This window comes from Mirounga angustirostris, unplaced genomic scaffold, assembly GCF_029215605.1.
Source record: "Mirounga angustirostris isolate CCGP_5_RB_7025 unplaced genomic scaffold, mMirAng1.0.hap1 SCAF_10, whole genome shotgun sequence".
Taxonomy (NCBI): domain Eukaryota; kingdom Metazoa; phylum Chordata; class Mammalia; order Carnivora; family Phocidae; genus Mirounga; species Mirounga angustirostris.
The window spans coordinates 112,954,501-113,082,885 of NW_026991718.1; the positions used below are offsets into that span (position 1 = coordinate 112,954,501).

Here is a 128,385-nt window from a genome sequence, read left to right on the forward strand (position 1 = left end):
TTGCTGCGGGTCCCTCGGGTGGCTGCAGTCACGTGGTGGCTGTGTGTGTGGCTTCTTCGTGTCTGGCAGCGGATGCTGGCTGTTGCTGGGGACCTCAGCTGAGGCTGTCAGCTGCAATGCCTACAGATGCCCCCTCCGTGTGGCCTCATAGAGTGGTGGCTGGTGCCAAGAACATAGCTTTGGAAGTCACATGGTTTCACTACATTGCATTCCCTGCAGTAGAAGTCAGGCAACAAGATAGCTCATATTCAAGAGGAAGAGAATTAGACTCCACCTCTTGAGGGAGGGTGTAAAGAGTTAGCAGGCATGTTATAAGGCCAGCACACCAGAAGGGCCAGCGATCTTCCTGGTGGGGCACACGGGCTGCAAGGAATGGCACTAACTCAAGCGGGGCTTGCTGTAAAGACAGGCAGCTTGATAAGAGAGGTAGAATGTCATCACCATCCAGGAGCAGAAACTCTTAGTGGTGAAGGACATGCCTGGATCTAGAAGAGTTCACTCTGTTGTCCCAGCTTTCCAGTGTCACAACGTGGTACTGACAGGTGGGCTCAGCTCTGCTGCTGTGACAAACCCTGGCAGCTCAGTGCCTCGACACAACCAAGGTCCACTTCTTGCTCACGCCACGTGTGCAGGTTGGTCGGGGAATATGCTCCTGCTCAGGGACCCAGTCACCACCCAGAATGTCACCAGATGCCACAGCAGGGAAGATACATCTGGAGAGTCACTCGCTGGCTCTTTGACACGTCAGCCAAGAAGGGATGTATGTCCCTTCTGCCCCCAGCCCTTTAGCTAGGCTTAGTCATGTGGTCTGTCCCAGCAAAAGGCTGGGACGGGTGGGGAGTGGATGGGGAGCACCCTCACCTCAGATACATGTCCCTTCTCTCTGCGCAAATCAGCTGTTCGCCCTGTCACAGCGGGTCCTCATCAGTCTCTCATCAGAAGCTCCTCGGGCACACGTTAGAAATGCTGGCACCTGGGTGCCACCCAGGCCTGCTGAATCCGAGCTGCTGGGTGAGGGCCTGGGGACCGAGTCTGCATGACCCTACCCGCCACCCTCCAGCCCCCACCCCCCACCCAGGGGAAGTCTGGGAACCAGGGCTGTAGCCTGTTCTGCATAGTCTGTCCTACCCTGTGGCTTCCGCTTCTGGTGACTATGCCTCCTGGGTTTTACTTTCTGGTCTTCTCTCTGCATCTTCTCAGTCTCCACTCTTATGGCGAAAGATTTTGCCCTCCTGCTATCTCTCTACGTCAAAGTCTGTACAGAGGGGACCTGATGGATCCACTCAAATTTTGACACCTGGACACACCGTAGGTTGTTAGCATAAGGTAGGTTTATTCTCCCCTCATCCCCCTCCTCCTCCGCCTCCTCCTCCCTCCTCTCCTTCTCATTATCATCAAATACACAGGTAATATAATGTAGAGATTAAGAGTGAGGGCTCTGACTCCAGGCTGCCTGGGTTTGAATCCCAGGTCTGCTCCTTACTAGCTCTGTGACTTGAGGCAAATCACTTTTCTTGCCTCAGTTTGCTCCACCATCAAGTGGGGTCGTAACAGAAGTTACCTCATAGGGCTATTGAGCAAATGAAATGAGTCAATATGATCTTGGCCACATAAATTTGTTACTATAATTCATAAGAGCTACCAGTTGGAGCACCTGGGTGGCTCAGTCGGTTAAGCGCCTGACTCTTCATTTCAGCGCAGGTCAAGATTTCAGGGTCGTGAGATTGAGCCCCACACCTCGGGCTCTGCGCTGGGTGTGAAGCCTGCTTGAGATTCTTTCTCTCCCTCTGCCCCCCCCCCGCCCTCGTGTGCAAACGCTATCTCATAAATAGATAACCTTAAAAAGAAAAATAACAGCTACCATTTTTATTTTTTTTTAATTTAATTTTTTTTTTTAAGATTTTATTTATTTATTCATGAGAGACAGAGAGAGAGACAGAGGCAGAGGGAGAAGCAGGATCCCCGTGGAGCAGGGAGCCTGATGCGGGACTCGATCCCAGGACCCTGGGATCATGACCTGAGCCGAAGGCAGACGCTCAACCGACTGAGCCACCCAGGCGTCCCAACAGCTACCATTTTTAAAGTCAGCACAGTGTAGTGGTTGTAAGAACAGCCTGGAGCCTCACTGCCTCTGTTCAAATCCCAGTCACTAATTATGCGCCCTTGGGCCAGTCGTTAGACTCTCTGTGCCTCCGTTTCACTGTCTGTAGAATGGGAACAATAATATTTCCTACCTCCTGAGGTTGTGGTGAGGAACAAATGAGTTAATAGCATCAAACATTTACAATGGTGCCTGTCCTCTAATAAGGGCTATGAATGAGCCACGTAAGCTATTCATTTTCATTGTTCATCACTCACCCTGACTACCAGCACCATATGAAACACTGTAAAGATTTTATTGCACGAACCCACTCGACGGCTCTGCAAGAGTGATGTTACATCTCCATTTTATGGATGAAGGAACTGAGGGTTAGTGGAGCTAAGTTGACCGAAACAACACAATGAGTCAAGGTCAGCAGTGGCATTGATGTTTAGGCAGACGTATCTCCTGCCGGAGCAGAGCTCTTACCCCGGGATGATGCGCTCTTCTGATCAGCAACAGTTGCGGGAGGGCTGCCCTGGGAGAGAGGAGGCAGAAACGTCGGGCTCATGTGCCGCATCTTCCTCCCGCAGGGGCTGGGTGAGAGGGTCTGTGTGGAGGAGGGGAACTCAGACGCATCCCTAGGACAACCCCCCCCCCAGCGCAGTCACCGTGGTTAGTAAGCTGACCCAGAATCTGGTGTCCCCAGTCAGGTACCTGTTCTCTGTCCCCAGCGTCTCTTGAGCCCCAGCTCTTAGGTGGAGTTCTGCCCTTCCTCCGCCTGTCCTGCCTCTGCCCCGTGGGCCCCAGTGAGTGTCTGGGCCAAAATCAAGGTGTCGGCCAGGCCTGCACTCCCTCCAGGGGGCCCTAGGGGAGAGTGCGTTCCTGGCCTCTCCTAGCTCCTGGTGGCCACCAGCAAGCACTCCTTGACTTGAGGCTGCATCACTCCCATCTCTGCTCTGTCTTCACATTGTCCTCTAATCTGTGTGAGAACTCTCCCTCTGCCTTCCTCTGACGGAGGATATATGTGAGTGCCTCTAGGGCCCAACCAGATAATCCAGGATAATCTTATCTCAAGATCCTTAACTCAGTCACATCTGTGAAGACAGGCTCCCCTTTCTTGTTTCCATGTAAAGTAACATTCACAAGTGCCGGGGATTAGGGTGTGGGGGTCACTTTTCAGCTACCACCGTAGGTAATCAACAGAAGGGAATTTCCCCTCATTCCTTCTGGAAATCATACTCGGGCCAATGTGCAAGACTGAGAAGAATTCTGTATAGCTGGGGAGTGCCTTGGGCCCTGTCAGAATATCTACTCTGCACAGGCACCACATATCACCTGGCTAGGGACCACATATTAATATTCCAGTTTGACAGAGGAGAAAACTGAGGCTGTGTGAGATAATAGAAAATGTATATTGATCTCTGCCCTTGGTTCCTGGTAGAGAGCTTCTCAGTCCCTTGTAATCTCTTCAGTGATAAGAGCACTAGGAGCATCTCTTGTTCTAATATTTATCTTTGACCCTGTCGCTGACACAGAGCACCTAAAACCCCTTGTAAATTCCTAAGTGATAAGAGCACTAAAGGCATCTTTTGTTCTAATGAGATAACTCTGGTCGGCTCCTGGATGGAGATTGGTCACCAGAAAGACTAAGCCATGAATAAAGCTTGGAATTTTCAGTGCCCTTCTCCCATCCTCCAGAGGGGGGAGAGGGGCTGGAAATGGAGCTCAAAATCGATGGTGCTTACGTGAGGAAGCCTCCATGAAATCCCAGTATTAGGGGGTTGGGTTGGGGGACTTCCAAACTGGTGAACACAACCATGTACCAGAGGGTGACACACCCCAACTCCACAGGCACAGAAGCTCCTGTGCTCAGGACCCTCCCAGACCTCATCCTATGTATCTCGTCCTCTGGCTGTTCATCTGCATCCTTTAATAAACTGGTAAAGGTAAGTAAATGTTTCCTGACTTCTGTGAGCCATGCTACCAAATTAATTGAACCAGGGAGGGGGTAATGGAAACCTTCAATTTGTAGCCAAACCAGACGGAAGTTCTAAGGGCATCTGAAATGGGGAAGAGAAGTCTATGGGACTGAGCCCTTCACGTGGGATCTCCAAGTAGATAGTGTCAAAACTGAGTTAAATTGTAGGACACCCAGCTGGTATCATGGAGGATTGCTTGGAGTGGGGGGAAAAACCACACCTTTGGTGACCAGAAGTGCCAGAAGTGTTCTATGTATAAATAAGGGAGAAACACACAAGTGTGGAGAACTGGGTTTTTCCCCACTCGGGAGGAAAAGACCACGTTTTTCTATCCAGGACCAAAGAGCAATAGCCAAGGAAGCAAATGCAGGACAGTTGAGAGCAAATTAAAGGGGAGGTTCAAAGTTTGATTTTTTTTTTTATTTATTTATTTGAGAGAGAGAGAATGAGAGAGAGCAAGCACATGAGAGGGGGGAGGGTCAGAGGGAGAAGCAGACTCCCCGCCGAGCAGGGAGCCCGATGCGGGACTCGATGCGGGACTCGATGCGGGACTCGATCCCGGGACTCGATCCCGGGACTCGATCCCGGGACTCGATGCGGGACTCGATCCCGGGACTCGATGCGGGACTCGATCCCGGGACTCGATCCCGGGACTCCAGGATCATGACCTGAGCCGAAGGCAGTCGCTCAACCAACCGAGCCACCCAGGCGCCCCAAAGTTTGATTTTTGACAAACGTTTTTTGCATTCCTTCCCAAGGACTGTCAGACCTGGTGTCCATGCAGAGTAATTCCTCCGGAAGCGCCTGCTCTGGGTTGTAGGACTGGGTCCTTCACCATCTGCTTTCTTGTGCAACAGCTTACTGGGAGGGCCATAGAGGATGAGGCTTTCTGGTCCTCGAGCTCTGGGTTTGAATTTCAGCTCTGCCACTGACTGAGTGACCTAGGGCAAGTCACATTGCCTCTGATCCTTAACTCTGAAATGAAAATGACACCTCTCCGAGCTGTGGAGAGGGTCTTGAGAAAGTGCTTTGTAAACTGGGAATAATTGGAGGCAATGGAAAGAAGCATTATCTGCAGTCGAATAGGCCTGGATTCAGTTTTAAAAATATGAATTGTGCACTTGCTATACGCCAGGCAATATTCTGGATTTGGGAATGTAGCAATGAATCAACAGACAAAATGTATGTTTTAATGTACTTAACATTCTAGCATCCAGTTTCTGAGTCATTCATTCATCTACAAATATTTTTCTGATATTACTATGTGCCAGGCACTCTCCTAAGCAGTGAGCATAGAGGGAATCCAATATGGCTAAGAACAGGAAGCAAGGGGAATGGGGTTGAACAGGGACAGGACCAGGTTTTATGGGGCCTGAAGCTTTTAAAATCTAGGGTACTCTTTTCTTAAAGAAACAGAATACAAGTCATAAATACAGAACTAGTTTAGAAAGGGAATTTTTAAAAGAATGACAGAAGAAATAACAAATTACAGTTTATAAAACTGACAACCATCACAAACATCATACATTCTAGAGACATTGAATATTATTTTTAATAATCAGCTCCACAATATAGTTCTATAATAAATTTTCTCTACATTTTTTGCTGTGTATTCTTTGATTATCCAGTCATAAAACAATGATTTTTTTTGCCTTTCTATAAAGATAAGGAAGATAATTCAGTCTTTACGAGATTAACATTTTTGTGGCTAGTTTAAACAATTTTCTTTAAGTTGTAAAGCTTAATGCCATGTAAAATTTTCAGAATATTGTCAAATTTGGGAAAACTTCTAAATTTCTTTTATGTATGAGCTGTGAGTCTTCTTATGTACAGTAGGGACTAATTAATGTTAAGTTGACAGCACCTGAACCAGTTGGTCAGAATCAACCCCCAAAAGATGAAATCTTTATCCATGTCAGTATTTCATGTCAAATAAGGGAGAAATTTTAATCTTTTCCCAATGAATTTTCTAATTCACTCCTTTAAATTAACTAGACTATTAAACAATCCAAGTCTATTTATTACTTTGATTTGAAATGTACCTATTATTCTTAATAAATCACTGCTTTTGTTATGATCTGGAGGCCATTTTATCAGTAAGCACCAGACATTGCTAGGACAGAAATGCTAAGAAAGACATGACACGATACGATGAGGTCATGAAACACACGACCTCCCAGACAGATGTACTAGCTGTTTGTAATCCTGCCAAGTGTTTGCCACATGGCCTATAAACCCAGGACTCCAATATTTCTAGTTTGTGCAAGTCCTATTAGAAAGGAAGAAAAAACATGCAGTGCATTTTTAATTGCATATGCTGCACTGCCCAATATATTTCTGACGGGCAAGAACATCTGCTTTAACTAGGCTTTGCTGAGAACCAAATCCTCTGCTTATAGTTTAATATGTCTGATGATTGCAAGCATTGTTTGTAGCCTGGCTTCTGGCTCTGTATGTTTCAAATCTTATTTCCCACCCACTATGTACTTACTCTTGATGCTGGGCCCTAAATATGACATATGGCTTTTAAACCTTCATGTCAAAGAGCAGGATGAGTCAGCAGTGGCCAGTGGGAATATTCCTGGGAGAATTCCCACACTCACATGGACAGCAGCGACGTTACTATAGAGGAAAACAACTGTGAACCATATAAATGGATCCCTCTTGCCTTAGTCTTTTGGGGCTGCTATAACAAACTACCACAGACTGGATGGCTTAATCAACAAACATTTGTTTCTCACACTTCTAGAGGCTGGGAAGTCCAAGATTCAGGGGCTAACACATTCCACGTCTGGTGAGACCCTGCTACCTGGTTCATAGACACCTCTTCTCGATGTGTCCCCACTTGGTGGAAGGGGCGAGGGAGCTCAGCAGGGTCTCTTTTATAAGGACACTAATCTCATTCGTAAGGACTCCACCCTCATGGCCTAATCACCTCCCAAAGCCCTACCTCCTAATATCATCACATTGGGGGTTAAGATTTCAACATATGAATTTGGGGGGGACACAAACATTCAGTCCAAAACATCTCTGAACCAAAATTAGATGTATGCCTAACTCAACTCTGCCTTAGCTGTGTGAAAATTAATAACAGGGAACCTCACTAAAATGGAGTGGGGAGGTTTTGGCAGGAGCTCTCACACCCAACTATTCATAGTCAATTGCAGAGCCAGCAGGAAAGGCCAGAGTTGACCTTTCATGAACTTGACCTTGGACATGGATACTAATCTACTCTGGAAGAGATGGTTTTTTCCCCCTTATCTCCCCAGCAACAGCTCAGCCAATAAAAAGCCACCATACTTCAAACTCCCACTTTACTCCAATGGACTTTTAGTTCATAACAGCCTTCCCAACTTACCCCCTTTCTCCTTAAAAAAGCGTGCCCCTCACCTGTTCCCTGGCACGCCTACAGTTCTGCTGCAGCTTATTCATTCTGGATTGCAATTTTCTTTTATTCCCTAATAAACCCATCTTTGGCGGGTAAAATTACTGGCAGTTTTTATTTTTAAGGTTAATAGCTACATCCTTCAGGCACTCCACTGCCACCACCATACTGTGATGGATAAGAAGCTGGGGTGGAAGGAGACATCAACCTTAAAAGGATTACAGTTAAATATCTTACTTGTGCAATGTTTACAAAAACATACACCCAGATGAACACATTGCTATGTTTCATCCAGGGCCTTGGGGGGACCCATGAAAGCACAAGGGCCATGAACCTGAAGATTCACTATTGTCACGATAAACCCACCCGCATGAAATGAAGTGAGAATAATAAGGGGGAGACTATGCAGGACCCTGCAGTTGTTAGGAGGGAGTTTGGATTTTATTCTAAGAGCAACAGGAAAACGTAAAGGCTTTAAGGGAGGAAGACAGGGTGTAATGTGATTTGATTTATATTTTTCAAAGACTGATCTGGCTTCGGTGTGGAAGTGGGCTTAAGGGAGGCAAGTGACATGAGGGACACTGCTGAGGAGGCTGGGGGGCCTTCTCCAGGAGGGAGGTGGCTTAGACTAGGGTGGGCTGGGGAGGTGGTGAGAAGTGGTAGTGTGAAGGTGAGTGGTGGGCTTGCTGATGGACTGACATTAAGCAGAGGTGAGGTGGGCATCAAGGCTGTCTCCCAGATACTCTCTTGAGTGGTTGCAGTGACACCACCCCGAGGTGGGAAAATGGGAGCTAGTCCTGAGTTTGAATCCTGTCTCTACCATTCCCAGCTCTGTGACCCAGGACAGGTCATTTGTTCTCTTTGGGTCATCTTCTTATTGCAAAATGGAGGTTGTCTAAAGAGAGAGTATTAAAAAGAAAACCACAGGCCCTAAATGATGTCACTTGGGCCGAGTCCCCAGATTAGGGCTTAATACATAAGCTAAGTGCAGTTTCAACCTCCCCCAGAAATGTAGTCTTAACTGGTCAGTCAGGAATTTTCTGATGGGCACCAATGAGTCAGCCACAGGGGCCCTCTCCATCCCCCCCCAAAAGATGAGTTAATCTGCACAGTAAGACCCCTTGCTCTTGCCCCTAAGTGAAAGCAAGCTTGCCTGAAACAATCCTTTTCTTTTACTAACTCTCATGCCACATTGCTCTTCCATAAAAACCTACTTTGTACTTTTCCCTCTACTTCCTAGATGGGGTACTGCCTGATTCACGAATCGTTTAATAAAGACAATTAGATCTTTAAAATGTACCTGGTTGAATATGTGTTATTTAACACGAGTAAATGAGACAACCTATCAGGAGGAGCCTGGGACCTTATCAATAACCTACATATTGGATGTCATTGTTCTTCCAGGGTTTATTAGTACTTACTATGAATCTCAAGGGGGGAAACCAGCCTTGGATCCTCATTCTGTGGAATGATTTTTCTTAGGTTCTAGCAATTGTCTTTGGCTATTGAAAGCTGTGATGTTCCCAGGCAGGAAAATAACTGCTGTTCCCGAAGGGTGGTTCAATGTGATTTTTTTTAATAATGACAGTAATAATAGCTAATGTTTCTTGAGCATTTATTATTGCTAGGTTCTTTACATGCTTTGTCTCATTTCTCTCTTACAATACCTACGGCACAGGTACTTTTATTAGCATCATTTCCATTTCACAGATGAGAAAACCTGGGGTTCAAGTGATTAAATAATTTCTCCAGGGACCCCTTAGGTAGTTAGCGGAAGAGAGAATCGCAGGGGGGTCAGATTACCTTTCACAATTGTTCTGCAGGGCCCGGCCCCGCCCCTGTCATACTCTCTTTAGGCCCGGTCCTCCCCACCCCCGCACCACTCACTGCTTAAGTCCTTGGTTAGAGCTCTGACAGCGCAAGCACCACGCAGGAGACTGCAAGCCAGGACGCCCCGCCTCCGCCCTACTGCCCCGCCCCTCCTCTGCCGCCCCGCCCATCGCCCCACCCCATCCCCAGTCAGCTGCCCCGCCCCGTCCCTTGCAGCCCCGCCCATCGCTCCGCCGCGCACCCCTGACGCCTGGCAGCCCCGGGAGCGAGGCGCCTCTGACTCGACGGGTGGACCCCGGCGACCAGTCCTCCAGCCCCTGCTCCGGCACGCGTCTCCTCACACCCGGCGCCGAAAGTAGGGCGCAGCCTGAGGGGCTGGGCGGGACCCGGGGGCTGGAGGCGGGCTGAGAGATGGGGGCGGAGGCCCCCCACATCCCCACACGCGCCCCGCCAGCTCCTCAGCGGCGCGAGCCCGGCGGACCGCGCCTGAGGGGGGAACGCAGCCTCCCTCAGCCCTCCGCGGCTGGAGGCGCGACCCGGCGCACTTTGCCCTCTCGGGGAGGAACGGGCGCCTGCGGTCACGTCTCTGGCCTCAGTTTCCCTCTCTGAACAGGCGGCCTTGAAGTCTGAGGAGTAGTTTGTGGAGGAAGCCCCTGGCGTCCTTGCCCTTGCGTTCGCCGTCTTTCCGTCACAGCCGCGGACCCCCCCACCCCGCCTCCAGCGCCTGGTCCTTCCTCGCCGGTCACCCCGCTTTGCCCTCCTGAAGGAGCCCTCTGGCGCTCCCCACGCCCCTGCCCCGGAGCGGCCCGCCCGCTCGGCTGTGCGCCCCTCACTCCCCGCTGCCCGCGGCCGCCCTCCTCCTCCTCCCTCCCTCCCTCCCCCAACCCCCCCACCCTTGCCCGGGGCCCTCTCCCAGCAGGGGACCCTCCTTGGCTCCCGGTTCCCGATTCTCGTCAGCTCCGCTTTGCGCGAAGCCAGTCCAATCTAGAAGTACCCGGAGGGACTTGGGGGGGGGGGCGCTTTGGAGGGGTGGGGGAGGGTCGGGAAAATCAGTGTCTCAGGAAAATTAAATCAGAGTTGTTGTTTTTCCTTAAAATACATCAATAACCATATACCTGGGAGCAGTTTTGTAAGATAAATTGCAATTTATTCCAAGATACCAAACACAAAACAGAAAAGAAGAAAGTGGAACCAGGGCAGGCACAGGCCATAAACATTAAAATCTCCTGCTCTCTTACTGGGGAATGGGGTTTGGTAGATTGCCTAAGTTTTAATTTGGGGCACAGTGATTTGATTTTGGGGGTGGAAATGGGTATTGATCAAAGTTCACCTAAATTTTGAATTCTGTGGCTGATTTTGTTTTTGTGTTCATTGTGGCTTTTCTCTTTTGATCAGAACTTTAAGTAGAAAAGAAGCAAAAAAGCTTTTATAGTGGCAGCTTAAAGTATTACTTATATGTGAGCAATAACTTGATTTTTCTCTAGAAGTCAAAGTATTATAATGTCCCTTTGCTTAAAGTGGAGCCTTAGGCTAGTCTCAAGGATAGTACAGTAGGTAGAAATGTGCATAAATTGTTTTTGTTCTGAGTTAAGGTTTTCGTTCACCATTCTTGTTTGGAAACATTTAAATTTGATTCTTGTTTCCTTTCTTGCTTTGTGATTCTATTCCTGTAGTTTCTTGTTTTCTTCATTTTTCCACTTTATAATCCTTTGGAGTTCCATTATTTTAACTTCAAAGGCTAATACATTGTTGAATAAACCAGAGCATCTTGCAGAAAACAAAGAAATTCAACACCTGGTTATAAGCCAATGATCCAACATTTCTCAAATTCCTAAGTTTTAGAAAAGAGGTGACATGTGTTCACTTTTAGTTTTGTCCACCTTTTCCTGTTGTTTTTTTCCCTATTTCCATCTATTTTTCCCAAGCTTTCCCCTCTTTTTATTTGACTATATTAATAAGAGAACTCAAATCCTTTGCAAGATAAAATAAGTAGAATGTAAGAAGCCATCAATGATCAGAATACATTTAAACCAGGTGTGGGTCACAATCTTAGTTTATAATTTTGTATTTTAAATAACGGTTTCTTCTTTAAAATAATTTGAATAATGCCTTGAATTGGAAGATAATCAGAGTGTTATTTTATAGAACTAATAAAAAGTGTTTTTGCTATAAAATAGCACTGAAATGTTTTTGTAATCAAATTTTAAATATCTTTTAATGTTCCTTCTAGTTTGTTAAATACAGCTAAGGAATACAGACAACATGTTCTACACACATGTGCTTATGAGTAAGCGAGGGCCATTGGCCAAAATCTGGCTTGCAGCTCACTGGGAGAAGAAACTTACAAAGGCTCATGTATTTGAGTGTAATCTAGAGATAACCATTGAAAAAATTCTTTCACCTAAGGTATGTTGTTGATTAAAAATACAGATTAAAATTATAAATTAAATTAAATTAAATTAAAATTATAAAACTTCCAAGGAAGTTTTACTTCTGAAATGGTCTTCTCTCTTTTAATTCCTACAACATTTATTACCTGAGCTTAAACATATGTCAGTTTCTGTTGGTAATTACTATTTCATGTGTTTATCATGAACGGATTGGACCCTGAAAGAGAAAGGTCATGTTTTACATATGTTTTGTAATCCTTTCTTATTCCCTTAACAAAATACCATGTAAGTCATAGGAACCAAATAAGTACTTCTTGGAAAAATAGTGAGCGGGGGCACCTGGGTGGCTCAGCCGTTAAGCGTCTGCCTTCAGCTCAGGTCATGATCCCAGGGTCCTGGGATCGAGCCCCACAACAGGCTCCCTACTCTGCAGGAGGCCTGCTTCTCACTCTCCCACTCCCCCTGCTTGTGTTCCCTCTCTTGCTGTCTCTCTCTCTCTGTCAAATAAAATCTTAAAAAAAAAAAAAAAGAAAAAGTGAGCGAATGAATATGGAGAGTAAAAAAAAAGGAGGATTGAGTATAAATAAAAATATATATGAAAATACTTCATAAAGTACTATGTTCATTATAAAACACTATAATAAGATATTAGAATTTGCATTAAAATATTGTTTTTGTATTTTTTTAGGTTAAGTATTTTTCTGCTTAAAAGAAGGATGAATGATAATTGAAAACCTTCTATGTGTCAGGCACTGGGCTAGGCTTAATCTTCACAACAACCCTATGAAATGGGTTTCTTTTAGCCTCAGTGAAGTGTGGTAGTTAAGAGCATTAACTTTTGGGTTAGTCGAATTTAAGTTTAATTCCTACTCCATTAATAGTTGTGTTATGTCGAGCATGCTACCTAACATTTCTGAGTCTCAGGGTTTGGTTTTTTTTTCTGTAAAAAGAGGATGTTGTCAAAATTAAATAATAAATGAAGAGCTCTTAAGACAATGCCTGGCACAAAATAAGTGTATAGTAAGTTATAGCCATTATTAATAAACTGAAGTTCAAGATGGTTGAATGACAGCCTCAGTAACTGAGCCAAGACTTGAACCCGAGTCTGCCTGACTGCAGAGTTTATATTCTTCTCATGAAACCAGTAATAACATATTTCACTTAAATGGTACATGAGATTATCTTCATTGAATAAGTACAAAAGTTGATCATTTTACAAGATGAGGTAAAAGTTAAGTAATTTACTTTAAGTAAGAATAAGCAAAATGTTTGCTTTATAAAGAGAAATTCTATGATTTTATAATTTTCAAATAGGGTTTATGAGTCTAATTCTTAACATTCTAATACTTTAAAAATTATTGAAAGGTGAAAATTGCACTTCGAACTTCAGGACACCTTCTTTTGGGAGTTGTACGAATCTATAATAGGAAGGCAAAATATCTTTTGGCAGATTGCAGTGAAGCATTGCTTAAAATGAAGATGACATTTCGCCCAGGTATACTTGCAATGTTGATTTGTCTCACTTATCTTGGTCCCCTTTTGCATTTTTATTTGGGGTGGTCTCTTTTAATTGGTGGTGCTCTGTAATTCCAGGGTGTATAGTGAATATAAACTTCCTTTTCACTGATTCTAAGTTTCCATGGTTAAGGACAAATTATATTCTTTCCCTTGCTCTTTTCCTGTGTTTGCAGGAAAAGTTTATACTTTCAAAAACTTGTAATGTTCCTACATATTTACATTAAAAATATACATAAAGCTACCACACTTATGTAAGAAATTCTGATAACAGTTTTAATGGATTGCTTAGCTTGCTGTATCTGTTTTTGCCTTTATGAGATGTTAGAAATAGTGAAATTGACAAAACCCAGATATCATAATTGTCATTGTTTTCAGAATTCTCAGGACTCTAAGCAGCATGCTCTTATGAAATATTACAGAAAATCTCTAGGCATTCCAAAGTGCTAGAGGTTTACATGCGTCATAAATATAGCCTTTAAATTTAATTTAAAGACATTCATCATTTCTACCTTTTATTATGGTTATTTAGGTACAGACCTTGCCTCTCACACTAGTTTGCAAGCTCCTTGAAGGCAACATCTTTGTCATATTTATTTTCTGAATCTGTTATAGTACTTGTCTCAGTGCCTTGAACATACTATTCCCTCAGTTAATATTGTTGAATTGAGGTTGACAGGGTTTTTTGTCTTTATTTAAAATAAAATATTTGTAGAATCTCTACATAAGTTTATACTCAATCAAATATGGTTAATTTGTTCATTATTTCATTTATATAATCCACAGATATTTATTGATCCCATATTTTGTGCCAAACACTGTTTTAGGCTCTGGGATACAAGGATAAACAAGGCAAATGAGGTCCCTTTCAGTTTGGTGAGGAAATCAGATAATGAAAAAGTTTTTTTAAATTATTACAATAATTATAGATTGCGATTGCACTATGCAGGAATATAAACAGAGTATTACAACAAAAAATAACAGAAAACTTTACTTGAGTTAGGCTGTGATTGGGAAAAGCCTTTCAGAGAGGATAGAATTTAAGGTCAAACTTGAAGAATGAGAAGTACCCAACCGTGTAAAAAGTCCCTGAGGGAATAGCATTCCGGGCAGAGGGAACTGTGAGAGCAAAGGTCTGGAGGAACAAAAAGGCCAGTATGGTTGGAGTCTAGTGAATGAGGGAAAGATGATGCTGATAGGTTTGTAGGGCTGCAGAGGCCCTGATTAGAAATTTGGGTTTTATTTAAATGCACTGGGAAAGTCACTAAATCATTTTAAGCACAGGAGGGAGCTGATCTGGTTGCTTTTAAAATATTTTTAATATCACTCTGGCTGTTTGTTGAGAAGGGACTGAAGAAGGGCAGGAGTTGGGAGTTTCTTACTTATATAGTATTATTGCTCACTGAATGTGGTTTTTGATTCTTTTCAGGACTGGTTGACCTTCCAAAAGAGAATTTTGAAGCTGCTTACAGTGCTATCACATTGCCAGAAGAATTTCATGATTTTGACACCCAGAATGTGAAGTAAATTTTTTTATTTATTTTCCTTCAATTTGATTTTCTTGATATTTTGTTGTTTTCACCTTCGTATTTCATGAACACAAGTGGAATCTAGTTAACAACTAAAATACACATACAGTTGACAAAGACTTGAATTCAGTGTGAAATTTTGAAATACAATGCCAAAAATGTATAATTTTATTTGCTGAATGTAGTTTGCAATATTGACAGTATGTTCATCCATTCATTCAGTAAATATTTAATGGGTGCCTTCCACATGCCAGGCACTGCTCTAAGCACTAAGGAGGTAGCAGTAAACAACAGCTCCTGTCTGCATGAATCTTACATTTTAGACAAATAATAAACAATAAATAAATATACAGTATGACAGGAAATGATCAGCGGTATGAAAAGAAATAGAAAATAACGTAAATAAATGACAGGATGGTCAGGAAAGGCCTTTTTTTTTTAAGGTCAGAACTGAAACCTGAAGGAGGTATAGAAACAAATCATTCAGTAATGTGGGGAAGAATGTTCCAGGTAGAGCAAGTGGGAAGGCCATAAGGCAGAACATGTTGGACATTTTCAGGGGACAGCAGGGAGGCAAGTGAGATGGGGGAGTGCTATAAATGAGCATCTGAGTGGTAGGAGATTAGGTCAGAGAGGTAGCTGGGGGTGCAAATGATGTAGGGTGTTGAAGGCCACATTAAGGACTTTTGTTTTACTCTGATAGGAAGCATAGGAGAGTGACTGGATCTGACTTGATATCAACATGCTTCCTCAGGCTACCTACTATAAGGGGGAAAGGGAGGAAGCAGAGAGCCTATGAGAAGACTATTTCAGGACGCCTGGGTGGCTCAGTCGGTTAAGCGTCTGCCTTCAGCTCAGGTCATGATCTCAGGGTCCTGGGATCAAGTCCCGCGTCGGGCTCTCTGCTCAGCGGGGAGTCTGCTTCTCACTCTCCCTCTGTGTACTCTCTTTCTCTCAAATAAATAAATAAAATCTTTAAAAAAAAAAAAAAAGATTATTTCAGTAAGAAGTCCAGATGACCCTCCCCACCCCAACACCTAGCCCAGGGCCCCTACCCCCAGGGGCTGCAAGGGAAATTCCACCCCAACTCTTACCAGAAGCTGGGTAGATCCCAGCACTGAGAGTGTCTCCCCGCCCACACCAGGCCATATCCCCACCCCCCACTGATCTGAAAGTGAAGGCCCAGGGGACATGGGAGGAGGGTATTGGTGGTTGAAAAGAGTTAGTGCCTTGGGTGGGGGATGCCAGGACTCATGACTGGGATGGGCAGGAAGGGGACATGACAATCCTGCCCTGTCTGTGGGAGCCTGAGAGCCCAACTGGGGGCACGTGCCCGTCCCACAGATGTGGGGTCAGGATGCCTGGCCGCTGTGTCCTAGAAGGGACCCTCCTGTGGTCTTTGTCTTGTTCTTCCTTAATAAACGGTACTATCCCCGCCAAAAAAAAAAGGAAGTCCAAGGGAGAAATGATAGTGTCTGTGATCACTTTACTTCTCAGTCTTCATGTTATCAAGGTGGTAACACTCAAATTATTAATATATTTTGAAGACAGAGCCAACAGGATTTCCTGAAGAATTGGATATGGCTTTAAGGGAAAGAAAGAGGACTATATGATTTGAGCATGAGAATGGAGTTAACCACCTAATGAGATGAGGATAACTAGGGAATGGTAGGTTTAAGAGGGGCAGGGTAAAGGTTAAATTAGGCTTTATAAATTTTACAAATTTTGAGATGATTGTTGTACATCCAAGGGGAGTAGGCAGGTAGTCGAATATCTTTGTCTGAAATTCAGGAAAACGGTCTGGATTGGGATATATAAATTTGATAGTTGTGAGTATATAGTTGGAACTTCACCCATGAGTCATAAGAGACCTCCAGGGAATGTGTGTTCAATTTTTTAAAAAGAGAGAGATCTGAGAACAGAGTGTTGGGTCATTCCTAGTAGCTAATAGTCTGATGAGGTAGAACTAATAAAGGAGATGGAAAAAGAGCAGCCAATGAGGTAGGAAAAAAATCAGGAGAAAGTAGGCCAAGAGAAGACTGTTCCATGAGGGAGTGAACATCTGTTTCAAATGCGGTTGGTTAGGGTAAGTAAGATAATGACTGAGAATTGACCACTGGATTTGGCAACCTGGAGATCATTTGTATATATGCATGTACAATAAACTAGTGTTTGTAAATAATACTATTGAGGAAATAAAAGTATTTTTATAATAAAACTTGTTTTTTGTTTTAGGAGTTTGGGGGTTTTTTTCAGTATACTGCAAAATCCTTGGGTTCTGTTCCCATGTTTTTCTCAATCTTCTGTTTCTCCATAGTGCTATTAACGTTTCAGAACACTTTACTCAGAACCAAAGCAGACCAGAGGAAATCACACTTAGAGAAGATTATGGTAATGATCTACTTTTCCAAGCTGGAAGCTTTGGTGAGAATATTTGAGAAATTAAAATTACAAGCTATAATCAATTGTACTTGCATTTTTGTACTGAGACAATATCAATAGAAATAGCTATCTCTACGCCAGTAGAAATATCTTTAGAATGAATCTCTTGTTGTGTAAATGCAACTCTCAGTAAGTTTGCCCTTACCTTTTTCTGAAGAGGTGTCGATGCCAAGACTCAGTCTTAGGCTATAAACTTCCCTTCTTAGTGTACAAGCATTTATTGAATACTTACTCTACGTAGGTACTATCACAGGCATAGGCAGTACAAAGTTTGCAGAAGCATTTCCTGAAGGAGCTTCAGGCTGTGAGAGAGACGTGAAAATAAACATTTGCTGTGGTAACATATATATAAGGTTTTACATGCGTGCTACATAGAGTGTGCCTTCAGAATATGGTGATTCCTCCAGTATATGATGATACCAATTGTAAAAAAAATAGATTTTAACATGGCTTAGGACTGAGGAGGAAATACCACATGCTAAGTACATACTCATTGATTGTGAAACAGAAACTGTTGAGTGTATTTTAGAATTAAAGCCATATAGTATTTGTTCTTTTTATGGCATTTACCTCTGTCTTGTACCATGATACTATATACATCCTGTGTTGGTCTGAGAACTCCAAGGTGATAAGATCTTGTGTCATATTCATCTTTGACTCCTATAGGTGGGAAGGTGAGGAGCAGAGGGGGAGGAGGGGGGAGGTGGAAAGAAACTCAAGCAGACTCTGCACTCAACGTGGAGCCCCATGTGGGGCTTGATCCCACAACCCCGAGATCGTGACCAAAACCAAGAGTCGGATGCTTAACCGACTGAGCCACCCAGGTGCCCCACTAGGATCACTTTTATCTACACTTTCTGTAAGCTTCATACTAGTGCTGATTTACAACAACAACAAAAAATTGGAAATGCCTTTTAGGTCTTCTTTCTATTTCCCTAGCCACCTATATAGTTTACCAGTAGTGGGGTGCCTGCATGGCTCAGTTGATGAAGTGTCCGACTCTTGACCTCAGCTCAGGTTGATCTCAGGGTCATGAGTTCAAGTCCCACATTGGGCTCCACGCTGGGCATGGAGTCTACTTAAAAAAAAAAGTGTGTGTGTATGTGTGTGTGTGTATGTATATATGTATATATATGTGTGTATATATATATATGTGTATATATATATATATATATATATATATATATATATAGTTCAAAGGTACTAAAGGTCTGGAGTACTAGAATACCCTCCTACACATTTCCCAGTCTCTTCCCACGTTTTATATATCTCTGCAAGAACAATTGTCCTTAAATTCCTTTTTTTTTTTCATATCACATTCCTCTACTTAAGTATTTTGGATTCCTATGACTTACTTTAGACACCCCTCCCTATCCTCAAGGCCCTATACCAGTTTATCATCTTCTTTGTTTTATCAACTTTGTTTTATTCTCACTACAGAGTTTTGCTCTAAATGTCTTACCAGCCAACCAATACAATTTAGCTGTTCTCAGTCTGTGTCTCCTACGATTCAAAAAAGGGGAAGAACATGTTCTTAGTATACCAACAGACCTGAGTTTGAATCAGCTTTCTCTATGGCCTTGCTATGTGATATTGGGCAAATGACCTAGCTTCCCTGAGCCTTACTACCCTTTTTGTAAAATTGAGATACTACAAGCATCATCAGAGTGTTATTTCCCTTATTTCCCTTTCAGTCCTTTTCACCAATAAGTGATTTTTCTCTCCTTCAAAAACTAGCTCAAACATCATGTTTTCTGAGAAATGTTTAATATTTATACTATTCCGAACTACAATATAAGATTGAAAGCAATGATTACTTTTTAAATTTTTTTGAGTAATCTTGGTATCGTGATGCTAGTGCTCATAATAGTGTCTGCTCATAAATGTTATTATCTTATTGGCCAAGTCTGGTTTTTCTTTTGGGAGCTTTCAAGCTGCTTCTGGAAGATGTGAACATATTTTTGGTTTGGGAAGGGGGGTTTGGTTTGTTTGTTTGTTTTTAAGTCAGTCTTCTATTGAGCAAATCTTTAATCCAGTGCAATGAAGGCTGCCTTTTTCAACTCTTCCTTTCTAGGAGATGTAGGCCTATAGAAGAATCTTAATATAAGTGATACTTCATTATTTTCTTTACTGACTAACACTAATTAACATGGGTTGTTAAAGAGAGGGAAGAGAAGACCAACTTCTGTCTGACCGCTGGTTTCAGACTCCTGGACCTAGAGACTGAAACCCAAGAAAGGCAAAGAATATACATGTGCTGATGGCCAATCTGGAAGCAAGTCAGTTTGAAGCAGGGCATTCATTTTATCTGCTGCTGTGGAGTCTTCGGAGTTTGCTCTCATAAGTTGCCATTTTGCAAAATATTTTACCAGTGAAATTCTAACAGATACTGTCCTATCTCTGCTAGGTTCAGATCCTGGCTTTGTCATTTATTAGGGTATGCCTGTGTGCAAATTATAAAACCTTTCTATGGACATGTTTCCTTGTCTGTACAATAAGGATTATAATAGTATCTTCTGTTACATAATATAATGCACATAATAAGTACTCGGTTAATGTTAGCCTCGGTTAATGTTAGCTGACCGGGTTTTGTCTTTTTGACTGCCGTATCTCCAACACCTAGTAGATTGCCTAATACCCAGTCATTCAATAAATGTTTATTGAATGAGTGTTATAAGCCCATTCTTTAATATTTTAACTACCTTTCCATTCCTAAGAAGACAGATATGCTTCTTATTTTCCAAACCTCCATTATGGATAAACAACACAAGCAATTGTACTTGAAATAATATGAAATAATGCTTATCAAGCAGGACATGATCTATCTAATGTAGAGAAATCATTCCACTGCCAATAATTATCCTCTGGGAAATTATTCAGCTGAACTACAACTAAAAACTCTATCCTAATGTATTTTCCTATTGCTTTAGAAATCCAGTCTCCACTGATTAACTGAATGACATTAGTTGAACAATTCAAATAAGTTTTTTAGCTCTCATTTTTCTAATCTGTAAAATGGGAGGGGCTACACAAAAAGATATCTGAATTTCCATCTAACCCTAAAACTCTATGTTTCTATGGCTAACTCAGTATTAATGATATATATTTATTTAGGGGAGGAATCAGAAATTCTCAGAAGACATAGCCTCTTTGATGACAACATATTGCTGAATTCCAGTGGTCCTTTAGTTGAACATAGTTCTGGAAGCCTTGCCGGAGAAAAATCTCTGTTCTATGACAGTGGAGATGGATTTGGAGATGAAGGGGCTGCAGGAGAGATGATTGGTATGCTGTCTGGTTATATGGAAATTGGATATTTCAATCATACTAGAATGTATTAATAGGTTTATTAGATCAAACTAAAATTTCAGGTATGCCCCTGTGTCATATAAATCAATATATTTTTTACACAAGTTTTCAAAATCTATTGTGTATTTAAACATTTAGGCTAGGTCTAAGTGAATAGCCATCTATTTAAACACATTTTTCATATAGGTTATAAAATACTACTTGTTTTTATTTTTACAAATTCCTAATTTTTAAAGGGGAAGGAGTGGAGTTAATATATTCCTCACAAAATATATTAGATCATATATTAGAAAACATTGTTTTCCTTAACAGAAATTGTGAAATAGCTATTCTAAAGGATCTGTCCAACATTTTATATTATAATTTTATATTTATATTATGATGTTATTATAAAATAATCATAGAAATAGGGTAGACAAAAACTAGGAAATCTAAATACACATTTTAAAGATATTGATGGCTAAGTAACATGTTTTTTTAATTCTCTAGTTTACTTTAAAAGGCTGGCTATGGCAAACTTTTTGAAATTTCAAAATTATGAAAAAACAGTGGTTCTACCTTAAATCTCTACCAAAGAATTTTGAAAGCTTTTACTTCTTGATTTGAAATCTAAACATGGCTGTGTAATAAGGTTACTATCTTGGTATTAGTTTAGTAAATATCTCCTGAAATTAAACACCTATTTAATAAAGGAAAGGAAATGATATATATAAATTTTTATATTATCCTGCTTGAAATATGATAGTCTATGTAACAAATCAAATCTACTTAAGTAGGGTTGTACTTTATAATCCTGTATACAATAATGTCAATAAATGTTTAGTGAACAAATGACAGAGTCAACTCTGTATGACAAAAGTATTTATTGTGTTTTTTAAGACAATCTACTGCAAGATGATCAAAATATCCTGTTAGAAGATGTGCATTTGAGCAGAGAAATTTCTCTGCCTCCTGAGCCTCCTGATACTATAGTGGGTATGATGAAATTATCCTTTGTGTAGAAAGTGAACAGATACTAATATTCAAATTAAGCCTTGTAACTGCACAGTTTAGGTAGCAATATAGTATAGTGAATGATAGTAAAGAATGTTGTCCCTCAAACTCTCTTGAGTCTGACCCTAGACAATATGGAATAGGAAACTAGGCTCCAAGAAATGTACAACAATGTTATTTAACCAGGATTGGGTTTTTTTGGTATGAGAGCACGTTTAAACACTGCGAGAATACTATGCTTTTGAATCATTAAAATAATATGTGCTACATGTTCAAAACATCATTAATGTTTGTCATTAATATGGTTATTAATTATTAATATTGTTAATTATTAATATTAATACCATATTGGCATTAATATAATTGGACAATCTATATACAATTTGAGAAAAATTACAGATGTGGGGATATTTTCTACTTGAAATTCATGTGAAGGTACCTCAGATTATTTAAAGTCTTTCTGATTTTTCCTGAGAATTAAAACCATGAATAAACCCATTTTGATTCTTCACTCTTTTGATGTTACATTTCCCTCCTAACACATAGTAGAAATTTAAAATGTAAAAAGAGAGGCGATATAAATTTACTTATGGATCTTTATGGGTCAACTAATAATTAAATGATTTAACAGAATACAAGTTTTTTAGCAGACATATAATCAAATTTATGTTGGTCATTTATTGTGGTTGCTACCACTGTTTCTACTAAGTCTAACCTTAGATGTTACATGTGCAGAAGAAGGTGATGATACTTGATTCACCTAGACACTGGGCCCCAGACCATATAATCTCTGTGTCTCTTCAACTCCATTAAGTACGTGATTCTAAAAATCAGATTTGGCTCCAGTTAGCAATATAAATCTTCAATTATCATTATCTTTTGCTTTCGTTCTCATACAAGCATCTAACTTATAACATAACCATTATTTTTTTAATAATTCCTTTTATGGTGATGTTATTAGTGGAACCAGATAATCCAGAGTATATATGTCTACCTGAAAATGGAAAAATGGATGAAACATTATCAAATGAAGAACAAGGACTTACCCTTGACCCAATTGATGCTGCAGGTCAGACTCATTCATGTTTTTGTTTTTATTTTTTATTTTTAAAATTTTTTTAAAGATTTATTTATTTGAGGGGGGAGGGGCAAAGGGAGAGGGAGAGAGAGAATCCACAAGCAGACTCCCCACTGAGTGTGGAGCCTGATACAGGACTCGATCTCACAATGCTGAGATCATGACCTGAGCCGAAATCAAGAGAGTTGGCTGCTTAATCGACTAAGCCACCCAGGCCCCCCTTTGTTTTTATTTCTGATACACTATCTTATTTACTGTGAGATAATCTGTGAAATATTATCGGAGGTAGTCAACCCAGTAATAACATTTGCAATATGATAGGGAAAGAGTGTGGAGGAAATTTGAGGTGATCCTTTCATTATTGTCAGTCATGGTCAAGCCATATACCCAGTTTGGGAAACTGGAAAATCTAAAACTGAGTTCAATGCCAGTAGTTACAGAACCATTACTCTCTGTTGGGCCGAGAAATGAAGAAGATATAGTACCTGCTTTTAAGAGGCTTACAATCTGATTGGGAAGATGGATAAACATGCAAATGAATATAAAATAAGGCAGAATAAAAGGATCAGAAGAGAGGCCTATGCCCTCTAACATTTAACCTCATGCATATTTTTAGGAATAAAAGATAAATATGAATCTAATATATAACCTGACCTTGTAAGGACATCATAGTTTTAAGTGGTATAATTGATATGAATTTCAGTTATAAACTCAGGCATGCAAGGAATAAAGCACTCAAGTTTTTTTCTTTACTGTATGCAACTCTGAGCTTCTATCTCACTGGGTTGGCAAAAATTTCAATCTGTACAGTTCCCCTGTGTGCCCTAAGCCATGTAGTGTCAAAATTTGGGGGAGGGGTGTGGCAGGTGGAAAGGAAACTTAGGTCATCAGCCACAACAATTTGTGGTACCCACTGTCCCAGTCTATATAGCCTCTGGGGTCATCACACAGCAGCCCTTCTGGGATCTTGTCACGTTCCCAGGATTTTACTAAGGCACATTAGCAGGCAGGTTACTTTTCCATCTGGCTCCATCTGATCTCAGATCTTCACCCATTCTGGGAAATCTAATCTTCCCTTTTTGCATCTTTACTAAGGAAAAGCGTAATTTCTGCTTTCTTTCTACCTGGTAAAATTATCTAAAGGAGTGAAATCCCATGGGCCTAGCTACCTACTTGGAATTTGTGTATGAATTTCAGTGGAGGAGGGAAAAATATACTGGCCAAATACAAATTAATGTTTCAAAATATCCTATTATATGGATATTTTAGGGAATTTCAAAATTGAGCAACTTCCCTCATTATGTCCTCTGCTCCAGATTTCCTCAGTTGTCTTCCTGCTAGGTCAACAGAGTCCCTCCTAAGCACTTGGAAGGAACACTTTACAAAATGCATCAACTGTTGGCTACTCAGATACTTTAGCTGTGCAAAAACCTTGTGAAGCATAATTATTCAGTAGAGAGAAAGGGATTTTCTTCCCATGGCAACTCTGTAGGTTACACTGTGGTAGATATTTCTTAGATATGTAGTGCCTAGAATATCATTTTACAAAGCTGTACAACCAATCACATTTGTGCCTATTTCTTATATTTAGACATTGCTGAGAAGAGAAAAGGCAAAAAGAGGAAATTGCTCATAGATCCAATCAAGGAGATCAGTAGCAAAATTATGCATAAACAACTTACTTCCTTTACGGACACACTTATGGTTTTGGAACTTGCACCTCCTACCCAAAGATTGATGATGTGGAAGAAGAAGGGAGGAGTGGACACACTTCTGTCAACTGCTGCCCAGGATTTGACTCATGCTGAACTGAAAATGGTAATAGTTTTCATCTTTTTATGTAGGTGCAGTGTTTGGTTATAAATAAATAAATGCATATTTACATTCATGTATACAACAGAATGTAAACTTGTAAAAAATACCCCTTACTTTTGAATTAATTTGCTTGATGTGTGTGCATGAGTTATAGTTTTCATTTTTTAGCACATGTGGTTGTATTTTATTGAATTGTTTTACTTGTACAAAAACAAGAAATAAAAATGTATGTTTTTACAGTTGTTTACAAAATGCTTTCTGTCCTCTGGCTTTAAACTTGGAAGAAAATTGGTACAGAAGGAATCAGTAAGGGAAGAAGTGGAAAGCAAAAACATAACAGGTGAGACATCCTAACTGTTGGTGTTGAAGGGAATGTTATAGAAACAAAAATGTCATTTTACATTTCAAATGAAAATGGGATCCAGTTCCATATTCCCATGTATAAATGCTATCTCTAGAAGAGTATTTCAACTTAAAAGAAATTGTTACATCAGCATTGCCTGCAGATTAATTTTTGTCCAACAAGCTACATTAAAAAGATGAGGTATATATACTATGTGGATTCTTCCTAATCTCACTCTTCCTATCTCCCCCATCCCTACAGGCAGTACTCTAAACCTTCAACAGATAAAACTATTTTTATCTAGGAGGGTAATGTTTCACTTTAAGACAGCTAACATGAAAAGTCACCTAGTGATAAGAATAGCATTTAAACCATACAATTAACCTGAGACATAGATACTTCCATCCACCTAGAGGATACATGGAGTATTAATAATTACTGATTATTATTGTGACTATTATAAAGGAATAATAAAACCAGCTCTGGTAGTAAATCAATCTCTGCTTCCTGATCACCTGTCCTGAAGGCATAAAATCTACTGAACCATACACCAAGATGGGCTTGAACTATCCATGTTGTCTTGTGAGTGCATGTGTTGGAGTGAGTGTGGGGGAGATAGTTCATGGAGGATGGGGAGTGGAGGTGGTAAGAAGCAGACAAGGGGAAAGAGAAGATAAATATACATGATCTTGGGAAACTATAAGAAAATTTGTACACCCTTTGCTTAAATTCTTGGATTCCAAGTTTTCTGTCAGAAGCTTTCTTTTTTAACAACCATATTCCAATTTAAGTTTGAAAGGTATTTTGGTGAAATCTTTACTTCCATAATAATTCAGAGACCTCCGTGATGGAAGAACTAAATTCCCAGCAAGACTTAAATCAATTCAAAACTTGGAAAGATGTGATCGATGGATCTAAGTATAGCTCTCATGAGGATATCAATGAAAATATTAATTCTGAGGTAAGTTAATCAAAGAAAATCATAAAAATATTATTTTTCTGACACAGAGTGAAGAAAACTTGAGACTCTGATATGTCTTCTTACATTTATAGTTTATATTCCATCTTATTCTGTAATTTGTTTAGTAAGTGGCAGTACTATGTAAAGTGTGATTTTCATCCACAGAACAGTATTTTCTGAAGCTTGGATAGTAAATTACAAGATAAGTAGTTTCATACTGTAACATTTTGCATGGTACATCAAATAGATGAGTGTACTTGAATCCAATTATATCCTGAGAATCCTACTGGGCCCCACATTCAATATCATGGAATTTTTTAGGACTCTAGACAGTGCACCTATGTTTTGTTTCTGATCATAAATTCACTCTTCTCACCTCTAAGACTATGTTTTAGACCTATAATTACCTTAACCTTGAATCCAAAAGACTATCTAAAATCCATGACCAAACAAAATTTTTAAAAAATTTTATTTGAAGATGTAATTTTTATTCAAAAAAACATAGTTATTTAAAAGCATCATTGGAAACGATGTGCTTTAAAATATATTCCCCATTGTCACTTTAGTGGTTGTACAAATATAAATATTATAGCCAAACCAGATAAAAATAAACTAGTGCTTTTCTGGTTTGTTCCATCATCACTGTATTTTGATAACCACTCAGGGAATTCAAAGTCAATCCAGGGCGCCTGGGTGGCTCAGTTGGTTAAGCGACTGCCTTCGGCTCAGGTCATGATCCTGGAGTCCTGGGATCGAGTCCCACATCGGGCTCCCTGCTCAGCAGGGAGTCTGCTTCTCCCTCTGACCCTCCCCACTCTCATGTTCTCTCTCTCTCAGTCTCTCTCTCAAATAAATAAAATCTTAAAAAAAAAAAAAGTCAATCCATATTGGAACTGAATGCCCTTGCAAGGAAAGACAATTTTATAATGCATTAAAACAATGTATTTTACTAAATATTTGATAGTATACTAGATATTGAGATATTGGGTTGCCAGTATACTATCTTCCTTATTTGGGCTCAGGCATTTCTTAGAGTGCACCTACTGAAAATTGTGATCAGGCAGGTTTGTTTAGTTCATAATTTTTTAACATAGTAACAAAACAGATTTTCCCAAGTGCTTGAAGTATAGAGATTGATACAGGAGTTCTCTTGACCCTCTTAACTCCTTTACTCTATACTTACGCTTTAATTTTCAATTCCATTCTTATTCTGCTTCCAAAAATAGTGAACAGATGTGAAATATAATCAGGAATGGGAACACATCGACAGAACAGAAAAATATTGATTCTGATTAATCATTTTCAAATTTTCATAAAACATTTTTTATGTAAAGTAACTGCAAAATTGAGAGTACCTAAAATGTAGAATATTCATAGAAATTAAGAGAGAAAAAAAATAAGTCTCCACAAACATGTAGATTAAAAAATAAAATGCGGGGCGCCTGGGTGGCTCAGTCGGTTAAGCGTCTGCCTTCGGCTCAGGTCATGATACCGGGGTCCTGGGATCGAGCCCCGCATCGGGCTCCCTGCTCAGCGGGAAGCCCGCTTCTCCCTCTCCCACTCCCCCTGCTGGTGTTCCCTCTCTTACTGTCTCTCTCTCTCTCGTTCTATTAAATAAATAAGTAAAATCTTTTAAAAAAAATAATAAAATAAAATGCAAATCCTTATATTCACTAAAAATTTTAAAAGCTGAAATGAAAAATCAAGTACCCTTTGTTGTAGGAGGCTCCTAACTTGAAGACTGGTTAAAGATGAAAAAGGGGCCGACTGTTTCTATAGCAATGAAAAAAGGAGATGATAAGGAATGGAGAATCTCTGGCTTTCTCTTATTCCTTCTTCCTTTATGCCTTTGCTCCCCTTCCAGAGGACACAGTTTTTCTCCCCTTTTGCCAGTGACAACTCTAGCAGTGGTGGCAAGAATCTTGCCATGGCCCAAGGTAGGGATATTAATATCCCTTCCCCCATTTTCAGCCCTCTGTTTATAGTTCTCCTTCCTCTGCCACCTGGTACTGGTGTGAGGATAGAGGTAGGGGCTGGGGCTAGACAAAATGCTTCAAAGGAAAGTGGTCTTAGCCACACAGCTATGAAGGTGTTTGATATGAGGTCTGCAGTGGTGAAGGAGGTAGGAGTGGAAAGGATGGGCAGCAAAGAGGGCAGGGATGTGCCGGTTCTTCATTTGTGGAGGCGTATGGAAAACAGGGCAGCCTATCTAGGATATTTCAGAAATAATATTTTGTGAATGCAGGTAGTATTTTAAATTAGTTTTAGAAATGAGCATTCATTAACAAAATAAAATTGTTCCTGTGATTACTACTACTGTGAAGACTTACCTATCTTTCCCTCATTTGCTTTTTAGCAGGATATTGTTGAAATGGTATCTTCAGCTACTGAGGAATCCTCTTTAATGAATGCGATCTTAGCACAAGAAATTGAGAATTGTACAGTGGAGTTGGTAAATATATGCATAGTCTTGAGAATGTTCCTAAAAACTTTGTTCCTGGGGCGCCTGGGTGGCTCAGTCAGTTAACCATGTGCCTTCGGCTAAGGTCATGATCCCAGGGTCCTGGATCGAGCCCTGCTTCTCCTTCTCCCTCTGCCTGCTGCTTCCCTTGCTTGTGCACTCTCTCTCTCTAATGAATAAATAAAATCTTCAAAAAAACAAAAACAAAAACAAAAAACTTTGTTCCTAAATAGTTACCACCTTATTTGCCTAAAAATTGGTTTTAGAGCTGTCATGTTACTGTCTAGAATTATTATTTAAATTAGTCATCTCAACAAAGAGGTATGTCAGTAGTTTGATAAAACATACTCAGAATTGCTTTGACCTTTTTCCTTTCTTTAACTTATTTTGAAACTTCAAATAATTTGAAAGAAAATTGTGAGATTTTTATGTTATCAAAGGTAGTCATAGGTTAAAAATATTGAGAATCACTGTTTTAACTTACAACAGCTTTAAAGAAGCAGAGCTATAATAGAGGTACATCTTAGGGCATTTGAAATTTTACTTTATTTATAAATGGAAAATGAAAAAACAAGAAACAAGCATGGCATTTTTTTTTTCCAAAACATTATATGGGTCAAGGCCTATATCTGTCCAAGATTTCTAGAAATCAAAAAAAGAAAGTGGTCTGCTCAAAGGGACACAATTCAGTAGCAAAGCCAGAAGTAATATCTGACTCACCTGGCTCCATAAGTATCATGTTCTTATTTCTCCAGTCTTTGTACCACAGTGCTGAAAGCATTTTTAAGATTGTAATGAATTTTAGCAAAAGTTTCTTATTGAATAATATCAAAATAGCTATTAGTGCCAGATGCTAGTTTGTTCTTACATAAATTATCTTTATAATGAGTTCCAAGACCACTAGATGGCTTTTTCATATGTGGAAAACAGACTGAATTCTCTAGATAATCTAGGACAGGATAGATACCTGAACTTTTTACCTGAAACATCCAAACAGCTCGGCCAGAAGTGGGTTGATTCATTTTCACCTTTCTCTTTGCTTCTGTAGACACAGGTTATTTTCATACATGGTCAAGCAAACCACAACACAGCACAAGTTCAGCTGTTTTAATAATCCACTGGGCTTTCCACACAATGGATTCAGCGGTAAGGTGTCCAGATAGATCAAGTAGACAGGCTTCAGCAAAGCGCACAGACTATTTTTTCTGAGCATTTTCCTGGTTAGTTTAGTTGTGCAGTTATAGGTGAAGCTGCAGTCTCATGGATCTTAACAAAGTTGGTCCACTGCTTTTTATATTTGAAAAACAGCATTTGTGTATTTAACTATATAATAAACACCAGTAATTGGGTGAACTCAGTTATCCCAAGGCAGACCAGAAAGAAATAAAAGTAAATTGTACCTGGAGGGATTTGGAAAACTCTTCAGGATAAAGTGACCATATTTTCAGGTCATTCCCACTGGAATGTAAGAAAGAAAGCTGTATCGGCAGGACCAGGAAGGCAGTATAACTGGTAGGAATGAGGACTCTGCAGTCCCCTTAGTTTCAAGTGATTCAAAATATCATCTAGAATATTCTGGAACTTTCTGAAATCATTTTGGAGTCTGTGAAATTGAAAACAGATAGGAAGTGTCTGGGCTCCAAAGGTACCCATGAAGTGACGCTTGACAAACAGTGTACCTGTGGTAAGGATGATTGCTTGGTCAGAGCTAGCCTAGGAAAAATTATAAAGTAGGTCAGTTCTGTGCCACCTTCCTCCCCCCTACCCCCCCACCCCCTGCACTTTGTAGACTTGCTCTTTTGTCAGATTCATCAGCACCTTTCCTATCCCCAGTTCTGTTCTTAGCTCATAAAGTGTTAGTTGATAAGAACTTAGAGTGAGTTCCTGTGAAGGGATTTCAACTTGACAATTTTTAAATATTGAGGTGTTTCTGAAGGTGGCTAAATTTTAAAGACTGAAAAGAATGAATCTATTCAGATAATATGACAGGAAGTGGGTTGATCTTTTTTGGGCAAGTTACCCTTGAAATCAAAAAGGTTCTAATCCAATTGTACAAAGATTGCTAAACATCACTTATTAATTAGACCATCTTTATCACCAGGTAAGTTCACATAAAGGCCTTTACAAGGCAGTTTTTCTATAGCTTTATGTTTATTCCTGTCAACTCAGTTCAAATTGACCAGAGCTGGGATAGTCCTAACCAAAAGTCACTGCTGATTTTACTTTTGAAAGTAAGGACATAATCCTCTTGGATGCATTACCAAAACAGACTGCAGAATCTCCTACTCTGGAGCCTCTCATTGCCTAGGTAGCATAGATATAATCCTGCAAAGATTGATACATATTTGTATGTTTCCTATTCTCTCTATCATCAGACTATAAACTCTATTTAGCAGGACCCAGTGTTATAGTTGGGTTTCTTGTAGCAGCTAACACTATGCTTGGCAAATAGTAAACATATGGTGAAATTTGTTTAAATGAAATATTTTATCAATCATTCAAACAGGAGTCATCAGGGAATGAACAAAATATCGAGACAGAGAGATGGAATCGAAGAATTCTTCAGATGTTAAATAGTTTGCGGGTAAGATGGTAGGGTTTGTCAATCCTATTTTTGTTTTTAAAAATAAAATGCTGATGTCAATCTTCTAGATATTAATAAAAATGAATTCGTCTTCATTATTTTTTTGTTGAGACCAAATTCCACTAGAATGAAATGATTTTGAGCAGTATACCCAGGGCTAACTGAGGGAGTTTGCTTTTGGTGCCTGCATATTCTAATCAACTTCTTACCTATACTCATGCTCCTAAGACATCTAGTGTATGTCCCATTCTTGTGTTTAGCAGGCTATCAACTAATTCTCTATATGAAACTAAGTTTATAACAGTTTAAAACAGATCATTTTAAAATTTAACTTATATTTTGGGGCACCTGGGTGGCTCAGTAAGTTAAGTATCTGACTCTTGATTTTGGCTCAGGTCATGATCTCAGGTCATGAGATAGAGCCCCAAGTTGTGCTGGGCATGGAGCCTGCTTGAAATTCTCTCTCTCCCTCTGCCCCTCCCACCTCCTTCCCTGCTCTCACTCTCTCTCTCAAAAAAAATTAACATTTTAATCAAAATAATACATGTATATAATTTTTAAAGTTCAATAGTTCTATGCTATAAGGCTAAGAAGGAAACAGAGAAGTTTTTTGTCCTACCTTCCTTATTTACTAAGTCCTGCTCACCAGAGGCAACTATATTAAGCTATTTCATTCAGTATTGATATCTATATTTCTAATTACATATTCTTACTGTTCTTTCTTGATATTTCAGCTTTAAATTTTATCTGTTGACTTCTTTCAACGTAAAATGAAAATTTAGCATAGTTATAGCTTTCTCACCGCAGTCTGTTTTTAGCACAGTATTCAGTGTTTACAGTGTTATAATTGTAATAGTTATGATGTAGGTTTGATTTTGACAAAGAGCCAAAATATCAGTGGTTTAAAAAGATAAAGTATAATCTGGTATAGCCTCTATGCTCACAAAGTTGTCAGAGACCCAGGTTACCTTTATCTCATTTTCTTTATTTTCTCAGAATCAAAAATGGCTAAGTACCCACCATGTCTGCATTCTGTTCAGCAGCAAAATTTCCTTTAAGGGTACAACAAGAAATTGTGTGTATCACTTTTCACATTTCATTGCCCAGCACTTAGTCACCTTGCCACATCTATCTGGGAAATGTAGTCCTTATCTGGCAACCTTGGGCCCAGCTAATTATTCTATTGCTATGAAAGAAGACAAGAATGGATATTAAGAGACAATCAGCAGTCACTGCTACAAAGACTATGTAAAAATTAGTGTAATTACATTTCTTTTCTTGTCAACTTTATAGTGGGTTTTTTTGGAGTTAATCATTGCCTCATTTTTCCCATTTGCTTAGTGTCTGTATACTCATCCTTAATTCTTTTCTCAAACTCTGACAATATAATGAAACCCCTTTTAATATGCTCAAATGTGTCAATTGATTCATCAGTTCCAGTATGTTTTCTTGCAGATATTCCTTCCAGAGCTTATCATCCTCTTGTTCTAATTGGACTAGCTGCTCTCTAGGTCTTTTCCCCAGTTTTTATCTTGGGACATTCCTTAATCATAATATGGGAATTCCTTTGTTTCTTTCCTATATTAGTTTCTTTATTTCTCAATGCTTTGATCTTCTTTACCTTGAATTTTTTGGTGGTTAACATCCTTTCATAATTTCCTGAGATAAAGAGTGCATAGGAGATAGACACCCTATGTACAAGTCTGAAAATTTCTTTTTTTTACCTTTAACTTGATTTGGTGTCTCTGAATATAGTTTGAAAATAATATCTTTCAGATGTTGAAGACTTTGAACATATCTAGGCTTCTTGCGTTGTTACTGAGAAGTTAGATGCTGCTTGGTTGGCAGTCCTTTGTAGGTGACCTTTATTTTCTCTCTGGAAATGTTTAGGTCTTTTCTTTACTCCTAGTGGTCTGAAATTTCATGATGATGTGTTTTGATATGGGTCTTTTTTCATTTATTGTGCTGAGCAGGTAATGGGTTCTTTATTCTGAAAGTTCATGTCCTTGAATTCTAGGAAATTTTATTGTATTTCTTAGATTTCCTTCGTGTTATTAATCTGTTCTATCTTTCTGGATTGCCTACAGGTCAGATGTTGGGTCCCCTGAGTTACACCTTTAATTTTTATTTTTATTTTTATTTATTTATTTTTTATTTATTTTTACACCTTTAATTTTTAAAAAATCTTTTATCCCTTATATTAATTCCCCTTGTCTTTTTATTTTTTTCTACCCTCTAGAAAATGTCTTCAACTTTATCTTCCAGTTTTTATTGAATTTTATTTCTACTTTCACCTTTTTTGTTTTCCAGGAGTTTTTTTCTTAGTTATTAATTATTCTTTTGTTTTGTAGCATCCTAATCTTTTCATTTATTTAGTTAGTTTTTTAACAGCTTTATTGAGGTATTATTAACATACAATAAACCATACCTATTTAAAGTATATAGTAGATAATTTGACATTATGTATATATCTGTGAAACCATCACCACAATCAAGATAGTGAACGTATATATCTACAACCCCAAAAAGTTTCCTGTGCCTCTTGATAATCCTTTGTCCCATCTCTCCCACTGGCCCCCCTCCCCCCTCCTCAAGCAACCACTAATCTGCTTTCTTTCAATAATCATCCTCATTATGTTTTATGGATACAGAGTCTTCTCTTTCATAGGTTATAGTTTTCTTCTGGTCCCTACATTGTCTGTGTTTGCTTAGTGATTCTCTTGAATGTTAGTGATGCTCTTGAATGTTAGAAATTAAACTCAAATGTCTGGTAGATCTTTGGTTATCTGTTCTTCTTTAAAAGTGAGACAGCAAAGGGGGTGCCTCAGTGGCGAAGCTGGTTGAGCATCAGACTCTTGGTTTCGGCCCAGGTTGTAATCTCAGGGTTGTGAGATCAATCCCAACCTCAGTTTTGTGCTCAGCGAGAAGTCGGCTTGAGATTCTCTCTCCCTCTCTCTCTGCCCTTCCCGCTCATGCTCTCTTTCTGTCTCTAAAATAAATAAATAAATCTTAAAAAAAAAAAAAAAAAAGAGTGAGCCAGCAAAAATCAGATTGGAAGATATATAAGCAAGGGTGGGGCTTGTAGACTTATGGTCTCAATAGTGAGATAACTGGGCGGTGCCTCCCCCCCTCCCCCCGCAACACACACACACTTGCACACACACAGGCACCATTATCTGTAGTTCTCAGTTTTCCGAGCTAAATCTTCAAATCTACTGCCCAGGAGATATAAGCATGATGCTGCTGGTTCAGGAACCAAGAGGGGGAAGGCAAGACCTTGACTGTCTCATTGTTTAGCTTGTAGAATTTCACTTAACCCCTAGCTTGTGGTATGACACTTCTCCACCATCCACAGTGCTTGGTATCCCAACTCTAGAGCCTCAGCGGTTGGAATCTTTAGAAAGGCCACTTCCTGCCTCCTTGCAGGGTATTGGAGTCATGGTCTCCTGGTTCAGTGAAGTGGTAGAGTGGACCTGAGGGTCTGACTACTCCCAAGTAGACTTCTGAGGAATTTTTATCTCCATCTTATACTGTTACCTGCAATTCCTGAGCTTTTCCAAGGTTCTATAGCTCACACTGGCTTGTTTTCTGCTGGCTTTTCCTCCCTCCCTAAGTTAAAACTTAGGTTTTAACTTTCTCTACTCTGCTAAGTCAGTCAGTCTTTCAGTTTGTCTTTATCTCCTTCCGTTGTCACCTTTTATTCTTTTACCTTCGTTTTAGAGAGGTTTCTGGAGGGAACAGAATAAATAAGCATGTGTGTTCAGCTTGCATATTGGGGTATTTTTCAAAAGGATTATTGAAATTGAAAAGGGTGTCCCTCTTCTCTCCCAGGGGAAAAAGTCAGGCAATCCACATCTTGTCTCCTCAAGAGCGAATAAGCAAAGTTTTGGCATGCCATCTCTGAAAGGCGGCTGATACCTGTCCACTCCTGTTGTTGAGATAAAGTATTTTAAAGTATTTAATTTATTAGTTTGCTAAATGTTGTGGATTAGCAAAAAAAAAAAAAAACTGTATATGGTATTTCTAAAAATACTTCACAGCTATCAAAGGAATTAGAAGCTCAAGGGATACTGATCAGTATTCATCACAGTATTTCTAACTAAAAAAACTATACTGTACTTCTATTCTAGAACTCTGATTCCAAGTACTAGTCTTCATAAAATGAGTTATCTTTATCCATAACTAAATACTTTATTGTATCTCAGTTTTTTCTAGTACGTTCATAGGCGCCCTATGGTGAATCCAACATCTTTTTAATCTGTGCCAAGAAACTGCGAGATGTTTATATAGTCATATTCCTCTGCCACTAAGATATAAATATAATTTTACATTTATAACTATAGTTGTTTATAGTCACCCCCACCTCCCACTACCTTTAAGGAAAAGAAGCCTGATAAGGCTGATAATTTTCATTGTATTTGAAGCCTCCCAAAGTCCTGTGGATTGTTTTCTGCCTGCAAGTCTAAACTGACTTCACTTTCCACAAGAGCCCATTTATGTTAACATCAAAATTTTTTTTTTTAAGATTCTATTTATTTATTTAACACAGAGAGAGACAGCGAGAGAGGGAACACAAGCAGGGGGAGTGGGAGAGGGAGAAGCAGGCTTCCCGCGGAGCAGGGAGCCCGATGCGGGGCTCGATCCCAGGACCCTGGGACCATGACCTGAGCCGAAGGCAGGCGCTTAACGACTGAGCCACCCAGGCGCCCCAACATCAAATTTTTAAAAGGCCTAACATTTGTATAACACATCAGAAATTTATATAACACTTTAAGAGTTCTTTTGTGTGCATTTTCTCAATGAACCAAGCTTATACTCAATGACCTATAATGTTTTTTAAGTTTATTAATGAGTCATTTGCATTTCTCCATTTTAGGATTTCATGCTCATTTACCAAAAATATCAATATTTTATTCATTATGCATCAAAAGCCTGCTGTACTTTTAATGATGTTGTTTCTCTTTCCTTTCTTCTTTTCTAATTATTTTCCCAGGAATCCAACAAGATGGGAATGAAGTACTTTAGTCTGATGAAGCTCTGCAGAAATAGTGACCAAAAACAAGCTGCTGCCAAATTTTATAGCTTTCTTGTCCTAAAAAAACATCAGGCTATTGAGCTGAGCCAGAGTGCTCCCTATGCAGATATTATAGCTACAGTGGGACCAATGTTCCATAAAATGTGAAGGAAATCCAGAACATACAGATTTATGTAATCATTGGAATTTCTGTGTAGATTGTTCAATTTTTTTTTTTTTTTTTGAGATTTTATTTATTTGACAGAGAGAGACACAGCGAGAGAGGGGAACACAAGCAGGGGGAGTGGGAGAGGGAGAAGCAGGCTCCCGGCCGAGCAGGGAGCCCGATGCGGGGCTAGATCCCAGGACCTTGGAATCATGACCTGAGCTGAAGGCAGACGCTTAACGACTGAGCCACCCAGGCGCCCCATAGATTGTTCAATTTAATGCAGAAGCTGTCTGGAAGCAGCTAAAGGTCTGATCCATTTCATATATAGTCTGACTCCTATTTCCTCTTTGTAAATTCAGAATAATCATAGCCAGAATTGGAAACCTATATGCTTACAGAGATACTTAATTGTAGCTAAGTAACATTTTTAACTTAGCTAACTTGAATGTATAGTATTTACCATTTCCCTGACTTGAATGTTGCATTTAGAATACATTTTTAAAATACTATGTACCTTCAAGAAACATTTAAGGATATTTTTTAAAAGCCATTTTACATTGGATTATTTACTTAAATTTCATGGAGTAATTAATAATTAATTCTTCCTTACTTCCCCACAGGCAATAATTAATTTGATTCTAATGCAGATACTCCTTGATTTGACCTAACACTATGGTTTTTAATCTACTATCTTAAAGGTTCTAAAATACATCTTTGTTTTAAATTATCTGAGTGGCTTTTAGCCTATTTATAGGTCATTTAACATTTTTATTTATTATTTAATGATTATTATAACTACTATTCATATGTCAACAAAATTAAATCTGCTTATGTTAAAAAATTAGCAGACGCTTACTCAGCATGTTGTCTGCAGCTACAATTCAAATAAAGGTTATTAAAATAAATGTTCTTTTACTTGGTGTTTACTGAGCATTTTTTTTTTTTTTTAAAGATTTTATTTATTTATTTGTCAGAGAGAGAGACAGAACACAAGCAGGGGGAGAGGCAGGCAGAGGGAGAAGCAGGCTCCCTTCTGAGCAAGGAGCCCGATGTGGGACTCGATCCCAGGACCCTGGGATCATGACCTGAGCCGAAGGCAGCCGCTTAACCAACTGAGCCACCCAGGCGTCCCTACTGAGCATTTTTGACATTAAAACTATTGTTTTTCTTTTTTCTTAGTTGAAGTTTGAGTTAGGAAATTTTCATATAATGCTCTGTGAGCTCCATCGTATACTATAAAGTGAAGCCTATAGTAGTCTCTTCAATCCCCTTGGATCTGGAATTATGCTGGAAATGAAATTCTAAATGGCCTCTTTGAATGTATTAATTATATAAGATTGAAATGTCAAAATTGTCTTTTTAAAAATGTCTTTTATTTTTTGAAAGATACATGATTTAGAGTCCCCAAAAAAGTATTTTTTTTTAATTAACATACAGAAAAATTGACTTTTTCATTTTGGCACACAGTTCTGTGAATTTTAACACACATCTAGATTCCTTTGAACCACTACATTCAGGATACCAACAATAACGTCACCCAAAAAACTCCTCTGTGTTATCACTTTGTAATCACTCCCTTCCCCATCCTAACTCCTAGCAACCACTCTTTTACATGACTATAGTTTTGTTTTTTTAAGAATGTCATATACACGGAATCAAATAATACGGCTTCTTTCACTCACTATGCCTTTGAGATTTGTCCAAGTGGTTGTACTTATCAGTGGTTTGATACTATTAATTGCTGAATAGTATTCTGTAGTCTGGATACACCACACTTTATTTATCCATTTACCCCCTGGAGGACATTGAAGTTGTTTCCAGTTTTGGACAGTTATAAATGGAACTGCTGCATATACTCGTGTACAGCTTTTGTGTGAATAGAAGTTTATTTCTCTAGGGTAAATATCTAGGAGTGGGATTGCTGGTTCATATGGTAAGAGCATGTTTAACTCGATAAGAAATTATCAGGTCATTTCCCAGAGTGGATGTACCTTTTGCACTCACACTAGCAGTGTGAGAGTTACAACTGACCTTTTGTTACTTTTTATTTTGAGATAATTGTAGGACTCCATGCCCTTGCAAAAAAACAACACAGAAAGATCCTGTATACCCTTCACCCAGTTCCCCCCATGGTAACGTTTTGCATAATTATAGTACAATAGCACGGGAAATTGACATTGATACAGTCTATTCCTCTTATTTATATTTCACCAGTTCTACATGCACTCATTTGTGTGTATTCAGTTCTATGCAATTTTATTACATATGTAGCTTCATGTGACCACCACCACAGTCAAGAAGCAGAAGAGCTCCATAACAAGGATCACTTGTCATACCCTTTTGAATCCACAGCCACCTCCCTCTGTACCCTCCTCCCTAGTTCTTGACAACCACTAATCTGTTCTCCATCTCTATAATTTTGTCATTCATGCAATTGACTTCCGTGGATGAATTTTGTATTCTGTGACCTTGCTAAACTTAAAAATTAGTTCCAGGAGTTTGTTTTTTTGTAGAGTCCTTGGGATTTTCTACATAGACAATCATGTTGTCTACAAGAAAGGACAGTTTCATTTCTTCCTTGTCAGTCTGTTCCCAGTGTGAGAAGGAAAGCATTCACCTTCACCGTTCTGTATGATATTAGCTGTAACTGGTTTGGGGGGGAGGAATAATTTTTGTCAGGTTGAGGATATTCCTTTTATTCTTAGTTTGCTGAGAGTTGGTTTTGTGTGTGTGTGTGAATGGATGAATTTTGTTAAACACTCTGAATTGATTGTTTCATGAGGTTTTTCTTTACCCTGTTAATATGGTGGATTTCACCAATTGATTTTTGAATTTTTTAATCAGTTTTGCCTTTCCAGGATAAACTCTACGCGGCTATGATGCATTTCCAGGATAAACTCTACTTGATCTCCAGATTCAATTTGCTAATTTACTTTAACAGCTTTATTGAGACATAATTTACATACCATAGAATTCACCCCTTTTAAAGTGTTCACTTCATGTTTTTAGTATATTCAGTGTTAGGCAACTATTCCCATTATCTAATTTTAGAATATTTTCATCACTCAAAAAGAAACCCCATACTTATTACAGTCACTCCCCACTCCTTTTTCCCCACAGCTCCAGGCAACCACTAAGGCACCTTTTGACTCTCATACAGTATATGTCTTGTGTCTGACTTTTTTCACTTAGCATAACATTTTCAAGGTTTATCCACGTTGTAGAATGTATCTGTACTTCATTCTGTTTAATGGCCAAATTAATATTCCATTATATGGATATACATTTTGTTTATCCATTCATCAGTTGGTAGAAACGTAGTTGCTCGACACGTAGTTGCTCCAACTTTTTGACTATTAGGAATAATGCTGCTGTGAACATTAGTATTTAAGTTTTTGTGTATGCATGTTTTCATCTTTCTTGGATATATACCTAGGAGTGGAATTGCTGGGTCATATGATAACTCCATGTTTAACTTTTTGAGGAACTGTCAAGCCGTCTTCCAAAGTAGCTGTGCCATTTTACATTTCTATCAGCAATGTATGAGAGTTCCAATTTCTTTTTTTATTTTTAGGATTTTATTTATTTATTCGACAGATAGAGAGCACAAGTAGGCAGAGTGGCAGGCAGAGGGTGAGGGAGAAGCAGGCTCTCCGCAGAGCAGGGAGCCAGACGTAGGGCTCAATCCCAGGACCCCAGGATCATGACCTGAGCCGAAGGCAGCCGCTTAACCAACTGAGCCACCCAGACACCCTGAGAGTTCCAATTTCTTTACATCTTCGTCAGTGCTTGTTATTGTTCCTTTTTAAAATTATAGCTATCTTAGCGAATGTGAAATATCTCATAGTTTTGATTTGCATTTTCCTAATAACTCATGATATTGAACATGTTTTCATATGGATTTGGTGTTTTGTTTTTGTTTAGGATTTTTGCATGTGTGTTCATGAGGGATATTAGTTCATGAGGGTATTTGTCTTTTCCTATATTATTTTCTCCTGGTTTTGGTATCAAGGTAGTACTGGCTTCATAAAATAACTTGGAATGTGTTTCCTCCTCTTATTTTTCTGGAAGAGACTACGTAGAATTAGTGTTATTTCTTACTTAAATGTTTGGTAGAATTTACACATGAAATAATCTGGATCTGAGGATTTATATTTAGGAAGGTTTTAAACTATGAATTCCATTTTTAAAATAGTTGTAGGGCTATTCAGGTATCTTTTTCATTTTGAGTGACTTTTGGTAGTTTCCAGTTTTCGAGGAATTGTTCCATTTCATCTAAATGGGTGATTATGTGTGTAGAGTCGTTTGGAATATTCCCTTATTATCATTTTAAGGTCTGCAAGGTCAACAGTAATAACCCCTCTTTCATTCCAGATACTGTTAATCTGTGTCTTCTCTCTTTCTCTTTTCAGTCATACTAGAGATTTATTAATTTTATTGGTCTTTTCAAAGAACCAGCTTTTGGTTTCATGGATTTTCTCCTTTTTCTTTTTTCAATTTCATTAATTTTTGCTTTGATATTTGTTATTTCTTTCCTTTGGCTTGCTTGGAGTTTATTTTGCTAAAATGGAAGCTTAATTGATTTGAGGCCTTCTTTTTTTTTTTTTTTTTTAAAGATTTTATTTATTTATTCGACAGAGAGAGAGAGAGCACAAGCAGGGGGAGAGGCAGAGGGAGAAGCAGACTCCCCATTGAGTAGGGAGCCCAATGTGGGTCTCGATCCCGGGACCCTGATCATGACCTGAGCCGAAGGCAGATGCTTATCTGCCACCCAGGTGCCCCAAAACCTTTCTTCTTTTCTAATTTAAACTCTTAATGTTATGTATTTCCCTTCAAGTACTGCTTTAGCTGCATTGCACAAATTTTGATATGTTGCATTTTTACTTTTGTTCAGTTCAAAATATTTTCTAATTTCTTTTTATTAAAGATTTTATTTATTTATTAGAGACAAAAAGAGCCTGAGTGGGGGGAGAGGCAGAGAGAGAGGGAGAAGCAGACTCCCCGCCGAGCAGGGAGCCTGATGTGGGGCTTGATCCCAGGGCCCCAGGATCATGACCTGAGCCAAAGGCAGGTGCTTAACCAACTGAGCCAGCCCAGGTACCCCTATTTTCTAATTTCTTTTGAGACTTCCTTTTTGACCTGTAGATGATTTAGAAGGATATTATTTAATTTCCAAGGGAGGTTTTCCTGTTATCTTTCTGTAATTCATTTCTAGTCTAAATCATGATGATCAGGGAACATACTTTAAATGAGTTTGATTCTTTTAAATTTGTTAAGGTTTGTTTTATGACCCAGTATAGGGTTTGTCTTGGCGGATGTTCCATGGCTCTTGAAAAGCATATATTCTGCAGTTGTTAGGTGAAGTGTTCTATCAATGTCAGTTGGACCTAGTTGATTGACAAGTGCTCTTCACTTCTCCTTATCCTTACTTATTTTCTGTCTACTCATTCTACTGATTATTGAGAAAAAGAGTATTCCTCTGTAGCTGTAATTGTGACTGTGTATTTCTCCTTTCAGTTCTGATGGCTTTTGCCTAATGTATATAGAAGCTCTTTTATTAGGTGCATACACATTTACAATTAAGTCTTCCTGGTAAGTGACCCTTTTATTTTTGTATAATGATTCTCTTTATCCCTGGTAATTTTCTTTGCTCTGAAATCTACTTTTTCTCATCTTAAGCCATTCCAGCTTTCTCTTGATTTGTGATTGCATGGTATGTATTTTTCTATGTCTTACTTTTAAACTACCTATGTCATTATATTTAAAGTGAGCTTTTTATAGACAACATCTTTTTAAGTCATTTTTTATCCATTCTGATTATCTCTTTAATTGATGTATCTAAACCATTTATTTTTAATATAAATATTCATATGTTTGCACATCAATCTACCATTTTATTATTTGTTTACTATTTGTTCCCCCTATTTATTGTTTCTCTGTTCCCCCTTTCTTGCCTTATTTCGGAATATTTAAACATATTTTTAAAATTCCATTTTATTTTTTATTTTTTATTTTTTTTTAAAGATTTTATTTATTCATTCATGAGAGACAGAGAGAGAGACAGAGGCAGAGGCAGAGGGAGAAGCAGGCTCCCCGCAGAGCAGGGAGCCCGATGCGGGACTCGATCCCAGGACCCTGGGATCATGACCTGAGCCGAAGGCAGATGCTTAACCGACTGAGCCACCCAGGTGTCCCTAAAATTCCATTTTAATTTACCTGGTTTTTTTACTATATTTTTAAGGATCTCTAAGAATTACAGTATATATACTTAACTTTTCACACCCTACTTAGAATCAGTATTTTACCACTTAGAGTGTAGAAACCTTACATCATAGAAGTTTCCTTTACACTCCCTCCTTTATATTGTAATTGTCTTACCTACCTATATTGAAACACCATCAGACTGTGTTATGATTTCTGCTTTCAACTGTCAGACTTACTTCAAAAAATTCAAGAAGAGAAAAATAGTCGGGGCGCCTGGGTGGCTCAGTTGGTTAAGCGACTGCCTTCGGCTCAGGTCATGATCCTGGAGTCCCTGGATCGAGTCCCGCATCGGGCTCCCTGCTCGGCGGGGAGCCTGCTTCTCCCTCTGACCCTCCCCCCTCTCATGTGCTCTCTGTCTCTCTCATTCTCTCTGTCTCAAATAAATAAATAAATAAAATCTTTAAAAAAAAAAAAAAGAAGCAAACGTGGAATATAAGGAAGGAAAGGACAATAAAAATGGTAAATATCTGGGTAAATTTAATAGACTATTTTTCTCTTTTTTTTTTTTTTAAAGATTTTATTTATTTATTTGAGACAGAGAGAATGAGAGAGACAGAGAGCACATGAGAGGGGGGAGGGTCAGAGGGAGAAGCAGGCTCCCCGCCGAGCAGGGAGCCCGATGCGGGACTCGATCCAGGGACTCCAGGATCATGACCTGAGCCGAAGGCAGTCGCTTAACCAACTGAGCCACCCAGGCGCCCCACATTTCCTTCTAATATTTCTCTTCTGTCTGAAGAATTTTCTTCAGCAGTTCCTTCAGAGCAGATCTGCTGACAATGAATTCTTTTAGTTTTCCTTTATCTGAGAATGTCTTCATATCACCTTTATTCCTGAAGTATAATTTTGCTGGATATGGAATCCTGGTTGACTGATCTTTTCTTTCAGCAATTTAAAAATTTTGTTCCATTTTCTCTTGCCATCTATGGTTTTGGTTGATAAATCCACAGTTATTCAAATCACTCTTCCTGTATAATTAATACATCATTTTTCTCTGATTGCTTTCAAGATTTTTTTCCTTGTTTTCAGTAGTAACTGAAAATTATTTTTTTCTATTATTATTATTCGGTTTCTCTCTTTGGGGTTCACCAGAAAGCTGGAGTGTGGAGATTTATTTACTCTTCTCTTTTGTTGGCTTCTTCCCACAATTGCACCTGCATCTGGAGCCAAATGATGGGAGGACAGAAGGAGACAAAAAACATCAGAGGCTCACCATCTCTCAGGACCACAGTTACTCTGATTGGAGAAGTCTCTCCTTCCTCAGAGTTTGAGACATGTGGGTCCCTGTTGTCCTAGCCACCACTGCAGGATTGCCTGGGAGTTGGGTCATGAGACAATGGAGAAAAGATTAAAAAAGAAAAATTATTTTCCCTCACTCACACTGAACATAAGGGGCTCTCCTTTCCTGAACCGCAGGTCAGAACTAGAGAGCTGCTTTGGGAGCTCTTTCTGTGTTGATTCCCCAATTCCAGGTTTGGGCTGCCTTGAGACTAGGCCAGGGGATACCAGAGGAAACCAAAATGGTAAATTTGCTAGTTCACTAGGCCAGAAAATTCTGGCCTTCTTCCCCAATTTGCCTGCTAGTATTTTCTCTTCAGACTACTCATGTAGCTGCTACTTGTTCACAGGTTTTATTGCTGCATTCAGTGGGAGGAGTGTTTACCCAGAATTGGAACCAAAATTGCTTTTGAAACTAAACAAATTTAAGTATCTCCCAATTAGGGGCGCCTGGGTGGCTCAGTCGTTGAGCGTCTGCCTTCAGCTCGGGTCATGATCCCAGGGTCCTGGGATCGAGCCCCGCATCGGGCTCCCTGCTCAGCGGGAAGCCTGCTTCTCCCTCTCCCACTCCCCTTGCTTGTGTTCCCTCTCTTGCTGTGTCTCTCTGTCAAAAAAAAGTATCTCCCAATTAGTATAAAACAAAACTAATTTTTTTAAAGATTTTATTTATTGGGCGCCTGGGTGGCTCAGTTGTTAAGCGTCTGCCTTCAGCTCAGGTCATGATCCCAGGGTCCTAGGATCGAGTCCCACATCAGGCTCCCTGCTCGGTGGGAAGCCTGCTTCTCCCTCCCCCACTCCCCCTGCTTGTGTTCCCTCTCTCTCGCTGTGTCTCTCTCTGTTAAATAAATAAATAAAATATTAAAAAAAAAAGATTTTATTTATTTATTTGAGCGAGAGAGCTTGAGCACGCACGCGCGAGTGGGGGGAAGGGAGAGAAGGAGAAGCAGACTACCCGCAGGGGAGGGGGGGCTCGATTCCGTGACCCTGAGATCATGAACTGAGCCAAAGGCAGCCACTTAACCAACTGAGCCACCCAGGTACCCCCAAACTACTAATTTCTTTAGAATAATTTGATTTATGCTTAAAATCCTCATTTGTTGTAATTTACATTATAACTAAATACTGGCTCTCTTCATCACATTCCTTATGATGCTGAGGAGAGAATTCTTTACTAGCTAACACCATCCCAGATGGAAGTAATGTGGGTGGAGGTGCTCTCTTGATTGGGGGAAGTTCCTTGTGGAGATTTCTGGGAAATGTAGTCTTCTAAGTACCAAGCAAAAAACAAAAACAAAAACCCATGGGGACAGACAAAATTTATTTTAATGAGGATCTTAGAAATTATCTCCTGATAAAACAAATTGTATGGCTTCCTTTGGTTTTGCTTCAAGTGCAAAGAAGTCACATAATTTAAGTGGGCTTTAGGGCGGATAGAACATATTATTGATTGACTTGCTAATACAGCATTAGTTTTGGGGGTTTTTTTAGACAGCAGACCTTATTTCACATGGCTTTTTCAACAATTTCCTATTCCTGCTACAATTGCCCTGCCATGTTTTTCCACAAAGCATAATTAATGATGGCCATCTGATAGGAAAATTCAATTTAATAGAATAGAAGGAAAAATATAACCAACACCAAAAAAATTTATAGGCATAAGTTTCAAAATTATAGGCATCATTACAGAGTGGTGGATTTATCACAAATTCCAGCCACAGAAAAAGACTTAACTTTGAAAAGTAACACTAAATTTATTTTTTTTAATTTTTTTTTAAAGATTTTATTTATTTATTTGAGAGAGAGAGAACACATGAGAGGGGATAGGGTCAGAGGACGAAGCAGACTCCCTGCTGAGCAGGGAGCCCGATGCGGGACTCGATCCTGGGACTCCAGGATCATGATCTGAGCCGAAGGCAGTCGCTTAACCAACTGAGCCACCCAGGCGCCCCAAGTAACACTAAATTTAAAGTAACTGTTTTTTTTCCCCTGTACTTTGTAAGTACTATTTCTCACCAGGCCTGTACTGCAGAATCATGATATAAAGTGGGTAAAATCACTTTAAAAATTCTCTCTCAGCTTTGGTGGAGGGTAGAGGGTACAAGTTCAGCCTTGCCAAGAGTAGACAAACTTGACGTGAGAGTCTTAGGAGAGAAGGATGGCATCTGGCCTAGTGTTCATATGGAAGACTGGGCCTGGCACAATGTATGCTTGCTCTCTCATTCACTTAGTCAATATTTACTGAGCACCTGATAAGTGTCAGGCACTATTCTAGGCACTGGGAATATAGCAGGGGAAAGTACCAAGTTCCTTCCCTCAAAGAGTGTACATTCTAGTAGGGGTGACAATGACAGACAAATAGTATATATATACCACATGTCAGCTGGAAATATAGCAAAACTAGGGCAAAAGGAGTAGGGGAGGAGGAAATTACTATGTTATGTACGGTGGCCAAGGAAGGCCTCCCTGAGTCAGTGACATTTGAGCAGAGATCTGGAAAAGTAAGGGATGGTTTTGAGGCAAGGAATGACTGACCAGAGAGGCTGCTTCAGAAGAGCCCCTTCCTGCTGCACCCCACTTCTCACACATGGAACAGATAAACAGGTCCAGAGAGTAGTTCACTTTCTAAAGTTGCATGGCTAGAAGTGGAAGGGCTAGGCAGAGAAGCCACTTCTCTGGATTCTTTGGTCCCCTTATCTCCCCGGCATTAGCAGATCGAAGACAGAGGGAAAAGGTGTATAACGAACATTTAATTTAGGTTGTGATTATCTCTCCATGTTTTCAAAGATTCACCATCTTAATACTTCAAAGACAAACATTTTCGTTTTCAGATATTTAAGATTCTTGCCATCATTTTTCTTAGTAGTCCAAATGCTGTTCACATTAAATAAGTAACCCTGGTACTCAGAAGTGAAAAGTGTTCCTCACGGAATTCAGATGACATTACTATTTAACATAAGCCGGCAGTGTGCCAGGAAGTGAGATTGGTATCATCAACCCATGTTACGGATGAAAAAGCTGAGGCCCAGGGAGGTGAAGGCATTTGCCCGAGATCCCACAGCCTGTCAGTGGACAATGCACTTTCCTCCGTGCCTCATTGCCCAGCTCTAAGCACAGGGTGGCGTGTCGGTGCGAGAGGACCCCACCCCATGCGTGCTCGGCCCCGGCTCCCGCGTCCTCTGGAGCAAGATGCCAACTATCTCTTTAAGAAGGAAAGTGAAGACGGGCCGCTTACGCAGCTGCCAGCGAGCCGCCCACTGGCTGGTCCCTTCCATCCACCTCACCCTCCCCTCCCCTCCCTCCCGGCAGCCCCAGCCCTGGCGAGCCGCCTCCAGCAGGGGCTCCGGAGAGCAGGTCGGCGGCCTGGGCAGGGCAGCCGAAGCCATGGAAGCCTCCGCAGGTGATGACAGGGACCCCGGGGACCTCCGGGCCCCCCGCCCAGCTGCGCCCACCGCAGCGGCGAGTGCCGCGTGCGGTTGGGGGGAGGGGAGGCGCGGGCCGCGCCGGGGAGCAGACGGGACTGAGCGCCCGGCAGGCAGCCTGCCCTCCGGGCTTTCTGGCTTCAGCGGCCCAGCTGTCAGCTGCGGGGGGCTCGGCTGCCCGGTGTCCCCGCCCGCGTTCACCCGCCCCTGTCTGTGTGTTTTCCCCCACCGCCGCAGGTTGCTGATCAGGGCCAGACAGCTGCAGCCGCGACTGCAGAGGCGCTGCGCCAAGCGGGACCGGAACGGTGAGAGCCGGCGGGCTGCGGAGCGCCAGTGGACTCAGGTGAGGAGGCCGCGGCCGAGCCCGGAGGGGGCCCTGAGCTGCACCCGGCGGGCGGGCGGGCGGGCGGGGGCCGCTGGCGACCGCCGGCTGCGGTAGGATCCCTCAGAGGGCACCGGCCGAGGAGGAGTTAACTGTGACTCATTTTTACCCTCCCTTCATTCCCCCCCATCCCTCCCCCAAACCCTGAAAATCACTAATTACAGGATGCTGATTGCTGCAGGGAAGATGCCCAAGGTGGGCGATTAGGAGAGGTTTAGGGACCACCCCGTTCTTAAATGTCTTCCTCTTCAGGTATTTAGCAAATATTTAAGCCCCTTTCCTTTTTTGAGGAGGAGCAAGGGTACCTAGGGGTGAAAGAGGGGTGGAACCCCCCCCCCAACACACACACACCCAACCCAAGGTCAAGTGCCAATGACTGCTTCTTTACCACATTCTCTCCAGCGAAGCCTCAGGGCCCTGGAAAACATGCCCATGACCGCTACAGGGGGAGATCTGAGCCTCAGTCTCCCTGGAGCTCCCTCCGCTCCTCAGCAGAACACCTACTAGCCTGGGAAGCCCCATATTCCCTTCCTCAACCCTGCAGACTGAGGAGAGGCCTGGTCACACAGCTGCCTGTTTCCTCTGCCCTCTCTGCCCATCTGGAGGGTGGGATGGGCTAGAGGAGCTTATCAGGAAAAGGTGATCTCTGCAAGCAGGGTGGTGTAGGGAAAGTGCCAGAGATTGGGCTTCGATTCCCTTAGCCTCCTAGTAGGCCACCAGTAGCCATCTTAAAATCCTTTAGGCGTGGGTGTCTTGTCTGTTCATCTGTTAAATGCAGGAGTTGGATTCGATGGTCTGTATAGTTGTGATATGCCACTCAAGTAGCTCTTACATGTTAGGGGGGCCCCTCTAAAGCAACCCAGAATTTAAGCTTGGGTTTATGAAATAATTGGGGTTTCCTCAGTTGGTCTCTTTCAACTCTGGACTTCTCTAGTGAAACATGACCTTGTGAGCCTCATGGAACAGGAGGCATCAGACAGTCCTATAGTGGGGTGACCTTCGTGGGGTTACTTTCCATCCCCAGGCTTCAATTTCCTCATCTGTAAATCTGGGAAGAGACAGGCATGCCTCAGAGGGTTGAATGATGATTAGAGACATATAAGGAAGTATCTAAAACCATGCCTGTGCCCAGCACATAGTAGGTGTTCAGGGTCGTAGGACTTGAGAGATAGACTGGGGGAAGAAAGGAGGGGTGGCTGCTTTTAGCCTCTTCTCCCCCTCCCCCACCCCACCGATCTCTTCCGCATCCCTGCGGATGGCATCCCTGCCAGGGCATAATGAATGCTGGAGTGTGTTGGGCTGAGGGCCTAGGAAGCATCCAGGAGGTACAAACACTTCCACTGCAAGGACCGTGACATCATTCTAGCTAATGATGGACCCAAGGAGGCATATACAGTCCAGCACTGGGTTTGGAAAATCTTGGCATCCGAGGGCAAAGTCCCTAAGGGAAGAGAAGCATCAGAATCTTGTGTGCTGGCAGGGGTCAGGGCCAGGGCCTCCTGATCCCATATGGGGCCTGCTGTTCCTCCCTTGCCCTCCCTGCAGTCTCCCACTAGAATCTCCCTGAGACAGGCAGTGTTTGGTGTCTGTATTTCCTGTTCTTTATCTTCCCTCCTGCTGTCCTTTCAGCCTAGCAGTCACCCTTTCTTGCTCCAATTTATTCCACAGACACTCTGCCTCTTACAGCATGATAGAGAAGGCTCCCTGTAGGCTGGGGCAGGGCATTTTGCTGCTGCATCATTTGGGCCAAATGAAGTTATGTCCCCACCTGCCCTAAGTCCCCATTAGATTGTGAGCTCCTCCCAACAGAAGCCCCATCTTTTTCCTCTCTGTGTCTCCAACCTCTGGCCCATGGCTTGGCACAAAATAGGTGCTCAGTAAGTGTTGAATAAGTTTGAGGAAGTTATGTCCCTAAGCCTACTAGGTTAGGGAGAAACGGCGGGAATGTGTTGACAGTTGTCAGAAAAGCGCTGCTAAGCACAGGGCACTGTGCAGGTTGCTGGTTGCCATTAATCACTATTACTAATAGTGTCATTAGTGTAAGGCCAATAGCCAGCAGTTGGTTCACCTTCTCCTCGAGGCAGGCTGGAAGGGGCTCAGTGTGCCTGGCAGAGGGGTGATGTTGGCAAACAGATGGTGCCGCCTGGTTTAAGAGGAGCATGAAGGGAAGAGGGTTGGGAAGAACCTGATTCCAGCCCGTCAATGTGCTTGGAGGTATGGGGGCTGGGGGGGCAGATGAGGAGAATCAAGTGGGCCGAAGTGGACACGCAGTAGAAAATCCAGAGACCCAGGCCCCAGGTCTCACTCCACCCCTGCCCCATTGTGTGACTTTGGGCCAATCAGGACCTCTGGGTCCCCAGCTATCAGATGACAGGACTGGACTACTTGATCCCTAACGCTCCTTCTGGTTCTGACATTTTGTCATGTGCATTTTGTTAAATGAAAATGGGACAAGTATTATTACTCTTAGTATCATCTGTGGAATACCAGGCTGTTACCTACCTCGGGTGATCCTCGTCACAAATTATATCTATTTGAAAGATGGGGAGCCCGAGGTTGAGAGGGATTGACTTGGCTGCGGTTGCACAACTAGGAAGGGCAGCATATTACCTGACACCAGGTCTGTCTGACCCGGAAGAGCATGCTCTTCCGAAGGTTTCACTCCCTCACCCTGTATATACCTTGCTGTCATGGCTGGGAATTGTGTGTGCCCTTGCGCACCTGCCTCGGGGTTTGGAGAAGGGAAAGCAGTGAAGGGTTCGTGACCAGAAATCAGGTACTGCCCCAAAGTGATGACTGCAGGGGACTTGCTGGGTTGAAGAGCATGTACAGCAGGGCTGGGAAGCCCTCCTGTCACCATGAGCCGTGCTTTGCTGATGGGTGGTGGGTGCCCTTTCACTGCTGGACCTGAACGACAGTCACGACAGACACACTGTTTAAGTGCTCCCTATGTGTTGTGCTCTGTTTTATTTATTCCTGAGACAATCCCGTTATGACTTTTACCCATTCCACAAAAGAGAAAGCCAGGACGGAGAGACATAGAGCCTTGCCCAGAGTTACACAGCGAATGTGTGGCTAGCTGAGAAGGTTTAGCTGGGGGCACACTGTACTGAGAGTCAACAGGGTTGCTTCTAGTCTGGGCCCTCGCATTAACTGAGTAATTTTGGGTAAGCCAGTCTCCCTCCGGAAGTTGGCGTTTCCATCCTGCAGATGGACTAGATGCATCTATTGGCTCTAAAAGACCTAACTGCCACCTTGTCCCAGAATGGGGAGGGTGGGGGGATTCCTTGTCTAGCTAAACGTTGATCAGCATTTGCTTATTACTTCTTAGCCAGGCCCTGGGCTAAGCGCATGGGATCCAGGATAAAGTAAGAGGTGATCCCTAGTTTCAAGAAACTGATACCTAAGCAGGAGACAAACATCTAAACATGTAGGTATGATAAACCATCTAGGAGCTGTGATGCATACTGATAATGGTGTGTAATGGTGGGTCAGAGAGGGGAGATGATCTTTCCTACTCCGAGGGATCAGGAAGGCTCTAGAGAGATGATGCCATTGTCATGTCCTTGAAACTCTGAATTGAGTTTATGAATCACCATCATCCTCATCATCCACCCAGCTTAGGACCTTTCCAAACCGTTCTAAAGATTTGTTGGCTTTTGACCCCAGCAACACCAAAAGTGGCCACAGAGTCTGAGGGACCATTCAAGCTCACTCTGACACAGCTCTAGTGGAATAATCCATCTGTCCCAGGCGGATGAGAATCTTTCCTGTCTTTAGAGGCTTCTAGAGGTGAGACTCTGAAATTCCTCTTGGAAAGCCTGTCTAATGCTGGATAACTAAGCCAATAGGCTTGGGGAATTCTTCATCTCTATTCTCAGCATGCCACCTGTCTGGAGCACCTGACACCTGGAGAGGTGAAGGCATTTACCCAAGATTACTCAGCAAGGCTGGGATCATAACTCTGGCCTAATTGGGATTGTATTCCTGAGCCATATGGGGTCTTTCTGCATCCAGGTCACCAGGGGCTGGAGGGCCATTTCTTCATTTGATGGGCAGCTCACGCTGAGTGAAGGCTTAATGCCGGTGATATGTAGCTAGAGCAGAGAGCCCGTAGAGAAGAGGAGGCCTGTGTTCCCCAGGCTGCTGTGCCCCTGGACAGATAATTGATACAGCATTAGTTAAATGTTCAGCACTGTCCTCTGAATCAAGATGCTAAGCCAACCAGAAGGGAGTGTCTGGGGAGAAGCCTGGGGAAGTGGAAAGAGCCAGCACCAAGGCATCAGGAGACTCAGGTCCTCATCTCGGCTCTGCTCTGCCCTCAACTCCCTGGGTGGCCTGAGGCCAGGCCCTTGGCTTTTCCACACCTACAAACTGACAGGCAGAGGCGGGGGGTCTCTGAGGGCCCTTCAAGCGCTGACTGGCCAACTCTTTCTTCTGTTCTATAAGCTCTTCAGGGGGTGCAAGAGTGGGTAGGATACAGATAACTGTAACCCGAGGAGGAATGAGATAAATATAACAAGAAGCACAAGCAAATACTCTGCAGGCTTGCTGGAGGGAGGGGGCTCGGGGAACACTCAGTTCAAAAGCCACCTCTTCAAAGGTATGATGAGGTGCAGGTAGAGGTGATTTAGGATTGGGTTGTTTTTGGTTTTGTTTTTTTAATCAGGAGAAATAACAAAAGCACACTATCGTTCTGGGACTGGAAGGCTATATAGCAGAACAGTGGTTCTCAGACCTAGATTTCAAAGATCAGTACATTTGGGAATCTGTCCTAGCTTTGCCAACTTTATATTTTGCCAGATGGACATTCAAATGACACTTAAACAGATTTCTGTTTACTACCACTGCCATACAGTGAGAGAAAGAGCATTTTAACACCTCTATCCCCAAAGCAAGAAGGCTATAAAATATCAGTTAAAAAAAAAAAAGTACTCCAAATTAAATGCATTTTGCCTTATTAAAAACTCTACTGTCCATGTTTTGCTCCGTTTGTCACAGACGTGTTCTTGTGTTTGGCTCTGGAGTCACGCTGCTCTGTTTCCTATTCTGTAAAATGGGGACATGAGGCTATCTACCTCCTATTGTCACTAGGAGGTCTAGATGCCAGAATAAAACATGGCAAGCAGGGGACCTCAAGCTCCGTTGTTGACAGAGGCAGAACAGGGATTAGGGATTAGAGCACACTGCAGAGTGGTTGCTTGCAAGAGGCAGCTGCTGGCCTGCCTCTCTCGCCAGGCCAGCGTGTGGGGCCAGTGTTTTGCAGGTCTTCTGATTTATAAGACAGGACAGGGATGTTTGTGACATCTCTTGTTTCTTTTTTTTTTTTTTTAAGATTTTATTTATTTATTTGAGAGAGAGAATGAGAGACAGAGAGCATGAGAGGGAAGAGGGTCAGAGGGAGAAGCAGACCCCCTGCTGAGCAGGGAGCCCGATGCGGGACTCGATCCCGGGACTCCAGGATCATGACCTGAGCTGAAGGCAGTCGCTCAACCAACTGAGCCACCCAGGCGCCCACATCTCTTGTTTCTAAAATGTGGCCAACTAGGCAACATTTTTAAGTGCGCCTATTAAAATGCGTCTGTGGCAGGCCGTCCGTCGGCGTCCTCCGTGGAAAGTTCTAGATACCAGGCACCTGGGCTTCGTAGTTGCCGGGCTAGAGTGATGGCAGAGAAGGGCAACGAGGCCGGAACCGCAGGCCTGGGCCAGAGCGTCCGGCCTCCACGAGGCCGCATGACTTTGGCACTTTGTGATCTCCTGCTTCTGGGCCCATGGCTCTCAAGGCCCTCCCTGTGCCCTTTTGGGGTGCAGTGTTGGGATCGGGTCTCCAGGGGCTGAGGCCTCCAGACACCTCGCTGCCCCTCTCGAAGCTGGCGCTGGCCAGGCCTCCCTACCACAGGCGTTCTGGAAGCTGGGTCAGCAGCCTCTGAAGAGGGGACTTGGCTGGCAGCCTGGGAGGCCTGGCACAGAAGCCACCCTCGAGAGACAGGCGTGAGGAGAGGCTTCTGGCCACTCCTCAGTGCGGGAGGTGGGGGGCAGGTCCCATTCTTTGGAAGTCACCTTGGCCCTGCGGCCGAGGTCTGCCGCTGTCTGATCAGGTCGTGCTGCAGTCCGGCCACGAGCGCACTCCCCACGGACAGCCCTGCCGCCTGGCCGGCACAGAGGAGAAGCTGGCCTCTGCTCGGGGAGGAAGCCTCGAGCAGAGAAGGACCTCAGACGGGGTGTGAAGGGAACCTGGCTGGGATGTCTGAGGCGTGCAGCTCAGTGTCAAGGCCAGATTCTGGGGCGGCCACACTACGGCTGACAGGAGGAACTTCCCAGGGCTAGGCCTGCGCGGGCTTCATCTCCGGGGCCCAGCTTGAGCCATGCACACGGCGCGGGGGACTCTGGAAAAGTCATGAGCAAATGACAAGTGGCTTGGTGTCCCTTTTAGTTGGAATCCTGGATTGAGAGACTCTTAGAGGCCAAGTGGCAGTTTCAGAGTCAGCGTCTGTGTGTCCGTTTGTGTCCGTGTGTGTGTGTCCGGTTTCCTGAGAACGACTCCTGCTTGCTGGGGTTGCTTCTCCTTCTCTTTCCCCTGCCCCTTCCCCTCTTTCTCCTTCTCCCAGTTTTATTGAAGTGTGGTCAACAGGCAACAAGCTGCACACATTTAAAGTGTACGGTTTGGTAAGTTTTGACATGGTGTAAATCATCACCCCAGTTAAGATAACGAACAAATCCATCATCCCCCAAAGTTTCCTCTTGCCGCTTTGTAATTCCTCCCTCTCATACCTCCCCCATCCCCAGGCAGCCTCTGATGTGCTTTCTATCACTGTCCATGACTGTGCATTTTCTAGAATTTTATATAAATGGAATCGTACAGTGTGTGCTTTTTTGTTGTTTTTTTTTTGGGGGGGGGGTTCTGGCTTCTTTCACTTAGCATAATTATTTTGGGATTCATGTTGTTTTGTATATCAATATATTCCTTTTTATTGCTGAGTAGTATTCCATTGTGTGGATAAAGAAAAAGCATGATTAATTTATCGCTAATGGACAACTGCTGATGGACAGTTGGGTTTTTTCCAGTTTTTTGCTATTACAAATAAAACTGCTGTGAGCATGTGTGTAAGCCTTTGCATGGATAATACTTCCCTATTCTTTTGGGCGAATACCTAGGAGTGAAGTAGAAAGGCTGGATCATTTGGCAAATATATATTTAGCTTTTTAAGAAACCTCCCAAGAGTTTCCAGAGTGGCTGTACCATTCTACAATCCCATCTTCAGTGTATGAAAGTTCCGGTTGCTCCACATCCTCACCAGCACTTGGTATGGTCAGTCTTTTCAATGTTACGTGTTCTAACAGGTGTGCGGTGGGATCTCTTTATGGCTTTAATTGGCATTTTCCTAATGATGATGTTGAACATCTCTTTCTGTGCTTATTTGCCATCCATATATCTTCTTCGAAATTTCTGTTTAAACATTTTGCCCACTTTTAATATTTAATCATTTGGTTCTTGGTCTTCTTACTGAGCCGTAAGCGTTCTTTATACATTCTGGATGCAAGTTCTTTGTCAAATATGTATTTTGCAAGTATTTTCTCCCAATGTGTGTCTTGCCCTGGAGGGCCCAGTGGGAGTTACAGACTCAATGTGGGCATGCACATGTGGGTGAGAGAGAGAGAGAGAGGCTTAGAGGGAGACTGGCTTCCTGAGGGACTCCTGCTTCCAGATTTATGTCTTCTCTGCCACAGGTAGAAGACAGAAGGACAGCTCCTAGATGTTCTTAAAGCTCACACATCTCAACAGCTTCTCGGTCCCTGAGATCCCATGGGGTGTGGCGTCAGAGCCCACACAGACCTCTGATCTCGAGAGGAAGAGGGCCCATGGTGGAGTCCTTGATGCCTTTTGTTCCTTGACCCGAGGCAAGTTAGGTAACCTTTCTGAGCCGCCCTCACCTGGTCTGTAAGGGGGGCACAGCTCATGAGTGAGAGGCCAGTGGAGCTCTTTAGCTGGCCGTCCAGCTCCAAGGATGTGGAGTATGTGTTGGGGCTATCTGTTGCCATCAAAAGGCCTTTGGGAGGCAGAGGAGGAGGAGGAGCTCTGTACTCACTGAGGAAGGTTTGTTGGATTCCACCCTGGGCCAGGTGCGGGGGCTGTGTAGGCTGGGGCAGTGCCTGCTTGAAGGCTCATCGCCTCTTCTGCCAGAGCCCTCCGACCACTAGCCTGCAGCACGCATGCCGCTTACGCCAGATGCCTGTGGGGGGCGGGGGGGGGGGGCTTAGAAACCCTCAAAAGATGGAAGATTGTGGTCCACAGGTGAGCCTGTGTGCAAACAACCTGTGTCCTGTTGGTGTAAGAAGTGCTCTGAAGGGAGCGTGTGCAAGGGGCCTCCCAGGAGGAAGTGTGAGCTCCATCTCCCGTGAAGCTACACATGGGCATCCGTGCTCGAATTGAGCTTGGAAGACGAGGAAGAGCAGAGCTTGGAAGGGCTTTCTGGGCAGAGGGCACTGCATTGGCAAAAGCATGAGTCCACAGGGTGAGCTCAGTGAGATGGCTGGGAAGCAGATGTGATGGGAAACAGGCTGACAAGGAAGGCAGACGCCGGCTTAGCGCAAGCACGCCATCAAGTAGGGGGTGTTATCTCCATTTTACAGATGGGGAGACTGAGGTACCAAGAGGTCAAGGGAGCTGTGCCCTGAGGCTCGTGAGTCAGTCTCTGGCAGAGCTGAGTGTCCTGGCTCCTGATGCTCTGCCAGGCTGTGTCCCAGGAGAGGTGGAGGGTGGAGCCCTCTCAGGGCCGCTTTCCCGGTACCTGGTTTGAGCTCGTGGGGTTCTCAGGAAATCCCGGATCATTCTGTTTGGCTGCCTGACTTCCGTCAGCAGGTGTATGCTAGGCCTTGATTTGGAATCCACCGTGTCCCCGGCCCCTGGGAGACCCAAGCCGCCGGAGGCGTGATGCCCACTCCTCTGGGCCCTTGCAGGCTAAACGACATGTGGCCCCATTCGCGGGCCCAGGCGGGGTGCCGCTGCTCACAGCGCGAGGCCAGCACGGCCGAGGCTCTCTGCAGGCTTGTGTGGGTCAGGTCAGGTGTATCGATCACCACCCCTGACCCACACTAGGGTCCTGTGACTAAGGGGGAGAGTGAACACTGCACAGGCAGTGAGTCATGTCCACCACCCCGAACCTACCCAGACACCTGGGCTCCACCACGTTTCTCCCCCTGCCCTCATTCCCCACCACCCCTCTCTTCTGGGCCCTTAGGAGCCTCTGTCCTTAGTTTCTCTGGAAGCCATCTTTGCTTCTCTCACTCCCCCTCCTCTGTTCCCCTCTAGGGTCTCCTGGTGCCCCTCCCCATCCCTCTCGAGCCCATCCCCAGCACAGCTGGGATAGCATCAGCTTCTGTAAGATAAACCCAACCTTGTCATTCCTCTGCTCAGAACTTATAGGCTCCAAAGGCCCTCTCCCTGCGTCCAGCCTCCCTCTCCATTCCCCTGTGCCTTGAGCTACCCCTGGAGCTCTCCTCCTTCTCCGCCTCCTGCTGGCCCCCACCTCGCCCTGCATCTGGAATGCTCCTCCCCAGGCAGCTCCGCACCCAACCTTCAGAGCCCCGCTCCCGCATACCTCCTCCTGAGTTCTGTAGAGGGACTCTCTCCCTCCCATGCGCAGCCCCTCCCTGGCAAGAACTGTGAGTCCGGGGACCGTTAGGGAGGACTCAGCACACAGCAGAGGCTGGGTGAATATGGACTGAAGCCACCTGCCACATGGGGAAGGAGTGCCATCATTAGGAGAGAGGGGAGAGACTCCGGGGACTTGCTTTCAGGCCTGCTTGGAGCTAGGTCGCTCTTGAGCTAGGTGTCTCCAGGAGTTTCCCTGCTTGCCCCATGCAGGTGAAGACACTTGTCCCAAAGCTGAAGAAACCCAGAAAGATCATCGCGGATAATTCTCTGCGTTTGAGCTTGAACTTCTTGCCTTTTAAGAGGCAGAGCTAAGTGCCAGTGGTTTCGTCCAATGGGAAACACAGCTGATGTGCATATGTTATGGGTGGGAGAATCTTCTGGTAACTCAACCCTTTAGGAAAGCAGTTTGGCAGCATATTCATTGACGCTATAAACCCACCCCTGGGGATCTATCCTGAGGCAGTAGTTCTAAATACAGGAAAACAATTATGCACAAAGGTCTGCATGGTAGCATTCTTTTTGATAGTGAGAAAGTCTAAATATTCAACAAGGGAGAAAGTTAACTTAACCATGATGGACCCATGAAATGGAAAATTATGCAGCCCATAAAATACTTTTTATGGGGACGCCCGGCTGGCTCAGTCGATGGAGCGTGCGACTCTTGATCTCAGGGTTGTAAGTTCGAGCCCCACGTTGAGTGTGGAGGTTACTTTAAAAAAATAGAATCTTTAGAAAACATATTTTTTATAAAGAATATGCCATGGCATAGGCAATTCTTAAACTATGTTAAATTTTTAAAAGATATAAAGGTGCATATATACCATGGTTATAGCTATGTAAAAGTAATTCCCCACCTCCCCTCAAAAACATTTTTTTCTGTGCTTAGAAAAAAACTGGAGGAAGCAGCAATGAATTTAACCAGTGGTTTATCTTTGAGTAGCAAAACTGTAGGTTGTTTTTTTTTTAAGTGTGCTACTTTTATAACTATAATAAATACCTTCGCAATTCTAACTATATTTAACCTTTTAAAATTATCCAGTGGGAGCTAAGGAAGTCCCTTTCAATTTCTTGAACTTCTTGGAATGAATCATTCACTTGTCTCCAGGCCCTTGGTTTATAAAATAAGGGAAAGAAACTAGCGTTCACTGGGGCGTGTGTGCCAGGCTCTTCACACGCATTATCTAATTCAGCCTTGCCAGCGGATACCCCATTTTGCAAATGAGGAAGCTAAAGCTCACAGTGGATCCTCTGCTAAGAACTAGTTTTTGCCCCAGGACAAAGCCCCTGCTTGGCATGCCACCCCCCACCCCGGGGGGGCCCCTTATGATAATGAAGATCTTCACCTTGGCAGGGGAAGGGGGGAGGGGGAGGGGGGTGGGGCAGCACAGGTGAGAGGGACACCTGAGAGCACTGTGTCAACAGAGTCTGTACAAGAGTTTATCTTACAGGGTGGGGAAGGTCAGCTCACCAGCAGGTGGGGAGAAGAGTTCTGCTGACTGCAAGCAGAGCAGGTGTGCTTTTTAGCTCTCCGTCCGGCCCCAGCAGCCTTCTGCTGAACAGGATCTCCCCCTCAGCCCACATCCCCATTCTGCAGGTTCCCAGCCTCCTGTGCCTCTCAGTGCCCGGGATGCAGAGCTGCAGGTCTAGGGTTCGAGTCCCGGCTCCACCACCGACTTACCTGGGGCCTCGGGCGAGCACCCCCCACCCCCCACTTACCTGTAAAGTGAGATTGGACGAGACCAGAGGTTCCAAACTCCAGCACTAGGCAGCTAATGAGCAAAATAGCCGAGGTGTGAGAGCAAGAGGGCCGATAAGAACACTAGCAAAAAGGAGCCGCCTCCCAGCCTCGGTGGGTCAGTGCCATGCAGGAATGCAGACGCAGAGAGGCAAGATCTTTTGGGGTGTTTAAGACAAGCCAGAAATCTGGATTTTTTTAAATACAAAATGTCTCAATTTATTAATGTCGACTCAGATGAAAATATGTACATATGCAGGCCGAGGGAAAGTGGTCTACTGGCATGATGATATGGCCTGTGAGCCCCATCTGGGACCTCTGGAGTCACCTGTCTCTGGCACCTTTTGGCTTTGGCCATCTGGTTCCTGGACTCCTAGTCTACAAATGGAGACGGTGCTAGGCAGAAGGAGGCTCAGGCCTGTCAGAGGAGGAAGGCCAGTCCGCTAAGGAGGAGGTGGCCCTAAGTGGCTCCCCTGGGCCCCCTTACACACCCTAGGCAAATGCGTGGGCTTTAAAAGGCTCTGCCCTGCTGCCTGCCAGAAACTCAATCCCAGCTGTGGCTTGTGTGCTTGGCACGGTGCTTGGCAGTTGTCGTGCACAGCCTCGCTTCATCATCGTGACCATGATGAACCTCACACGCCCACAAGGAAGTTGGCCCTGAGTGTGACCCACCGGAAGGCATACAACCCCAGCTGTGCTGGGAGTTGAATCCAGGAGTGTCTGCCTCGATCCCCTGAGCTCCTCCTACATGTGGTCGTTACACCCCTCGGGGGGGACCTGGCAGGTGCTGGTGCGAACGATGGTGTTTGGTACCTGGAACCGAGCACATGTGGAGTGGGAGTACATCGTGCATGCTGTGTGTGCAGATCTGTGTCCTGGAGAGCTGGACTTAGTATAGGCAATGCTTGTTCTTTGCACTGGTATGTTCTGCGAAGCGGCTGCGGACCTGGAATTAGTGACCGTGGCTCCTGAGGGAGAACACGGGGCTGGGTTCCTGCGAGCCCCCAGTCACATTGTTCCCATCAATGGGCCAATGCGTCACCTTGTTTTAGGGTGTTTCTGTCTAAAGACACCTTCTTTAATATAACTTGTTGATGTCATTCACATGGAACTCACATGGACAGCACTGTAATTCCTACTGCACAACATCACCTGACACACCCATTTTCTCCGGAAGGCAGAAAGCGGCATCACCGCTTCTCGTGCATGGGAACACTAGCCTCCACACTACACTGCGGGTCGTTTTACACAGCAAAATCACCAACAAGAAGGACAAAAATGTTTTTAAAAATGTGGTACTAAATAGGCTGCAGAAAGGACCTCTTAGCAGTATAAGAAGTGAAACGAGGTTGCCTTCGCCCCACAACTGGAAACGTGCACATCAGGAACTCCCATTCTTCACCCCATTGTGCGTGTCCGTGCAAGAACCACGGGTGTTGATTCGGGGGATACAGATCATTTTTAGTGAGTAGGTGAATTCGCAAATCCAGAATCCGCAGATAGTGAGGCTCCATCCACTCTAATTGTGTCTCCTTCATCTTTCTCTGGGGGCTGCTACCAGGATTAGGAGTTGTCAGCACAACTACTTGGACTTTCTGGTGTGGAGATGTGATTTGGAGGGGCAGCTGCACCGATCCTGGGGCCCCCCTGGTGCTGCCACCTCGTACATACCAGTGGGTCCCCCGAGCCTGAGCTTCCTTGGTAGTAAAATGGAGAGGACACTCCCTAACCTGTGGGGGGACGTAAGTGTGAATTGAGAGCATAAATGTGGAGCCCCCAGGACTCCCGGGGGCCTGGTGAGGTGCTAAGTGACTGCTTTCATCCTTTTCCCTCAGGGGTGGTTATTAAGGGTTTTGTCCTCCAGTCCGTGCTACATCCTGATGATTCAGATGACCTCTGGCTCATGGTGTAGCAGGAGAGACAAGCCCCCAGATAAGACACCATGTATACAAAAGACTGTAATAATATTAACCAAGTGCCATAGAGGGTTTTTTGTTTTTGTTTTTGTTTTTTGCCCCGTTTTGATTTGCTAAGAAGCCTGCACGTACATGGGTGGTGACATCAAACCAAGTGCATACACACCCACTTATTCAGCAAATATTTATTGAGGGCCTGTGATGTGCCAGGCACTGGTCTAGGTGCTGAGAATTATATAAAGAACAAAATGCACAGACATCCTTACCTTCCTGGAACTTATATCCTGGAAAGAAAGTAAATGCAGAAATATCTGTTGCTAAGGGCTTTGGAGAAAATGCATGAGCAGAAAGAAGGAGTGCTGGAGAGGGAGGGTTGTATTTTAAACAAAGTGGTTGAGGCAGGTTCACGGAGAAGGTGGCCTTGGAGTAAAGACCTGCAGGGGGAGAGAGAATACACGGGGCAGAGATCGGGGAGAACATTCCAGGCAGAGGGAACAGCCTGTGCAAAGGCCCTGAGTGGGAGTGTGGCTGGAGCAGCATGCATGAGGGGAGCAGGAGGTGAGGTCAGAGGGAGAAGGAGGGGGGACAGGATGCAGGGCTCAACATCAGCCAGAGTAAGGACTTTGGCATGCATTCCAACAGGGGACCATTGGGAAGGGTTTTGGGCAGAGGAACGACATGACCAGATTCATACTCTAAAAGGATCCCTCTGGCTACTGTGTGGAGCTTGTAGGGCTGAGACTGATGCATCACCCGGAGGGAGCTGGTGGCTTGGGCCAGAGACGAAGCGGGGAGACCTCACATCCAGAGCAGGACTTTGTATTTTGGACACGTTCATCTTTTTTAAATTTTATTTTATTATGTTATGTTAACCACCATACATTACATCATTAGTTTTTGATGTAGTGTTCCATGATTCATTGTTTGCGTATAACACCCAGTGCTCCATGCAGAACGTGCCCTCTTTAATACCCATCACCACTGTGAATTGTGGACATGTTCATTTTTAAGACCTTCTGTTAGATCGAAGTGGCAATGTCCTGAAAGTCTGCCATTTGGTAGACAATGATTGGTTTGTGACTTTTTCTTTCTTTTTGCCCGTGGACCTAAGTGTATATAAATGATTCTGTAGTCAGGAGCCCCTGAGATACCAGCTATTATGATATTTCAGATTAGACTCTGGACTGGGGTAAAGATGTGATATATATGAATAACATTAAAAGAAGACTAGATTTAGGTTAATAAATAATTACTACTGTTTGTGGAATGCTCTCTATAAACTGGGCTCCTGCTAGGCATTTAGCGACCTTCCCACTAACCATGACCATGCTCATGCACAACAACTGGAAGTAGCCCCACTTTACAGATAAAGAGACAAAGGCTCAGAGAAGTCAAGTCCTGCTGTCATAGAGATAGTGGGTGGTGGGGTTTGGAATTCAAATCCAGCTATATTTGAGGCCAAAACCATGGTTCCTTTCTTTTAGATTATGAAATCTCTTAACCTCATTCAGAGAACTTTCAACATAGAACATAGATGTTTGCGGAATCTACCTTTTAAAGCATTTTTAAATGTTCATTTTCGGTAAATGAAGGGGTGGGGCAGCCCCTCCAGAGAGGGAAGATTTCTTGAGAGAAGGGTTTATATGATTACCCACCCTCCTGTAGCAAGTGTGAGCCATACCGGGCCCCGCCAAAAGCCCCAGACTTTAGCGAAGGTGAAAGAATTGGACCTGACATGGGAAATGCCCGCTGGAAATCAGCCAGACAAGGATCAGCTGCTGAGGATGGCAGGGAAGCCAGCAGCTGGGAAGGAAAGGGGCCCTGGGAGGAGAGACGAAGCGTGGCTGACAAGGGGGGGCGGGGGGCCATGGTTCCTGGGCTCAAACAGGAACAGTTGGGTAAGTGGGACTAGTATCCCCGCACACAGCCCCCAGGACCTTCAAGGAGCTGGATGAGACTTGGCTCCCAGCAGGAGCAGCGTGCCCAGGATGGTTGGTGGGATGGGAATCAGCTGGCCCACCTTCGGTCTCATGTCCCTGTCCCGCAGCTCACACCGTGGCCTTTGGCAAGTCTGCGGTTTTCTGCTTAGGAAAGTGTGGCAGTTGGACTAGATTGTGGGGCAATGCTCAGAGAGAGGGAGGGCGAGCCAGAGGCAGCAGGAGGTGATGTGGGTCCCAGGAAGATGGAAGCCCTCTGATCTCGGATTGGGAGGGGGCTGTCTCCATGGAAAGGGGCTGTGGCCCCGGGCAGAGGGGATGACAGGCTCACATCCCTTCAGTCCTTGTGTCCCATGTGTTCATATGTCCTGCAGCCTCCCGTAGGCAGAGCACAGCACACACAAGGTGCCCCAGGTAGGCTCTGGGGGCACCGTCTCCCCTTGAACTTGCAGGTTCCCGGGGGGCACTCCTTCCCCACCGCAAATCCCATGCTGAAGTGTCTCTTGTAGCATTCACTTCAAGATCCTTATGTCTCCTGGAGAACTGGTTTGCTTCTTGCTCTCCCATAACCACGAGAACAAGAAGACTGGGCATAATTTCTTGTTTTGCATTGGTGGCCAGGAAGCTCAGAGCTGCATCTGAACCTCGTCCACGGTGCATCGTCATCACGCTGTGGCAACCCCTTCTGCCCTCCCGGTTTCGGTGTATGTTTTATCATGTGCCATCATGAGCTGCCCTAAAAGTGGGTGGGATGTACACGGTCTTACCTCTAGGCCTCTCTTCCATGACTTTTTTACCCAAAAAGCTACCTTTTGTTCTTACTTTCTAGAACTTCTGCCTGGATTCAAATGAGGGCAAGGGGTGGGGGCTCGTCACTGGCGTCAGGAGTGGGGCTCCCAGCCTGGTGCTGGACACAAACCTCAGACAGATCTCAGGCTCCTCTCTGGGTTTTATTTTCTCGCTGTACAATGATAGGTCGTGACAAAGTCTACCCAAGATCCCTTCCATTCTGGACTTCTGAGAGTGTGTTCGCCCTGTTGGTACTTGAGGGTAAATGTGGGAGTGGGGAAGGGGGCCAGGCGGAGACCTGGACTAATGGGAGAGTCCCTAGACATGGAGGCCCCGCCATCTTCCCCTTCCTCTGATGCTTTAGAGCTGGAAGTTCGGGAGGAGGGGTTAGGGAGAGAAGCCAGGCTCAGGCTTGACAGCTCTATCAGCCAGGAAGCCCAAGAGAGCATATGCTGCGGCCAAGGTCGCTGAGGACCTCCATCTGCCAGAGTCACTTGCCAGGAAGCCACTGAGCTGGGGCCAGCAACAGAGCCCCCCGGCTCCCCTACCTCCCCGTGGGTGTCTGTAGACAGGCAGCCCTGGAGCAGCTGCGGGGGGTGGTGTGGGATGGAAGCCAGTGTTCCCTGCTGCCCCCTCCCCACATAGGAGGCCACCCCGGGGCAGCTGGCCTGGGAGAGGGTGCCAGGAATTTCAGAGTCACTCCTGGGCCTGCTCTGACAAGCCCGAGGTGGTGGTAGAGCAAAGACTCTCTCTGAAGAAGGGAAAAGAGAGATCCCCCTTCAGGAGGGAGGCCGTGACAGAAAGAGCTGGAAACTCTCAGTCCTCCGATGGCCCAGGACTTCCCCAGCCATCCATCAGTCCGCTCCCTTGCCTGGGTCCTGAAGAGATAGGTGGGGTCAGAAGGGTGACTCCCACCAAATGCATGGTGGCTGAGACTCAAGGTCACCAAGAGGAACCAGGTGAGGTGGCCGGGAGGAGCTGAGGGTCCCTCAGTGGAGGAGGGCTCACTGAGCCCCCCCGGGCTAAGAGGCAGGATGCTGCTTCTGCTGAGGAGGTGAGAACGGTGGTCTTCATGGTGAGGGCTTCTCCTTTGCCCTCAGCCTGGGTTCCGGGGGGTGCAGGGAGAGACACTGGCTAGGGGAGAGGCACATGAGAAATTTCTTTTTTAACGCTGGTCCTTGCTCTGCTTACCTCCTGTTTTGGTGGTGTCCTACCTTGTAGAAGCACCCTGTCACCCCCTCTCTTCCACCACACTCTTAGAGTCTTCTAGGAAAGCAGATTTCTCCTCTCTTGTGCAGCATAATGCTATGTATCCCAGTTCCATTGTATTATGAGACCTTCTGATGCAGTAGAAATGCGGGTGCCAACGGCCTGGAGGTCCAAGGTGTGACCTTGGGCAGTCTTGCCACCTCTGCGGCTTCAGGTTTCCCACGCGTCAGACGGAACAGTGTCCACCCGGCCTCCTGCGCGGGGGACAGGAGAGGATCAGATGGGCTGGTGGAGACACAAAACTTCAAAAGGGGCAGCCTCCATCTCCTGTCTCCTCCGGGCTGACCCAGAGTCAGGAGTGCCAGGAAAGCTCCCAGGGCCGGCTGCCTGAAGTCAGGCAGAGGGTTGGAGGGGCTGCTTCTAGTTCTCACCCCGTGGCACCTGGCCGGGCCACCCTAGGCAATTCCCTTCCCCTTTTTGGACCAGGCCTGTCCTTTTACAACTGTTCATTTAAAACATATATATTATGTAGGTTTAAAAAATGTGTTTTTTATTGTGATAAAAGTTCATACATCATAAAATCCCCCTTTTAAAATGTACAATTCAGACAATGGAATATTACTCAGCCATGAAAAAAATGAAATCTTGTCATTTGCAACGATGTGGATGGAACTAGAGGGTATTATGCTAACCGAAATAAGTAAATCAGAGAAAGACAATGAGCATATGCTCTCACTCATATATGGAATTTAAGAAACAAAACAGGATCATAGGGGAAGAGAGGAAAAAATGAAACAAGAAGAAACCAGAGAGGGAGATAAACCATAACGGACTCTTTTTTTTTTTTTTTAAGATTTTATTTATTTATTTGACAGAGAGAGACACAGCGAGAGAGGGAACACAAGCAGGGGGAGTGGGAGAGGGAGAAGCAGGCTCCCCACAGAGCAGGGAGCCCGATGTGGGGCTCGATCCCAGGACCCTGGGATCACGACCTGAGCCGAAGGCAGACGCTCAACCGACTGAGCCACCCAGGCGCCCACCATAACAGACTCTTAATCATAGGGAACAAACTGAGGGTTGCTGGAGGGGAGGTGGGTGGGGGGATGGGGTAACTGGGTGATGGGCATTAAGGAGGGCACATGATGTAATGAGCACTGGGTGTTATATGCAACTGATGAATCACTAAATTCTACCTCTGAAACTAATACACTATATATTAATTAATTTAATTAAAAAAAGGAATACCTCCCCCCCCAAAATGTACAATTCAGGAGGGTTTAGTATATTCACAGAGTTGTGATCCATCACTACTATCTAATTCCAGGACATTTTCCTCTTCCCCAAAAGAGATTCCCACTAGCTGTCATGCCCTCTTCCTCCTTCTCCTAGCCTTTGGCAACCACTGATCCACTTTGGGTCTCCACCGATTTGCCTGTTAGGGACCTTTCATATAAGTGGAATCAGACCATGTGTGGTCTTTTGTGTCTGGCTTCTTTCATTTGGCATATTTCACGGTCACCCATGTTGCGGCAGGTGTCCCATCCGCCATACGTACCACGTTTGGTTCATCCATTCCCTGGACGCTGGCGGACTCGTGGGTTGGTTTTCTCCTTTCAGCTACCGTGAAGAGTGCTGCTATTCCTAAACAAGTTTTTGTGCAAGGTTCTGTTTTCTGTTCTTCGGGGTATCTACCTACCAGGGCAATTGCTAGGCCACGTGGTAACTCTCCGGCTAACATTTTGGGGAACTGCCACTGTTTCTCTCGGCCGCCCCGCCTTCCCATCAGCAGGGCATGAGAGCTCCAGCTTCTCGCCTCCCACCCCCACGCTGGTTATTGTCCGTCTCTTTGATAATAGCCATCCTTCTAGACAGGAAGGGCTCACTGTGGAAAATACACAGTACGTAGATTTTAAGCAGCAAAACCTTTTTAGCTAGAGCAGCAATCTGACTGCAGATCTCGCCTGTGTGGAACGGATGCAGGAGGGGGTCCCTGCAGGCGAAGAGGGGAAGGAGCCCTGAGCCCACCCTCCCATTCCCCCCCACAGCCCCAGAGGCAAATTCTCTGGATGGTTTGCAGCCCCCCGCAGGGCTTGGGGCCCCGAGGCTCGCCAAGGTCGGGAATCTGAGTCTAATCCCTGAAGGCCGCCTGTGGAGTGGCCGTCGCAGCCCTCAGCCAGGTCCCGCTGGCCTTGGGCAGCCCCCCGGGGGGCTGTCTGTCCTGCTCCCAGCTCCGGATCCAGCGCCGAGGGCACCTTGTGCAGGGCACAGGCAGCGAGCTGGAGAAGTGCCACCGCCACCCCCTTCCCAAGTTCAGGAAGAAAGGTCCTCCGTTTCTCTGAGGGTGCGGCCAACCGCGGGGGGGCCGGTGGAAGGTTTACTGAGCTCCTCAGCCGTGGAGAGCCCCCGGGGGCACTAATCCTCTGAGACGCGGAGCACGGCTCCTGGCACTGACCCAGGCGAGCCTTCCACCTCCTGCTTCTCCCGGCTTTGACATTCGAGGGGCACCGGGCGCGCTGCTGTTCTGCCTTCTCATGTTGCCTTGGCAGAGAGAGGACCACCCCCCCAAGTTCTGTTCTGTGGATCGCAAGGCTCTGCTTTCCACAGCTGTCAGAGGCTTGAGTCATGAGACACAGATTGTTCTGTTCCCTTGGATTTCAGGATAGCTTTCTTCTTTTACTGATGGCCGAGTTTTTGCAAAAAAAAATCATTTCTAGTACATACGGGGACTTTCACTTAGCTAGAATATTAGATTAACGCAAGTACCTGGTTTCTCCCCCATGACATGTTGATTGAGTAAAAGGCCACTGAGTCTTTGAAGAATGCAGCTTTCTCATGTTGCAGGGGGGAAGCTGAAACCCAGGAGCCCTAGGAACGGAAGAAGAGAGCATTCACTGGAAGTCCATCATTTCATTAACAGCCCAGATTCAGAGAAGGTTGGATCCAGAAGTGTCCTAGAGACCATTTAATCCAACTCCTGGCCTCCCAGTCGTGCCTGCTTAGACCATTGTGTCACTAACAGTTGTGTGTTGATTGTGTTTATTTTTATGAACTCCCCCGGAGGGTGGTGTTCCCTGAGATTCGACCCAAGGCATGGTATGCTGAGTGGTCACGACCGTGAGTGATGGGAGAAGTCCAGGGGAGAAGACACGCGGGGCAGAGCCTTGCAGAAGGCGCGTGACGTGTGCATGAGGACAGGGCAGGGAGCGGGCTGCAGGCTGGACCGACAGCCCGTGAGGAGCTGCAGGAATGACTGACGGGGCCTTTCTGGGGGGCCACTGAGAGCACGGGGGCAGGGGTATAGAGGAGCGGGCCTTGAATGCCAGAATCAAGCATTGTGCCCAATTTTTACGTAATCGGGGGCCCCTGTTGCATCTGGAGGTTTCATGGCTTCCTCTGTTTCTGCTGTCGCCCTGACCCGGGCTCTTCTCGTGTCTCACCTAGGAGGTCTCCATAACCTACCTGGTCTCCCTGCCTGTATTCTGCCAGCCACACTCCACAAAGGCCCCCTGCCCAGGGGCTTTCTGAACTGCAAGTCTGATCATGTCCCTCCCCCTTCCAAGGCCCTTCCTGGCTTCCTGTTGCCCACAGGACAACAGGACCCTGCCTTAGGTGGCGCTGCGTGGCCTGGCGCTGCTTCGTCCTGCAGCCTCACCCCCACCCTGCCTCTGATCTCACCAGGCGCCCTGGTTCCCTCGGCTGTCATGCCATTGAACTACTCACTGCCTTTGCCCAGCCTCCTCCTTCTTTCCCACTTGCTTTCTCCGACTGACGAACTCCTATTCATCCTTCAAGACCCAGTGTAAATTTCTTTTTGGACAAGCTTTCTCTGACCCCTGAGAGGTCACGTGTGATGCCTTGAATGTGTTCGTGTTTTGAAGCTCACGTCGTGTTGCAATGATCTACTTCCAAGATACTGGCGATTCCCGCTTTTGAGTGCGTGTTTTGTTGTGTGCTGGGCTGAGCCCCAGGCACGCATTATCCTGCCACAGTAGCCCACGAGGTGCATCTGTCACAGATGAGGAAGCTGAGATGCAGAGAAGTGGTGTGACGTGCCCAAGGCATGCACCTGGAGGGCGACAGAGCTGGGATTTGAGCCCAGATCTGTTTGACTCTATTTCTGCATCCTTCTGTCTCCTGTTCCCTGGATCCCGCTATATCCCCCGGACCCCCACGGTAGGCCTTCGGGAACCTGCAGCGTGTGTGAGGCACTGATCAAAGGGGGCGTGCAGCAGCGTTGTCATGGTGCGGGCAGGATGGGGAAGAGGAGGGAGGCTGGATGAAGGGGCTGGCTTTACTCTGGTGTTGAGGTGATAAGAGACTCTGAGCCCAGCTCCCCAAGGTACGCCTTCCCTTCCCTTCCAAGCAGCAGCCTCTGGCGGCCTGGGCACAGGGCTGTGGGATCCAGGGGAGCAGGCAGGAGGCCTGGCGACATATGCCATGGCAACCTGCCTCCTCTCTGGGGCCCGGAGCGGGAGGAAGGACTGGAGAGAGCACGCCCAGCTTTCTGAGTAGGATCCTGGAGAGGTGGCTCCCTTTGAGCCTGGGTGGCTTCTGCCCTCCCATGAGGGACCCCCGCCTGCAAGGTCCCATCCCAGCAGGGGAAATGCCACTTCCACCTCTGTCCCGGAGGAATGGCCAGCTCTGGCCTCCCAGGAGACCATTGGGTCCATCCAGGTTCAAACGCTGTCCCCCGTCCCCCAACCTGCACCCCCTGGGCCAGGGAGGAACGAAGAGGGAGCACAAGAGGAGGGAGGTATGGGGTCATCAAGCGAGGTAGGAGCAGGGACAACTGAGACAAAGCCCTCATTGTACCGAGGCCACACTCGGCTCCAAGGCAAACCGGGCATGTTGCCTGCCTCCCCGGACAGAGGCCTGGGACTCCACCTGGAGTTTCCGAGCTCCCTAGCAACCCTGGCCCAAGCTGCCTCTGAAGAGTGAGGCCGGCGCTCCGACCCGAGTCCTGCCTCTGCCAGGCTGTCCTCCTGCAGGCACCGGCCCCTCAGTGCATCCTCCCAAAAGCAAGAAGGGAAGCGGGGAGGCTGCCAGGGAAGCCAGGCTGCCTGGGACTAGAAGCCAGGGTCTGTCTGGCCCTGCAGCTCGGCCACCTCGGGCCCAAATGTGATAAATGTGATAACACATCGCCCTTCTGGGCCCCCCAAGCCATGCCAGGAGGCGCGGAGTCGTTGGTGGCCTTCCTGACAAGTGAGGGCAGCACTGTGGTCCCATGATTCCTCCTCCAGGGGCTGGCCTGACCGTGCCTGCGTGACCGGGGACGATGGGTGGGACATGTCCCCGAGCTGGGGTGAGCAGCTCAGGTCACAGGCCTGGTGTCGGCAGCTCCTGGGCCCGGCACCCGACACCTCCGGGCAGACAATGCCGGCTGTGTCCGGGCCCTCCAGGGGCACAGGCTCTGCTCGGTGTCACAGCCGGGAACCAGGCCACCTGAGCGGTGCCTTTGTCCCCTCAGGAGGCAGGCCCGCCACTGGGCAGGATGAGCAGGCTCCCCGGAGGCCCTGACGTGGGAAGGGGTGGTGCCCGGCCAGGGGACTCCGGAGTTTGAGGCCCGGCCCCTGGGCATCTGGTGTTGTCTGGTTCCCCTGTTGGCCCGGCCACACGCTGGGGTTGTGACTGGGGCGTGTGCCTCCCTCTCGGAGGCTCAGGTTCCTCATCTGTAGGGGGACTAATCACAGCACTTCCTCATAGGGTTTTTGGGAGGAGCCAATGGTGCACTGTACGTAATGGGCTTGGCCCGGGGTCTGTGCGCAGCGGGGCCCAGTGACCGCTTCTCTCCAGCATGGGGGAAGGTCGGGGCACGGTGTCCTTGGCCACGTCTCCAGTAACCCAGGCTTCTGTCCTTAGTCCCTGCTCTGAGCATGGAAGGAGGGAACAGGGGTCTCTGGGGCTGGCAGGACTCGTGGCTGCAAAGAGCCCAAGCCCCTCCGTCTCTGGGATGATGCCCAGGACAGGACTCCTTCCTACAACAGCCAACGCCCAGCCCAACAGGGGGCTTCTCCCCTCCTTAAACCCCTGTAGGGCTGCCCTTGGAGCCTAAGCCTCTACCCGCTTGTCAAGACTGCCAAGGATGGGTCTCTACAGGCCTGGTCACTTCCTACTCCTTCCAGCCCACCGACCCCCCCCTCCCCAGAGGAGGGCTTCTGTACCCATTTGCCCCCTTCCTCATCTGCTTTGAGCCTGTGCTCTGAGGTCCTGACGCGTGCTGAAGTCAGCATGCATGTTTGCATGGACAGGTGCAGGCATGCCTGTGTGCCACATGCATGCGGGAGGGCCCAGCCGCATGTCCTGCATTGTGGGCAGATCCTGAGCATGCTCCCTGAGACGGGTGCGGCCTGTCTTGGAATGGCAGGGACGTAGTACCTTTTCACATTCGTGTGTATCCATATGTCTTTCTACACATGTGCTGGTATGTTGGTCTGTCTTGTCTCCCCTATAGACAGGAAGCCCCAAGCCACACGCCAACGGGCGCTCTGGGAAGGTGACGTCGAGACTAGCCCAGCCTAATTTGGGGATCCTGGTCCTGCTCCACCGAGGAGGGAGGATTGCAGCCCCCACCGAGGAGGGAGGATTGTCCAGCGCAGGGTGGGGTCCGAGTCAGGGATCGGGGGGCCTGGCTTATAGCGTAGAGGACTTGGTGCTGCGCTGGGGGTCAGGAGGCCCTGCCCCGATGCCCGTGTGACCTTGGGCAAGGCCTTCGAGCTCTGTCTCCACGTTCAATCATCTGGAGAACCCGGGGTTGGATCTATGATTCCTGGCTGCCCCTGAAGCCCTGACGATCGAGATTTTAAGTCGGGGGGCAGGAGTGCGCTAACTTCGTTGGTGGAGACAGCTGTGGCTAGCGCCTGGCCTACGGGCCCTTGCTCGGTCCTGGGGTGTCCTGCTGAAGGGTAAGAGGAGGAGCCATGCCAGGCAGCGGCCCTAACGAGAGGATGACATGGCCTGGTCCGGGCCTCCCCGCGGCACCCCCAACGCGCCCTCTCTCCTCAGCCCCGGGGACACCACCCATCCCGCCCTTCACCCGGACCCGCAGCCTCATGGCCATGTCTCTGCCGGGCAGTAGACGGGCCTCTGCTGGATCCCGCAGGTGAGTGTCCCCTTGGCTTCGGAGGGTGGGAGGAGGGAGGGTCTCTGCCCCACCCCCCACTGCCACCAACTTACAGTGTATCCTTGAGCAAGTCATTTCCCCAGTTTTCCCAGCTTTAGAATGGGCTTGCTATCACTCACCTCCTCCAGGAACTACTGAAGGGCTCAAGGGACACAGTGGATATAAAGTTCTCCGAAGCAGTTTAATAAACCACTGGACCCGAACCATCCTCAGTATTGCTGTTGAGCTTCACAGTGACCAGGGGGGACTCGTGCCGTCCTCCACTCTGACTCACATGGCCCCCCACTTTGACCTGTGTGTGCCCCTCCTCTTGTCCTTACCCCTGCCTGCCCCCTCTGCCCCACCTGCACCAGCCCCTGCAGGGCCCTCCTCGGGGCTCGGGGGCCCCTGGAAGTGGAGGACCCCTGGCGAGGGCAGATGGGACCCCACCCTTGGCCCCGCCCAGCCTCCATTCCTGTCCTGGGGAGCCAGGAGGACCAGCCTGCTCCTGGTTTTCCATCTTGATTTGCGCTGTCTGTTCTGTCACCCCTGTCTGTGCGTCCCCCTCTCCCCGCTGCTTCTCTTCCCGGCCCGTGACCCCGCAGCGGGGGCCCTTTGGGCCGCAGCGGCCTGGCGGTGTTCGCCCAGTGTCCGCAGGTGCCTGCCAGCCCGAGCGAGCACCTGCCTCTTCTTCCTGCCTCCAGGCGCACCTCTCCCCCCGTGAGCGTGCGGGACGCCTACGGCACCTCCTCTCTCAGCAGCAGCAGCAACTCGGGCTCCTGCAAGGGCAGCGACAGCAGCCCCACGCCCAGGTAACCCCTCCCCGTGCCCGGCTGGCGATGCACCTGCACCCCGCGCCCCGGCTGCGCGGGTGGGGACCGGCCGACTCTGGCTGCGCGACCTCCAGCAGCTCATTCCCCCAGAGCCTCAGCTCCTGCCCGAGAGAGGGAAAGGTGACGCCCGGCTGCACACTCTGGGACTCCCTGTCGCAAAGACAGGGGCTTACATGAGCCAGGGGTGATGCTTTCAGAACCGGGGCCCAGCGGCAGGCAGCTCCCTGAAGTGTCGGGGACCCCCGTCCCGTCTTCCTGCTCTACCGTCCTTGGGGTACAGCTTTTGCCCTCGCCCTTACCAGAGGCTCCTACACCTCCAGGCATCAGGTCAGCCTCGGGGCCAGGAAGGAAGAAGGTAGAAAGGCCACCCCCCCCCGCCCCCGACAAGAAACTCATGTTTTCTGAGAAGGGACACTTGCCCAGGAATTCCGTCTACGCCTTGCCGGCTGGCACTGAGACATAGGATTGGGTGACAGCTGCCGGCCAGCTGGTGTGGGGAGCGCCAGCGTTGTCCCTGGTACCCTGCCACCGTGCACAGAATTGGGGTTCTCTTGGGGGAAAAGGCAGGAACGGAGAGCAGCAGGCTCCTAGGGCGTCTGCCGTCCTGCTCTCCTCGGGGGGTCCACCTGCGCCCTGGCAGAGCTGCGGCAGGTTTGGGAGGCGGAGTGTGTTACAGTGCAGCACATGCTATGTTGTGCACTCCAGAGAGGGGAATGGAACTGGAAAAGCAGGCTGCGGAGGCAGGTGAAGGGAAGCTGAGCGCTCCATCCTGATCCCCCGGAGGAGCCCGGAGCTCGGGGAGCGCGGGCTGGGCATTCATTCTTCCAGTCCCTGAGTCTTTCCCTTATCCGTCAAGTAGGGCTAACATCCCGCAGGCTTCGGTGAGTTGATGTCTTGGCTGGTCTTGCCCTTCCAGCGGAGAGGGTGTCGTTGGTGTGAAGTGATGTTCAGATCACACTGAGGGAGCCGTTCTCAGAGTTTTCCACCTCGACACACATGATGGGTGACACACACACGCAGGACCCACGCCCCAGCCTCCTGGCCGGGACCCCACCCCGAGTGCAGGGGGCGTGAGCGGGATGATGTGCTCACATTTTGCAAAGTATACGATTGGCAACTTGAACACCTTCTCATTAGTAGCAGATTTTTGCAGTGCACGTCATAACTGCAGCGCAAGGGACTGTCCCAGCCCTGAGGTTGAGCACTGCCCCCGTGGGAGGGTCTTCTTGCCCATGTGGATGGTAGCCATTATGGGCGAGCAGCGGGGCCTCGGCTGTGGCCTCAGTGCAAACAGGTGTTCCGAGGCGGGAACAGCGGAGACCCACGGATTATAGTATGTTCTTCTTCTCGGTTATTCATATATTTTTTTCCGCAAAGATAGAGCTAATGAATAAAAATGTATGAGTGTGAAATGCTATATTAGAAAAAATCCACTCATGAAAGCAAATGGGAAGAGTGAGAACAGTGTCTTCTCTGATTCTCCACTGTACTAGTTTAACTGGTTTGCCCAGGGCCCGGGGAGGAACCCCTTCTCACTCACCGCAGCTCCGCGCCCCTCTAGCGCGAGTCCTGGCACGGCGGCCCACAGACGGGGCGTCCCCAGCTCCGACCCGCGCCACCCCTCTGCCCCTTGTCACGCGGAAAACAGGCTGGCGTGTGATAGGCCTTGAGTTAAACCTAGGGACCACGGGGTGAGTCAGTAGAAGAGAATCCGCCCCTTTCTCTCCACCTCTAGCCCCACGCTCTCTGCAGCGGCTGACGGTTTACGAAAACTTTTCCCTCCAACATTAGGCAGCTCCCGCGGAACCTTTCAAACTGCCTCCTCGGCGGCTGCTTCGGCAAACCCGGCCTGTCTGCAGACCTGTGGGTGTCATCGCCCCTCCCTAAGCCCCGGGGGTCCGCGTGCCCTGAAGGGGCAGCGTTGGGTGGCCACAGGGCCTCTGGTGGGCTGTGTGAGAGCCCGTCCCCTGTTCGGCCGAGACCCGGGCAGCCTTTCTGGCACACGCGGCCGCAGGAAGCCTGGGCCGTAGCATGCTGGAACCGGGTGCTGTCCTTCTGGGGGCGAGGCCGCCCTCCGCCCTCCTCCACTGGGCCGGGGTGCCTCCACCGTGCAGTGCTGAGACCCGGGTGTGCTCGCCACACACACACGCACGCACACACACATGCACGCACACACGCATGCATGCACACGCACGCACACGCATGTGCACACATGCACACACGCGCACGTGTCTGTGCCCCCCCAGGCTGGGCAGCAGGTGGAGCCGGCTTGCTGCCACCTGAGGGCACAGCTGTGGATGAGGGGATGCCCAGAGCCGGTGGGTGTTCACACTTGTGTGTGTGCGTGCCCTCGAGCACGGGCGTGTGCCTGCATTTGCGTGAACCCGTGTGTGGGCTGCTGTGCTGGTCCTTGTGAGTGTCCCTGAGGGTGGCCGCAGGGCGGTGGGGAGGCACGGGCACGGGCGTGTACACACGGAGGTGGGCGTGCAGGCACACGTGGACCAGGCGTGTGCGTGGCCGGGCGAGCGCGCTTGTACGTGAGGACAGCGAGGAGGGCACCAGAGTGCGTTTGCAGACAGCGGAGCCTGCACGCGCGTCTGCGCTCCCGGTCCCCCCCAGGGTCCGGCAGGCCAGGCCGTAAGGCTCTCAGCTCTGAGGGTGCGTCCTCCTACACAGGGCGGGGTCCTTCCCCCCCCCCCCCGCCGCAGGCCCTGGGAGAATTACACAGGGAAGGCGCACCCGCCCCCCCAGCCTCTGGCCCCCCCCTCGTTCTCTGGGTTCGGAGACCGGACACCGGAGTTCTGGGATCCCCCCCGGGACTGAGATGGCAGCATCAGTGGGACGCCCTGCGTGGTGCCGGGCCGTGCGCTGGCTCTGTCATGCGTCCCCACCCGTAACTAGGGGAGCCCCAGGCTCCCCACTGTGGTCTTCACTCAGAAGAGCTTTAATAAATCCTGCCTTCCAGAAGGCCCGGGTGCTCTCAGGCCCACACGGGCTGCCGCGGAGGCCTAGCCCGGAGCCATCTGGTGGCCGTGGGACCAGGACGGTGAGGGACGGCTTCCCCGCTGACACGTGTCCCCTTGCAGGCGCTCCATGAAGTACACGCTCTGCAGCGACAACCACGGCGTCAAGCCCCCCACCCCGGAGCAGTACCTGACCCCCCTGCAGCAGAAGGAGGTGTGCATCCGGCACCTGAAGGCCCGGCTGAAGGACACCCAGGACCGGCTGCAGGACCGGTGAGCTGCCAGCCAGGGGCAGCCCTGGGGACACGCCGCCTTCTCCACACTCAGAGGCCCCAGGGCCCTGGGCACTTCTGGGAGGAAGGAGTGGCTGAGGGCTTCCCGGCACCCAGCCTGCCCTTTCCCTTCCGGCAAAGGCCCGTAGGACCCCCTTTCTAGAGCCCCAAGCCATCCCCCGCCTCCCCTCCGCTGCTCTCCCGGCCGGCCCGCTGGTCCTCCCCACACCCATGGCAGTGCTCTCTCAGTTTGAGCCTGGTGGCCCCTTTGGGCCACTTCTTGTCCCCTGGCTCCTTTCCAGCTGGAGAGCAGGAGCCCAGGGCATTCTCCTTGGCTTACCTTCCCTGCGGGGGGAGAAACAACCCCCCGGCCCCTTTGCTTCCGCCCAGGGAGTCACCAGGGGGCTCTTGGCCCACGGGTTCAGGCCCCAGAGGCCTTTCTGCTCATGTACTTACAGACGATGGGACATCATGAGAAACCTTTCTCGAGCTCCTACTCAGCCCCGGGGTCCCCCGGGAGCCCCCGCGATCCCCTCTGAGCTCACTCTCCGGACCTGAGGGCCAATCCTGACCCTCTCGGCTGCTACCTTTCTGGGCCACCGGCTTCATCTTTATGACCGCAGCTTCAGCACTGCCCCCAACTCTTCGCCATCTCCTCTGGACAGTGTCCGAACAGGCAGCCGACTCTGAGTTGCCCTGGGCACTGGGGGCCGGGGCAGGCCGACACGATCATGGCTTCTTTCCTCTTTGCTCTTTTTGTAAAACTATGCAGCGTGATGCACACGTCACTCACAGCCCGTAGAGTTCCCCTCTCTCAAGTGTACCACTCAGCGATGTTTCGTGTAGGCACCGAATCATGCAACCCTCACTGGTATCTGGTCCCAGAACATTCTCATCACCCCAGAAAGGAAAGCCATTCCCGGTAGTAGTCGTGGCCCAGGCCCCTGGTAACCACTCGTCTTTCTGTCTTTATGGATTCGTCTGTTCTGGACACCGCATATAAACGGAAGCCTGTAATACGCGTGAGCGTGGCTTCCATGGCCAGAGCTTTGCCAAGCAGCCGATGCGGTTTGGCTCTGCTGTGGTTCTGAACTACGGGAAGTTACAGGTGGCATTCTGTGGCCTCCTTCTCTGTTGAGTTGGCATTTCTATGTTTATTTCCCGTCATCTTCTAGGTGATGCCCTGGGTCTGCCTGGCCACTTGCACTCACGGGCTCAGGAAGCAGACAGCCCGTCTCCCGGCTTCCCTTCTGGGGCTGGCCCAGCGGCTCGGGCAGACCATCTGCCCTGCGTAGTTTGGGCACGCCGCCCTGGCATGGACGGGCCCCACCTTAAATCCCCGGCCGCTCTCTGCCTGCTAGTCCTGCAGGGACCCATGGCAGCTCTTTGCCGCACGTGCTTCGCGTGTTCACTTTGATACCCGTCTCCTGCGGTAACCTACCTTCTCCATAAAGAAGCTTCTACCCCCTGTGCTTTTGTTTGCTGTGCCCCACTTCCTGAGATGGCCTTGCCCCCATGCTGCTCCCTGGGCAAACTCATCCTTCAAGGCTCAGTTCAACTGTAATGTCCTAGACAGGGTGGGGAAGCCAGAGCTGCCTGGCCTGGGGTCCCACCCGCTCCAAGGAGAGAGGGCCAGGGCCCAGCCCCACGGAGCATGCCCAATCCCTTCCTCCAAGCAGCTCCTCCCTCCCGGCACTCGGCGTCAGTGTGGCAGGTTTCCCTAGAAGGAACGCCAGTAAGGGCCCCGTGCCCAGTGGCCCGTCTGTCATGGCCACTCTGAGCCGCTCTGGTTCCCCGCTGCCATCACGGCGCTGTGTCCTGGTAGGCGGGCCAGTCCGCCCCTTCCCAGGTAATGCCATTGCTGACCTTGCCGGCCACCGCAGCCTCTCAGCCCGGACCCCTCGACGTTCCGCAGAGCACACTTCCTGGCCTCATTTCCTGAACTGACCCTCCCATCTGACTCCGCAGAGCGCACGGTGCTTGATCGGGGATGGTCCCTCTGCTGGGCTTCTCACCCTCAAAGTGACAGTCAGCCCTGTGTGCATTGCGTTTCCGTGAATGGGGGGCACGTGGGCCGCATGGCTGGGGTGGGTGCCGGGGTGGGTGTGCCCCGCCCCCCCTCTCCCCGCAAGACCTGCTGGCTCGGGAGTGGCTTTCCTTCACCCTCACGGCCTTCACCGCATCCTGCCCCGTCTCACGCTGCCTTTTCCGCCAGACTTGATAGGATGTTCTTCTAACTCGCCTCCCTCCGCTGCACCCCAGATTCGTCTGTGACTCGGGGTGCCCGTGTCTGCTTTGCTTGACGCTGGCCTCTTCTCTCGGAAATGGCCTGTGCCTTCTTGTCCATCTTTTGGGCCCATCCCCTTCACAGTAGATACAAAGCAGAGATGACCAGTGTGGATAAAAGAGAGCCACCTGTGGTCACCGTTTTCCTCTGCCGCACCCACCACGTTTCATCCCCCGCACCGAGGGGAGGCGTGAGGCCGGCAGCCCCCCCACCCGCCACATGGTGGCAGTAAGTTCCACAGCAAAGCAGAGCAGCCCACTGCCTCCCCCCTCCGGGGGCTCCGGCGGGGGACCCCCGAGGACAGTCTGCACCACCGGCTTTCGTAGGGGCAGAGATTTTACGTTTAGTTCTTATTGTCTTAGGTTAAGATTTTAAAATAGATGTGTTTGGTTTTTATAGCAGTAGGCATTTATTTATACACTGAGCGTCTTTCTTGTCTAATGTCTCCTGTAGGTGATGGATTTAAGTGGGGACGGTCGTCTGCATTTCAGCCTCCCGGGCTGAGGATGCAGAGGGGCCTAGACATTTCTTCTCCCCCTACCCTGACCCCGGGGGATGGGGGGAGGAGGCCCCTTGGCCACCCCCTCACCCCTCTGGAGTGAGAAGGATGCACTGAGTCAGGGCTTTTGTGTCTGGCTCTGGGCCAGGAGGCACACAGGTCCTCTGTCCTGGGTGACAGCCCTTCCCTGCTTGTCCTTGGTGGTGGTGACAGGCCAGGCAGCGAGCATGTGTGTCTCCTCTGCTCCCAGGGACACCGAGATCGATGACCTGAAGACGCAGCTGTCGCGCATGCAGGAGGACTGGATCGAGGAGGAGTGCCACCGCGTGGAGGCCCAGCTGGCCCTGAAGGAGGCTCGCAAGGAGATCAAGCAGCTCAAGCAGGTCATCGACACAGTCAAGAACAACCTGATTGATAAGGACAAGGGGCTGCAGAAGTACTTCGTGGACATCAACATCCAGAACAAGAAGCTGGAGACGCTGCTACACAGCATGGAAGTGGCCCAGAACGGCATGGCCAAGGAGGATGGTGCCGGGGAGTCGGCCGGCGGGTCCCCTGCCCGCTCCCTCACCCGCAGCTCCACCTACACCAAGCTGAGTGACCCCGCCGTCTGCGGCGACCGCCCCCCCAGCGACCACCTGGGGGCCTCTGCTGAGGACGGGGCTGACAGTGGCTTCGCGGGGCTGACCGAGGACACGCTGAGCCGGACGGACGCGCTGGAGGCCAGCAGCCTGCTGTCGTCGGGGGTGGACTGCGGCCCGGAGGAGGGCTCGCTGCACAGCAGCTTCGGCCTGGGTCCCCGCTTCCCCGCCAGCAACACCTACGAGAAGCTGCTGTGCGGCCTGGAGGCCGGGGTGCAGGCCAGCTGCATGCAGGAGCGCGCCATCCAGACGGACTTCGCGCACTACCAGCCGGACCTGGACGCCATCCTGGAGAAAGTGACCCAGGCCCAGGTCTGCGGGGCAGTCCCTGAATTGGGGGTCGGGGGCCCAGAGCTGGAGCCCCACCCCCTGGGGCCCAAAGACCCCAACTCCGCCGTGGTGGTGACGGTGGGTGACGAGCTGGAGGCCCCAGAGCCCATCACCCGAGGGCCGAGCGCGCACCGGCCGGGGGCCAGCCCCGGCCCCGGCCCCGGCCCGTCGGTGAGCGTGGCGTGCCCGGTGGAAGAGGAGGCGGCGGCGGCCGCCGAGAAGGAGCCCAAGAGCTACTGGAGCCGCCACTACATCGTGGATCTGCTGGCCGTGGTGGTGCCGGCCGTGCCCACGGTGGCCTGGCTCTGCCGCTCGCAGCGGCGCCAGGGCCAGCCGGTTTACAACATCAGCTCGCTGCTGCGGGGCTGCTGCACTGTGGCCCTGCACTCCATCCGCAGGGTCAGCTGCCGCTCGCTGAGCCCGCACGGCCCGGGCGCCCCGGCCCGCAGCTCCCAGCTGTGAGCGCCGCCTGACCACGGACGGTGGGGCTGCCGCTCTCCCTCCCGCTCGTGCCCCGGGGGCCTCGTCTTACTTCCGTTTGGGGTTTGGGAGTGGCTCGTTCGGGACGTGAACAGTGTCGGGGGGCTGGCAGTCGGGGTTGGGGGAAGGCACCCTCAAACTGTGACAGAGGACAAGGGAAGAGAGACCAAAGGCAGGGAGGCACGCCGAAGGGACGCACTGCAGAGAGGGGAGGTGGGCAGGTGCCCCCACCCGGCCCTGTCCACCTGGACCTCCGCACGGGGCTGCCCGCCCACCCCCTCCTCCCTCCCCGAAGTGTCCGGTGTGTCGATGTGGGGAGGCGGGGCCTGAGGTGCCCACGGGAGCCCCCCGCCCCCACCCCCGTGTCCCGCGCCCACGCCCCTCCAGCCGCCCCTGCCCTCAGTCCAGCCTTCTGGGCCAGTATTAGCTCCTCGCCCAGAGCACAGGCCACCGGCCCAGGACTCGGAGCGGGGTCTGCAACCCCCGGGCTCCGGCTGCAGTTCCAGCGTCTTCCGGCCGCTCCCCGCTCTGGGATTCGGAAGCCTCGTCCGGCCATAGGCACGGGCCGGAGGAAAGACGGGGCGATGTTGGGCACGAGGCGGCAGAGCGCAGCGTGGCTCTTGTGTCTGTTCGTCCTGGACCTTCCTCAGGCTCCGCTTCCCTGTCGCCGCGTCTGGCTGTGTCAGATCGTTCTTCCCGTGAGAGCTGAGCCGGACAGGCTGGTGCTGGGGCTGGAGCGTCTGCGGGCCCCAGAGGAGGAGGCAGGGGGCTGGCAGCCCAGGGGGCCTCCTCCAGCCCTTCTGAGACAAGGTCCTGCAGTCCGGGAGGCGGGGCTGGACTCGGCAATCCTCAGCTGCTTTGAGAAGCCCGACGACTGCCCCTGGAGCTCACCCCAAGTTTCTCTGGGGGGCCTCGGGCCCAACTTCTGCTTTGCACTATGTTCACTTTGGGGCTTGGCTCTCATGCACCCCAGCATCTCCACTGAGGGGCTGCTTGCATTCTAGGGTGAGGGCTCCTAGACTTAGACCTGCCTGCCTCTGGAGGGACTCCCAGCAGGACGGATGGCACGATGGGATGCTGAAGCCATGATGTTCGTCCCGGCCAAAGCAGGGTGCCCCGGGTTGTCTCTCAGGCAGGGACGGGGCAGGGCAGGTGGGAGCCCTGCGGCCTCCCTGCTCACAGCCTGAGGCCATGTGGCCTGGGAGCTTCACTGTCCCCCCTCCTTCCCTGGGACCCCATGTGGTCCCCCAGCAAAGCTGCTGACATTTTACCACCACTATTATTTGACAGAGTAAATGCATTCCTTCTCCCTTGTGGGGCTTACACCCATCTGGTGGCCCCTCCCACTCTTCAGAGGTCAGGCCCCACATCTGGGGTGGGTTGGTGGGACCCCGGGTCTCACTTATCCCTCTGGCCCCGGGGCCACTCTGGTTCTCTGCCCAGGTTGCTCGCCCACCCCCGCTGCTCCGACAGCCGCTGCCTGACTTAGGGGGCCCGCCTTTCCTCTCTGCGCCCTCCACTCAAGGCGGGGGGGCACCTGCATGCACTGGGAGTGGGCAGCCAGCTCAGCCATGGGGGCGACAGCCCCCTCTGCCACACGCTTTGTGCGTCCAAGGCTCCCCCCACCGGTTGGGGCCTCAGACAGACCAGCCATCCTTAGTGGAGCTCCCCCACCCCAGCCAAACCAGACCCGAACTCCTGGGGCCTGGCTGGGGCTGCCCCACAGACGCTGGGGTCGGGACACGGGGGGGCGGTGGACAAACCCAATCCAAAGCCAGCCGGGCCTGGCCGTGGACCCAGCCTCCTGTGCCGTGTACTCGCGAAGCTGCCTAGTGTCTCCTTAGAAGTAGCCCAAGCTTTGCCGAGAAAATAAATGTATGACTCCATTTGACAACATGAAATCTATGTATTTTTCACACTGGAATTCAGTCGAGCCGCGCAGCCCCTCTGCTCCTGCCTGTGTCTTGCTATCTGTGGCCTTCCCGTCGTGTCTTGTGTTTCGGTGGACGTGGTCGGCGCCGCAGCCGCTCCGTCCCGCCGGAGGACGCCCCGCTGAAGGGCCGCGCCTGAGGTGAGTGGGGCCGCCGCTCTGGGTTGCGGGGCCCTCGCCCACAGCGTCGAGGGTCTTCTCTCGGAGCCTGCAACGGGCTTGTCCTCCTCGGGTCAGTGGAGGCGGTGGCTCTGCGCCAGGTCCCGGGACGGACCCTGCGAGCACGCGGGCCGGTGGCCCGGGCCCTGGTGCGCACGCGCGCGCGTGCTCAGTAGCCGCATCTCTGCAAGGGGGGCAGCGCCGCGCGCGCAGCTCCGAGCACCGGGCACCGCGGCCTGCTGGCTCCCGGCCCTGGCGCCGCGGGCCACGGAGTGTGGGGCAGGAGGGCAAGGCCAGGGCCGGGGGCCGCCCGCGCAGTGCTCTTCCTCCAAAGCTCCCCCTTTACTTTCTTGCTTAATACCTCCTCCTGCTGGGCCATGGGCTTGCCCTCCTGCCCTCGGCTCCTGGCGCAGAAATCCTCGGGGGACCTCCCCTGCCCCCTGGCCTCCGGCTGGCGCTGATTCAATCCTAAAGGACATTTCCCCAGGAACCACCTACTGAACCGCTGGTCCCTTGGAGCCCAGCGGCCAGAAGTGGCTTCTGCTTAGTTGGAGGGCCTGGGTCTGGGCCTCTCTGCTGCTCCTGCTCCGGGCTCAGGCAGGAATCAGAGCCGGGGCTGCGACTCTGCACCGAGAGCTGGCCTCCAGCGGAGTTTATTCTGCGCATCTCCCAAGGGGATAGCTTAGCTTTTCACTGAACAGCCTTCCCAGGCATCGCTAGCACCAGGCTGTCAGACAGTGAGCGCTTGGGGAGGGGCAGGCATCCACGAAGTTCTGGGACAAGGGTCTACCGAGGGCCTGAGCCCAGGGAACTCAGGACCTCCTTCTCTGACCTAGGGGGCCAGTACCAAGAAGTCACAGCATACTCTCTCATTGGGCCATCCCCTCGACGGAGAATTCAGGGGATACAGGAAGATGGAAGGTGGGGAGGGTCTTCATTTTGTCTCCTTTGTCCTGTTCAGACAGAGTTGTACCCACAGCAGACAGCTCTGAATTAAAGCATGAAAACACAGCAAGACCCTGGGCCTGTTTTCTTTATATCGTGTTTCCCCTCCACCCGGAGGAGCGAGGCAGGGGGCTCAAACCATCCCTGCCAAGCTGGGAGGCACAGTGAACACAGGGAAGGGCTGAGGGGAAAGAGATCCTTTCTGAGGTTGCAGGAACCAGAGAGCCGCATGCTGGCTCAGCACTGCCATGCGCCTGTCCCAGCAGCTGAGGGTCACCCCCCCCCTGGGTCACACAAAGGATCTAGGATCTAGAAGATCCCCCCTGCGGGTTAGCCCTGCTGGGGCCTGTAAGCGCACCTCATCCCCTCCAGCACCCCTGACGTGGACCCCCTATCTGCTCTGCAGATGCAGAAGCAGGTTAAGCAGGGGTGCTGCAAAGCCAGTGTCCCTCCTCCAGAGTCCCTCACGGCTCCCCCTCTCCAGTCCCTGCGCCTCCAGTCACCCCTGCAGGCAGCACGTGATGGTGGCTGAGCCAAATCTCTGCTCTCAGAGACCATGTGTCACCACTGCTTAGAAGAAAACCAGGCCTGGCATGTCATGGGACCAAGGTTTCTGGAATTTTCAATTACTTTTGAAGAAGGGCTTGTATTTAAAAGCAAATCTTTATTCAAAAGAAGTGAAGGATTTAACTACGTACAGTTTGTGACACACAGCAAGCAAGGGGAAAAGAAATTCTCACAAAGAACGAGATCGTGTTCTCTCAAAACGTCAAACTGTTTTTCTGGTAGAGGCAGCAAAAGTCTTGCAAGGGACCCAGCTGCAACTTTAAGAAATGTTTGGCCGGCTTGACTACGTGCCCCGCATTTCAACCCATTTCAACCGCACAGAGAGTCACTGCCTGTGGGCCCCAGTGCAGCTCCGAGTCGGAGGCTCCGAGGAGGTCTGCGTGCGCCCCCGCAGGACAGCCCCGCCCCAGGCAGCCGGCCTCCCCCCACACCTGTCTCGGACGACTCTGCCCTTTCCTGCAGGACGGTGGGAGGGTGGGCCGGCTGAACGGCCCTTCCCTGGCTTCAGACATCTGGGATCGAGTGGTCCATGGCGTGGTGGAGCAAGGTCGGGGACAACCTAGATACAGCAACAAGGACAGTCGCCAAAACTGGCAGCAGGTTCTCCTCCCCACTAGCCAGCAAATCCCCAGGGGGCCTTCATTTCCACTTCTAAGGCTTTCAGGGCTCCCACTGGGAGCCACCAGCCACCTGCCCCTGGGAAGGGAGGGCAGAAGAGGGAGGAGGCCGGTGTGGTGGGAGGCGGGGAGGTGAGGGGGAAGGCAGGAGGGGGGCAGCCTTACTTTTTGACCATGTGCTCGTAGATCACGGTGGGGATGATGGTCAAGGTGACAACGTTCCTGGCCATGGCCAGAATCTCTGTGACTTCTTTGTCCTGGAGAGGAGGTGAGTGAGCGGTCACCCTGGGGCCAGGGGCGACTCCGAGGCACCTCTGCGGGGGGGGGCAGTCAGCACGGCCCCCCACTAGAGGACCCTGCTGCCATCAGGTGGGGGGTCTCAGGCAGAAACCCAGGAGCAGCCGTGCTTGAGCAAGAGCATAAGTCCCCTGACCTGAGAATCTCTGCAGGAAAAGCGGGCACGCCCCTCCCCGCCCTCCCCCTGAAGGCCTGTCTGTGGGAGTCAGTCACCCTCAGGCTCTAGCCCCAAAGCACAGGGAAAATTACCATGCAGTGGGGGCCATCAGGTGCAGCCACGCACCCACTGGGCTCCTGTTGGCCGCCAGCCCAGCAGAGCCCTCATGGGCCCTCTTCATCTTACACCTTGCTGCCCAGTAAAGAGAGGAAGGTCTGCGAACGCCATTCAGACCAGGGGGAGAACAAGAAAGGACAAGGCTTTACGCAAACTGGGCCAAATAGACCAAACTCTGAGGCATGGCCACACAAGAGCTTCCAGCCCTTACTCAGAGACTAGGGACTGTCCGCATATATCTAACCTGCTTATGCACTCAGTTATTGTGGGACAAGCGGCAAAGACAAGCTGGATGGGCCTAGTGACAGCCACAGGGTGGAAATGGATCCGCTTTCAGGAGACAACGCATCTCACAAAGCACAGCTATGTGGGGCCATTCAGGAAAGGGAGAGCCCCTGTCCTCAGAGGCTCGAAGCACCACGGTTTGCCAGGATAACGGACAAGTTCATCACGATGCCCCGAGCCTTCGGGGAGGAAGAGAGACTCTGCAGCACATTGTAGCACGACTGCTCTCTGGAAGAGTTAAGATCAAAGAACTGGAATGCTTTGAAAGGAGTGGATTTGCTAGATCCAGAGAGAGACAGCGACTCAGAATCCGTACTGGCGGAGTCAACTGTTTAGGGATAAAGGGCTCCCTTTGGATGGTCATGCCTGAGCCCTGGGTGGGGGGAGAAATCCAGGGGTAGGGATCTTAGACACCCGCCCGGAAGAACTTCCTGATCACAATGCTCATGAGCCCCCAGAGCCAGCCTCCAACGAAGGTGGGGAGACTGCCAAGCATGGGAAGCAGCTATGGGGCAGGAATGGCTTGGTGATGGCCCTCAATAGGGGTGGAGAAGTGGCTTCAAAGCCTGTGCCAGCTGCGGAACGAGATGCCACTGCCCAGGCCTTGTCGGTCAGGGGAGCCCTGCTCTCGGTCCTGGCGGCAGCGAGTCAGGATCAAACCACTTTCACCTGTTCAGGGACCAAAGGCCACATGACTCATCATCCCTGGTCCCTGAAGGCGCCCACCCCTCGGTCAGGGTCCACTAGACCCTGGACCCCTTGTTCTTTCTTGCTTTAAAAAATAAAACTCGGGCGCCTGGGTGGCTCAGTTGGTTAAGCGACTGCCTTCGGCTCAGGTCATGATCCTGGAGTCCCGGGATCGAGTCCCACATCGGGCTCCCTGCTCGGCGGGGAGTCTGCTTCTCCCTCTGACCCTCCCCCCTCTCATGCTCTCTGTCTCTATCTCATTCTCTCTCTCAAATAAATAAATAAAATCTTTAAAAAATAAAAAATAAATAAATAAATAAATAATAAATAAAACTCACCACACACACCCCCCCTCAAAAGATGAACAGAGGTCAGAAGTATGTTTCTGAGCAGCAATGTTCTCAAATATTCCACTACGGACTGTGAGCCCATATGCAGACAGAAGCACCGCGCCGAGGATGGAGGCGTCCATGCAGTCAGCTGCCCCTCCCCCGGCGCCCTGTCCTGCCGCCTGCCCTCACCCCCTCCTCACCTCTCCTCTGGCCTCCACACGTTGGTGACAGTAGCTCATATTTACTGAGCACTTACCACAGGCTTGGCACTGTGCTCAGAGCTCTACCTGCCTCATCTTAGTGAGCCCCCACAGCAACTGGAGGATGAGGGACCTGAGGCTCGGATGGGGACAGCAGCTCGCCTGCAGACATGAACCTTCCATCCACCCAGCAAGCTCTCAGCCACTGCAGCCCCCAGGCCAGGGCACAACCGCTGGCCTACCTTCAGCCCGATGACGTTCTGCCCGTTCACCTCGCACACGGTGTGGTTGGTGAGGAGCCCGTTGTGGGCCGCAGCACTCCCTTGGACCACAGAGATGACCTTCCCCTTCTTGATGACAAAGCCGATGTGGCCCATGCTGTCCTTGTGCATGGTGATGGTCCGCTGGAAGGGCCTGGCGGGGAGAGACAGTGAGCTGGGCCTGGGACGTGGCTGGGGTCAGACAGGGAGGCTCTGGGGGCCCGGCTACCCACCTGTCCCGAGCGACCATGACGATCTTCTCGGCCGATGCCCTCTTCAGCACCCGGTGGGCTCTGTCCGTGCTCCACCCGGCACAGTCACGCCCGTCGATCTGCAGGATCTGATCCCCGAAGTGCAGCCCCACGAGAGACGCAGGGCTGTTGGCCTTCACCAGCTGCACGAAGAGCCCCTAGAGGAGGACCCACCGTCAGCTCCGCAGCCCACTCTGAGCCCAGGTCCCTCCTGTGGCTGTGCTCCTGATCATCTAGGAGCTACAGCTCTGTGTGGGCAGGACAGCGGTTACCCCATTTCCCTGGGGAGGAAACACTCCAGGCCACATAGCCAGGGAGCAGCTGAGTCAGGCTTTCAACCCTGGCTGGAGGCTGCACCCCCAGCCCCCGGACTGCCTGGCTTCTTACAATGGCATTGGTGCCCCTGGCTTCCACTGTCTACAGACAGCTGCCTGGAAGCCAGATCCCTCTGATGGAGGGCAGGGGGGAAGGGAGGCTCTGAGTAGTTGGAGCCCAGGAAGGGTAGGTGGATGGTCCCTATTGCTGGAACCCAGCACCAGCCCTGAGGCCCTGGGGGAGGGAGATTGAGAGGAAGAGCCTGGGCTTGAGATTGGGTAGGCCTCGGCTCAGCTGCCTGCTCTGCACCTTCCTTACTGTGGACAGGGCCCACACTGCCCCCTCCCAGGCTGGTGGGAGATGTGTGTGGGAAATGCCCCCTACTCTCCTGCCCAGCCCCCAGCCCTACCTGGTCAATGGCCTTTAGCCGCAGCCCAGTCTTGCCATGCTCATCCTTGCACAGGTGGATCTCACGCACCCCGGGCTTGATCTCCGCACGCCGTGTGCCAAGGCTGTTCCCAGACAGTGGTGCCACCAGCTGGCCCAGCGAGGAGCCAGAGCCCACCGTCTGCAGACAGACACCAGGGTGGGGTCAGCTGGCCCCTGGGGCCTCGTAAGGATGAGGAAAGAAGGACGCAGTGGTCCCTGGGCCCTATCCCATCCGCAGACCATACTCTTCTCTGCAGGGGCTGCTAGGGGACATGGCTCCATGAAGCCACTGGGGGGCATCAAAGCCTACGCCTCTGAAAAACAGCTAGGAATATGAGGAGAGACAAGAGAGTATGGGTATACAGAAAAGGGATTTTGCAAGGCACGTTGGTATCAGGAGAAGACCCCTTTGAAATCCAACTAAAAATAAAATTTTGCAGCAAATAGGGAGCAATTGGGGGGAAAAGGACTTGATTTAATTTTTGTCTTGAAAAGAATATAAGCAAAAAGTATAAAAATGAATGCTTTCCCCCTAAAGCCCAGAACAAGTTAGGATGTCACTCTCACCACTACTATTAAATATGGTACTGGAATAACTGGCCAGAGCAATAAGGCAAGAAAAGAAAATAAAAGGCATACAGATTGGAAAAGAAATATTTGCCGATGATATGATGATCTACTAGGAAATTCCCAGGAATCTACAAATAAACTCCTAAAACTAATAAGTGAGTTCAGCAAAGTCACAGGATACAAGATCAACACACAAAAATCAACTGTACTTTTTATACACAAACAGCATGCACATGGAAACTGAAATTAAAAGTACATTACCAACTATAATCACTCAAAAATAAGAAATAGGAGTAGAGCTAACAAAACATATGTAGGAATTATATATTGAAAACAAAAACAAAAAATGACTTATAAAAAGATATCAAAGGAGATCCAAATAAATGGAAAGGGGGGAGCCTGGGTGGTTCAGTTGTTAAGCGTCTGCCTTTGGCTCAGGTCGTGATCCCAGGGTCCTGGGATCAAGCCCCGCATCAGGCTCCCTCCTCGGCAGGAAGCCTGCTTCTCCCTCTCCCCCTGCTTGTGTTCCCTCTCTTGCTGTGTCTCTTTCTGTCAAATAAATAAATAAAATCTTTTTTTACAAAAAATGGAAAGGTATTTTCTATTCATGGATTAGAAGAACATAGTAAAGCTGTCAATTGCCCCCAAATTGATATAAAGATTTAATGCAATTTCTATCAAAATCTTTACAAGATGTTTTGTAGATATAGGCAAGGTTAAGCTAAACTCTATATGAAAAGACAAAGGAAGTAGAATAGCTAAACCTATTTTGACAAAAAGAATAAAGCAGGAAGAATCACTCCACCAAATGTCAAGACTTATTATTTAGCTATAGTTTGGTAACAGTGGAGAGACAGACACATGGATCAATGAAATAGGACAAAGACTTGAAAAATAGCCTCACACAAGTAGGGCCAACTGCTTTTTAAAAGAGGTGCCAGAGCAGTTCGATGGACAAGAAATAGTCTTTTCAACAAAGGGGATAGGAGCAGTTGAACATCCATAGACAAAAATATGAACCTTGACCTAAGCTTCACACCTTATACAAAAATTAACTCAAATTTCATCATAAATTTAAATGTAAAACATGGGGCGCCTGGGTGGCTCAGTCAGTTAAGCATCTGACTCTTGGTTTCGGCTCGTGTCATGATCTTAGGGTCCTGGGATCAAGCCCCACAATGGGCTCTGTGCTCACGGCTGGAAATTATCTCCCTCTCCCTAGGCTCCTCCAACTGCCTGCTCGCACACGTGCACTCTCTCTCTCTCTCTCTCTCTCTCAAATAAATAAATAAATACAATCTTTTTTAAAAATGTAAAACATAGGTTTTAGATAAAAATAAGAGGAGAAAATCTTCAGATTTCAGGCTTGGTGTAAATGGCTTCAGACAGGCCAGCAAAGCCTGATTCACAAAAAAAAAAAAGAAAAAAGAAAAAGAAAAAAAGATCCACAAATTGGAACCTCATCAAAATTAAAAACTTTTGCTCTGCCAGAGATCCTTTTAATAAGTTGAAAAAAGAAGCTACACTTGGGAGAAAATTTTTACAAAGACTTGACAAAGGACTCTAGAATAAAGAACTCTCAAAACTTGACTTAAAAAAAACAAACTATCCATTGAGAAAATGAACAAAACGTATGAAGAGCATTTTACTGAAAAGAATTTACAGCTGGTAAATAGCACATGACAAGACGCTGAACATCACTAGCCAGTGGGGAAATGCAAACTGAGACTGTGAAGAGACATCACTACACACTTATCATGACAGCTAACATTAGTGAGAAGCTGGCGAGGATGGGAAGAAACTGGAGCAGCACGTTTTGCCGGCAGGAAAATAAAATGGTAGAGCCACTCTTAAAATAGTTTGGCAGTATCTTTTAAAAATTTAAACATGCATTTATCATACAACCTAGCAAACTGCACTCCTGGACATTTATCCCAGAGAAATGAAAACTTATGTCCGTACAAAAAACTGTACACAAATATCCATAATAACTTAGTTTGTAATAGCCCCAAACTGGAAACAATGAAAACGACCCTCAGTGGGTTGAACAAATCTCGGTACATCCATACCATGGAATACCACACAACGGGATGAACTTGGGGAGGGGGTGGGAGGTGGGGGTAACGGGATGGGGATTAAGCATACACTTGTTGCGATGAGCCCCAGGTGATGTATAGAATTGCTGAATCACTGTATTGTACTGAACTGATATAACACTGTAGGTTAACTATAGTGGAATTAAAACAAAATGAAATAAAAACAAACAAATAAATAAATAAAATGGAACGAGCTATTAATAGAGTGAACAACCTCGAAAAATTTCAAGGGCATTATGCTGAGTTGAAAAAGCCAATCTGAAAACACTATATGATTCCACATAGATAACATGCTGAAACAAAATTATCGAGGCAGAAAACAGACTAGTGGAGGCCAGGGGGTTCGGGAAGGTCAGGGGGAGAGGGTGGGCATGATCGCGAAGGGCCAGCCTGAGGGAGACCTCTGTGGTGACGAACTCATCTGTGCCTTGGTTACACTGGTACCTATGTGGGTCTATCTATACAGGTGACAAAGTGACACAGAACTACAGACACCCACTGGACCAAGGCAAAATGCTTGCTTTCCTTACCCTACAGTTATGCAGCCACCCCCCACAGAACCACTGGGAAAACTGGGTGGAGGGTACAGTCTTCTGTACCCTTCTCTGTACTATCTTTGGGACCTCCCAGCAATCTGTGATCATTTAAAAATAAAAAGCTAAACATAAAATTTTTTAATTATAAAAATGAATTCATCTGTCATATTTTTATCAATGTTAAGGTGAAATGCACTCATGTCCTCACTATTGAAACAAAGAGGAATTCAGTCAAGGGCTTACAAGTGAGGTACATACCCCATGACTTCCTTGGCTTCTTGTTTGTATTTCACAGCATGACTGGGGGGGGGCAACGTGGAGCAGCACCCCAGGGCCCCATGTGTCCCCATCCTGGTCAACTTTCTCCTGTGAGACCCTCATTTGCCAGTGGCTAAAGCAGTTCTCATCCTCACCCCCCCTCACTTCATAAGACCCTGCAGCCTCAGCAAGACCTGCAGCTGGGCCCTGCCACCAATTTTCACCCATGTGGGGACAGGATTGCAGACAAGCCCACTGACCAATGGCCCACGGGGATGCTGGAGCCCACTGGCAGGGGGTTTGAGTGGGGACTGGTCTCTAAATGAACATATTTTGAGGACAGAACATTTCTGTGTCATGATTTCCCCTGCTCCCCAAAACCATGGAAAACAGGAATCAAGCAAGCATTGCCACTTCATCTGGGGACCAGAGCTGGGTGACAAGCTGCTCCCTGTCTCGGCTCTCCCCTCCATGCAAAGCTCTCAAGGCACAGGCAGCTCCTTCATTAGAAGCCTCCAGGCTCAAGATGTCCATTGACAGATGAATGGATAAAGAAGATGTGGTGTGTATATATATATACACACACACATACACACAATGGAATATTATGCAGCCATCAAAAGGAATGAAATCTTGCCATTTGCAACGATGTGGATGGAACTGGAGGGTTTTATGCTGAGCAAAATAAGTCAATCAGACCTCACTGATATGAGGAATTCATAATCTCAGGAAACAAACTGAGGGTTGCTGGGGTGGTGGGGGTTGGGAGGGATGGGGTGGCTGGGTGATAGACATCGGGGAGGGTATGTGCTATGGTGAGCGCTGTGAATTGTGTAAGACTGTTGAATCACAGATCTGTACCTCTGAAACAAATAATACATTATATGTTAAAAAAAAAAAAGAAGAAGATAGGAGGAGGGGAAGAATGAAGGGGGGAAAACCGGATGGGGAGACGAACCATGAGAGACTATGGACTCTGAGAAACAAACTGAGGGTTCTAGAGGGGAGGGGGGTGGGGGGATGGGTTAGCCTGGTGATGGGTATCAAGGAGGGCACGTAGTACATGGAGCAATACGCAAACAATGAATCATGGAACACTACATCAAAAACTAATGATGTAATGTATGGTGATTAACATAACATAATAAAAAAATAAAATAAAATAGTCAAAAAAAAAAAAAAAGAAGAAGTCTCCAGGCTCAGGCTGGGTTTAATGCCCTCCCTTCTCATCCAGCAGCCTGAAGCCGGAGGTCAAAGGTCAGGCAATGGTCTTCCAGTGTCCAAGTCTGCAGGAAACCCCACAGCACTTTTAACATTGGCTCAGAATGAGAAGTGCCATGAAGAAACAGAGGCCAGGCATGCCGGGGAAGAGGAGATTCCAGTCTGCTCGAAGGGCAAGACCAAGAGGGAGGGAGAGTTGGCACTTTCTGTGCCCACAGTAGGCAAGAGACAAATACCTACACTAGCACCTTCTGGAATCTGAAGCAGGCTCTGCTGGACTTCTTGGCTGGAGAGGGAAAGACCCATATAATTTTCCAATTCTGCCAGGCTTGGGTACAAAACTGACGGGAAGGGAACAGAAGGAAGAGGAAAGGTGTTACTCAGGGGCGTGAACTTGGCCACACCTGCCTGGCTCCTGTGGTCACTCATTTGTATTAAGAAACATGGCCTGGGGATGTTGTTTATCCCCGAGAATGCAAGGGAACACTCGCTGGTGATGTGGGTTCTCTCCTCAGAAGGGCTGAGGGGCAGGGGTCTCCCCAGGAGCAGCCTGGGACACAGGGGCTGCAGGGGCTACAGGAGGCAGGCATCTGACCCCAGGGCAGCTCCCAGGACACTGCAGGGAAGGAAGGACAGAGTGAGCCTGAGGTCAAGTTAGCTGCCACAGGACCTGAATCAACACTGCTACCAACAACTCAAGGGGCCACCACAAACAGCTTGGACTCCTCACTCAGCCACAGAAGGGAGCCCCAAATCAGGGGAGTTAATGCTCTCACTAAGCCACAGTTTCCTCGGGGTCCCCATCAAAGGGTCCTGGTGGGGATAAAATGTTCAGGAAGCCCACAGCACAGGGGCAGGTAAGAGGCTGTGCTGGAAGTGGCCACAAGAGGTCACTGTCAGTCAGGAGCGCCCCACCCTGTCGACTGGCTCACTCACCTGAAGACTGGGAGACTGGCAGGGCAGGCATTCTGGGTGCAGCTCTGGCCTGGGCCTGGGAGAGGTGAGGAGCACTGGTCAGCTGTGGCCAGGACCCCCAGAACCCTTGGAGCCTGGGGCTCCCTGGGGATCAGGGCATTAGTTACGCTGGCGGGCCTAAGGTAGGGGTATCCATGAACCTTGGAGGTGTGTAAAGGTGGCCTCTGCACACGTCCATGTTTCTGGGGAAGGTTCTCCCCATAGCCTGCAACCCACCAAACGTCATGACCCGCTTACTACCTGAGGCAGCCAGAACACTGAGGCCCACCTCCCAATGAAATTCTCAGTCAAGAAGTCCCAAATTCTCAAAACCCACTGGAACCACAGATGAATGGAAGGAAAAAGGGGTGTCTGGGGATGAGCAGGCCAAAGGCCATGCCCATGGGGTTTACTCTGGAAGCCTGTCTACAGTGGAGTCTACCTGAACTGGGAGAGAGGAAGTCCTAGGACGCACAGGAGAGGCCTGTCTGTTTGGGCTTTTCCATTCCTGCTGTAACTCCACTGCCTTAACCTCTGGACACCTGTCCACTAGCAGGTCCTGCAGTGGTGACCTGCATGCCCAGGGACCCAACACCCAGCATCTTCCAAGACAAGCCTCCCTTACTTACCCTGGGGCAATCACAAAGGCCCCTCGAGGTGGCCTAGGCTAACACATGCCTAGTGGCTTACCTGAATGGCTTGGTCCAACTTCAGGTCCTCCAGAGATGGGTACAGGGTGGACATGGCTGCTCCTTGGAACACCCTACAGGCACAGAGGGTGAGAAGGGGTGAGGGGTGAGAAGAAGCATGGATGTCTACCTCTTGTTCATGTGTGCCACTCAGGACTCTCAGGATGAGAAAGAAATCAGGAAGGTATCATCCCCATTTTGGAGATGGGGGGAGTGGAGTTTGAACCCAAGTTTGTTTTATTCCCAAGCCCATGATCTCCACCCTTGCAAAATTCTACCCCATCTGTTCAACTGACTCTGGGCTTTAGACCCCAGACCCCAGGGACCATCCAGGACATGCTGGCCAGGAAGAGCAGGACTAGGGATCAAGTCCTTCCCTGCCATGTTTCAAAGGTCAGACAGACTTATAAGGTTTGGTGACTCAAGACCCAAATTCAATCCAGCAGGTTCATAGTGAGTACCTGCTACATACCTGGCCTTTGTTAGGGGTGCATACAGCATCATCCCCCAACTACACAGAATTCAGTCCAGTGTTAAGTAGGTGGGGTCTTAATTACAACAGAAAGGCAGCAGGGCATTTAGAATCTCTCCCCTACCCCTCACACCCCTGTTCACCTCTGGGTGTTTGAGCTCCTACTGTATACCACCCATTTCCAGCCCTGATCTTAGCCTAGGCTTCCACTCTTCTCCTTGTAAAGTTCTGATCTTATTAAATGCAGTGTCTTAGGTTTTGCATTTAGGCCACTAGTTTGAATGTATGAATTAGGACCACCTAATACATTGCATTAGGCCACTAGTTTGAATGTAATTCTCCCAAGGTCAAATTAAACCTGTTTGCATCTGGCCTGTGAGCCACCAGTTCCAATCTCTGGAGGAATCAGAAGTCTGTGTGGGCCACTTTAGGGAATGTGGGCTAGATACTGAGAGCAGTGGGGAGCCACCAGGGGGCTCTAAGCAGGGGTAAGACATCCCAGGCTCAGGCAGAAAGGCTACTGCCTGCCATCTGGAGAACAAAAGAGGAGGCAAGAACCACTGGAGGATTTTGTGGCACCAGGGGAGGGGCCGGAAGATGATGGCGATCTGCCACAGCACGGGGGTTATGGGTGGGATGTGAGAGAGAAGGGATTTGATGGCAAGTTAGAAGGAATGGTGTGGGGGGGGGAGTGAAGGCAGCAGGTGCAGAGGAAGGAGAAGGAGCAATGATGGATGAAGATGACCTTGGCACCTGTGGGTCACTCAGGGGAGATGCCCAGAGGATCTGGACCTGGGCAGGACTGGAGTCCCATCACCCCTGGCACAGCCCATTCAGTTCTCTGTGACCACTCCAGACACCCCTTTATTGTGTATACCTGCTCTGATAGCCTCCCACCTTCCTAGGAAGGAAACAAGAACCAGAGGTCCCAAATGTATTTCATTCACCTCTCAGTCTTGTTTCTCGTTTTTTCAAATTTGAATTAGTGTCAACATTTTAAAGTCTGGGAATAAAAAAATTATTCTCTTCTAATTTTTATTTTAAAAAGTCAAAATATTTGGTAATGCAAGAGCAGGAGCCATGCACAGCGATACCCAGTCCAGGCTGAGCTGCAGCCAGCCTCTTAGATGAAGCCGCCTGTGCTTTCTTGGTTCCCAAAGTACCTGGCCAGCAATTTACATCCCCTGCTTGGCCCTGGAGGCAGGCAGCTCCAGATCCTTGCCCTAGTCTGGTCTTTGCGGCAGGAATGATCATCTCAAGAGGACAGAGATTGTCCCATGGGGGAGAGGAAGACTGGCTCTGACCTCCTGTAGACCAGCTTGGGGAATAAACCCCTTTGCCTGTGGCCTCCCCCACTGTGCACACACTCTGGGAGATTTTTCTCTTGGGACAGTCCTCAGCAGGTACCATTCGCCAAGAGCAAGCCCTGTTACCAGGACCACGCATGAAGAGCTTATGTGAAAACGAGAGGCCACCCCTGCCCTGCTTTTTCTACCACTGAAGCAACACAGCAGTTATATTTTTAGTGGCTTCCCTCTGGGAGAGCAGAACCAGAAATCCACTTCCTAGAAATCACTCCCAGGCCAGGACCACACACTTCCTCTGTATCTGGGACCTTCACCACCTCCACCTTCGGTGAGTCCCAACTCAGTTTCGGGCTCTGGGCAGAATGAGGAAGCAGGTATTCCCCTGCCTTTTAACATTTATGATCTAGTGGGGAATGGCTCCCAGCCAGCAAATAGGCCGTGCCTCATTCAATCACCTGTCTATCCACTCATAGCATTTGAGTATCTACTGTGCACCAGGGACCCTGGACCTATTTTAGTCATCCTGGGCCATCTGCTTGGCACACCACCTTTCCTGCGTGGTGCTCTTTGGAAGGTTTAGCTCAAAATCTATTTCTTGGGTTGCCTTTTTCAGGCCGTAGGACCCCCTGCTAGTTGGTTGGGTCTTCTTGTGTTCCTAACCCTGACTTGTGCTCTCTACTGTCAAGCTATTTACCGTATTATAGGATTGACATCTGGGTATTTTCTCATACTGGACCCCACCTCACAAGGGCAGGCAGGGGCTGTGTCCCGTTGACCACACACTACACCTCCCCACTACAACAGCAAACATGCACGGTGGCAAAAATTGTTATTTGAATAAAACAGTAGTTTTCCAAGAACAGACTGGAAATTTCCGCGGGCATTTTTGGGTGTCACAAGACTGAGGGGGACATTACTAACACTTAGGAAGCAGCGAACAGAGATCTGTACTTCTTGGAACACGCAGAATGTTCATCACAACAAACTGTCCTCCCAAAACTTCACGTGGGCATAAAGCCTGCTTGTAACCTGTTCCATATACAAATACAGTACTTCCTGGTTTTAATATGCAATATGTTATCCAAACATGCATATACCAGGTTAATCAAGGGAGGTTATACTTTGTTTTGTTCACCATTCTGGAAAATCAGTGTCAATCCTTCTCACCACAGGTGAGTCAGCAGAACGCGCCCATCTGTGCCTGCACTGTGGCTGTCGTACTAATTCCACACCTGTACACAAATACTTAGCCTTTGATTCGAGACGTCAAATACAAACTGTGGCAAAATTCAGTTGAATACCGTCTTCTCTTAAATCCAAACTTACTCAGTTTGAGTTAGGTACAAACACGATCTGGGTGTAATCCTGTTTCAGCTTTTGCAAAGTGAAGGGCATATTCTTCTACTATAAATTACTTTCATGGCCCGTGTTCCGCCTGTATAATAACGACAGGGCATCATGCTGGTTCACCACCCGGAACCACCGTTCGCGACGAACCCGCCTCCTCCCACAGCCTCAGTTTTCTCGCTTTGCGCAACCAGGCACAAAGTCCACGAATGCGGGGGCCGGGGAAAGCCCCACGGGCCGTAGAGCCTGTTCTTCACCCCCAGGACTCAGTTTCCCTTTCTGTCGCACCGCTCAAAAATCGCCAGCTACTCCCACTCCGACACACCCTTCGCTCGGAACCCGGCCGGAAGTGACGTCTCCCGGTTGCTCTGGGCTACAGCACCTGCGCAGAGTCCCCTCCAGGCCGCTAGGGCGCGCTGCGGCGTCTAAAACGCATGCGTCCCACCCACCCAGGCCTGCGCGCTGCTACGGATGGCTCCCAGGTTGCCGCGCGGCAGCAGGGTGAAACATGGCGGCCTCCTCGTCGGGCGGGTTCGTAGCTGGCTGGATTGCTAGAATCCACCCGGCCTCTCGCTTTCTCCAGGTGCCCATGGCTGGCGCCGCCACCCACAAAAAGAAGTCAGGTAAAGCAGCAGAGTAAGGGATGGGGAGGCTCGATCGGGCCCCTTGTCCCCTCTTTACTGGACTGGAGGCCGCGCGGAACAAATCGAGCTTTAAAGGGGCGAGTATCCCCCCACGCCCCTGACCCTACAGGACCATTTACGGCTTCCAGAGGAGGGAGGGTGCGGGTGATCCGCTCCCTGCGGGCTGATAAGATTCTGTTTCTAAGGCAGCTGTGGGAGGGGAGGAGGGTATAGACACGCCTGCGCTCCCCGCTGCCTGTGCCTGGAATAGAAGCCCCCTCGCCCGGTAAGGCTTCCGAAGCGCTTTCAGTTCCTACCCATTGTGACATCACTGACCCTCCCACTGGGTTTTGTTTTTGTTTTTGTTTTTGTTTTTGTTTTTTTTGCCCGGCCCCGACTTCTGACCAGGTGCTTAGCTGCAAGTGCCCCGCCCCCACTCTACGCAGATTCACCCTGGGATCCCACCCGAGAGTAGCTGAGTGATTGAGCCCCGCTACCCAGAGTAGGGGTTTTGTGCCTGGCCAGGCAGATCACTTCCCAAAGCAGAATTGGACCCACTGCTCCTTATGAGGGATTCAGGCAGTTTGGCTTACGGAGTGCAGGACAAAAGGCTACGGCGACCAGGAAAGCCTTCTGTAGGAAGGAAGGAAGAAAGAGAGTGGGTGTGGAATGTGCTACTACAGGGATAGGGAGGCCCAGACCCAAGAGTCCAGCTGTCTTCCAGATCTTTACTACCTCCCAGGTTATTCAAACTGAACTCCTTTTTTCCTAGCATTGCTGTCCCTCTACAGCTACCCTACCAAGTCCACCCCCTGGTCTGAGCCAGAAATCTGGGAGTTAACCTCAGCTCCTGCTCTTGAAGCCCTACCCAGCTCTTGCCCTCAGGATAAATCTCTAAACTTCAGCTTGGCGTTCAGATCTCCATGACCTGACTCCTGGCACCATCTGCAGTCACACCTTCTCACTTTTCCACACTCACCCTACATTTCATTCATTCCAGACTGCCTGCTGACACTAGAACTCACACTCCTAGTTCATGCCTCCCTGCCTTTTCAGGTGCCTGTCCCTCTGTCTTGAATGACATTCACGCCTTCTCCCTCCCCCTCGTTCATCTGGTGAACTCCTGTTCCCCCAATTCTTAGCTTTCCCCCAAATCCCCACACCCACACACACTCACAAAATTAGGCAGACCTCCCTTCTCTAGACCCCAGAACCTCATATTCACCTATTCATCCTTCATTCCACTAATGTTTATTACGCACTTCTTGTGAGCAAGGTCTTCTGCATTCCCTGGGATTGAATTTCCTCTGTGTTTTTATTTGCCTGTTTCCCTCCCCAGTGCTGAGCCCAGTGTCTGGCACAGGGCAGGAATCCAGTTACTCTTAAAGGAATGGGAAAGCAAGACACAGAGGGAAGAGAAAGCCCCAAAAAAGTCCTTTGAAGAGAAACTCTGGGCCTAGAAAGGGAGAAAAAAACCACTGCCCTAATGTGGTAGATTAAAAGGCTGCTTCCTACAATCTGACAATGAAAGAGTTCCCTCAGCTCAGTGCTGGCTTCCTGCAATTAATTGGCTCCTGTGAAAGGAAAATAACCCATCTCTCTCAAAGGAATTTTCCTTTCCCCTGCACTTCACAGAATTTCCATCTCTGAACCTCTGTATTTTTTTATAAAAGCAGTAACACCACCCACAGCAATCCAGCAGTCAGGTCCTTGGAGATCAGCAGGGCTGAAAGGGGTCATCAGCGCCCATCTTTGGGTTTTGGAATGAGAACACGCCTTTGGAACACCTTGTTCCAAAGAGCTGAAACTATGGGACTCCTCCTTGTTCCTATGGACAACTCATCCATCCTTCAGAAGACAGTGTGTGCGGGAGGGAAGCGTGGGTTAGAGTGTCAGAGGAATAGCTCCTGGAAGGCCAAATTAGCCCAGGGATGTGATGTGAGTTAGAAAGGAAGAGGCTGTTGCTAGGCCACCAGCATATACCCCCTTCTCTTCAGGGCTATACTGCCTGCTGGAGAAAAGCTGTGAACTTCTTTGGGGAATGCAGATGCTTCCGAATGCAGGCCCCTGAGAGGCAAAGCAGGAACAAGACGTGGTAGGCAGGCAGGACTGGGTTCAGACTGCTGCCTCTAATTTGTGAGAGCAAGCATGGACAAGTCCCTTTTGAGTGTCATCTCTTCCTTTGTGATATGGGTAACAGTACTTGCATCACAGAGTTATCATGAAGATTTAAAGATCCTTAAAAAGAGAGAAGATATGTATGGAGCTCACTTAGCACAGTACCTAGCACTTAAAGGGCATGCAGTCATCGTTAGCTGTTCATTCAGGACATTTACTGAGCACCTAAGCTGTTCTAGGTACTGAGGCAGTGAGCAAGAGGAAAGTCTGTCCTTGAGGGTGTCTTTCTAGCTGGTTAGAGAAGTGTGTTTGCTGTGTTAGGTGATGGGAAGTCATCGGGAGAAAGATAAAGCAGGATGAAGGGTAGAGTGTCAAGAGGTCCAGAAGGGCCTCACTGCGGGTCAGGAGTGACGAGTGGCTTGTGTAAAAGCCTAAAGGGGTAGGGAAGAGCATCAGGGCTGAGGGCATGGCCACTGCGGCAGCTCTGAGGTGGGGGTGCCTCTTGTTTAGAGACCATCTGGCCGATGAGACTGGAGTCTTGTTCAGAGGGGGAGCAGTGGTGAGGAGGTGGGAGAGGATGTGAGCGGGCCAGGTCCCCAGGGGTCCACAGCCAGCATTTGGCATTTACTCTGCCGAGATGGGAGCCACTGGAGAACGCTGAGCAGCAGAGTGACATGGCCCAACTTACATTTTAACAGCCCCTCCTCTTTGGCTAACATTGGGAGAACAGACCAGAGGGTCAAGGGTGGACACAGGGAGCCCCAGGGAGCAGTGATGGTGATGGTGGTGTGAGAATTGCTACTAGTTTGGAAATCGAAAATGTAAAACAGAAAAACTCTTTAAAAACAAAAACAATTGTTTTCGTTAGTTCGGGCCACCCTACGTAAGTAGCCAGTGCAGCGTCCTCCCCCGAGAGCAGCCTCGCCTGAAGCTCCATTTTCTGCGGTGTGCAGGGCACAGACTGTCCCCCTTGGTTCCATTAGCTCAGTCAGTGCTCCCGGGGATGCTTCCAGTGTCCACACGAGGAAACCGGTTCTGAGAGAGGTCAAGTCGCCGGCCGCGTTCCCCAGCAGATTTTTCCTCGCCTACTTAGGGTAGTGGGTAGAAACTGCTGCAGGCAGAGACGTAACAGAAACTGAAGCGTATACTCTCCGTTCCCTGTGGAAATCCACTCTGCTTGGCCTTCCAAAGGTCCCCTTCAAGGAGCAGGGTGTGGGCCGCATCTCCTGAGCGCTGCCACAGGAGGTTACAAGGAGCCTGCGGCCCCCATGATGTCTGGATAAAGATCACTCAGCCCTCAAACCTGACCCAGGGCAGGGGTCAGAGGAGACCCCCGTTCACACTATGCCCCCAGAGGGAGGCACCTTGAAAGAAAACTACCTGGGAGGCCCCAGAAGGGTCAGGACTGGCCAGACGGCAAAAGACCAAGCCTCACTAACCTCATTCTGGGTAATATGGGCCCCAGCTCTTACCTGCCGGCCAGGTGCTGCCGAGCGTCCTCTGCCAGTCACTGCCAAGAGAGTCTGGAAGCGGGTGGCCCAGGTTCCTGCTCTGGGAAGGGTGGTGCCTGCTCCCGTCAGCTGACTCACCCAGATGGACCTAGGTAAATGCCCTGTGAGTGTATAAACAAAGCAAGTCACCGGGCCCAGAGGAGGGCTTGGGCCTTAGTCAAGATGTGGAGGTGGGATTAGGGGCTCGCAGCTGCTGGTGAGAGGGGTAGGAACCAAGATTTCTTGACCTTGAGGATTTAGATTGGACATCCAGTCCTGCTGAACATGAGGACAGTTTGAGGGGCATCCAGGGTCTTAAAAAATGGCCATAACTGGGGCACCTGGGTGGCTCAGTCGGTTAAGCGTCTGCCTTCTGCTCAGGTCATGGTCCCAGGGTCCTGGGATCGAGCCCCACATCGGGCTTCCTGCTCGGCGGGAAGCCTGCTTCTCCCTCTCCCGCTCCCCCTGCTTGTGTTCCCTCTCTCGCTGTCTCTCTCTCTGTCAAATAAATAAAATCTTAAAAAAAAAAAAATGGCCATAACTTGTGGCCTAGCATTTCCCTTCTAGTAATTTATTATGGTAAACAAGTAGACATTGAAGTCCCAGAGCCCATAATAGGGAAATCTAGAAATCCCCAGTGCCCATCTCTGGGGTCTGGCTAAACAAATCCATATTTGTGGAAGATCACAAAACTATTAATGTCATTTAAGGAAAAATCACGAGGAAAGCTTCCCGAGACGTTGGCAAGATATTGAAAAATCAGGGCACCTGGGTGGCTCAGTCGTTAAGCGTCTGTCTTCAGCTCAGGTCATGATCCCAGGGGCCTGGGATCGAGCGCTGCATTGGGCTCCCTGCTCGGCGGGAAGCCTGCTTCTCCCTCTCCCTCTCCCCCTGCTTGTGTTCCCTCCCTTGTGCTGTCTCTGTCAAATAAAGAAATAAAACCTTAAAAAAAAAAAAAGATTGAGAAATCAATATTGTGATTCTGATCTTCTGTTTGGCTTTCATTTTTTGGAAAGTGGATATGTGTTGCAAACAGAATGAGAGGACATCTACTAAAGCGCTGGAAGTCTGGGGGCGCCTGGGTGGCTCTGTCAGCTAAGTATCCGACTTGATCTCGGCTCAGGTTGTCATCTCAGGGTCATGAGATCGAGCCCCACGTTGGGCTCCGCACTGAGCATGGAACCTCAAGATTCTCTCTCCCTCTGCCCCTCCCCCCCTCAAAAAAATAAATAAAATGCTGAAAGTCTGGATGTGTGTTCCAAGGTGGTGGGGGTTGGGTTGGGTTTGAAGTTAGTTTTTGCTTTGAGTGCTTATAATTGTTCTAAGGGGGAGCAAATTAAGTTTGTTTTAAAAAGGAGTTTAGATTGGTTGTCTCCAGGAAGAGGAATGAGGGGCTGTGTTCTGGGCCGGGAGGGGATTTATTTGGTTATAGTACGGTTTTTGGTACCTCTTAAATTTTGAACGTATTACCTCTCCCCCAAAATAATCAAAAGTAAACAGAAAAGGTGGGGGGGATCTCGTTTAGGTCCCAGTGGGTTTGGTTGGGCAGAGGTGCCTGTCACACTTGGTGCCTGAGGCGGGACTGGGGACCTGTGTGCGGGGCAGTCCCGTGAGGAGTGATGCAAGACACCCACCCAGGGCGGGGTGAGTATCGGGACTGCTCACCGGCCGGGCAGGTCCCCGTCACAGTCCCCGTGACGAGCCTGGGCGGAGCTGCACCAGCCTTGGGCATCCCGTCCTGACTGCAGCCCCACGGAGGAGACACCACCGGCGTCCCCAGGAGTCCTACCCAGGAAACCTCACAGGGACAACAGCAAGGAAGGCAGTGGCCACCAATTGTGCCTTAAAGGCCTCATCTCAGTGGTCCATATCCTCCCTGCTAAGCGCTCAAGTCACAGCTGGAAAGCAGCTCCAAGGTCCTGAGACAAACGCCACTGGAGGCTGAGGTACAGATAACACCCGAGGGCTGAGCCATATGGGCCCGAAGCAGGAGGTCAGCCGTGGGTGACGGACCCATCTTCGGCCAGGTCTTCAAGGCCAAAGAAAAGTAGAAAATAGTGATGCTAATGGAACCATGTGACACCCCCCCCCACACACACACAGTCACACACACCTCAGTTCACTTGGTCTGAAAGGGCCTTTGAGAGGAGGTGGAGGAAGAAACAGGCTCAGGAGGATAAGGACTTGCCTGTGGTCACACAGCATGTCAGCACAGAGCTGGGGCTCAAAGTTCGGGCCCCGAACCCCCATCTACATGCAGGGGTTTCCTTCCATTCCATGGTGTTCCAGCACCTCCCCTCTCTCAGTTTCCCCCCGCATCCCGGCCACCCAGGAGGATCTTCGTGGGCATGCCCCTGCTCACAGTCCTCAGTGGCTCCCTACGGAAGGCTCACAACTAAGCTCCCAGGCCCGACAAGGGGCCACCCCCATTACTGCCTTCTCAGGCAGAGTTTCTATCCCTACCTCACACCCACATCACCCTTCTGTCCCTGTGCCTGCCTGCTACTTCTGGAATGCCTCCCTTGCCCCTGCCAGACCCCTGAGCTCCTCTTCCAGGAAGGCCCCTTGGTCATCCCCAGCCGTCTGGCTTCTCCCGCCTCTGACTTCCGGATCGGACTGCCCTGTGCAGGTCAGGCTGCCGGTTACACCTGCAGCTCCGAGAGGACAAGGCCTAGTTTTTAGATCAACAGCAGCTGTTTTCAAAATAAAAATTGGAGCTTGAGCTCGGACCAGGTTATATTCTGCTGCGTTCCACATTCGTATGAACAATCTTCAGAAGTCTAAGACACAGGTGTCCACCAGGCAGTGCACACTCAGAAACTCTCTAGGAGCGCCCCGGTGGCCCTGAGTAGTCCCACTACCACGCTTCCTGGTGAGCCCACAGATGGCTCAGGATGCTCTCACAATAATGTCGCCGACAGTGGACTGCCACCTGGATTTGGCCCATGGGGGGACACCTCTGTGCCATCTGGAATGGACACTCCCTGAGGGCAGGGGCTCGGCTGCAGGGTCTTTGTCCCTAGGGCCTAGCGCCGTGTCTGGCCCACAGTAGGACGTCGTGCTTGCTGAATGAATGAATGCCCCTCCTAGTAAAGTGGCTCATTTACAAACATAGTGGGCTCAGTCTTATTTAAAAGATGGGCTGCTCGGGGCCCCTGGGTGGCTCAGTCGGTTAGGAGTCTGCTTTCAGCTCAGGTCATGATCCCAGGGTCCTGGGATCGGGCCCCGCGTCGGGAAGCCTGCTTCTCCCTCTCCCACTCCCCCTGCTTGTGTGCGCTCTCTGTCAAATAAATAAAATCTTTAAAAAAAAATAAAAGATGAGCTGCTCTGGGGCATCGGATCCGAGGCCCAGGTCGGTGACGTAGCACGAGTTGTACACCTCTCTGAGCTTCCATTTCCCCACCCACAGATGGGAGTCATGGTACCCGCTTTGCAGGCTCGTCCTGAGGGTAAGAGGAAGGAAGCATGGACAGAGCCTAGGACACAGCTCACACGCAGCAAATGCCAGTTTCTGACTTCTCATGGGGTCAGTCTGGCTGCAAGTTACAGAAACACAAGTCATCTGGTTCAAGCAAAAACACAAGCACTCTTTCTGGAAATAGGGGGGAATGGTTGTCAGGCAGAGAGAAGCACCAGCTGTGTGCGCATACTCGGCGTGGACCCCAGGGGTGCGGTGCAAGCCAGGTGAGGTGGCCACGGCTGCACCCCTACCACTCACTGTATGAGGACCGCTGGGCTGTTCACCGAGCTCCCTCTGCGTGTTGGGCGCGGGGCATAACCCGATCTCACATTCCTCCCAGCGGGCCCCAGGTTTGGAGAGCGAAGCACCTTGCCCAAGGCCACACAGCCTGAGTGATAAGGCCAGGCCTCCGCCGTGAACTGAACAAAGCTGCCTGGGCTCAGAGTCATTGCCATCCCCAAGCAGCTGAGTCAGAGATCTTCCAGGTAGTAGCCAGTGGCCCTAGTGAGTCAGAGATCTGGGGGGCTGACGTCCCACACTCCTCACACTCTCCACTTAGTCCCACCCGACACTTTAGCCCCATTCCTGGGAGCTCGGCACCTGCCTGAGGCCCCAGCCTCTAACTCCCTCACAATACCACATGGTGATGTCTTGAAGGGGCACAGCTTTTCGTATGGGCTGTGGAATCCCAGCCTGCCTGCCCTCAAATCCCTACTCGGGCCGTGTGGCCTAGTGCAAGTGACTTTACCTCTCTGGGCCTCAGTTTCCCACCTGAGAGCTGGGAGAGTAATTTCACTTTGTATTTATTAGCACAGACAAAAGTACTTGCATAATGCCTGGCTCATGGGAAGTGCTAACTAGATTTGGACTTACAATATCCACGTTACTGGATTATTGCCTTATCCAAGTGAGAAAAAAATGTATCCATTACTGTTGTAAATGTGGTCAAAGATCAAACATACAGAAATTAGCTGCATCCTTTCTGGAACATAAATCCAGGTTGGACTGTCCCCGACATGGTTACTGTAGAAGCTTCTAGCGAGGGTGAAGCTAATGTTGGGGACCCCACACCCCACTACTGTGTCGACCCAGCCATCTGGGCCCTCACCACCTCCATTCTGCTCCCCATTGGATCCTATATTTTTCCAAGAGCGGTGGTCCCAGCCATCTGCAGCACAGACCTCTAGTGGGCATTCGTGTTAAAAATACAGATCAGAGGGTCACCTGGCTGGCTCAGTCAGAGGGAGCAACTCTTAATCTTGGCGTCGTGAGTTTGAGCCCCACGTTGGGTACAAAGATTACTTTAAAAAATAAAATATTGGGGCACCTGGGTGGCTCAGTTGTTAAGTGCCTGCCTTCAGCTCAGGTCATGGTCCCAGAGTCCTGGGATCAAGCCCTGCATCGGGCTCCCTGCTCTGTAGGAAGCCTGCTTCTCCCTCTCCCACTCCCCCTACTTGTGTTCCCTCTCTCACTGTGTCTCTGTCAAATAAATAAATAAAATCTTAAAAAAATAAAATATTAAAAAAATACAGATCCCAGGGACCCCTCAGCCTTGGTACATCCAACTTTAGGAGAGGGGCCCGGGGATCTGCATTTGATGTACATCTCAGGCTATTCTGACATAAACTACATGAGCATTACTGCTTTGTTCCTTCTTCCTGATCCAGTTTCTTCTCAATCCAATGCCAACAATGTGCTGGGTATGGGGCACACAGCATGCGGCTTCCCATCCCTGATCTCCTTGAAACCCCAAAACATAACAAAAAACAACTGCTGGAGGGGCGCCTGGGTGGCTCAGTCGGTTAAGCGGCTGCCTTCGGCTCAGGTCATGATCCCAGGGTCCTGGGATCGAGCCCTGCATCGGGCTCCCTGCTCGGGGGGGAGCCTGCTTCTCCCTCTCCCTCTGCCTGCCTCTCTGCCTACTTGTTCTCTCTCTCTCTCTGTCAAATAAATAAATAAAATCTTTAAAAATAAAAAAAAGAGGGCGCCTGGGTGGCTCAGATGGTTAAGCGTCTGCCTTCGGCTCAGGTCATGATCTCAGAGTCCTGGGATCGAGTCCCGCATTGGGCTTCCTGCTCCTTGGGAGCCTGCTTCTCCCTCTGCCTCTCTCTCTCTCTCTCTCTCTCTGTCTCTCATGAATAAATAAATTAAAAAAAAATCTTTTAAAAATAAAAAAAAAGAAAAAAGAAAGAAAAAAAAAAACAACTCCTGGAGTGTTGTAATAGAAAAGGAAACTGAGGCCCAGAGGTATGCTGGGGGCCCACGGTCACACATGCGCTAAGTCATAGGACAGGGATTTGAACCCAGAACTGCTTGCTTTCCCCTTGCAAACGTGTACTGTCGTAAATGTACCACCCTGCTTCTGGGCCTGGGTCTAATTTTGTAATTTCCTGGCAAAAGCTGGTCACTCAAGCCCAGCTTCTTGGCCAAGGGCACAGAAAAAGCAACTAAACACACAAGCAACTTGGGGTAGGGGAAGGTCAGTGGTTCAGAGAACAGCCTGAAAGGGAGGGTCTGCATTTGGGTCTGGGGAGGGGAGTCAGCTGGGGTTTGTGGTTGCAGTCAACAGAAACTGACTGTGGGTTACGCAAGCAGGAAAGGAACTTACTGAACAGCCCTGGGGAGCCGATGGGTTCTACGAGTCAGAGAACCCAGCTGGGAGTTCTCCTGGCTTCAGCCCCTGCGTGGGACACTGACATGGCAACCTGTCCGGCTGACACCCAGACTTGGTCAGTCCCTGCCGACCTCTGTCCCTGATGACTCCCAAAACTGGAGGTAGGCACCACCAGAATGGGGCTGGGTGCCCCCTCCTCCTTGGGTCATGGATTCCTTCAAAGGTCTGTGCAGGGAGCTGTGACTGGGAGAGCCTCACTGCAAAGCATGCTGGTACATTGGGGCTCCTCTATTGGAAGCATCCCATTAGGTGGGGGTGTTCACCTGACATGCGAAAGGGGTTTGAACACGGGGCAGCCAATGAAAATGGCAGAGGCCCACGCAGATCAGGGGCGGGGAAGACCCAGCGGTTCTTGAGCACTCATCATTAAGTGGTTCACCTCCTTCAGCTTCAATCCCTAGCTACAGTTTACAAATGAAAAAGCTCAGGCTCGGGGTGCCTGGGTGGCTCAGACGTTAAGCGTCTGCCTTCGGCTCAGGTCATGATCCCGGGGTCCTGGGATCGAGCCCTGCATCGGGCTCTCTGCTCAGCCAGGAGCCTGCTTCTTCCTCTTCCACTCCCCCTGCTCGTGTTCCCTCTCTCGCTATGTCTCTCCCTGTCAAATAAATAAATAAAATCTTTAAAAAAAAAAAAAAAAAAAGCTCAGGCTCATCTGAGTGGGGGGCTGCACCATTGAGCCCAAGTCCATCAGACACGTGAGCCAGGCCACCTGATCGCCAGGACCTATGTCATTGCTTTGTGCTTCCGGTGACTGAGATGAGCCCACAAAGCCAGACTGCAAGCTTGCCTGTCCCCTGCCTCCTGCAGGCCTCCTTGCTCAGAGGAGGATAAGCCCTCGGCACCCTGAGAGGGGAGTAGGGCCGGTGTTACTGCCCCATTTTATAGATGGGAAACCCGAGTGTGGTTGGGGTGCCTGTCTGGCTCACAGTGCAGTCGGTGGTCTCTCCCCACTGGGCTTCTCTCACTCTCTGCCCCACATCCTGGCCGCCCTTCCGAAGGCTGAATGGAAAGCCAGGCGGGAAAACCCCTCCCTCTAATTACATTTGCCTGGCAGAGAGGTAGCCCCGGGGAAGGCTGTAGGGTGGGGGTACGTGGGTTCCATGGGACTGGGGCAGAGTGAAAGTGAAGAAAGCCCTAGAATGTATGTTCAGAGCCCTGCTTCCCCACGTGTCTAGTTGCTCTCCTTTGTGGCTGGAGAAAATGTCGAGTCCCCTCAACCTACCCAGAGACACCCGCTTTCAGGGTCCCTGCAACTTAGCTGATACTGCAGGGCTTCTCTGGCTGGGCACAAAACCACATGAGACCCATGGCACATCCTCGTGGAGAGTTCATTTATTATAGGATACTTTATGAGGCATCCATTATATGCGACGTCTTCCCACTGCTCAGAGTTTTCACACTCACTGTGTACCCCCCTACACCACCCAAGATGGCTGTGGGCCCTGCAGACATGACAGCTACCGTCCAGACAGCAGGAAGGAGGGAGCAGAACATACACCATATCTCCAGCTGAGTCAGCCTCCTACAGGAAGCCCACCTACTTAGTCAGGTGGCAAAGATTTAATTGCATAGCCACACAGCTGCGTGGGGATCTGGGAAATGCAGTCTGTTGGTTGGGCTGCCAGGTAATATTGGGGTTCTGTTATGAAGGAACCAGGGGAACGTAGATATTGGGTGGGCAACAAGCAGTCTCAGCCGCTCAGGTCAAATGTGCTAAGATCCAACAAAGGGCCAACCCAGCATCGCCCGGGGCCCTGCTGGTCCCGAGGCACCACAGACTGTTGGTTTGGGCATTTGGTATTCTAGATCCAGGGCCCGTGAGCCCTGGATCCTCTATCAGGCCCGTGAGCCCCAGGAAGCAATATTCCTCTCCTTAATCAACCCAGGGCCAGTTATCAGGCAACTAGAGACCACCCGTAGAGCGCAGAGCCCACCAAAATCATTCAAACTAGCCCATCCCAAACTGCCCACCTTACCCTGTCTTGCCTTTCCCGTGGAAACCCCAATAAAGGCCATGGCCCAAGCACCCCCCCCCCATCTTCTGCCTCCCAACCAGCCCAGTGTTTTTCCATGAGGAAAGGGTCTCTAGGACCCTTGAGTATAAGAAACTCCCCTCTGGGCACCTGGCTGGCTCAGTCAGTAGACCATGTGACTCTTGATCTCGGGGTGGTGACTTCGAGGCCCACCCTGGGTGTAGAGATGACTTAAACCAACGCTCCTCTGCGGCAGCCCCAGACTGACCGTCTCATGAAAGAACACGAAACAGGTCTTCAGAGACAGACGTCCTGCACACCGCCACTCACCTCCAGCCCGGTTTTGCTTTCTGGAGGTGTGTACTAAGTCAAAGGGCGGCTGGGTCACGCTGCAGTAACAAACGATCCCCAATCCTGGTGGCTCCTGACACGAAGTCATTTCTCAGGCAAGTGGCCCGTCCCTACAGGGCTGGAGGGCTGTCCACCCTTTCTCCCTCCGGGGCCCAGGGCCATGGAGCGGCTGCCACCTCACGGCGGAAGGAGAGGGTCTCCACCTGGTAATAGTGCTCCCACCTGAGGTGACAGATATCACTTCGCACACTTCCTTGGCCATGGCTGGTCACATGACCCCGCCCAATCTCAAAGGGACAGAGAAGTGTCATCCTGCCACATGCCTGGAGGGCAGAGTGTGGGACTCTAAGAATAGGGCTAGGTTTTGTAAGCCCCAATTCCTTTCCACTCCTTAAATCTTGAGTAAACTCCCTCTGTTGACAGGAGGCTCACTCCTGCACCAGGGGCACTCAAAGCCAACCTACGGCTGCAAAGGTCTCTCTTTCCCAGGATGGAGGTGGAGAGAACCCGTATCAAAAGCGGGTCCTGGTCTTGCCCAGTGCGGCGGGACAATGCTGAGGCTGAATTCCTCCTTGGAAGACTCAAGTAACCAGCCCAGGTGGCATACTTCCCTTTGGAGCAGAGAAATGGGGCAGAGGGTGGCAGAAAGACAAGAAAGAAGCCTCCCGAGACCAGGCGTTATCTGCTGAATCTACGCGGGGGGTAACAGTTTTGCAGATAAGATAAACTGAGCCCAGGGGATCACACACCTTCCATGGTACCCCAGCCAGCCAGCCAGGGGGCAGCCAGAGCAAGGCGCCACACCTGCCTTCCCTGCCACTGGAGGAGGGAGGCTGGGGGCTCAGAGGAGGAAGGCCTTGTTCAAGGTCACAAAGCCGTTCAGCAGCAGAGCCGGGATGCAAGGACTCTCGATCCTGGCTCTGGCGGCTGCCAGCCTGGGAAAGCTGCCCAGCCCTTTCACCCACTTTTTGCCTTGTGCTGGGGAAACGTTGCGCGGGGTAGCGGAGGCAGCATGATCTGAGAAATCCAACCAGGCCCAGACACCAGGGGATGCATGGGTCCCCCGTGGGCCCCCGGCGGCGAGCAGCATTCTGAAAGCCCACCCGAGCAAGACAGGACCTGAGGACAGACGGGCTCAAGGTGGGGAGCTCGGCCTGGTGCGCGCGTGATCTCACTTAACCCTTACGCGGCCCTAGGGGGTGGGCTTCTCCGCTGGCTTCCGTGTGGCCAGAGAGGACACTGGGCCGAGTAGGACTGAGGTCCCAGGACTCGCAGTCCAGTGCTCGCGTCCCCGGGCGGGCCCTCGCGGCGGGAGGGGCGGGGCGGGGCGCCCAGAACGGTGGGGGAGGGCGCCGGCGGCCCGGATGCCCTCCCCGCCTGGGCCGGAGCTGCCCCGGCGGATTCCCAGGCGGGCCAGAGCAGGAAGGCGCAACAATGGGCAGCCTGCAGCAGCGGGGAGCGCGGTTCCGGAGGCAGGGTGCGGCCCGCCCCGCCACCAGCACTGTGCGAACGAGGCCCCTGCGCCGGGGACCAACGAGATTAACGGCGGCCACCGTTGGGGCCCTGTCTGCCGGGACCTGCGTCACCGCCTTCCGTGGCTTATCTACTGGGATCCTCACCTCGCCCTATTATTTAGCCCTATTTTACAGATGAAGCAATGGAGGCACAGAGTTTAGGTAAAATGCCCAAGGTAAGGAAGAAGTGAAAGCGAGAGTTGATCCTAGGCGATCTGGCTCCAGACAGCTTTCTATGTCATAAATACAGCCCACGGTTATCCCCGTGTAAAGTCCTGCCATGCTGGGAAGATCGTGTCCGTGCGCCCCGCCCCACCCCATCTTCCCCACCAGCTCAGGGGCCTGGATTCCGACCCCTGGAGCCCGGTCTTTGAGTTAAGTAGGCTTCCTCTAATTTAAATTGATGATGACAATGCGGTGGACCGATGGGTGCTTAAACCCCTCCTAATCTCCATCAGAGGCCCTTCTCCCAGCCAAATCGCACCCTCTAGATAAAATGTGCTTATGCACACTGAGCATAAAGACAGGCCCCCTCCTGCATCCAATCAGATTGCAGCACCCAAGCCCCTCCCACAGAGAAGTTCGCAGACAGCCTGGCTCGTAGGTTCAGGCTCTACAGGTTTCCTGCTTTGAACACAAGGATGTGGAGACACTGCACGTTTCTTAGAATCGGATCCAGTGAAGATTTGGAGCCCAGGGCCACGGAAAAGCCGGACAGGCCCAGCCTGGCTGGAGGGTGGTGGCTCCGGAATCTCCAGAAAGAATGGGGCAGCTGGAGCTGGTAGAGGGACCAACCTGGGGCTGCGCTTACTGCATGTTATGTAAGATCAAGGCCTTAGATGGATGCCATCCACGACTGGGAATGCCTGTGGGAATCTAGGGCACTTCTCACCCGTCTCCCTTCCCTCTGAGGCAGACGGGGAGACCCCAGTGCAGTGGGGACCAGAGAGCAGGTGTCGGGAGACTGGTCAAAGACACTCCACCGAGGCTGCTGGGAGAAAGTCCCAGGAGAAGTGGAGAGGCTTCTCATTCAAGAGTAATGAAGCAGCTGGAGGCCCCCTTCCAGAGCCCACTTTGGCCCTCACAGGCCAGTTGGGAGCACTGGATGGAGAACCAAGGTACAAGAGATTCGTGTTCTGGTTTCATTCCCACCTATAGGTTGAACCAGTCATTCCCCCTCTCTGGGCCTCTAGCTTCCCATTCCTGCCACACCAGGGACCTCCAAGGACTCTTCTCGCTCTGACAGGTGGTCCAGCAGTGGTGCTTTTTCTTTCTGGGATCCCCTGACCTGTCAGGTGGATGATCCCGTAGGAGTCACCTCTCTGAACCTTCCAATCACCAGCAATTACAGTCTTCCAAGTACGGCTGCTACTTGGGGGTCACCCAGCATCCACTTCCCCTTCGTTTCCTTGGGGGGAAGCCTCCCTCCTCCACCTCAGCCAGGTGCAGTGAGTGGAACTGACTCCATCCTTGACTCCATGGGGAGGAAGGTGACCAGACAGGGAAATGCCTGCATTCCATTCCCTGAGCTGTCCAGGGTAGTCATGTGACCCAATTCCAGTCCACAGCAGTCAGGTTCAGGATCTGTCTCAAATGCTGAGAAATCTGGAAGCATAAAACCTGGGAGGGTTGGCGGCTGGACTTGGCTGGCAGCCATCCTGCCTCCGCTGGGAATGGAGCTGTGACAGAGAAGGCAGAGCTTGGGGGCGGAGAGATCCGGCTGCTGATGTAGCTCAATCTCTCCAGTCCAGCTGTGCCTGAAGCCAACCGCCCTCGGCTTTTCAGGTCCAGGAGCCAATACACACCTTTGTCACTTACAGCTGGTTTGAAGTGGGTTTTCTGTTGCTTACAACCGGAAGAATAGTGACTGTTTTGCTGGATTTACTTGATTCTACGACACCATCAATAGTAAGATAATTTTTTAAAGGAAAATATTATATCCAGTTAAATAACAGCTTTTTTTTATATATAAGATTGTCTCCTTTGGGGATTTGATCAAAGTTCTTCACATTCAGAGTCTAAACTTTCTTTGGATGAATTTGGCAATTTGTACTTCTAATTGCATTGCCTGGCTGGCGATGGCCTTCTGTACACTTAGCCTTATGTTTCCATGTGGCGTCATTTTAGAAGTCTTTCTAAGTGATAATTAGGGATCTGGTCTGGTAAAATTCCATCAGGCTCGACTGCAGCCACCTGAGAAGCCAGATAGCAGACAGTGAGGACACCTAATCACCCTCTGCCCGCTGACTGGCCTGTTTCTTGGACATCAATTGTGGGGCACATCCTCATTCCAGAAACGTTAAGATGCCCACGTGGGGCCAGTGTTTCAGAACTAGATCGGGAGGAGTTACCATTTCCTGCGGGACCGGCACCAAGCTAAGCAGAACAGAGTTAGGACCTCGGGCAAGTAACATCAGCACTCTGTTTCTGTGTTGCCCCGTCTGCGAACGAAAAGAATAGCTTTACGGAAGTGTTGGGAAGCTTTAATGAACAAATCAGTATAATACTCTTAGGACAGCGTTGGCATATAAGGATAGCCCAATACATATCAGTTATTGCTGTTTTAATTCTCGCAACTACCCTTGGAGGTCAATAGGATGATCCTACTTTGTGGTTTAGGACCCTGAGATCAGAGACAAGAAGGGACTTGTCCCAGGTCACTCATTGGGGAAGGAGATGGTGGATCTGGGACTCAAAGTCAGGCCTGTCCAGTACCCAGGCCTATGTTCTTAACCATCATGCCACATGGACCTCCAAGAGTGTAGCTGGGCTGGGCCAGGGGACCTTGGGGTCCACTTCTTAGACATGGAGCAGAGAAAAGTCAGACTCACTCACCAGCCAAGCTCACTGCCCAGACCGCTGTCTTCGTCCCGATATGTGGAACCCTGGGCCTTTGAAAATTCCAGAGAGAGGGGCACCTGGGTAGCTCAGTTGGTTAAGCATCTGCCTTCAGCTCAGGTCATGATCTCAGGGTCCTGGGATCGAGCCCCGCATCAGGCTCTCTGTCAGCGGGGAGTCTGCTTCTCTCTCTCACTCTCCCTCTGTGCTCTCTTGCTCTCTCAAATAAATAAATAAAATCTTAAAAAAAAAAAAAGAAAGAAAGAAAACTCTAGAGAGAGAAAACACCATGGCCTTAGCAGAGATGGGACTTGTCCAAGGCCATACAGCCAGGGAGTGACAGAGCTCAGGCTGGAAACTCGCCATTCCCTGACACCTCACATATCCTCCTGCTTCACTGCCCTCCCCTGTGTGCATCTTTCCCCAGCACCCCCTCCTCTGAGAAGCTCTCCCTGACCGCTACGGCCCACGGCCCTGTGAGTTGCTCCTTGCAGGGTCCCAATATTCACTGGCATTTCAAACATGCACTTTGCAGTCAGGCCGACCTTGAATCCTCCTTCTGCCACTTATTAACTGTGTAAGCCTGGGTTCATTTTCCCCGTCGCTGAGCCTTGGTGTCCTCACCTGTAAAATGGGCTACAAAAGCCCATCTCCTGGGGTCAACATCAAGTTTCGGGGGAGATCAGGGCTGAGCACAACCTGGTACAGAGCCTGCACCCAGCAGCTATTCCCTCCCTCCCCTCCCTAAGCAGCATAACTACTAACATGAATAATCCAAAATAAAATGAATAATAAGGATAATGGGCAGAAAAGAAAAGCAGATAGTGAACGTTTTTTTATTGAACTACACACACATATATAATCGTGGCAGTGAAAACTAACAAACTAATACAAAATTATACTTTTGTAAATAGGAAAAGGAAACAGTAATGAATTAATACTTTTAAGTCACATTATTATTATTATTGTAAAAAGGAAAAAGAGCACATTAAGAAACACTTGCAGAAGAGCACACCCAGGATGTTCAGAGTGTGATGCACATAAGCTGGCGTGAGGCTCCTCAAGCCCAGCTTCTGGCTCTCGGCGGGGGGGCGGGGGGGGAGGTCACCCAGCGGGAGCTGCTTGTCCCGCACCTGCTGTTAAATACAGGGGTATGGGGAGCACCGGATGGAGCACCAGTGGCCGAAGTTGAGTTTAACCCTTCCAAACGGTTACCAAACTTGTAGTAGTTGAGTCTGGGTGTGTTGGGAGCCAAGCGTACAATGAAGTTTTCTGGACTAACTTCCACGTCGAACCCAGTGTTTATCATAGTTAATGTTGTCTTACAACGTGCTAATCTCATATGAAGCCTAACGGTAACCGCAGTGATTGTTTAGAACGTGGACTGCTGAAAGATTTTGACTGGGAGGAGTAATTTCATTGCCATCTTCGGTGAGAACTGCCAGTGCAGAGTGATAATAAAAAGCAGACCGACTTTTAGAGGTTTCATTATTGCTTTTAAACTCCGTGCAGACGCCACTGCCCTCATTGCTTGCACGGGGCAGACCTCCCTCTGCTCCGCCCTCAGTCCTCCACTGTGCTCATCTCATGGTGTTGTTTCCATGATCATAACATGGTTTAACCACTGGGCATCCCCACGAAGGGGTGAAGGAGGGAGGGAGGGAGGCAGTCCAGAACAGGGAGCCATGGCTTCTGAGTCCTGGGTCTAACTCCGTTATAACATGCTGTGTGTCTTAGGGAAGTCACCCCCTCTCTGGGCTTCAGATGGGATGGGGCATCTTTCCCCAGCTTCCCTCAGCCCGGACGATAGAGATGTCAGCCGCAGGGACAGAAGCATGCGACAAAGGCATGCCTAGCTCTAACCCTGGGCACCTCTTTGGGAGTCAAACCGAAGCTAGTGCTGGGCCAGGCCCACCTCCTGCCCCAGCTGCCTGGCTGTCCTTAGGCCGTGACGGCTCCGTAGCGGCCCCTCAGCTCCAGGGCTCTGCCCGCCCCCAGCTCCCGGTAACCTCTGTCATTGGAGGTGCCTTGTGGTTGCCCCCGCGGCCACCCTGTTTCCAGCCTGTAAGAAAGGCCTTCCTAGTGTGCAGCTGTTGCAGAGGCCCCTCCGCCCCAGGCTGGGGCCCCAGGCGACATCTCTCAATCCTGTCACTCAGCCGTCTCCTTTCCGGCGGGCTGCGCTACAAGAGCTTGGTTGGAAAGCAGCCTCATCCCCTACTTGGAACCTCTGCTCCCTTCCCACTTTAAATCTGACGCCTCCCTGACCTGCTGCGGGGCCATGGGGACACTAGACTGCCTGGAAGAGAATAGTCAAACGTACACCCCCCATGTCACATCGAGTTAGCCAGGGGTAGATCTCATGGGAGCAAGGTGGCCACGGGGCAAGAGCAGACGTGGCAGGTGGTGGCCCAGCTTCTCCGTGTCCTTCAGCTTCTCTGTGGGACCTCACAGTCGTTGCTACTTTCTCTGAGGAGGTAGCTCCTTCCAGGGCAGAGAAAGAGGCTGAGTTCTTGCTATGCCATCGAGTGTTTTATACTCGGGTTTCATCATAGTCCAGGAGAGCATCTGTAACAATGTAGGCAGGTCCTCAAAAAGAATGTTTACCAAGGTTGAATGGCCTGGTTGCTGAGGCTTCAGTACCTCCATTTCCAGCCCTCCGGTGACCTACATAACTGTCCCCCCAAGCTCACTGGCATTGAGGGATCTTCCACGTCTTTTTGTGGCTTGATATCTCATTTCTTTTCATGGCTGAATAATACTCCATTGTCTGGATATAGCGATGTTTGTGTACCCACTCACCGATTGAAGAACATTTTGGTTGTTTCCAGGTTTTAGAGATTATGAATAAGGCTCGTATAAAGATTCACATGTTTTTCATGTAGATGTAACTTTTCTTTTTGTAAGATTTTATTTATTATTTGAGAGAGAGAGCGCGCGCACACTCGCGCAGAGGGAGGGGCAGAGGGAGAGGGAGACAGGGAATCCTGAGCAGACTCCGTACGGAGCACAGGGCCTGACACTGGGCTCGATCTCACGACCCTGAGATCATGACCTGAGCCAAAATCAAAAGTTGGACACTTAACCCCCCCGAGCCACCCAAGTGCCCCTAAATGTAACTTTTCAATGCAAGTGGGTACATAGGAGCGCAATTGCTGGATTGCATGGTAAGAATGTTTACTTTTGTAAAAACTACCAAATTGTCTTCCCACGTGGCTGTACTATTTCGCATTCTCATCAGCAATGAATGAGAATTTCTGTTGCTTTTTATCCTTGCCACTGTTTGGTATTATCAGTTTTGTGGATATTAGCCATTCGGAAAGGTATGGAATGATATCTCATTTTAATTTGCCATCCCCTAATGACATATGATGTTGAGGATCTTTGATATGCTTATTTGCAACCTGTATATTTTCTTTGGTGAGGTGTCCAGATCTTTTGCCCACTTTTGAATTAGGTTGTTTGTTTTCTTATTGTTGATTTCTAAATACTCTTTGTATATTTGGGGATACCAGTCCTTTATCAGATATGTTTTGCAAATATCCTCAGTCTGGAGAAGTGGCTTATCTTTTCAATCTAATATTTTTTCACAAAGCTGAAGTTTTTACTTTTAATAAAGTCCAATGGAATCATTTTTTCCTTCTATGGATTGTGCTCTTAGTGTCAAATTAAAAAATTCATTGCCAAACCCAAGGTCACTCAGATTTGCTCTTATGTTAGCTTCTACAAGTTTTATAGTTTTACGTTTTACATTTATTTGTTTATTTTTAAAGATTTTACTTATTTATTTGACAGAGAGAGAGAGAGAGACAGTGAGAGAGGGAACACGAGCAGGGGGAGTAGGAGAGGGAGAAGCAGGCTTCCCGCAGAGCAGGGAGCCCGATGCGGAGCTCGATCCCAGGACCTGGGATCATGACCTGAGGCGAAGGCAGACGCTTAACGACTGAGCCACCCAGGCACCCCTATGTTTTACATTTAAATCTAAGATCCATTTTGAGTTTACTTTTGTAACAAGTATAAGGGCTGAATCTAGCTGCACTGTTTTATAAATGGATGCCCAATTGTTCTAGCACCATTTGTTGAAAAGATTATCCTTTCTCTGTTGAATTGTCTTTGCTCTTTTGTCAAAGATCAGTTGACTACATTTGTGTGGGTCCATTTCTGGGCTCTTTATTCTGTTCCACTGATCAACCTGTGTATTCTTCCACCAATGCCACACTGTCTTGAATACTGTAGATCTATAGTAAGTCTTAAAGTCAGGTAGTGTGAATCCTCTGACTTCATTCTTCTTCAGCATTGTGTTGGCCATTCTGGGCCTTTTGCCTTTTCATTTATAAAGTCAATTTGTTAATATTAAAAAAAACTTGCTGGGTTTTGATTGGGATTATGTTGAATTTATAGTGGAATTCGGGAGAATTGATATCTTAAAAATATTTAGTCTTCCTATCCACGCACATGAACTCTCTCTCCATTTATTTATATCTTCTTTGATTCTTTTCATTGGAGTTTTATAATTTTCTTCATATAAAGCCTATACCTATTTTGTTGGACTTATGCCTCCATATTTCGTTATTTTTGCTTCTAATGTAAATGGTGTTGTGTTTCCAACTATTCATTGCTGGCAATGGAAAGCAATTGATTTTTACATACTAACTTTATATCCTGTGACCTTCCTATAATCACTTACTAGTTCCCAGAGTTTTTTTGGTCAAGTCTTTGGGATTTTATACATAGACAGTCATGTCCTCTATGCAAAGATAGCTTTATTTATCCCTGCCCCAACATGTATATCTTTCCTTTTCTTATCGCATTAGCTAGGACTTCCAGTCCAATGTTGAATAGGAGCAGTAAGAGGGGGTATCTTCGCATGTCCCTAATTTAAGGGGGAAAGTATCCAGTGTCTCTCCATTGAGTATGATGCTAACCATAGGATTATGGTGAACACCCTTTATCAGTAAGTTTGAGAATGTTCCTATTATTCCTAAGTTGTTGAGAATTTTTATCGTGAATGAGTGTTGGATTTTGTCAAATGGTTTTTCTGCATCTACTGATATGATCATGATTTTTCTCCTTCAGCCTGTTAATATGATGGATTACATTAACTGGTTTTTGAAAGTTGAATCAGATTTCCATACCTAGAAGAAGTCTTATTTGGTCATGTGTATAAGTCTTTTTATACATTGTTGGATTTGATTTTCTAATATTTTTTGAGTATTTTCGCATCTACGTTCATGAAAGATACTGGTCTGTAATATTCCTTTCTTATAAATGTCTTAATCTGGTTTTTCTCTATTTCTTTAATAAATATAGGCCTATTCAAATTATCTATTTCTCCTTTTGTGAGTTTTGGTTGTTTGTGTCTTTCAAGGAATTGGCCCACTTCATCTAAGTTAACAAATTTATGGGCATAAAGCTGTTCATAATATTCCTTTGTTATCCTTTCAACGACCCCTCCTCCATGTACGATATTTGTAATTTGTGTTTTCTTTTTTTTCTTGGTTAGCTTGGGAGGCTTATGAATTTTAATGATTGTTTCCCCCAAAGAACAAGTTTTGGTTTTGTGGATCTCTACTGATCTCCTGTTTTCAATTTCATTGATTTCTGATTTAATTTTTTATTTCTTCTTTTCTTCTGCTTATATTACTCTTCCATCTCTATTTTATTTATTTTTTATTTAAATTCAAGTTAGTTAACATATAGTGTTGTATTGGTTTCCAGAGTAGAATTTAGTGATTCATCACTTATATATAATACCCAGTGTTCATCACAAGTGCCCTTCTTAATGCCCATCCCCCCATTTAGCCCATCCCCTGCCCACCTGCCCTCCAGCAACCCTCAGTTTGTTCTCCATAGTTAAGAGTCTCTTATTGTTTGCCTCCCATGCTGTTTTTATCCTATTTTATTTTATCTTCCATTCCCCTATGTTCATCCATTTTGTTTCTTAAACTCCACGTATGAGTAAGATCATATTTGTCTTTCTCTGACTAATTCTTATTTTTGCTTAGCATAATATCCTCTAGTTCCATCCATGTTGTTGCAAATGGCCAGATTTTATTCTTTTTGATCGCCGAGTAATAGTCTATTGTATATGTATATACAACATCTTCTTTAGCCATCCATCAGTTGATGGACACCTCTAGTTTCTTAAGGTGGAAACTTAGATTATTGCTTTCAGACCTTCTTTTCTGATATATATATATATGATAGATACATTTTAATATGTTGTATTTCATATTCATTTAACTCAAAATATTTGTAAATTTCTTGAGACTTCTTTTTTGATCCATGCATGATTTAAAAGTATGTTGCTTAATCTCCAAATATGTTGAGATTTTCCAGCTATCTTTCTGTTACTGATTTCCACTGTGGTCTAAGAGCAAACCTTGTTTGATTTCCATTCTTTCAGATTTGCTCAGGTGTGTTTTATGGCCCAGAATGTGCTCCACATGAGCTTTCTAAGAATGTCTATTCTGCTGCTGTCAAGTATTCCATAAATGTCCATTAGATCTAATTGATCTTTGGTGCTATTCAGTTCAGCTCTATCCTTACTGATTTTCTGCCTGCTGGATCTGTGAATCACTGATTGAGAGGTGTTGGTAATAGTGAATTCATCTATTTCTCCTTGCAGTTCTAGCAGTCTTTGCCTTGCATATTTTGTCACTCTGCTGTTAAGCACCTACAAATTAAGGATTTTCATTTTCATCCTTTATTATTATGTGATGCCCCTCTTAACCCCTGATAATTTTCCTTGTTCTGAAATCTGCTTTGTCTGTAATCAATGGAGCTACTCCAGCTTTACTTTGATTATCAATGGTATATCCTTCTCCAGCCCTTCACTTCGTATCTATCTGTGTCTTTATAGTTAAAGTGGGCTTCTTGTAGACAGTATGTCATTCTTGTTTTCATCCACTGTGACAAGGGATTTCAATTGATCCTTTAATTGGTGTATTTAGACCATTCACATTTCAAGTAATTATTGAGGGGCACCGGGGCGGCTCAGTAAGCTCCTGCCTTCGGCTCAGGTCATGATCCTGGGCTCCCGGCTCAGCAGGAAGCCTGCTTCTCCCTCTCCCACTCCCCCTGCTTGTGTTCCCTCTCTCGCTGTGGCTCTGTCAAATAAATAAATAAAATCTTTAAAAAAAAAAGTAATTATTGATATAATTGGATTCATTTAATTTCTATGTCTGTAACTGTTTTGTATTCATTCCACTTTTTCTTTGTTCTTTGATTTTTTTAAAACTTCCCCTCTGACAAGTTTTCATTTTATATGTTTCCATTTTCTCTCCTTTTAGCATATCAATCACTTCTTTAAAAAAATTGTTAGTGGTTTCCCTAAAGTGTTCAATGTATGCTTACAACTAAACTAAGTCCACTTTTTAAAAATTGACGTATAATTGACATATTAGTTTCAGGTATGTAACATAATGATTTGATTATCTGCATGTAAGCACACTTCAAATAACACTATACCACTTCCTGCCTAGTGCAAGTGTCTTGTAACAGAGTAGCCCCAATCCCTCCCTCCCATCCCTTATAACATTGCTGCCACTTCCTTCACTTACCCATATGCTATAATCACCCAGTTTGTTGTTGTTATCATTACTTTGACCTAAGAGTTATCTATAAGATTAGGTAGGTGTACAAACAACAAAGTTTTTTTTGTGTTTTTTTTTTTTAAATTAGGCTCCATGCCCAACATGGGGCTTAAACTCAGGACCCTGAGATCAAGAGTCACATGCTCTATTGACTGAGCCAGCCAGGCACCCCCAAACAACAAAGATTTTATTTTACCTTCATTTATATAAATCTGAGTTTCCAACCTATTATCATTTTACTTCTCTGTGAAGAACTTCTTTTAATATTTCTTGCAAAGCAGGTCTACTGGCCACAAATTCCTTCAGTTTTTGTTTGTCTAAGACTATTTCTCCTACACTTTTGAATGATAATTTTGCTGGATACAGAATTCTAGGCTGGTGTTTTTCTTTCAACGCTTTAAATATTTCACTCCACTCTCTTCTTGCTTGCATGGTTTCTAATGAGAAGTCTCATGTAATTCTCATCCTTGTTCCTCAATAGGTAAGGTGCGTTTTGTTCCCTTTTGGCTTCTTTCAAGATTTTCTCTTTGTCTTTGTTTTCCTGCAATTTGACTTTTCTTTCTTTTTTTTTTTAAGTTTATTTACTTTATTTAGTAATCTCTACACCCAACATGGAGCTTCAACTCACGACCCTGAGACCAAGAGTTGCATGCTCTTCTGACTGAGCCAGCCAGGCATTCCTATTTTCCTGTAAATTTGAATATGATATGCTTAGGTGTAGATTTTTGGTATTTGCTCTGCTTGGTATTTTCTGAACTTCCTGAATTTGTGGTCTGGTGTCTATCATTAATTTTGGAAAATTGCCATTACCATTACTTCTGCTTTCTCTTTCTTCTTCTAGTTTTCCTGACTTGTGTACGTTACACTTTTTTTTTAAAATATATATTATTTTTTAAAAGATTTTATTTATCTATTTGAGAGACAGAGAGCACAAGCAGGGAGAGCTCTCTGGCTTCTCTGGCTTTTTAAGCCCAGGGAGAGTAGCCCACATGGACGTAAGGGTCTCATTCCAGAATTCCAGGAGTTAGCAATGGCCTTCTGGTTTTGGGGTATGGTCTGCCCAAAAGCTACCCAGTCAATGGCTTTTATGTCTTTTGCCAAATTTGGGAAGCTTTCAGCTATTATTTAAGTATATTTTCTGCACTGCACTCCTTCTCTTCTTCTTGTGGGATTCCAGTGACATACTTCTATTTTGGTATTTTCCCATAGACCCCTGAAGTTCTGTTCATTTTGTTCATTTGTTGTTTCTTTGTTCAGGTCGTAGAATTTTTAGTGGTTTATCTTCAAGGTCACTGCTTTTCCTCTGTCATCTCTGATGGGCCACAGTACCCACCCAGTAAGTTTGTCGTTACTGTATTTTTCAGGTTTAGAATTTCCACCTGGTTTTTCTTTATATCTTATTTTTCTTTGCTGAAATTATCTATTTTTCTGTTTCAGGACTATTCATGGTTGCTCGCTGAAGCTTTTCTTTTTCTTCCTTTCTTTCTTCTTCTTTTTTGGGGATTGCTACTTTAAAATCCTTTTCAGATAATCCCAACATCTGTGCCATCTTGATGTTAGCATCAGTTTTTTGGGGGGAGGGTTGTTTTTTTTTTAAATTAAGGTAAGCTCTATGCCCAATGTGAGGCTCGAATTCATGGCCCTGAGATCAAGAGTCACTCACTGTACTGAGCCAGCCAGGCACCAGATGTTAGCCATCTGTTGATTGTCCTTTCTCATTCCAGTTCAGCCTTCTTCTGGCTTTTGGTATGACACATAATATTTGATTTTATCCTGGACTTTTTGGGTATTAAGAGTCACTGGTTCCTTTTTAAAACTATATTAGTATGTATTCAACTTGTTCTAGTTCAGAATGAACATCATGGCTCACTTTTGTGGTCCGTGAGCTTGAATGTCAGTTTAGTTTTAAATCAGTACTATTTTGGTCTGTCCCGCTGTGTGCTACCCAGAAGCCAATCTGAAACAGTACAGCATTCCACTTCATAGTTCTGTTCTCAAAGCTTTTACTATGTTAATTCTGGTGGGTTTCACACATAGGTCACTTGTGGGTGGGTGTGACCTGGACTTCATACACAAATTGGAGCAATCTCTTTTTGCAGCTCTCTCTTCTCTGTAATCCTCCCCACTCACTCCAGCTGCCTCTTTGTTACCTTTGCTTAGTGCAGTGCAAGGATAGCAACAGGCTTCCACCTTGCTGTCACACACTCCATGAGGATGGGAGAGGGATTCTCGCTGATCACATTTGTGCAGAGTGGGGCTGACTGACAGAGCTCCACATCACAGTCATCACTGGTAAGGAGAGAGAGGACTACCTAGATGGTAGTGCATAGCAGGGATGGTGGACAGGCTCCACACCACAGTCTCCCCAAAGCCTGCTGGAGAGGGACGGCTGTGGCTTATTTCATGGTGTTTGCCCGGAGAAGAGCAACCATTGTCAAAAGGTCTATCTTTCATTGCTGTCCCTCCCTGCCCTTGGACCCCAGAAGGTGGGCTTTCATTGGGACTTTGTGCTTTGGGGACGGTTTTGGGTTTGGCCTTCTCTGGTGCCCAGGCTGGGATCTAGTAAGCAGTAAAGCCTGTGAGGACTCCCAGCTATATCATCCCTTGAGAACCAAGTGATCTAGCCAGTTCACCTTTTTTTCCACCATCAGAGGAGTCTGGCTGTTGCTTCATATATTTTTGTCAAGTTTTTGGTTGTAGTAAGTGGAAGGAATAGGGTGGGATCCACTTACTCATCTTGTCTGGAAATGGAAGCCCCATGTATTTTTTTAAAGTCAACTTTTTGAGGTAGAATTTACATGCAATAAAACACATCCATTTAAAGTGTACATTTCCATGAGTTTCAACAAAGGTATATACCCATGTAACCACAGTCAAAATATAGAACATTCCCATCTCCCCAGAAGGTTCCCTTGTGCCCCTTCCCAAGCAATTCCCCCCACCATCCCAGGCCTCAGACAAGCACTGATCTATGTCACTATGTATTAGACTTGTCTTTTCTATAGAGTTTCAGATAAAATCACACAGAATGTATTTTTTTAAAAAAGATTTTATTTGTTTGAGAGAGAAAGACAGAGGTAGCAAGAGAGGGAACACAAGCAGAGAGAGTGGGAAAAGGAGAAGCAGGCTTCCTGCAGAGCAGGGAGCCTGACGCAGGGCTCAATCCCAGGACCCCAGGATCATGACCTGAGATGAAGGCAGACGCTTAACGACTGAGCCACCCAGGCACTCCAGAACGTCGTTTGTTTGTTTGTTTGTTTGTTTGTTTAAATAAAATTCTGCCTTCTTTTGTTCAGTGTACCTGTGAGATTCATCTGTATCACCAGGTGTATCAGCAGTTCATTCCTTTCCATCACTAAGTAGGATTCCATTATATTTTTGTGTATGCTTTTGTTTGGATTGTCACCATCCTCTGCTCTTACCTGGCAAATCCCAAGAGCGAACGGACCACAGTAGCTCCTGCCACTACCACTGCTGTGCTTTTGCTCTCAGAGCTCCTCCTCTTTGATCCAAGGGAGGAAAAGCTTGATGCATCACTTAGTACTTACTTCAAGGCATGGGTAGGATACAGTTTCAGAATAAAAAGATGGTTTCTTCTGGATTTACCTGCATTGATCTGCTCTGTCATATACTTACTAATCCCATGTTCAGACCAAAGTATCTGAAAACAGTCATTCTCTTGGCAGGGAGTTTTAGGGGCTTGTAACTTTGGTCTTATATTGCTGTGCCCCCTGAATTGGTAATAGGGGTGTGGACATGCTTTTCATTTTATGAAAACATAACTATCAAATCGCAGTGTAGCATAACTAACACTATCCCTCCATGTTGAATTCCTGGTGGCTTGTGATGAATTGGGTACCTCACCAAACACTCTTATCCACATCCTCAGGTTCTCTGTTTTCTGTCCAACCCATGCACTCATATCCCCAGTGGAAGAAATTTGGTACTTTAGGCAGCTGATTCACTTTGTGATGGCAAGTGACACACTAGCTAAGGGGTGACCTGAACTTGTAGATTCTCTCCTGGCTAGTTACATTTACAAAGTGGATACATGATTTCTCTGACTGCTGCCTTCACAAAATTCTGCATTCATACTCACAAATAAGGTGCCAAGTGGCTTTTATACAGAAAAACAAAGCCAGTTTTGTTTTCTACCAGTGCAAGTTTGGATATATTCTTTTAAAAAAGATGACTGAATATTTCCCATTTAGCAAAGTCTTAAGGTAAATAGATGGTTGCCAGGTTTCTAGTTATATTGGTTTCTGTACTATCTGTTCAGACACAAGCTCCTTTTAAAATGTGCCTAGTCAGAATTTCTTCATATACTGCAACCAAAACAACATATTGCAACAGATGGAATACAGAAGTAGATGTGAGAATTCAGCTGTCTTCTATTAAGCCAGGCATTAAAGTGTTTTGCAAAAAACGTAAAATAATGACACTCTTTTCTTTTCTATTTTTTTAAAGAGTGGCGAGAGAGAGAGCATCGGGGGAGGGACAGAGGGAGAGAGAGAATCTTAAGTAGGCTCCATGCTCAGCGCTGAGCCCAATACAGGGCTCCATCTCATGACCCTGAGATCATGACCTGAGCCAAAATCAAGAGTCGGACACTTAACTGACTGAGCCACCCAGGCACCCTAATGCTACTCTTTTAATATGTTTTGTGAGAAAATATATTTGTGGAAAATTTAGCTATCAAAAAAATATATGTGCTGCCAAAGCGAGCACATAGCTATCAAAAAAATAATACACGAAAAACTTTCAGACTAAAGAACACATTTCCCGATTACAGTGACCTTCTAAATGCCCAGTATAGTAAATGCAAAACTGGAGGAGATGAAGAAAAGAAAAAAAAGAAGACCCACACAAGGCCATATTATGAAATTTCATCATACCATAGATAAGCAGAGGATCCTGGAAGATTTCAGAGGAATAAAAGCAATCACATATAAAGAAACAAATCAAAATGGCATCACCCACCTCAACACCACCAAAAAACTAGAAGATAGTGCAGCAATGCCTTCATTCTTAGCAAAAATAATTAGCAATCTACAATAATATTCTCAACTAAACTATCACTCAATTGTGAGGGTAGAAGAAAGACATTTTTGGATATCACGTGGTAGAGTATTATAGTAATGGTCCCCAGTGAATCACAACTCCCTTTTACCATACCCCTTTGGGATGTGACTTTGCCGTTCCTCCCAGTGAGAGGAGTTTATTTCTTCATCCCCTTGAGTCTGCGCTGGCTGAGTGACTTGTTTTAACCAACAGAACATGGCAGAAGTGATACTGTGTGAGTTCCACAGCCAAGGCTTTAAAGAAGCCTTGAAGTATCTCCTCTCATCTTCTGGATCAGAGCCCACTATGGAACTGACACCAAGTTGTGAAGGTGGGGCACATCCACTGGAGAATGAGGCCACGCAAGAAGATAGCTAAAAGTGAGGCATCAAGACAGAGCAATCTAATGTGAAATTCTTAGAGCAGCGTAATGGTGTCTCCTATTAGATTGTCATTTTCTTTAGAATTGTTTCTATATTATTTATTTTATGTATTTATTTTGTATTTTTATTATAATTGTTTATATATTATATATTTAGGGTATGAGATTTTAAAATTTTGCAAATATTTTCATTATGGCTTATCTTTTGGTTATGCTGTCTTTCTGCATACAGTTTTGTTTTTTTATGGTCACGTCTATTAATCATTTCTTTTGTCTTTATGTCTTTGAGGGTTTTTTTTTTAACTTTATTTGACAGAAAGAGAGCACAAGCAGGGGGAGCAGCAGGTAGAGGGAGAGGGAGAAGTAGGCTCTCTGCAGAGTGGGGAGCCCGATGAGGGGCTTGATCCCAGGACCCTGAGATCATGACCTGAGCCAAAGGCAGATGCTTAACCGACTGAGCCACCCAGGTGCCCCATCTTTGAGATTTTTAAAAAAGATTTGCTTATTTGACAGGGATGGGGTGGGGAGAGGCAGAGGGAGAGGGAGAGAATCCTCACGCAGACTCCCCACTGAGCATGGAGCTTGATACAGGACTCTATCCCTGGACCCTGAGACCATACCTAAGCTGAAATCAAGAGTCTGCCGCTTAACGTACAGAGCAACACAGGTGCCCCCTTCTTTTCTTTTCTTTCTTTTTAAGATTTTAAAGATTAAGATTTTTCTTTCTTTTAAAGATTCTCAAATCTTTTTAAGATTTATTTAGTTTAGAGAGACAGAGAGTAAGAGAGAGTGGGAGGAGGGGCAGAGGGAGAAACTCTTTGAGCAGACTCTCCCCACTGAGCACAGAGCCTGACACAGGGTTTGATCCCCACAACCCATGAGACCATGACCTGAGCCAAAACTAAGAGTCAGATGCTTAACCAACAGAGCCACCCAGGTGCCCCTTTATTTTGTTTCTTAATCCTCACCACCACCACCACCAAACCGGTATAAGCAATTGGTGCAAAATGATGGTCACTGTCAAAGAGAGAACTAAGAGTTTCAGATAGTTGTTTCTAAGGAGTGGTCTGGAGTTAAGAGAGCCAGGCAAGGAGCTGCCGCTTTTCTACTGACTTTTCCCTCACAGTCCAGGATAAAAGTTACATTGATAAAGTGTACCCTGAATCTACTTACTATCCTCACTTCTTCTACCAGTCTGGTCAAGGCCTCTATCATCTCTGGCCTAAATGACCCCAACAGCTAGCTCACTGGTGTCCTGCTTCCACCCTTGCCCCCATTTCAGTTATCCATTGCTAGGAAATAAACCACCTGAAGACCAATTTATTAAATCTCATAATTCTTTGGTTTTCCTGAGCTGAGGGAGGTCGTTCCTCTATTCATGTGATGTTGCTGGGGCTGTGGGCATTTGTGGGCAGAATGTCCAAGTGGCTCACTCATCTTTGCTGG

The 128,385-nt window shown here is 47.9% G+C and overlaps 3 protein-coding genes and 1 long non-coding RNA gene across 12 annotated transcripts; 3 read left to right on the forward strand and 1 right to left on the reverse strand.

The window, feature by feature from the left end:
* Positions 1–20,313: 20,313 nt before the first annotated feature.
* On the forward strand, positions 20,314–36,609 carry RAD21L1 (RAD21 cohesin complex component like 1). Its single transcript, XM_054510222.2, has 9 exons — positions 20,314–20,438; positions 21,342–21,437; positions 22,417–22,524; positions 24,125–24,351; positions 24,589–24,688; positions 25,528–25,652; positions 28,009–28,104; positions 30,620–30,697; positions 35,691–36,609. Exons 1-9 carry the CDS (start codon positions 20,432–20,434, stop codon positions 35,877–35,879), a joined length of 1,026 nt encoding a protein of 341 aa, XP_054366197.2. The 5' UTR covers positions 20,314–20,431; the 3' UTR covers positions 35,880–36,609.
* A 10,094-nt stretch (positions 36,610–46,703) lies between these two features.
* SNPH (syntaphilin) lies at positions 46,704–82,963 on the forward strand. Of its 3 annotated transcripts, none has more exons than XM_045883856.3 (6): positions 46,704–46,816; positions 47,076–47,181; positions 70,913–71,560; positions 72,265–72,372; positions 75,480–75,629; positions 78,665–82,963. In XM_045883856.3, the coding sequence occupies exons 3-6, from the start codon at positions 71,379–71,381 to the stop codon at positions 79,845–79,847; spliced, it is 1,623 nt and encodes a 540-aa protein (XP_045739812.1). In that variant the 5' UTR covers positions 46,704–46,816; positions 47,076–47,181; positions 70,913–71,378; the 3' UTR covers positions 79,848–82,963. The 3 variants fall into 3 exon arrangements, with proteins under 3 accessions (XP_045739812.1, XP_064429069.1, XP_064429070.1); XM_064572999.1 differs by having other exon boundaries at positions 71,464–71,560; XM_064573000.1 differs by lacking the exons at positions 70,913–71,560; positions 72,265–72,372.
* A 498-nt stretch (positions 82,964–83,461) lies between these two features.
* SDCBP2 (syndecan binding protein 2) lies at positions 83,462–101,193 on the reverse strand. Of its 7 annotated transcripts, none has more exons than XM_064573005.1 (9): positions 96,843–97,207; positions 93,739–93,811; positions 93,031–93,085; positions 92,335–92,435; positions 87,394–87,552; positions 86,652–86,827; positions 86,401–86,572; positions 84,249–84,340; positions 83,462–84,025 (listed from the first exon to the last, which is right to left on the reverse strand). In XM_064573005.1, the coding sequence occupies exons 2-9, from the start codon at positions 93,790–93,792 to the stop codon at positions 83,971–83,973; spliced, it is 864 nt and encodes a 287-aa protein (XP_064429075.1). In that variant the 5' UTR covers positions 93,793–93,811; positions 96,843–97,207; the 3' UTR covers positions 83,462–83,970. The 7 variants fall into 7 exon arrangements, with proteins under 7 accessions (XP_064429075.1, XP_064429077.1, XP_064429076.1 ...); XM_064573002.1 differs by lacking the exons at positions 83,462–84,025; positions 84,249–84,340 and adding an exon at positions 84,355–85,167 and having other exon boundaries at positions 96,843–96,951; positions 97,152–97,202; XM_064573004.1 differs by lacking the exons at positions 83,462–84,025; positions 84,249–84,340; positions 96,843–97,207 and adding exons at positions 84,354–85,167; positions 101,077–101,193.
* A 9,179-nt stretch (positions 101,194–110,372) lies between these two features.
* LOC129046140 (uncharacterized) lies at positions 110,373–120,137 on the forward strand. Its single transcript, XR_008506929.2, has 2 exons — positions 110,373–110,692; positions 111,983–120,137. It is a non-coding gene; the product is annotated as an uncharacterized LOC129046140 (long non-coding RNA).
* Positions 120,138–128,385: the final 8,248 nt, after the last annotated feature.

Excerpts from the sequence above, each read along its gene's own strand:
- SDCBP2 (XM_064573004.1), bottom strand. The coding sequence starts at position 93,792 with ATGTCCACCCTGTACCCATCTCTGGAGGACCTGAAGTTGGACCAAGCC. Across the intron at positions 93,086-93,738 it reads AGTTGGACCAAGCCATTCAG|GCCCAGGCCAGAGCTGCACC; the intron begins GTAAGCCACTAG and ends CACCTCTCCCAG. Across the intron at positions 85,168-86,400 it reads AGAACGTCATCGGGCTGAAG|AGAGCAGTCGTGCTACAATG; the intron begins GTAGGCCAGCGG and ends TAACTCTTCCAG.
- RAD21L1 (XM_054510222.2), top strand. Across the intron at positions 24,352-24,588 it reads CTCATGCTGAACTGAAAATG|TTGTTTACAAAATGCTTTCT; the intron begins GTAATAGTTTTC and ends ATGTTTTTACAG. Across the intron at positions 30,698-35,690 it reads AGATGTTAAATAGTTTGCGG|GAATCCAACAAGATGGGAAT; the intron begins GTAAGATGGTAG and ends TTATTTTCCCAG.
- SNPH (XM_045883856.3), top strand. The coding sequence starts at position 71,379 with ATGCCAGGCAGCGGCCCTAACGAGAGGATGACATGGCCTGGTCCGGGC. Across the intron at positions 71,561-72,264 it reads GCCTCTGCTGGATCCCGCAG|GCGCACCTCTCCCCCCGTGA; the intron begins GTGAGTGTCCCC and ends TCCTGCCTCCAG. Across the intron at positions 75,630-78,664 it reads CAGGACCGGCTGCAGGACCG|GGACACCGAGATCGATGACC; the intron begins GTGAGCTGCCAG and ends CTCTGCTCCCAG.